The sequence below is a fragment of the Eurosta solidaginis genome, chromosome 5, assembly GCF_040869045.1.
Source record: "Eurosta solidaginis isolate ZX-2024a chromosome 5, ASM4086904v1, whole genome shotgun sequence".
Taxonomy (NCBI): Eukaryota; Metazoa; Arthropoda; class Insecta; order Diptera; family Tephritidae; genus Eurosta; species Eurosta solidaginis.
Window position 1 is genome coordinate 273,964,123 of NC_090323.1, and position 144,179 is coordinate 274,108,301.

Genomic DNA, 144,179 nt, shown 5'->3' on the forward strand with positions numbered 1-144,179 from the left:
AAATTCGTTATAATATCCTACAATTCAGTTTCACGAATTATTCTGAAATAAAGTACATATGCCCGACCCGTTACAAGTGCGCAGAAACATTTGTTAGATATACATAAAAGGGCACTGCTCATAGAGATATCGACTGATTGGGATTAGTAGTAATTTCTATCAAGAAACAGATTTTCAGGGAGTATAAAAAAATTATACATATTTTTTTACATGCATATACATATGCACTTAAACTTTTTATGGACTTGCCAAGTGTATAACTTTATCTACACTTATGAAATTGTTGCGCACAAAATTAGTACTGTTAAATTTCAGTATGCATTATACTCAGTTGCAACGTAAATGTGTCCCTCCACTTTATCTCTTCACTATTCTTCACATTTATGACCGAAAAGTGTGTGTAGGTTTTGTAGCGAGCTATTCAACCATTGCCGCGAGTCTTCAATAATTGCCGCGATGGGTCTCCTAAACATTATCTAAGTGATGATAACCGTTTTCTTACCACAAATGCAGATGAATATACATGTAAAAAAAAACTAGGCTATATATAATACGTGTGCTTTTCATATTCATTTTCATTTTTGGAACTGGAGGCAAATTACAAAGGCGGATAAAAAAGACCCAAAACGAAATCCAAAATAGCGTTTGATATGTTTTTAAAGTTATATATCGTCGTTGCGCTCACAAAAACAGTTATGTGTTTTTCAGTTACTTTTCAGGAGATCAAAAAAACTTATTTCTGGTGTCCATTTGCAAAATTTTGCAAATGTATTTTTGAAATATTTCATGGAAAGTACGTTATTGACGTGTGAAGGAAAAACTCATGGTCTTTAACCCATTACGACGTGATAAATATTTGCGCCGTTTTATAGCACATAGCTGCTTTCAAACATGATTCAAATTTGTTTTGGCGGTAGGGAAATGCATGCAATTTTTGCCGTTATTCCTCATAATGCTCGTGTTGATTACCCCTTAAGCCCTTGGGAGGTGTAGCCTCATCAATCAGGTGTCTGTGGAATGCCCAGGTTTCTGGGTATTCAACAGAAATTGTTTGTTTAGCATTTCATTTCTCTCCCTAATGGGGAGTACTCTCGCCTCATTGTGTACGTGGTGTTCTGGGGACATAAGAAGACAACCCGTCCGTAGCGGTTCTGAGGGCAGTATTTTGGCAGGTCTGTATTTTCTTCCAGTGAGTAACCTTTGGGCTTGACGATCGTATCGGGGACGCGTAGCATGCAATCGGCCGGCCAATTGCTTCGTAAGTAGTAATGAGCGTTTCTTTGTCTTTACCCCAAGTGCTGCCGGAAAGAGATTTGAGGATTTTATTACGGCTCTGGATTTTCGGAACAATCCAAAATGTAGATCCTGGTCGAACGTCACACCCAAGGTTTTAGGGTGTAAGACAGTCGGTAGCGTAATGCCGATGTCGGGATCAAATAGATTATATTGCACGGTGTTGTGGGTGATAAACGCGAAACCGCCTGCATTTCCGCTCTAGCGATCTTTTCTGTGGACGTTATGTCCAGAGCTGGTCTGCAGAGCAAATCTTGTTGTGTGTTTGGTATCCGCTTCATGAAATAAACTATCTCCGTAATATTCCCAGTTAACCCATAACAGTTTAACTGCAGAATTCTGAAGTGCAACGGCGGAAACGTCGTCACTCTGGGGGTTAGTGATAGGTGACTATGTCTGAGTTAAGGGAAGCCAGGACGCAATTGCTGTTGTGGCCCTGGGACTGGACGTTCCTGGGTAAGCATTTGGGTACCCGGTGTAGTTGGGTTTGCGGCTGGCAGAATGGGGCGATGAAACCCGTCGGGGGGTTGCCGTCGCTGAGACCAGAACATCTAGGATAGTGGCATCGTCCAAGGCAGGAGCTGCATTGGGCAGATGTTGCAAACATATATATATTCTGTACTGGCAAACGATGCAAAAGGTGGTAGGGACCTAGGAATATAAGGCGCAGACTACAGGACGCCCTTGGGCGCGAACAGCAAGGAGCCACAAAAGATTTGTAAAAGATACGAGGACTTCGGGTTTTGGGGTCTAGCCCAGAACATCCTGTCCGATGCAACCATCCCTTGCACATGACACACCGAAAAAGATTCTTTTCCGGCAAACGCAGCAAAACAATTTCTTTGGACTGGGCTCAGGGATAGGTCTTGGATTGGGTTCGATACCCTCCCGGAGCAGGAGAATATAGCGCAGTCACGCTGCAAGGATTTGCTGAGAGGATGACAATTTGTGGGAGGGACGCAACAAATTAAATGGGGTTACACTGAAATGACAGCCCTTGGTCGGGAAAAATCCCGATTCGCTCCGGTTCATAGAACCCGCTGCCTTGGGAAGCGAGGTGGTTTGTAATTATTGTTTACATTGAAATCAAAGCACTTTCGCCAGCAATTAAAAATTATTATAAGCTAGTGAGTAAGTACATAACCGTTTTTCAGAGTACTTCTAGTACTGTGAGCACATAGCTGTTTTCGATCACTTCTAAACCAAAAGAGATATAAAAAAACGGCATATGCTGAAATGTGGGCTCTATATAGTGATAATAAAATATGCAATAAAAAAAATTTGAAGAAAAACACATAACTGTTTTCGTTAGCGCAGCGACGATATGTACACATATATATATATAGTATGTGCATTAAACTGACTAAAAAAATGTTTTTTTTTTCTTCCAGACATACTATAAAGTTTGCTCGTAATCTAGAAACGATTTCTACACCACACCGGGAATGTTGAGCCTATTTTGAGGCAAAGAAATATTATTATTACTTAATTATTAATTTATGTACATACATATGTATGTATGTATGTACACTAGCTAGTAACTTAAATAATTAATAACAATAAAAAATGCATTCTAATTTATTTATTATACAATTGTTTTTTTTCTGCATTTTTGGCACACTAACTAAGTCTTATTTATATGTATAAGCAATTTTATATTTTATGAATTAATTCATTTAAAATTTATTATTTTGAGTATTTTTAAGTTTCACTCAATACTTTTAATTATTTTACGCGAACACATTACATACTTTTGTACACTGAACAACATACGAATGTAGGAATGTTTTTATTAAAACTTAAATGTTAAATTTAAATTTTTTAATATATAATATATATATGTATATACAACTCGTTAGAACATAAAGAGGGCATGTTCAACGTTTAACAGAACATGAAGCAACTTCTTGAAATTCCAAATTCCCGTTGGTAAAAAATCTTTTTTTTTTATTTCTACAACTTTGCTATTTTTAAAATAAATTCGTATAAACTTCCGTTCAGGGGGCACATTTGGAAGACAAACCAATGACGCTTTTAAAAAATAATTTGTTGTATTTTATTTACTTGCTTAATTAGAAAAAATCAAAATCTGTGTTTTATGTGTTTTTTAGAAGAATTTGTAAATACGTGAGCCATCATCACATTACGTATTTGTAATTGTAATCAGCAGATGTGAATATGTGTAGCTGTACAATGCATTGGTGTGGACTACGAAATCGAATTTCCGAGGGTCCTGCAATAATCTACTAATTTGCTCTGATTAAATTTATGAGGTCCATCAAAACAATCTTCATTTGAGTTTGAACTAATGAACTAAGAATAATTCAGTAAGGTGCTATAACTATCCTGTCAATGAACTCAAAAGCAGAGTTGTTAAAGAATGCATTTCATTTGAAATAATTTTTCATTTGATTGCAGCCTCAAAGGGATGCAATACTTTTTCGTACATGTATCAACCTTTAAATAAATATGTTTGTAAATTATGTTAAATATCTTTTTATACTGGCGGCCACCGTGGTGGTAGCGTGCTCCGCCCACCACACCCTGGGTTCACACCCCGGGCAAAGCAACATCAAAATTTTAGAAATAAGTTTTTCAATAAGAAGAAAATTTTTCTAAGCGGGGTCGCCCCTCGGCAGTGTTTGGCAAGCGCTCCGGGTGTATTTCTGCCATGAAAAGCTGTCAGTGAAAACTCATCTGCCTTGCATTTGCCGTTCGGAGTCGGCATAAAACATGTAGGTCCCGTCCGCCCAATTTGTAGGGAAAATCAAGAGGAGCAAGACGCAAATTGGAAGAGAAGCTCGGCCTTAGATCTCTTCGGAGGTTATCGCGCCTTAACTTTATTTTTTTTATTTTATCTTTTTATAATTTCCTTCATATTCGTTATTGATACATACAAAATTATTATTCAATGGAAAAAAGTTATGATTTCTTAAACAACAAATTATAATATTAAATAAATTTGCTTCTCACGACAGCCGGTCCTATGTACCGGAGCGACTCGGGATTTTTCTCGGACCAAGGGCTGTCATTTCACTGTAACCCCATTTACTTATTTTGCTTTGTTGACTTTCCGACAGGGTGGATAAATGATGTATATTGGAACGGTTTTCCGTCATCTCTTGTCAAATTTGGTTTCGAGACAAACCGGTTTCGGCGTTGTGCCATCATCAGTGTCGATTTTCGTTCTCGTAACCACATTTAATTTGTTGCATCCCTCCCACAAATTGTCATCCTCGCAGCAGCTCCTTGCAACTGGACTGCTCCATACCCTCCTGCTGCGGGAAGGTATTGAACCTAACCCCGGCCCCAGACTGTGGTTCTGCTGCAAATACCGGAAAAGGATCTACCATAAACGGTCATACTCTTGCCAGTGTGCCACGTGTAAAAGCCGGTTGCACCGTTCATGTTGTTCTGGGTTAGAACCCAAAGATCGTAAAGGTGACAATGGTGGTGGCCTTGCTTTTAGAGCCCATCACACCGTGTAATATAGTCTAATATTTAATATCGTTTTCTTTTCTGGAAAAAGTGATACGCTTTTTATGCGTAGGTCAAGGGTTAAATATATATTTTGTTCTATTCTAAAAAGCAGGCAACGCCTTTACGGGGTATTTCATTCTTTTGAGAAAATGTTTACCTGCTCTCAACGCAAAAGCGTAACACTTTTTGAATAAAAATAAATTTAAGGCGCGATAGCCCCCAAGAGAGTTTAAGCCGAGCTTCCATTTTTCATTGTGCTCCTTTTAATTTTGTCTACAAATTAGCGGGACGGGACCTATGTACATTTTTTATGGCGACTCCGAAAGGCGTCTGCAAGGCAGATGAGTTTTCACTGAAAAGCTTCTCATGGCAGAAATACACTCGGAGTACTTGCAAAATCGCTTAGAAAAACTTTCTTCTAATTGAAAAAAACTTGTTTCTAAAATTCTGATGTTGCTCTGCCCGTGGCGTGAACAGAGGATCTTCAGTGTGTTAGGCAGAGCACGCTATCACCACACCACGGCGAGTGTCCTGCGTAAATGTGGCACTTTAACCCTGCTAAACCAGCTGATCGTGACAATTTATTTTCGTAACTTCACAAATTTTTAGCGGAAAAAAATTGAAATGGAGGCAATAATTGCTAATGATTTTTTAAATTTTTATTATTTATTGACAGCGCGATTGTGAGAATCAGCTGATACACGGGTTAGCCATTTATGTTCTTTTCATGCACTATAAATGTTGCCACCCTTCAATGGTAGGAGTAACACTTTTAAGGTTCTACCATTTATTTAGGACACAATTTCATTCAGAAAATAAAATGCTATGAAATAGTATACTAAAATACACATATGTATATGTAAAAATATTCACTTATAAACGCTTTTAGGAAAGGAGTAAGAAAGAAATAAAACGTGACAGATAAGGACTATACCTAAAATTTCTTTTAATATAACCCACAATCCAATGATCGGACATTAAAAGTTATTTACGTTGATCGATTTTTCCGTCAACTTCTGAAAATTGAAAATTGTACAATTATTGCAACCAACAAAAGCAGGCAAAATTTGATTTGATAAAATTTTTTATTTTTTTTTGCTATGGAGTGTTTGTTTACATTTGGAAACTTGAAAAAATTAATGTATGAATTTCCGGCAATGTGTATGGAAAATTTTCGTTATTTCTTCCTGGCAAAATTAAATTATTTTGATAAATTATTGTGCATGAAAAAAATTTGCGTACATTTTTCTGTTCATTTAAGTGACGTTGAATCAATTGTTCGCAATTTATTTTTTTATGCAGTTGAAATTGATTATATAATTGAACAATGTCAACAAGCCATTTAGACCAAGTGTTTTTTTTCAATTAGTAAAAAAAGATTGTAATCGGTTGGGCAAACGCTCCGAGTGTATTTCCGTAATAAAAAGCTTCTCAGCGAAAGTTCACTTGTCTTGTTGATGCCATTCGGAGCCAGTATAAACATGTCCCGCCCCCGGCCCCGTCAAAAAAAAGGAAAATGATAAAAAAATTATTTATTATTCATTACTCCAAAAAATGAAATAAAGGCTTTAATCCAAAAGTGTTATTCATGGATTGCATTCCTCTGCTGAAATCCCAATTCTGATAAGCAGTGCTCATTTTAAACAGCCGGAAATATTTCTTCGCACTTCCTACTGAGCCTAAGGCGGTAGTGCACTAACTTTTATTATTTATTGCATTACATTTTCATTGGCATTGCACTATATTAGAAAGAGTTGAGTGCTCATTTTTTCCCCAGATTTCTCCACTACTACTAAACAGTTTATTGCAATCATTTAACTTTTTTCCTACCACTCAGCTGAGTGAAAAAAAAATAAAAATTATTGGAAGTTTTATATGCTCCACTCCACCAAATGAGTGAAGACATTTTTTTTTACACTAAGCTGATGCTAAAAATACTTTCACTAACAGCTTTTAAATGTTAGTAAACAATTGTTCAAATTCATTACCACTATAGCTGAGTTAGGCTGTGAGTGAAGGCTGGTGTTATAATGCATTACACCTAACTCTAAATACCGCAAACTTGGATTCATGGTCTTATTGTACTAATAATTTCCAAATAAGTGAAATGAAATTGCAATATCTAAATAATGAGTATGAAATTTCGAAGCTACAAAAAGTCATTAAGCTTTCAATTGAATTCTATGAATATAGTAAACTAATAATAATCCTAAACCTTCCACTTGTTTACGTAGGTCAGACTGAAGTTTCAGTAAGTAAAGGGTTAACATGGTACCGTTAACAGAAGGCTTGTGAAATGGCACTAAGTAACATATTTTGCTATAGTTCTTACACCAGAGAAACATCAGAATTCCTATGTTTTCACATTTGCACATGTGGGCGTATTTATGTTTATGCATTTACAACAAACAATAAAATAATTAAAAACAAAATTTTAAGTTAAACGATTTTATTGAAAACAATACTTACATGAAATAATAATAATGCTAAAAGCTAGAAAATAATTAGGCAGGTCCTAGGTACTAGTCATCACACTCCTCATCAATCTAAGGCGTTGATCAGACAATTAAATAAAAGCGTTGGACGTTGAATTTCTATTGATAGTCATATATAAGACCAACTGAACTTTCTTTAATCAGGTTATGCTACGCCTCACATTTTTAGAAATTTCACACGCCCAACGCTTTTATTTAATTGCCTGATAAACGCTTTAGATTGATGAGGAGTGTGATGACTAGTACCTAGGACCTGCCTAATTATTTTCTAGCTTTTAGTATTGTTATTATTTCATGTAAATATTGTCTTCAATAAAACCGTTCAACTTAAAATTTTTTTTAAATTATTTTATATACAAGTTTTTAGTCTTTATTTAATTGCCTATTATTTCTCATTCTATTTAGTTCATTTAGTGACTCATTATCACAGGACTCTTTCCTGACAATTTGTTACAATCTAGGTCCTCTATACATAATCCTTCCAAAGATTTTACTCGACTCTGCGCCACGTATGCTTGTCTCTGCTCCAACTCCAAAATATTTTGATGTCACTTCTACCAGACTGTATGTACTATTTGTTACAAATATGAGACACATCGGACCACACATAATTTTTGTGAATATCTCTATCCTTGCGCCACCTAGCGACGATTTTTGTCTTATTATTGCATTGTCATCGGATTCTGAACTATATTCCAAGTTTCAAGCTTGTAGCTTATCGGGAAGTTACTTAAATTTTAATTACAAAATTCGTTCACAACGGCCGTGCAGCCGTGCAGCCTGTCAAGTCAACCTAAATAAAACCGTTTAAAAACATGGACTTAAAGAGAATTTGGCACTTCACAATCGCATCAGTGTCGCGGTGACATATGTATGTATATCACATACATATGTATATATATCACATACATATGTATATATGCACTGTATGTGTGAAAAAGTATTCTTAATATTAATTTCCTCTTCGAGCATTAAAAAACATTCTTGCAACTTTGCCCAATGCACCTACAATGTCCCAGCTTTCTTTAGGATGCAGTTGAGATTGACGAACTTGTTGTTCTTGCTGAGTCTCTAGTTGTTGCTGCATTTCGCAGTCCTGAAGGCTGACCTATGATGGTGTTGAGTACCAACCGCTTGTGGCTGCGCCTTTGTGATATAAATGGAAGCTAGAATGCGGTGTAAAATATTGCGGCTGATCAAGATTGCTATAAGTAATGCTGGTACCATCTCCAGATGAGTGCGGATGGTGCATGCTAGCAGCTGCGGCTGAGTAAGGTTGTGGTTTGAGGGGCAGAGAAGGTGTACCACCATTTTCGCTTGGATTGTTTGGTGTCGTATATTGAAGTCGTAACGAGTCTGTATAGTCGTATCCATTTGAGTTGTGTGAGGTCGCTTTGGTTGCATTTAATGAATTTGTGGTGTCACGTGGGGACACTGAGCTAGGTGGAGTCATTGCGTTATGATAATCGATTGAGCTGTGATATCCACCGTATGTTGATACCAAATTCGTGAATGCATCTGAAGATGACTTTTGTGGATGGGCCGCGGGATGAAGTTGTAGATATTGGTGATTGTCATATGAGGATTCACTACCTGGCGGTGTGGGCAAAGGTCCGTTTTGTTGTTCACCATAAAATACGCCAGTTGGTGTTTGTCTTGCAGTTGCTCTTATGACACTTTCACGATTAGCATAGAGTTGCCTCAATAGCGCTGTAGCTGGCATGGGAGCAGGTTGTTGATAGTGCGGTGTGCCGATCCATTGAATTGTGCTACTTTTTTCGTGCTGTTGTTGTTTTAACAGTGCATCGGTGCTAAAATCTGTAGCTGCTGGGTTGGCTTCGCTGGTATTCACTATAGATGAGGGCAAGTGCTTTGACATGGCGTTCTCTAAATCTTTCACTGAAGCCTCAGAATGTTGTTGCTGTTGTTGTTGGGATTGTTGTGACTGTTGCAGCTGTTGTTGTGATAGTTGCCCATGTTGCTGCTGTGGCAATTGTTCAACCGTTGATGGCAACCGACTACGTGGTGCATGGTCGCGCTCCATGGCAGGTATCTTCGTTTGGGGTTGTGTATCGACAGTAGGAATATTCACAGGATTTATTTCGGTATTTTCTTCTAATTGTATGGATGCTTTGGTTTTACGTTTGCGTTTTGTTGTTGTTGTTGTATTAGGTGTGGTGGCCGGTGTTGTCACAGTTACAGGCAAAGATCTCGTGGCATTTTCCATCTCAACACCTCCACTACTTGGACTATCCTTCACCAAAGATAGGTTGTTAGCGTTCGTGTTAGCTGTAGAATTTGAACTTCGTCCACGTGAACGCTGATTATGCCCATCACCATCTGGTTTGGGCGATGAAGCCTTTGTGTCGCTTCCAACACCGGGTTGCCCTTCTGGCGCCGGATCACCGCTCGGAGAATCCGAATTCTTATCAGTCCCTAACTCTTCGTGTTTAATACAGTCCACACTAGGTTCAAGCTGACAACAGTCCAATATTAGATTTTCATTTTCTCGATTACTACAAAAAAGTTTAAAAAATATTGGTTAAAGAATTGATTGCGTATGTAACGTGGTTTAAAGGAACTCACCTGATAACGTAGTTGACGCATATTATATTTTGTTCGTCCGCATTTTTTGTGCTACAAACAACCGTTGCACATGTCTGCAACCAAGTATAACCGCCAATTTTGTTCATCAATCGAAAGTAACCGGTTAGGACTTGGCCTTTCTCTATCACTAATAAACATAAATTATATATTTAGCATTTACTAGTTAGTAAGTATGTAGGAATAAATAAAGTAAGAAAATTTGTCTGAATTATTATGTAAAGATAGAGGGGGGCACAGCTAATACAAATATTATTTTCCAAAAACTTTGTGTCCGTCTGTGTGTATTAACAGCATAAATATTTATCAGAAAGATACTCACGATCCATATGGCTTTTTCGCAATCGAATGGCGTCCTCGGCGTGACATAAACTGTACATACTCTTATTAACAAGATCCTCTGGATTGTAATCTAGTAGCTCTGATACCCTTTTTCGATAGAAAGAGAAAATAGTTATTGCATAATATTATATAATATTTAATAATATTTATTCCTTTAATATAAAGAGCTTATGTCAATTTCACACAGAGGCTTAATGAATGTCCTTATTGAACTCAATCTTCCATACAAAATACGAATTCTTAATTGAGTAAAAAATCTGGTTTGTGTTTCTTTGTGATGGCAGGTGACGATCAAATATAAATTATTTTCAATAATTTACGAACTAAAGAAAAACACGAAATAAATTCGAAATTACAAAAGAAAATATGGCTTTTTCAAAAATAGGCACATATTTGGTTGGGTGTTGTTATGAGTAGTTGCGCATGGATTTTATTTTGATTGTCTTTATTTTAACTATTTTTTCAATATTTTGTTGGGGCTGCTGACAGATATTCGCTTAATGAACAAGTGGCCCTGTGTGAAAAGAAAAACTTAATTATTTCATTAAATAAAATTGTGATTCGATTAAGTTTCTGTGTGAAGTTGATATTATAGTGTAATATAGAAAAACCCAGTTTAAGTTTGAAAACTACCTTGGCTCGCAGTGCGCTATTCGGAAATCAAAATTAATCCGTGTTACGAACATATCACACTCAAGACGTATCTCGTGTACCGATGGAGGTGGCAAGGCTATTGCTAAGGCGACCATGCCCAGCAGTGGTGGTTGAGATTTTCGTGCGTGCGAAAACGTGTACTGCGCCCTCAATTTGCACAGCAACAAAACGACCTTCAAAGAATAAGAAACATATACATATATACATACATTTAAGTATATAGGTGCATGCATATTTATTTTAATATACATATGTACATATGGCATTTCAGAAAAAAATTTTTAAACGAGACCTTTCTTATGCTACATACTTACATTTAAAACTAAGATACGAGATGCGTGATTTGAATTTTTTTTTTAATAAAAAATTAATTTGGTTTCAGATGTCATTCGTCATAAAATCAAAAAACTTGCAGCCACGTTCATGCTTTCGAATTCAAGAAAAGTTGTCCAACTCGAATTGAAAACCTGGAGTCTTATTTTATAACCAGGCGGCCAGCGAGGGGTGGCAGGGGCAATTCGACGGTGTAATAATAATAATGATGATGATAATAATAATACCAATAAAAATAAGGATAGTAATCATAAAAAGCAAATAAAATATGTATGTACATAGATTTGTGGGGAGATTCTTTTTTATTTTTCAAACAAATTGTTGGGACTACATGTTTCCTCCCGAATGTGATCCGCTGAGAACCTTTTCATGGTAGAAATACACTCGAATAGCTTTCCAAATCAGCGCCGAAAGGTTTAAAAAATTTTTTAAAGTAATTAAATTTATTGTTAAAAACTTTAGTTCTTATTTTTTAAATTTTTAAAAAGATGATTCAGTGAAAAGCTCCATACACACTATAAACTATTGGATTTGTTATTGCGTATGTGGCAAAAAGTCGTACAAAATTTTAGATAAATATGTAGTCTTAAAGATAAACACAGTGCTCAGTGGGTAAAGATTTCCACAATAGTAACAGAAATACAAGTTTCAGAAGTTTCCTTGAGTTAAATTGCGTCAATCAAGCGCTTAACCGTTTTGGCCGCCCAAAAAAGCGCACTAGGGAACTCAAATCGCTTTCCACCTGGTCCTTACTCTGCCGCAATAGGCGAGTTCCAATAAAAACACCTTCGGCGCCGGAGCATAATATTTCATACTTTAAAATACGCATAAGTGAGCTCAACAGAAACATTGGAAAAACTTCGCTCAGGCTGGACCATACATACATATATGTATACTGGGTTCCCGGTCATAAAGAGATAGAAGGTAACGAAAGTTGGCAAAGGAGGGTGCAGCACTCGCTGAAGCGACAATAGACGTACTGGGAGAAATTAAAAGAAGACAGGATTCCTCACAAATCCGTTTGGGAGAAATTAAAAGAAGACAGGAGCTGAATATGATTCATCAAGAAGGAAAGGCGTGGACAAAAGCGTTGGGCAGCAAAATTTCCAAAATCATGTGCAAAACCTACAATATCAGATTCACAAAGTGGCTCATATCTCAGAAGAAAGAAGGCTTAAGGCTCACGATGGGTATACTAACTGCTTATAAGTAAGACCTCGTCAGTAACAGCAGCTGTAGATAGTGCGAGCTGCAGAAAGAAATGGTTGAGCACGTTCTGTGTTCTTGTCCTTCGCTCGCCAGGTCAAGGTTCCAATTATTAGGGGCGGAAGAGTAGCCATATCTCGAGGCAGCAATTAACGCATTCAGTCTTTGTGAGGTCTTTATTGAACGGCCAGTTCAACCCAACCAAACCTAAATGTCCATCTCAGTTTAAGTGGCCAAAGGGGCAGGGTTAAACTCTAGTCAAACTGGGCCTAAATACGGTAAGTTGTGTATAATAATAAAATTAAATATTTAAATGGTTTTAATTGCGTAAAATAATGGCAATGCACAATGTATACGTAAGTTTGTATATAAAATCATACAGTTTAAAATTCTAGCTATACTAAGCACGGTCAACTTTATAAGGAACCAAAGGGGTTTGAAATTAAAACCTAATTTGGTATGGTCATGTGTGTATGTAGTTCGCAAAAGTTTTAAATTAAGGCTGATATTTTTAACCCTGCAACATTTCGTCAAGTCCGTTTTTGTAAAAAAAATTTGGTTTAGGCTGATTTGCATTATAAAAAAAACTTTGCATAATAAAACTTAAAATAGATTTTTTAAAAGTATTATTTTTATTAATATTAGATTTATGGAAAAAGTTCGAAAAATAAAAAGGATGCATGATTCGACATGATATTGCTATAGGGATACCTGGGAACTCAAACATTTTCACCTAGGACAATTTTTTGACCAGGACTTTTTCGACTCCGAAAAAAAAAATAATTATTTTCCGTGCCTGATATATAGACCTGTAATTTTTAGGAAGATATCTACATTCAAATCTGATCAATCAAATCAGGTAATTCGCAAAGTTAGTTAATTAATATATTAAACATTACTTTAGTTTGCATAGTCTTCTATTTTATAAATTTACTAAGCAAAATCGGACGTTTAAATTCATTTTAAAATCAGAACTAAAGCTCAAAGTCCAACAAATTCAAATCCATAATAAAGAAATTTGGACGTATACCAGAAAAATATTGACTTGACCACTGCCACTTACGGTTCTGTTCAATGAGTTTTGCATGTAATTGATAACCCAACGATTAGAAACACTCGAGTTAAAATTTTGTTGATTGTTGGTTGCATTTTGAATGCCATTTATGCTTTTACACTTTATTTCGACATTTCCTTGGCATTTTTATTTTTGAGAACAAATACATTTAAAAAATTATATTAAAAACATATACATAAGTATGTAATACTCCTATATTGCTACAAAAAGCTAGAGGTACATTCCCAAACATCAGAATGCCCATATATTGCTATTCAAACGTTTTTGTTTTTGTATTCAATAATCGAATGTACCTAAATTTCAATTTTTTCTTGTCACACTTATGCTGCTACAATCACAAAAATTTTATAGGCTGTCTTGTTTTGATTTCGAATTCCAAACACATTGCGAGCATTTTCTATTAGCAACATAGGAGTATTACATACATATATGATTAAAAATGTAATTCGCCAAAAGAGTGTAATTCAATTTTTAAAAGGAGATTTTGTTCCAATCAAGTCCAAACATTTCTTGTACCCCACAAATTTCAAGCGAGGTCGCCAAAATATGCTTACTGCAGGGTTTTCAATACAAAAACATAGCTTTAAAATAATTTCGGGTAACTTAAATAATAGTGAAGAAAGTAAACTCGGCGCATATTACGTTTTACTATCCGTGATCAAAGCTCATGTTATACATAAATCGCAATATTTGTGGAATTGTGGATCGGATTAATGACATATGTGAACTAACTACAAATAGTACTTTTTAGATCCATAAGTTATCATAATTTTTAGAAATATCTTAACATTTGCAGAGTTATCAATTGAGTAAAAGTGGTATTCAGTCACTAATCGAAACTATTCGAAAATATGGTAGTATAAATTATGTATCTTATGTTTACAAGAAACATCTAACTATTTCAGATATGTATCTACATATGTATTTCCTTAATCCGATTCACCGTTTAAGAGCTATTGAGATTAAGAAAATTGTAGAGTTGGGTCGTTTCGTTCTGAACTTGTTCAATTGACCGGGTCTCTCAACTGAACAAGTGAACTAGGTCTTCGATTTCGGTTCTTTTAATTCATTTGTTCTTTTAGTTCGTTTTATCTAATGTTATTCTTTCACTCTTCTCGTTCGCGAACATTGTAAATTCACACATACATACGCAGAAATTCACAGTGAGCACGAATGTCGATGTCATCAGTGATGTCGATGATGCCACTTACACTAAAGATATGTGTGGTTGTTGTTGTTGTTGTTGTTGTTGTTGTTGTTGTTGTAGCGATAAGGTTGCTCCCGAAGGCTTTGGGGAGTGTTATCGATGTGATGGTCCTTTGCCGGATACAGTTCCGGTACGCTCCGGTACCACAGCACCATTAAGGTGCTAGCCCGACCATCTCGGGAACGATTATGTGGCCACATTAAACCTTCAGGCCATCCCCTCCCTCCCCACCCCTAAGTTCCATGAGGAGCTTGGGGTCGCCAAAGCCTCGTCTGTTAGTGAAACACGATTCGCCGCGGATAGGTGAGGTTGACAATTAGGTTTGGAGAAGCTATATATTGCGCTGCCAACCTGAAGGGTTGCGCTACACACCCCTTGAATCTGGTATTTTAGTCGCCTCTTACGACAGGCATACCTACCGCGGGTATATTCTTACCCCCTTACCCACTGGTACTATGGGTACTATATGTGTTGTGTGTGGCACTGCTACAACAATATATGTATGGACTATTTATGAAAAACATGTTTTGTAAGAAACTAATCATTACATTTATTAAACTTGAAAAGTTCATATTTACAATTTGTGTCTGTACTCTTTCAATTTCCTGAATCTTCCGAAATTTGTAACTTTTTTTGAAGTTAATTATACATATATATATATTAACTTATTTATTCATTACTCATTTAAATATACCTACACAAAGCATTGCTGGATACACGCCCCCATCTAGACTTGTTGGCTTTTTTCGCGAGTGCGAGCAGCAGTGATCAAATTTGCTTAAAAAAAAGAACAGATGAACAAAAAGAACAACTTGTTCGTTCATCAGAGAAAGAACGAAAGATTCGAATCTCTGAAATGAACGAAAAAGCACAACTCTAGAAAATTGCTTTCGATCACGGATCGTATAACACGATATGGGCGCCGTTCTGAAATTTTCTGAGATAAACGTGTTGACAGTTTTGGAAAATTTTTTGCCAAAAATGTGGTAAATCTGGTAAAGTGGTTTCACTGACATTTATCTGAGTTTTTTTTATTTCGGAGGAAAGTGTGTATATCGATATTTTATGTGCTAAGTAGTAAAATCAAGGATAAGTTAAGAAGTCAAGCCAGTATATCTTAAGTCTATGCTATGTATGAGTAATGGCAACTTAATTTTCCGAAAAATCTAATTGTGAGAGAATGACAAATTATAAATGTAAATCGGCTACGATCTTTCGTAGCAAAGATGTACATATAGATGGAATTGCGGAGCTTGGATCAGTGGACTTGAGTTATTTAACCATTTTAACCAAAAATAAAAAAAAAATAATTGAATATAAGTTTAGATTAACGAAAACACTCATGCATTACTAATCATTTAAGTTTTACAAAATATGAATTCATGTAGATAGTGGACTATTATTTTACTCTCCCAAAAGAGTTGTGGTGAGGCATACTTTGCTTCTGATTTTAATTGATACGTACCGAATAATTTGTGCCCATTGGTTTACCATTTTTACCGCCATTGACCGATTGATCGTTTGCCTGCAGATAAGCGGGGAATGGGATGGCAAAAAAAATATAAACTTAAATTTAGTTAATTTTGATTTTTTCATTTTGCCTTATTATTTGTTTTCATTCGGATGAAATTTAACTCATTTAAAAAAAACTTGGAACTACATATATTAATATATAAACTACATATATGTATGTGCATACATATGTACATACATATGTATGACTGAAGCAAAATTAAAATTTCTTATACGTTAATTAAGTAATTACGTAGGCGCATACCAGAGCTGGGCAAAATGTAATTTTATTTAGCTTTTTTGCATTTCGAAACCAAAAATATATGTTGATATATATTGCGATTACAATGTTCAGACTAAAGAAGGTGGAAGTGGTATTTAGGAATGAATATCGCAAGTATTAAGAATAAAAAAATAAATACTTGGCGCGATATACCACCGAAGTGATTTAGGTCGAGCATGTCTTCAAATTTGCGTCGTCCTTCTTTTTATTTTGCATACAAATTGGGGGGACGTGACCTATGTATATGATTTATGGCGACTTTGAACAATGTCTGCAAGGCAGATGAATTTTCGCAGAGAAGCTGTTTTATGGCCGGAAAAAATCGGAGTGTTTGCCAAACCACTGCCAAGTGCCGACTTCGTTTAGAAAAAAAACTCTTCTTTTGATGTTGCTTTTCCCGATACCTAACGCAGCATCTTCCATGTGGTACGCCTGCACGCCTTGGCGCCCGCCTGCAGGTATTAAGGGGTTAAAATAAGTAATCGTTTTTTAGTAGTTGTTAAGATCTGCAATCATTTATTTTTATTTATTTATTTTATTTATATTGGTTCGAGTTTTAGATTTACATTAAAATCTGGACTATAGGGCCCGAAATCTCCATTTTACAGTTTAATGCAGATACTTCGGACCATCTTTATGTATGGGTTGCTAAATACTTACACCGAAATCTTGTTTGTTGAGTAGAGTACTTTGTAAAATCTCGAGTACAAAAATGTTTTAAGAGTGCCTTTGGCAGGCCAGAAGTAGATAACTTAATTAAGATAATTTACTTACTTACTTAATTGGCATTTAACCGTCTAAACGGTTATGGCCGTCAAACAAGGCGCGCCAGTTCCTCCTTCGCTCCGCCAACCGGCGCCAATTGGTCACACCAAGTGAGTTTAAATCGTTTGCCACCTGGTTCTTCCAACGGAGTGGGGGCCGCCCTCTACCCCTGCTTCCATAGGCGGGTTCGGATAGAAACACTTTCTTGGCCGGAGTCATTCGCATAACATGGCCTAGCCAGCGCAGCCGCTGCGTTTTAATTCGCTGTACTATGTGGATGTCTGCATAGAGCTCATACAGCTCATCATTAAATCTTCTTCGGTACTCGCCATCGCCAACGCTCTAAGCGAAGAACTTTTCTCTCGAACAATCCCAAAGCCGCTTCATCTGCTGTTGTCATGGTCCATGCCTCTACCCCATATAGCAGGACGGGTACTATAAGTGACTTGTAGAGTATGATTTTCGTTCGCCGAGTGAGTACTTTACTTTTCAATTGCCTACCTAGTCCAAAGTAACATTTATTGGCAAGATTGATTCTTCGCTGGATTTCAGTGTTGATGTTGTTGCTAGTGTTGATGCTGGTTCTCAAATAAACGAAGTCTTTTACTATTTCGAAATTATGGCTGTCAACAGTAGCGTGGTTCCAAGGTGCGTATGCGCTGACTCTTTGCTCGATGACAGCAGGTACTTTGTTTTGTCCTCATTCACCATCAAACCCATCTTTACCGCTTCTTTTTCCAGTTTGGAGTAAGCAGAACTAACAGCGCGGGTGTTTAGGCCGATGATATCAATGTCATCAGCATATGCCAGTAATTGCACGCTTTTATAGAATATTGTTCCAGTGCGGTTAAGTTCTGCAGCTAGTATAATTTTCTCCAGCATCAAATTAAAGAATTCGCACGATAGGAGGTCACCCTGTCTGAAACCTCCTCTAGTTTCGAACGGCTCGGAGAGGTCCTTCCCAATTCTGACTGAGCTGATGGAGTTGCTCAACGTCATTTTGCACAGCCGTATAAGTTTCGCGGGGAAACCAAATTCAGACATACCGGCATAGCGAAGGCGGCTTTAAAATCGACGAAGAGGTGATGTGTGTCGATTCTCTTTTCACTGGTTTTTCCAAGATTTTTCGCATTGTGAAAATCTGATCGATGGTAGACTTACCAGGTCTGAAGCCGCACTGATAAAGTCCAATCAGCCGGTTCACGGTGGGCTTCAATCTTTCGCACAATACACTTGAAAGGACCTTATATGCGATACTAATTGGTGCATTTTGCAGCATCCCCCTTCTTGTGGACTGGGCAAAGAACACTTAGATTCCAATCGTCGGGCTTGCACTCGCCCGCCCATATTTTGCTAAGAAGCTGCTGCATGCGCCTTACCAACTCCTCGCCACCGTACTTGAATAGCTCCGCAGGCAATCCATCAGCGGCCACGGCCTTTTTGTTTTTCAACCTGGTTATTGCTATTCTAACTTCGTCATAATCGGCCGGGGGGACATCGTACCAGTTGTTTTTTCGTGGCCGACGGTAACAAATTTTTTCCTCGGCGGCAGTACGAAGTGCTTTGGAGATATGCTCCCATAATTTAATAATAATAAAATAAGCTTGGGTTAGGTTTAATCAAAAACCCGGACCTATGTAATAAAATAACTCCATCCTTTTGGCAAAAACAGAAGCTTTCTAGGACCGTCATGAGTCTACAGTCCTGTCTTTTTTATTGAAAGGGGTTACTTTGCTAGTCTAAAGTTGTAAGACCTACACATGATCTACAATACTTTGCGGCCCACGTTTGGGTCCACGCCTTCTCTCAATCTCGCCCAATATAATTGGGACGTACAGAGCAAGCTTCGAGGGATGTGCCCTTTTTAGCTAGTTCATCCGCTTTTGCATTCCTATCTATATGTATGGATGTATTCTTGTAGAATTTATTTTTGTTTTATATTTCTACAATACAAATAACAAATTAATTGTCAATTAATTTTAAAAAAATTAATGCATTTATAATTTGTAGTAAGAGTAATACGTTAATCTAGTATGAATGCTTTACAAATGGGACTCATTTTTCGCGGCTCTGGTACTGTTGTTGTTGTTGTAGCAGGCTCTGGTACTCACATACATATGTATATATACCAAGGTAACATTTTTACTTTTTACTGCAATAAATTTAAACCTTTTACCACTACTACTTATATATAAAACATATCTACATATAAATCAAAAAAGGTACATACATTCATAACTATAAGAAAATAAACACCAATGTATATATATATATATATATACTAGATCATCTACTAGACCATGGGTAGAACTTAATGTGCTTGGACATATTTATGTTATGTATTACGTACATACCCGATAACCAGATGATTTAAAATGGCAGCCTCGTTTAGTAAGTGTCGACTTCATACGAACACAAAAGGATCGCTCGTAACCTTTATAGCCGCTGGTTGATGATACAGTCATTTGTGAAGATACTAAATTTCAAAAGGAAAACTTTAATTAATTGCACACTACCTAATGATACATGCATTCTTATGTACATACATATATGTAAATATGTATCCTATCATACACATGTAAGCGTACATAATTGCTTATGCATGTCAGATACTCGAATACTACTTCGCATACATTTTTCCTATTTATAACTAAAGTAGTGTAAATAAAATACTTAGTAGGTAGAACATACCGTCGGGGTTGTTCGTGCCGTGTGTACCAATGCCGTCATCTGACGCACCAGAAGTCGGTGATGCCAAACCAGCACCAGTGCCATTGCCATTACCAGAACCTGCCATACCACCATTGGTTAAGCTTAACCCTAGCTGTTCGGCTATTTCCGCATGATCACCCTGATGGATATAGTCAAATATGCTACTTCCTGTCATTTCAACTTGCGACAGACCCAAGTAAATAGACACTGTTTCCGATATATACAGAAAGCGACCATCTGCGGCAACAGCCAATGCAAATCCATCGAGAGACTGAAAGTTACAAAGCAAAATGCAACAAAATTATACATAGATGTTATATGAACATATTTCAAAGAAAACTTCAAAATTTGAGTGGTGGAGTAATGTAAGAATTTAACTGTAAACGAATTGCCCCATTGTTATGTTGTTCAAAATGGGTGCACCTCATAATCCCAACAATACATAATCCCGACAAGACACAATTCAGACATAAAAATCCCATAAAAGACAGAGTTGCGACAACATAATATCCCGAATAGGTCAAATCCCGACAACACCCAATCCAATTATTACACATACGCAGAAAATTGTTCTGCGCAGAAGCACTTTGTATTGCGTAGCCGGTGTTGGATCGGGTAAATGCTGTTGGGCAGAGATGTCTACAATAATACAATAATATCGAATGTGTATTTTTTATATCATGTGTGATTTCCCAATTTACAAGTTGTCGTGATTTGGTCGTGTTGGGATTGTGAATTGTCGGGAATTGGTCGTGACGGGATTATATGTTTCGATACTCTGTATATAGGGATTTCGTAAGTCGGGATTATGTCATTCACCAGTTCAAAATCTTAGAATAAAAGCTTCTGAATAATTCCGGTTATAATTAATTTTGGAAATGACGGATGATAAGTATGTATAGTAGACTGGGTTGAAAAAAAGCTTTCGAGAAAAGGTGCTTCCGAAGAAAATTGGAAGTGTTCCAGCTTCTTCTGCAGTAGTCCTTATGCAGAATACCCATCTTTTCGGCATGGATGCCTAAAGCCCAATGATCGGGGCAGACCGCTATAAGTTTGTCGGTGTCGGCGTTAGACCCACTCAGTAGACCCCTTGTTCATCTTTTATTATAGTCCCTCCATGTAGCTCTTGAAATTGTCTGAGCTTTTTACACGTACAATTTTCGTAGGTGTATGCCTTCTTCGACTCTGGTTATTCTTTCATTTCTTTCTGCTAAGCCTTCTCATTTCCTTTAATATATCTATGGCCTGGAATTTATAATGGAGATCTCTAGAGCGTTCAGTGCAGCTAAAAGCGGCTACCTTTGAGCTGGCGTATAGTGCGCCATGACAACCGAAATCGTTTGATACACCATACACCACCTCTCGTCGATTTAAAGGAGCTCCCTATATGCCGCTATGTCTGCATTTGGTTTCTCCGCAAAACTTATATGGGTGTGTAAAATGACGTTGAGCAATACCATCAGCTCAGCCAGAATTGGGAAGGACCTCTCCGAGCCGTTCGTAACTAAGCGAATTCACAGATAGGGTGATGCCCTATTGTGCGGCTTCTTTAATTTGATGCGTGCAATTACTGGCGTATGCTGACGACGTTTATTTACGTCGCCACTGTTACCAGCCATAATTTTTGAGTCACTTATTGTTCCCGTCCTGCTATATGGTGCAGAAGCATGGACCATGACATCATCAGATGATGCGGTTCTGGGAGTGTTCGAGAGAAATATTTACGGACCTCTACGCGTTGGTGACGGTGAGTACCGAAGAATATTTAATGATGAGCTGTGCGAACTTTATGTAGACACCGACATAGTCCAGCGAATCAAATAGACCGTATTATGTGAATGGAAAAGGATGCTCCGGCTAAGAAAGTATTTTTATCAGAACCCGCCTATGTAAGCAGATGTATAGGGCGCGACATTTGACTACATTTCTTATGCAAATAAATGCACATAGTCAACAACTTAAGGTCTTTGATATCGGATATCGGATTTCCTTCATTAAAGTCTCAACTAAAATATAAATTAAATATTAAAATACATATTTTTATAAAACTTATAGTCCCAATCTCGGTCTGTAAATAGTACATCTAAGACCATTTTTATAATAGTTTAATTAGTCGAAATAAGATAATACCGACCTGTAATATGTGAGTGCCTTGATGTTGCTCGAATAAATCAACGGCAGGACTTCGACGAATAGCTGCACCTATAATAAAAAAAAAAATAAAGTTGTGTAGAAAAGATATGCTTGTTTATAAATTTGTTGTTGTTATTTTAACAGCACAACTACATACTTCCCTATAGTTTTAGGGACAAAATTGGAGGAGCCATTTAATTAACAAAGGAGCCTTTATACGTCGTCTCACCCAGCTTATCTGGAGCCACATCAACGAAAGCCTTGTCTTGTGGGAGTACCTATTACATATAATGTTATTCAAAAGATGAGATTAAGGCAAAAAAAGCTTTCTAGATGCGGGCATGCCACATCTAAGATGAAAGATGTTTTTCAATTTGATTCAACTCCTCGGTTGTGGTTGGGCAAATCCTTCGACAGTCTGTCACAATTGACAAAAAATTGAAAAATCGTGTTTGGAACATTTAAGGTGATATAGCATTGTTGAAACCTTTTCTTAATACTGCGATCTTAATAAGGAATGTGGGTATCTGCATTTTTTTCGAAGACTAGTCCTTTACATAAGCGTCAAATTCGCGTTTGAGGAATTCAAATTTCAACTTTTTTTTCATATATAGAAAGATCACAACCAAATTAGTATTATAATACTTATTTTCAATCAAAATTTAATAACAGTATGTTCCAAAGCTACGATCAAGTTAAGTTCACATTCTTTTTTAGGACGGCAGAATATGTAGTATATTTCATATATAATCCTTCCCGTGTATATGTTTAAATGGCGAAATAATCTAGAGATATAACCTTCGAAGAGATTTTAGGACCAGCTTCTCTTCCAATTTGCGTCTTGCTCTTTTTAATTTTTCCTACAAATTGGCGGAATGGAACCTACTTGTTTTATGCCGACTCCGGACAGCATCTGCAAGGCAGATGAGTTTTTACTGAGAACTTTTCATGGCAGAAATACACTCAGAGTGCTTGCCAAACACTGCCGAGGGGCGAAAAAAAATTAGAAAAATTTTCTTCTAATTGAAAAAACTTGTTTCTTCGGTGTGGTTGGCGAAGCACGCTACCATCACACCACGGCAGCCGCGCCCACTTTCTAGTTAAAAAAAATATAAAATTTCAGCGAAATCGGGGGAGATATGAGACCATATTTGGTCTGAGTATAAAACTGGACCTCTTTTTCCTATTGAGCTGTTTTCCTCAAAGGGGGGTACATCGACCCTAATGGAGTCAGCCTGGCAAGCGCAGAGCACTGCCTACATCTGCTTTCACTGACTAAGCCAAATTTAAAGGCATACGACGGTAGAAGGCAGGATTTCCGTCATAAATCTACAGTCCTCCTTTTTGAATGACCACAATGAGTTGCTTTGTTAGTCTTAGGTTGTAAGACCTACACAAGATCTTCCACACTTTACATCCCGGCGCTTCGGGCCATGCCTTTCCCGCTGGGTCGATCAGGTGCAACTCTCGCCTTTCTTAATCTCCCTCAATCTATGTAATTGGGACGATTACGGAGCAAGCTTCGAGGAATGTGACCTATTTAGTTTTCATTCCCATCTATTCGCATATGCCCTGGGACCCACTATACGTATGTAGTTGTATGCTTCTCATATCACGACTATTTCCATTGATTGCTTGAAGCCATGTGTACCATTTTTGTCATATTAGTACTCCAATATCAATGTCATGGCCCAGTTCTACCTTGGAGAGTTGTATTAAATTATTGGTTTTACCTAAATTTTCTGCTTTTTTCTTCTCATCAAGAAAATTAGATAAATTTGGAAAGTAAGGTTGCATTTGGTTTAGAATTGCTTCGGCAGCACTGAATTTAAAATATATATTAGAAGCTTTACTAGATATACATATGCCCCGGCTATGCAGTTATCCTACCAGTATATCTACATATAGAAAACAAAGCACTCACGAAATGCACCACTTGAAGGTCAATCATCTATTTCCTATATGGACGTATCTACAAACTTACTTACATATATTAGTTCTCAGTTAGGTCATCACTAGATAATTGTTCTAAGGGAATGACCAACAAAGGTGATACCTATGAAACACATGCTTCCAAATATGGGCGCTGGTGTTTTACACATCCACCTGCGGATACATCACACATCTTATTTGCAACCCTTAAAGTCAAATAATACTATTGAACGCATCAGGAAAGCTTTGATCCCAAGCGATTCAGTAACTTGAATCATACGAATAGTCGAAATGTTAATAATTAATAATAATTTGCAGTAAAAGTCGCGCAATATTTAACCGAAAACAAGACAAACATACGTACATATGTGCGAAAATCAATTCTGCAACAAATATGGAAAACAGTTTTCATTACTGTGTCCCAACCATGGGAGAGGCATTTTGGGGGCGTGGAATTTCTCCAAACCAAAAAAAAAAAAAAAAACAAAAACTTGTCTGGTAGCCAGTATCGTCTTAATCGGTGGTAGCGCCTAGCGATTTGTTTTATATCCTAGTAAGTCAACCGGAAAATTCGGTAGTCTCAATCGAAAAAGAAAGTTTATGCTAGCATTGTTCATCCATTCCTCGGCCTATTCGTCAGCCTATTTTTCCGTTAGGTCATCACCACACGTTTTTTTTTTAATAACTGTCATTTAAAGAAATATATTGTAATGAAATTCAAAACACTACTTCTTCTGACCGCGACTAATACTCTTGCAAAAGGTAAATATTGTTTCAAAAAGAAATTAAATTCTGTGATATTTCAATACTTTACGAGATATTTCCGTCATATATTTACACTGCGAAAATTTTTTTACATGATCAACTGCGCAAGGTTGACTTAAAAACTGTATTTGACTATCTATCACAAAATCGGTTAATTACCACGCCCACTTCCTATATAAAAATGAAAAATACACATATACAACACACATACAAGTTACACCTTTTCCAGTTTAAGTTCAGAAAATTACAATTCAAGTTCAGAATTTCCAATTTAAATTCAGAAATTTACAATTCAAGTTCAGAAATTTACAACTCAAGTTCAGAATTTTCAATTCAAGTTCAGAAAATTACAATTCAAGCTCAGAAATTTCAATTTAAATTCAGAAATTTACAATTCAAATTCAGAAAATTACAATGCAAGTTTAGAAATTCCAATTTAAATTCAGAATTTTCAATTCAAGTTCAGAAAATTTGTCGGGTATTTTTTTTTCATCCAATGGAAATAAATGTATGTAAAGATGGTATCTATGTGTTAAGGAAGCATTGACATCTTAACTCGTTTAAGTCAATTTTGCGAGATAGCGAAGGAAAAACTCTCGCTCATAAGAAGCAATTGCAATGCCATCCAGCTATATTCTTCGCGTCACAACCATTGATCTGCACTGAGTATGACAGCAGTGATGACGAAGATATGACCACTTAAACAGTCAACGTAGCGTCCACACTCCCGGAAGTAACGCATAGGTACTGTCTGCATAGATCTTGGCGCCATATGTCAAAATATCTCAACTTATCCGTCATCATCATCATTCATCATGAATTGGAACTTAATTGCGATTTTGGCAGTTTCGCAACAAATCATGCCAGCTTTCCCTGTTTCGCGGTAACTGACGGCGATTGGAAGCACCATGAGAAGTCAAGTCTTCCTCCACCTTCGCAACTCTGTGGGGGTCGCTCCCTTCCACTCTTTCCAAACTGCTGTTTCGACTGAAGTACTTTCTTGGCCGCAGCGTCATCATGCACTTGTTGGAAAGAATTATCCATTTTTCGTAATTTTCGATATCGGAAAAGTGGGCGTGGTCATAGTCGGATTACGGCCATATTTTATACCAAGATAAAGTGAGTTCAGATAAGTACGTGAACTAAGTTTAGTTCAGATATATCGTTTATTGCTCAAGTTATCGTGTTAACGGCCGAGCGGAAGGACAGACGGTCGACTGTGTATAAAAACTGGGCGTGGCTTCAACCGATTTCAACCATTTTCACAGGAAACAGTTATCGTCATAGAGTCTATGCACCTACCGAATTTCACAAGGATTGGTAAATTTTTGTTCGACTTATGGCCTTAAAAGTATTCTAGACAAATTAAATGAAAAAGGGCGGAGCCATGCCCATTTTAAATTTTCTTTTATTTTTGTATTTTACTGCACCATATCATTATTACTGGAGTTGAATGTTGACATAATTTACTTATATACTGAAAAGATTTTAAATTTTTTGTTAAACTTTGGCTTTAAAATTTTTTTTTTTAAAGTGGGCGTGTTCGTTATCCGATTTTGCTAATTTTTTATTTAGCATACCTATAGTATCAGGAGTAACGTGCCTACAAAATTTCATCATGATATCTTCAACGACTGCCAAATTACAGCTTGCAAAACTTTTAAATTACCTTCTTTTAAAAGTGTGCGATGCCACGCCCATTGTCCAAAATTTTACTAATTTTCTATTTTGCGTCATAAGGTCAATGCACCTACCAAGTTTCATCGCTTTATCCGTCTTTGGTAATGAATTATCGCACTTTTTCGGTGTTTCGAAATTTTGATATCGAAAAAGTAGGCGTGGTTGTAGTCCGATTTCGTTCGTTTTAAATAGCATTCTGAGATGAGCGCCCAGGAACCTACATACCAAATTCACTCAAGTTATCGTGTTTACGGACGGACGGATAGAAGGACGGACAGACGGACGGACATGGCTAAATGAATTTCTTTTTTCACCCAGATCATTTTGATATATAGAAGTCTATATCTGTCTCGATTAGTTTATGCCGTTACGGATTACCGTTATGCGAACAAAGTTAATATACTTTGTGAGCTCTGCTCAGCTGAGTATAAAAAACAAATAACACATTTGGAAGTAGCTTCATCAGGGTTTGTTAAAGCCCCGACACATAGCAGTTTTTCTTATAGATGAGTTTAACACAAGCTTATGCATAAAAAAAAGAAGCGGTAAAGATGGGTTTGATGGTGAATGAAGACAAAACGATGTACCTGCTGTCATCGAGCAAAGAGTTAGCGCATACGCGCCTTGGAACCACGCTACTGTTGGCAGCCATAATTTCGAAATAGTACAAGACTTCGTTTATTTGGGAACCAGCATCAACACTAGCAACAACATTAACACTGAAATCCAGCGAAGAATCAATCTTGGCAATAAATCCTACTTTGGAATAGGTAGGCAATTGAAAAGTAAAGTCCTCTCTCGGCGAACGAAAATCATACTCTACAAGTCACTTATTGTACCCGTCCTGTTATATGGGGCAGAGGAATGGACCATGACAACAGCAGATGAAGCGGCTTTGGGATTGTTCGAGAGAAAAGTTCCTCGAAAGATTTATGGACCTCTACGTGTTGGCGATGGCGAGTACCGAAGAAGATTTAATGATAAGCTGTACGAGCTCTACGCAGACGTCCACATATTCCAGCGAATTAAAACGCACCGGCTGCGCTGGCTAGGAGGCCATGTTATGCCACTGAAAGAATGACAGATGACGCTCCGGCCACGAAAGTGTTTCTATCGGAACCCGCCTATGGTAGCAGAGGTATAGGGCCCCCACTCCGCTGGAAGGACCAGGTGGAAAACGATTTAAACTCCCATGGTGTGACCAATTGGCGCCGGTTTGCAGAGAGAAGGGGCGACTGGCGCGCCTTGTTGACGGCCATAACCGTTTAAACGATTAAGCTCCAATTAAGTAAGTAAGTTATGCATTATAAGTAGATTGCACGTATTTTTATGGAGAACGGTAGATTGAGCGACACTGGCGCCATCTGACATGGAAAAGAAGCCAACTTGCAACTTTTGTTACAAGCAAAGCATAAGAACAAGAATTTTACATTTGCTTTGGCTAAGGGTGCTGGCACACTTTGCAGGTGAAATTATTTTTCCTACTCGTTGGTAACTTTTCTAACATTTTTCGCAATTAAAAACTACAATATAACAAATGAATACGACACAAAATGTGTTATAGAGTATATTTCCTGTATAGTGGAAGTGTTTATAACAGTGATTCGCGAAATTTTGTATGTGAATGGGCAAGGCGAAATAAATTTGAATTGCCAAGTCTGCAGTTCCTTTATATTTATAAACGCAACATCTTGGTTGATTGTGGCGATGTTACTGGAATGCAAAAGATTGCGTTGAAAGCATCTATGTATGTATATGAAAAACGTCATTGTGCCGCGGCATTTCAAATAGCAAACAAAATTAAAATACGTTTAGTCGAAAATTGTGTTTAAAAATAAAATAAATAAAAATATCGTTATCGAAAATTTTGAAAAATTAAAGTAACAACCAGAAAGTATAAATAAAAAGTTTTGAATGCCGTAAATCAAAAGAGGTTGGTATCATTTGCAACTGGGCAGAAGTATCTGAGATCTGAGAAAAACCGGTTGACGATTACGCCAACTTTTTTCAAAAAAGTTGTCTAAAGGTTTAATCTTAAAAAACGTACGTATTTGCATATGTTATGAGAAGTATATGGCAGATTTCACGGCATGTAATGTATCATTAATACTTATCTGAGAGCACGCAGCTGGGTATTTAATATTCGGTTTCGCCCCAACTTTAACTTCCTTACTTGTTCGTACTTTATTGAAAATATCTTAATTTACGACCGCGATTTTTATTTTATTCGGTTTAAGTTTTTAATTTAACTGAGGCTGGGCCTATTTATCCCGGAATTTACACAGTAAAAAATTCCGGACGAATAATATTTTTCTTATTCGTCAAAAATGTTATTTTAATGTTATTATTCATCCTTTTATACACGACTTTCTTCTGATGTGTTATGACATCCCAGTGGCTTGAGCGCTAGACTCTGATCCAGAGCACTCGAAACCTGCCGACTGGAACGTCTCTAGACGTCTCTAGTTTGAAATTGAAATCAAGTGCTAAGACCTTCCTGCAGAACGGAAAGTTATCTTTTTAACTCAGAGTTAACTTGACACGAGGGGTTAAACTCATTAGTTTTTGACAAATTTTTCAAATTAACACTGATTGAAAAAGATAACTTACCGTTCTGCAAGTGGGCCTAAGTAATCATTTTCACAAAATGGTATACTCTACATTTAGGATCGAAATAGTCATAATATGAATATTATATGAAGTACGAAAAAAATATTCATATTGAAACTCAATCTTTTAAAGTAAAAACATAATTATATGCACTCACTTTTTAATTTGCTACTGCTCGACGGTTCCCGAGTCCATGGTGGATCACCTTGCCCAGAGAAATCTCGTAACTTTAAATAACTTATTGTCAGTCTTATAATGGAAGCCTTGTCTAATTGGCTTGTTATAGCCGCAGGTAGAGGAAGCATCTTCGCCAACTCATAGAACTCATAGTTTTCTTTGCCTCGCCTCGATCTCGCTGCATCGCGTGATTTTTCCTTTCGAAGTTCGAGAATTCTGAAATAAAAATGAAATGAATGATAAAATAATTAATATGATCAATGTAAATGTTTATCGCCGTAGATAGTGTAAAACGTGATTTTTGAGAGTCCTACTCCTTGTGTCCCCTGATGGATGTGAATGGTGGCCTGGGGAACATTATCGAGGAGTTTTGAGGCTTCTGTTACGAAATAATTTACACAGAGAGCCTCTACCTGCACCGCTGGAAATTGCCAACTCTTCAGGTAGTCCTGTGGGAAAGCCAATTTGTGTTGGCTGTAAATTCGTTCAGACCATATCGGTCTCCGTGTCCGGATGGTATTATTCTTTCGCAACTTCAAAGTTCTTTGGGATATCATGCCGCTGGTTGGCCATAAGTAATTTACACTAATTGCCTTAAACCGGGCTACTTACCAAACGAGGTCATGGTTACTTTTATTCCAAATGAGCTCTCACGTATCGCCCAAGTACTTTAGACCAATCAGTCTCTCGTAGTTTCTCCCAAAAACGTTGGGCTGGCCCATTGGTCTGTACGCACGGGACACGATTCCCCGGGGGTAAGGTTATTTTAGGTTGAACCGGCCGATCAATAAAGACCTCACATAGACTGAGTGTTTCCATAGTGTTACCAGAGCTTGTTTGACGACCAAACGAAGAACCCTAATCAGGTGCCAAGACTTATGTTATAGAATAACTCTGTTCTCTTGGCAAATACTAGAAGGTTTCTAGGACCCAGCTTAATTGCTGCCTCGAGATATGGCAACTCTGCCATCCCTAATAGCTGTAGTTTTGATCTGGCGAGCGCTGGACACGAACGCAGACATGCTCAACCGTTTCTTCCTGCTGCTCGTACTTCCTACATCTGCTGTTACTACTGAGACCTAACATATAAGCATGTGACGCCAGACGGCAGTGTCCAGTTAGCATAACCATCGTGAGCCTTAACTCTTCTCTCTTTGTTAGTCTAATGCAGGCATCGGCAAAATCAAAATGCTGATGTGTTAGTGAGAGCGCGATAATCGCGCACATCATTTGCGTAGTTCGTTCGCTTATTAGCAAGCAACAAGACAAGATTGTTTGTTATTATATTTCTAATGCGCAAAATGGCAAGAAAAAGGTTTATACAATTAAATACATTGTATTTGCGCAAAAGGGTTGGTCAACATTAAATAGTTCTCGCTTGTGCGCATTGAAAAAACTAACAAACGAGCTTTGCTAGTTGCTTGCTAATAACATGCGTCAACATAACGAGCGACGAACATGATCGATGTTACTGCGCCAAATGCTCAGCGACAACTAAACTAAAGAGAATAAGAATACGTGTGAATTGAGTCTGCACAATTGTGCCATTATTTGCCGATGTCTCGTCTAATGTTATAGGATTTGCACATATCTTCTGTTCATGCCTTTCCTACTTGAGGGATTATATGCAACTCCTGTCTCCTTTTGATTTCTCCCAAACGGATTGGGACGTATATAGTCGTTTCAGCGAGTGATGTACCCTCCTTTGTCAGCTCATCGGCCTTTTCGTTATCTTCTATCCCTTTATGACCGGGAACCCAGTATAGATTTATGGTCTGGCCTGAGTGCTTTTTAGCATTCCAGAACACTTCTTGATGAATTACTGTGTGAGATTATTGCCGTAATCGCCGCGTGACTACAAATATATATAATGACGCGACTGCAGCTTAAGAACGCTTCCTCCAGAATTTCTGCTGCTTTCGTCACGGCTATATTTTCCGCCTGAAAGACGATGCACTAATCTGACAGCCTGTAGGATCTACTTATTTCTGGATAAACACAGTATACAGCAGACCCGACCCCTTCCCGTTCCCGGCGGTTACTATCGGCATCGCAGCATGCCAGTTGTGAGGGTAAATTATAGGGTTTATATTATTCTTAAATTTCACTTGTTAATTTTGTACTTTATTAATTTGAATATTTTTTTAATTTATTGTATAGACTTTTGTTCAAGAAAATTTTTTAAGACTTCAAAAAAAAAAAAAAAAATAAAGTTAATAGCATGGTATAAATATTACCAGGTAAAACCATTTACTCTTCTTGGCGAACAGAATGGTTTTTTGATTTTTAAAAAAATTTTAAAATCTCTCTCTTAAATTTTGTGGATGTGCCAAACCAAAGTAAACACAAAAAAAATTGTTGGTTTGACATTTTTAACTTTTTTTAAGTATCAAAAAAATAGAATGCTTATGAAATAAGTGACAAAATATTTGGAACAGTTTTGAAATCGGTTTTTATGTATATGGCAAAAAAATGAGTTACCAATATAATGAAGGCCTCAACACGTCCTATTTTTGCAAAGGGACAAAAGAAAAGGCCTTACTTCTTAACCTCTTCTAATTAAGAAGCGAATGTTGAAGACCACCCCTATTGATTTTTCATTCATCCTTCTTCACTTGGTTGATACGTCTTTATCCCTTAAATATACTGAAACTTCACTTTATAAGAGATCATCAGTGTCCTCGCTACTGCGGAAAAAATTATCTTGGAGGTATTCTTTGGTTTGTTTTGGTCCTTTTCCTTGCTGTTGGAAGATACATTTTTTAGCTGGATTGGTTTAGGAGATGCTGGTCGTAGCGCAACAAGCCACTAACCCTGTTTCGCGATAATCGACGCCAACAGCGGGCACCAAGAGAGATCAACGCCTTCGCCCACCTGCTTCTCCGAACTTAGTGGAGATCTTCCTATAACTTGCCCACGCCAGCAAAACGGTGTAGCTCTTCGCAACTTAGCTAAACATCATCGTCCAGGTGGAGTATAATAGTTCGTGGAGGCTGAATTACTGCCTGAACGGTGAAAGTCTTCCACCGTGGTGTGGAGCTATTGTGTTGGCATATCCATCAAAAATATTTAGGAAAATTTGTATAAAGGATATTGATTGTCCCTCGGCATTACCTCGGCACCAAAAGTTCGTCCTTTTGAGGGAAGGTAGGTAGGTTGAACTGGCCGGTCCATGAGGACCTCACATAGACTGATTGAGTCCGTAGTGTTACCAGAAGTTTGTTTTAACGACCAAACTGAAAAACCCTATCAAAAACCAGGACCTATGTTATAAAATAACTCTGTCCTCTTGGAAAATACTAGAAGCTTCCTAGGACTTAAGCCACTTGCTGCTTCTAGATCTGACAGCTGTATCACTCCTAATAGCTGGAATCTTAGCCTGGCAAGTGCAGGGCACGAGCACAGAACGTGCTCAATCGTTTCCTCCTCCAACCTGCACTTCCTACATCTGCTATCACTGACCTTGCCTAGTTTAAAGGCATGTGACGCCAGAAGGCAGTGTCCAGTCAGAATACCCGTCATGAGTCTACAGTCCTCTCTTTTTAATGATAGGAGCAACTGTGTTAGTCTAAGGTTGTAAGACCTACACATAATCTTCGACACTTTACAGCCCAGCGCTTGAACCCACGCCTTTCCCGCTTGGTCGATCATGTGCACCTCTCGACTTCGCTTAATCTCGTCCAATCTAATTGGGACATCTACGGAGCAAGCTTCAAGGAATACGCCCTTTTTAGCTGGTTCGTCCGCTTTTTCATTCCCATCTATTCCCATATGCCCTGGGACCCAATATAAATGTATTCTTCTCCCTGTCCCGATTCTCTCCAGAGACTGCTTACACTCTAACACGCATTTAGATGCTATGCTATGCGAGATTATTGCCTTAATTGCTGCTTGACTGTCAATATAAAAGTTAACACGGTTGCAGCTTAAGCTATTCTCTTCCAGGGTTTCTACTGCTTTGGTTACGGCTAATATTTCCGCTTGGAAAACGCTACAGTAATCCTGCAGCCTGTAGGATCTGCTTATTTCCGGATCAGCGCAGTATACCGCAGACCCTACTCCTTCCACTACTTTGGAACCATCGGTCTACACATGTATCGCCTCGTCCGCCATTTGCGCACCCTTGCGCCAACCGTCCGCCTCTATTGTGACCTTAAGATCTCCCTCGAAGCGCAGATAGGGAATCATGTAGTCTGTTCGTCTTGTGATTGATGACGCTATACTACTATGGCCATATGGTCGGCGCTCAAGCTGCCCCGAAGCACCGAGCCTGGTTGCGGTCGTTAACGCTTTGTTCTTTGCTACCAGGTCTACAGGTGGGATGTGCAAAATGGTATACAGTGCAGCCGTCGGGGTTGTTTTCAGGGCTCCCGTAATGCTAAGCATCGATAGTCTGCTTACCCCCACTAATTTTTTGAGGTATGTTGTTTTTTGTGTGGCTTTCCACCAAACAAGAACTCCATAGTATAGAATAGGGCTTTTTTTTTTTTTTTTTTTTTTTTTAGGGGCTTACAATCGCTGTAAAAACCCAATGAGAAAGAGAGGGCGATAGGCCCCACGTACACCCCAGCATTCTTTTACATGCATAGAGTGCAGTTGAGGCCTTCTTGACCCTCCCCTCCACGTTGAGCTTCCATGACAGTAACTAGGATGATTCCTAAATATTTTGTGCAAGGTTTCTCCTGTAAGATCACCCCTCCTAACTTAGGCCTGGTCCGATTTGGGACCTTGTACCTCTTTGTAAACAAGACCATATCCGTCTTCTCCGCATTGACTTTCAACCCGACATTAGATGCCCAGGTATGAATATCGCGAAGCGCCTGATCCATCAAAGAACTAATCGTTGGAAGGCACTTTCCACTTATGACAATTGCAACGTCATCTGCGTAAGCCGTAAGTTTTACGGGTCCCTCATCGAATTGCCTGAGCAGTTGGTTGATGACCAGCGTCCACAGAAGAGGTGATAGCACCCCTGCCTTCGGCGTGCCCCTGTCCACTGATTTCGTGGCCTCGTACAATCCCCATTGTGATGTAATCTTTCTGCAATTTAACATGCAGCCGATCCATCTGATTAAGGCAGGATGTACTTTAATGTAATTAAGACCATCCATAATCGCCCATTTTGCAACATTATTGAAAGCCCCGGCAATGTCCAAGATGACTCCTAGAGCATACTCCTTATATTCCAGGGATTTCTCTATGCTTATTACCACCCTATGCAATGCGGTGTCTACCGACTTGCCTTTGGTGTACGCATGCTGTGTTGTGGAGAGCAGCTTTTCATCCACGTTGGACTTTATGTACACATCTATCAACCTGTCAAAGGTTTTGAGCAGAAATGATGTTAAGCTAATGGGTCTATAGTCTTTGGGATACACGTGACCGATCTTCCCCGCCTTTGGTAGAAAAGCTACACGAGCAGTTCTCCAAGAGTGCGGTACATGATTCAGCCGTATGCACCCATCGAATATTATTTTAAGCCATTCCACGACCGCCCTACTTGAGACTTGTAGCATGGCCGGGAATATACCATCTGGGCCCGGCGATTTAAACTTAGAAAACGTCTTCACTGCCCACTCGATCTTGGTATCGGTCACCAAGCCCGGCACTACTAGCTTCGTGATCGAAGTGTGAGTGATGTCTGCTGGCTCCTCTAAACCGTCTCCCGTTGGGAAATGTGTATCGAGAAGCACCTCAAGGGATTCCTCACTATTACGTGACCATTCCCCGTTCTCTTTCCTTATGTAGCGCCAAGACTTCCGAGCTCTTGTACGCATACAAAAAAGGTTGCCGAAGCACATACTGAAACGCATCACTCGATTAACTCAGTGCATCGCCGTGCAGATGTTGCCTTCGCGCTTCACTAACATGCGTAAAATGCCTACATACTACACAGGCACAACACTTTGTTCGCATGATCTGGAAGTCTCCCAACCATAGTACTCCAAGGTAGGACATAGATGTAACTATTCTGGATTGCATAGTCCAGAAGACAATTATAAACATGTAAAATAGATTTAAGTTAGGCTTAGGAAAGCCGTACTAAATAAATACATTATATATTATTAGTCCCTGGACTATGTTTCCCTTTGCTAGGTCTTTTTTCAACAGTGCTGTTTCGCTGGAGCACTCTATGTCCGTACAGAAACTTTTCCATGAGTTTCACTTCGTCCTGGTTATTTCACGCTTTTAGATACTCAGTAGATCCCTGTACTCGTCCCGACATGCTTCGCTTTCCGCGGTCTTTGCGAGCTTAAACATTTCTTTTACCTGTCTTCTTAGAAGACTCAGCTCATTGCTCCACCATGGCGGCTTTGCTTTTCCTCTGAATCTTCTTAGAGGGCAAGCTTTGTTATACGCAGTCATAAGCGTCCTTGTTAGGAATTCATTCGACTCCTCCAGTTCCTCTACATTAGCAACCTCTTTGGGTTGTCCCAGTTTTGTTTCTATATGTTTCTGGAATTTAGTCCAGTTCATTGACCTAGGGTTTCTAAAGGTTCCTCCCTTCTCTACCCTCTTTAGGGGGATGTTGAAGCTGATATACGCATGGTCGGAGAAGGATGGTATATCAAGAACCATCCAATCATACCTTGATATATCACGCTCGGAGCTCAATATAATATCCAGAACATTGCTTGATGTTGGACCAATGTATGTAGCGACATTTCCCCTGTTGGCTATCTACAAATTGGTTTGCAGGATGTAACAAAACATAGATTCGCCTCTCTCGTTCGTATCGCATATGCGCCTATGACCAACCGCCCTTTGCGCCCTTCCTCCTGTACTAGCCTTTTGCACTCCATCGGTGGGACCTCCGCAGCATGGGCCATGTAGCAGGACGCCAGGATAAATGCCTGCTTATTCTTTTGCTCAACGGCCACCGCTACCAGATCCTCAGTGGTGTAATTAGGCAGCATATATAAATGCAGCTGTTTCCTTACCATTACTACAGCTCGCACCCGTCCTTCCGTTTGCGCGTAGTAAACGCCAAACCCGCGCGCGCTAAGTCCAGAAGCCTTTCCTCCCGATGAGAGCCACGGCTCCTGGATCAGCGCCACGTCAAACGAACCCTCCTCAAGGGTTAGCAGGAGTTCGCTCGACGCCACTTTACTGTGTTGGACTCGCTGCACCATTGGGCTGTTTGTCTCCCTCCAGCACCTTCGTCTTGACGTCGTCGTCCTCCCCTTGCCCTTTTGGTTTAGAGTATTCGAGGCCTCCTTCAGCCTCTCGTGACTGTTGTGCAGGGTGTTCCTCTGTGCGAATCACAGCACTATTTAGCGATTGGTCCTCTTCTAGCACGTTCGTGGTGACGTCGGGGACCTCCACCTGTATTTTTTCCCTTAGGCTTTTGAGGTCCTTTTCGACTTCGCCCACCTCTAGCGTGTTAGGGTTTTTATCCTCGGGACTCCTTTCCCTGAGTCGCATGTACATTTTGCCAGTGCCAAGGGACATTTTACCAAGCTGCGTGTACAAAATATCCTCCGCCTGCTTGTTTATTTGGAAGATGTAGAACTGACCATCCTCGGTAGGCCGAGATACAGTAAGTACCTTCCAATCCTGTGTCGGTATGTTCGGATTCTGATTCTGCAGAAGTCGCAGTATATCCTCCGACTTCATCACGCATGGTATCCATACCTTAACCTTTGGTACCGTGGGGATTTGCGCTTTATCCACCACCTCAAACCGCGCGTTCGTGCCTTGCCTTTGGAGGTTTTGAACCACTTCCTCCAGCCACCACAAGCTCGCGATGTTGTCGCACGCTATCATCTTCATACCATTATACCATCCCCCCGAATCAAAGGTTGGAAGGGGCTTACTTGGTTGTTCCCGCATCATCTTAAGCATTAAGCTAATAAGCTCCCTTTCCACAGATCTCCACCTTTCAGTAGTCATTTGTCCGAAAGGACTGCTACGATCAACCAGCGCCACAGTCAGTGACTGCTTTGCCACATCACTCATCTTCTCGGGAAAAGCAGGATTCTTAGTGTTATCTCCCTTTGGCACCTCCGAGAAAGCCGGAGTCTTAGCGTTAACTCTCTTTAGCGCCTCCGAGAAAGCCGGAGTCTTAGCGTTATCTCCCTTTGGCTTATCTCCTACTTCCTTAATTGGAACTTCCCTCTGACGCGCAGCTTTCGAGGTAGTTGCTACCTCGCTATTGGAGCCCATCTGTCTTACAGCTTTGGGCCTAATTGTCTTGTCTATGCGACTGCCCTGCCTCGCGGCTCTAGGACTGGGTCCTTTCTGCCTCTTGAAAGCAGGCTTGTCGCCTTCCGCCGAACGTTGCCTCTTCATTCTGCCATTCGACGCTTCTTCCTCCTCGTACCGGTTGCAGAACCGAGGGTTTCTCGCAGCAAACCTTTTGAACTGCCTTCGACCTACTTCTACCGCTTCATGGGCCCATTCCAAGCGCTCGATTTCCACTTCTGTTGGGTCGACCACTGCTTCCAAGCGTTGTACAATTCTTAGTGCTGCACGGTACTGCGAGAGAGCCCTTTTACTTCCTCTGCTCGTACCCTTCTCCACTCTTCTACTCCGTTTTCATTTGTCTCCCTCCCCAACACGGAGTTCATTGAATCAGCACTACTCTCGCTCCCCGAGTCCGACGCATCGCTTAATTCGTATTTGTCGTCCTTGGATTGCGACTCAGTCCTCCTTTTTACATCGACCTTATTTCAGTCAGGTAATGAGTCGTTCATCTTGGTCGTACGACCACCTGCCCGACAAGGCGGGCTCAGCGGTCCAGTATTATATACGGGGAAAGAACCGTCCGCCACAGCAGCGCCCCTTATTGTGGTAAGGCCATTAATACTTCCCGAGGTGGTCCGGTATCGGGAAGGCTCCGTTCGAATACAGCCGAATTTATCCCCTGGCCGCAAATCGTCCAATAGGCACGGTCCGCATAACACTCTGGATTAGGGGGTTGACAGGGAAACCACAGGGTTGAGGGAAACCACAATACAATTCTTGAACTGAAAGGTCTGGAATGCGGTTGACCGTTAAGATTTCTTTCCCACCAAAAAAGTTATTTCCGCCAATAAAAAATTCAGTTTTGTATAAAATATCATAATATTAATGTTAGAACGCAAAAATATATGGTAATTCTATACGACAGCATGACACTGGTAATACGCATCCAAAAATACCGAGAGAGGTGTCATAAGACTCGTACTGACCTCGACAACAATAATCCAAAGGCGGAAAATCTAAATTTTAGATCGTGCAAAAGATATTAACGAAAAACCAAAAATTGAGCCCGGAGTGCTCCGAAACCGAGGGTGGGATCCATAGTATTTTTGCGCAGAACACCACTCTGCATTGGCGGCCTTTGGCCGCGCTTATAAAAAAAATCCTTGGGTGGGTCCAACACCGGTTTGGAGACCAAAACTATATCCGCGGAAAACACTTATGTTCACAATGTTTTTTTTTTTTGTGGGTACCAGAAAATCATCAAAATTACAACAATCACATGAAATTTTCAAAATTTCTTTTGCAAATATCTCTTGACAGACCCAAAATTTTTTACCTCCGCTTTCGGATTCGCGATCCTGGATCCAAAACGAGTCTTGTATTAATAGTGTCATGCTGTTGTATAGAATTACCAAATATATTACAGTCTGTAATATTTTTGTTATGAAAACAAAACCAAACTAAAAAAATAAAAATGTGAGAGCAGTGAGAATTTTCGGCTCTCACCGGTTTTACCTCGTAATATATATATCATGGTTAGTAGTATTCGAATTTTACAATCAATGTTAATATTAATATTTTGAAATAAAAATAAATAAAATTTTAAAAATATATTGTAACGAATTTGCTGCAAATCCTCTTATTTGCAATCCTCTGCTAAGTTCGAATCACTAAACTGTTGAATAAATAACTCCAATTTGTAATAATGCAAAATGGCCTTTATTAAAGTACTTCACAATAACAAACTGTGAAACGAATAGCTTGCTTGATAACCACACTGATTGATAGCTCAATGAGACTCTACTATTCAAAATAATACTGCTATTGCTCGCTAGATATCGTCTTAATCAAACTGATTGATAACTCGAATCAAACTGAATTACTTCTTACTCGCCTGCCCCGCTTTTATAGTTTACGCTGCATACTTCTAGGCTCTTCCATTTCCAGAACTTACCAACTATATTCGTGTGTGTATAGTTCTCATATAGTTTCTACTTGTTTACAATTGTCTACTTTTTAGCGCTTATCAGATGTACATATGTGAGTTTGTAGTTTACAGTCTCCCGCACACACATAAGCGTATAAGTAAATTCATCTGTGTGTGACATCTCATCTCTCGCTGCCTTGTATGTAAATGTTGCTCGTCGGAATGTGTACATATGTGTAGACGCAATTATTGATTCGTTTATGTAGATACATAATGATTGAATTATTGATGTGAATTCACGTCACTGCTTAGCATCGGCCTGGAAATGGCAGCACTCCTCAGTTTTGCTAATATTCGTAACAATATGATTGTATTATCAACAATATAATGGCGATCCTGCTCATCGGACCATCAACTACAATAAACTTATCTAAAGCCATTGCGAATCAATAAGAAGAAAATATACAAATACTTATTTAAAGAAATATCGTCAATCAAAATTTAAAAGATGAGCAAGCAGTAATTTTACGAAAAATAATTATAATTAAATATTGTGAGAAGGCTATTTAAAAATTACCGAATTGAATTAATTAATAAAATTTAGAACGTTATATAATGTACGTGATTAGTAAATTTTTAAAAGCAAACAATTAAAATAGATCAAAATTTATAATGAAATTATAATTATTTAAACGTATAAACTTTAAACGGAATTCATACTACCAAATTAAAACAGTGAAAATTTTAGCAAAATATTAAAAGACAATTTATATCTCCAACAATTTAAAATATATCCGATAGTACAAAAAAATCTTTATATAGATTACAAAATAAGACTAAATATAAAATATAGAAATACTAATTATAACAAGAAATTGTGTCATTGTGCTTTCCATGAAGATTATTATAACCAATTACGCAACTATCAAGAAGGCCTTTCCATAAGTAATTAACCTATCGTCCATATATTTATGTTTAGGTTTGTGTTTTTACCTCTTGGATATGTTAGCCTTATGAGTTTTTATAATTATTTTCACAAAAGTTGTAGCAATTTATTCTGGACTCACATTTTTTCAGAGACAAAAAATTCGAAAATAGTGAACATCTGCTCTGAAAAAAAATTACTATAGAATGTTTGAAGTAACTTAGAAAAGAGTAAAAAAAATTAGCATTAATATATCTTTATGTTTTGTTTTTTTAAGTCAGCCATGTACTTCTCAGGTTGCGACACCTGTATTAGTTTCGGAGAAATGATTTTTAAAGTGAGTGATCACTATTTTTGCGCTATTTGCCGTGTTAAACCGCTTTGACAAACCAAGTTTCATTTTCATATGAATTTACATGTAGAAATATCGGGTTCCCTTCGAAGCACCACCTGCCTGTTACAATTTTAACGCTAATTTTCTGCTGGGACACTGATTTAAAAACATTAGTTCTGGACGTACGCCTGTATGTTTACACCTCGAACTTCATGAGTACTTGGTACTCACGCTTTTTTTCAACTTGACTGGTACATTAGTTGCTATAGCAAAGCTGATTGTCTTTGCAATCCATTAGAAGCTGAGTTCAGTCTCCGAAATAGCGTAAAATAGTCAATTATTACTAAGATTTTTGGGTAGTTCTGTAGTTTTTGTCGAAACAAAAGATTTAAAAAATTTAAGTTTTAGGCAGAATTGGGGCATAATAAAGGCGTTTCAAAAGCCATCATCCGTTGGCAAAAAGCTGAGGCAGATAAATAATTTTGCATGTAAATGCAACAACAATAATTTAAGCCAGATAAATCCAGATAGAAGTCTGGTTCAATTTGTGAGCCAGATAGTTTGCTAACTACTTGTCTTTAGTTTGGCAACGCTGCCTTTAATAAACCTACTTTTTCGAAAATAGATGTCACTGCTTAGCCTTTCGCCGTATGAGTTAAATGAAAAACAGCGGCGACATCTGCCTATCACATTTCACTTGTGCGAAAATATCACGATATCTGCTTCTCAAGTCTCTCAATGATCCAGAGCATTCCCGTGAGAATTGAGCGTGAGCCGGAGCTGTAAAACTCACAAAATGACGGCAAAAGTTTCCACTTTCTTATCTCAAATATCGAGGTTTAATCCTAAAACTATTGGTTGATTCGTTCGATTGCACAAAAAATATAAAACAACTTAAAATAGTTAATAACTTATACGACCTCATTTAGCCATATTAACTTCTATTGGATTTCCAGGTACATACCGGTATATAGCTACATTTTCGTGCATTCTGACTCAATGCATACCAACGAAATAAATTTACTAAGAAATTACTACCAAGAGGCTAGTCGATGGATTCAGATGTAAACTATTAGCGAGTGATTTCGACAGGACAGATAGGAACATAGAGATGGAGCATTGGAAACGTAGACAAACGTATCCGTGATGTGGCTTACGACATAAATCCGATATTTTATAATATGCCTAAAGCTTCCGTTACTTGTCAACTTGGTCTTGATTATACGTTCAAAGAAATATCAAAATAAAGTTTAAGAGCATAAATCGGATCCAAAAGTACCGACGTTACGTAGAAAAAAAATCAAAAAGCATCAGACTTCTAAGTCAAGTCTTTGTGTTGTGTAATACGTTACATGCAAAACTCATTAAACAGAACCGTAAGCAACATTCCCCCCCCCCCAGCAGGTTAGGGGGCTTAGAATATAACCACGGTATGCCTGTCGTAAGAGGCGACTAAAACACCAAATAAATTCAAGGGGTTGTGTAGCGCAAGCCTTTCAAGGGGTTGCCAGCGCAATATATAGCCTCTACAACCCAGTTGTCAACGTCACCTACCCGTGGCGAATCTTGTTTTTTAACAGCCGAGGCTCTGGCAACCCCCAGCTCCTCATGGATCTAGGGAGTGGGAGGGCATTATGGCCTAGAAGGTTTCATGTGGTCATACTAAATCATTCCCGAGATGATCGGGCGAGTACTGTAATCTACGTGGTAATGCAGTCCTTACGAAGGGTAAAACCAGAGACAATTTCAGATAGAGATATTGCAGGAACGAAAAATAGTGTGAAGCAAGCTTCACAAAACTCTAGTAGGTCACATTTACCACTCACAGCAGAATTTGTTAAACTACCACCCACTCAGCATTTAGGTGATTCAATTTTGAATTTCCGTACATATCAATACAATTTGATTACTCTTTCTGACTAAATAATGAGTTATCATACAATTGAACAAAATAAATAATCAAATATGAATACTTTTGATGATGAAAAACTAAAAAGCATTTTTCGATCACTTTTTGGAATCATTTTTGAAGTCCTTTAAAAAACCAACAAAAAGAATAATCAAGTATGCTTACCTTTGATGATCAAAAACTGAATATAGTTTTCAATCACATTTTGGAATTATATTTGAATCAAATGTGTTTACTTTAGGTGATCAAAAATTTATAATCATTTTTCATTCAGCTTTCTGAATCTTTTATGAATATATTTGTTGACTGAATAATGAATTTTGATCTTGTTGAAATTTTACTTTTCATTAAACATTTTATTTTTTTCAAACACACATATTTTTTCAATCATGAAGCTAAGAAAAAATATATAAAAATTATATTATTTATGCAAAAGATATTCTTCAAGACAAAAATAATGTAGTGCTTCTCGTGAACGAAGATTCCCCAGACAATTTCTCCCCTTCAGCTTCCCAGAAAATTCATAATGATTGGCCAATACATAGGTTGTGAGCTATTTGAAGCCCAGGTAAGTGAAACTATCTTGACATACCTGGATACGGCTTCAACATCCGGTATCGTCTCCGTATTTTAAGATGCAGACGATAATGCTGATGTTGGATGTTGTAGTCGCAGGTGCCCAGCGGACCAAGTTCGATTATTTTGCGAGACTTTCCGAAAATGCTCAGAAGTGATCTCATATGTGAACAAAAGAAGATAGAAACTTTATTTTTATCGCAAAAAACCCGTAAGCAAGCTCTTACGCGAACAAAGGGCGATAGAAAATTTATTTACCGCATATTACTCGCATAATGTTTGCAGGAATACTCGCGAGCAAGCAAAGAACGATGCTCATTTTTGTGACGCAAAATACTTTCTTATGAGCTTTGCAACATGTGTTTTGTGACAAAAACCAAAATGCAGACAAAATAACGGTTCATAATTTCGTATGTAGCGTTATTTCTTCTATCGATGTGCAGCGCAAATAAGAAATAAAACAATTGTTTAGTTGTATGATATCCGCGAAAGTGAATAGTTGAGTGCTGTGTTTGCAAATTATTTAAAAATTTGAAAAATTATTTATTATACGCAAATAGTTAATTACTGTGGAAAGTAAGTATAAACGTAATTTGATTTATTTTTAATAATTTGGGAAAAATTGAAACAACGTGACATCAGGACGGACAAGGCGACAGCTGTTTCGATTATACCTTGTAAATCTCTTCAAAGCCTTTTCTCCCGGGAGTGGGATTCGAACCCGCACTCCTACGATATTTGAAATGGTTACATTTAAAAAAGCAATACGGGCAATCGCCGATTAACTCATACATAACAGACAACATTTGGTTAATTCGTTGTAGTTCTATAAATAGAACAAAAATAGCAACAATACCAAGTTTCTCTGAAACCGCCTAACAAACATGCATAACTTCAGCACATAACTACATACGAAGTATGTGATGTGTAGAAGATAATAATATGCGCAAAAGAAGGCAATTGGGAAACACTTTACAACAACTAAGGCATGACGTAGCTGAATGTGTTTGTAACCATTTCAACTATCGTAGGAGTGCGGGTTCGAATCCCACTCCCGGGAGAAAAGGCTTTGAAGAGATTTACAAGGTATAATCGAAACAGCTGTCGCCTTGTCCGTCCTGATGTCATGTTGTTTAAATGTTTCCCAAATTATTAAAAATAAATTATAAAATTAAAAATTGCTTGAAATAAATGTTTTCATACATTTAGAAAAGCAAGACGGCAATCCCCGATTAACTCATACGTAATTTGATTTATTTCTACTTTATTTAGTAATGCGTCAAATGGCGTAATGGCGGGATGAACTAGCAAAAACGTATTCCTGAACCGACACAACATTAGCCATTCGCCGTAAGTATAATTTTTGCAACCTCCAACACAGAATGTGCCAATATTTATTTATTTTATTAGTTTATATATTATTAATTTCACTATTATTTATATTCGTAAAAGAGTTCTAAACTTTTAGCCTCCTTTTTCTATTTCAATCTATATTTTACATAAACCAAATAGTTTAATTAATTATTTATTTTACTTTATTAAATTATGTTTTTAATTTTTATATTTACAGATGCGTCCAAGCAGAAGTTCGCGCTTGAAGATACAGATTTTGATAGAGTTACGCAAAAATTTTTCCAGTACGCTTTAGAACGCACAATTAGAACAGCCAAATCGGAGTCAAAAAAAGTTAGAACATAGTAATTTTATACATGAAAATAATATTAATATTTTACTGGATTATTTTAATTGAATTACTTTCATTTAATAAATTATTTTTCTTAAACACTCTTAATAATAAAAAGTTAAGTAAAATACATAAATTGTGTTTAATGTACAAATATTTATATTGTTATATGAACTACGAACTGTTTTTTATAAAAAAGAAAATTAATAAAAAGTTAAAATAAAACACCTTGAATATTATAAAGTCTCTATTTTTTTGAGTGTGCCTCACTGTATTTGATAAAGGGGAACACAACGGGAAACGGTACAACTGAAAAATTCGCACATCCTATTTCTTATGATGATTTTGCAATATCATTTTTCATACATATTTAATATTGTTTCCGACTCGGGAAAATCATGTTTTCCGTATCTATTTGGAGTTGATAATGTATCAAATGAAATATTTTATCCGACTACGCAGAAGTATCAAAAAAGCCTAAAAAATATTGCTGCAGACTCACTAGGTTTATTTGTTGCGACTATCGTAAACAATACTTTCACTGCCACAAACTGAACGATATATGAATCATATTGCTATCGTTTTCAGATGCGTTTGCGAGAGTTTTATACGGTTAAATATCGTAAAATGCTCAAATGGGGTATCATTTGTGAGCATTTGGTCCGCTGGGTGTATATCGGGCAGGTTTGTTTGCGAGTTAGCTGTGGTTCCCCTAACGAAATAAGATTATTATGTAGTTAGTAGTAGTTGAATGAGAAATGAAGAATAAATGCATGATAATGGCATTCAAAAATGATTCAAAAATCTCAACCAAAACGATTGAAATATATTCACGAATATGATCAGAAAATGACGGTGAAAAGCAGTGAAATATTAATCTAAAACTATTAAAGCTCAATTTTAAAATGATATCAAATATGAATAAAAAGCGTTTCGAAATAGGAATCATAAATGATTATTCAAGAATAATCACATTTATGGTACATTTTTCTCTCGACGATACGTTAATTTTCGAACAGAAAATGTTTTTAAATTTGAACGTTTTTAATCATCTTTTTGATCAAAATTTTCAAAAAATGCTGGCTGGGCATTGCCTGTATATATTATTTAACAATTATTTGTATATTTTTTATTCATCTAATCTGTTCAGAATTTAAATTTTTACTCTCTAGAACTCCAATCAGTGTATTTCGTGTGCTTAAATCATGTTAAATATTGTGTTAAAGTTTGTGGTGTGGTGAATGTGACCTACTAGAATTTTGTGAAGCTCCGCTGCTTTCCACTGAAGTTCGCACCTGCAATATCTCTATCTTAAAATTGTCTCTGGTAACAATTAACATGTTTCTTCAAAACACATTACACATACATATATACATAAATACATATCCGCTACATACATACATAGAGCGAAGCTACACGTCAGCTATTGTCCACAGTAACCAGCTCAATAATACTATACGCAGCACCAGTGTGGTATGGTACTAAACGGACCCATCAAAAAGATATATTGGCAGCGTACCGACTTGCTGCTTTAAGAATAGCAAGTGCTTATTGGACGGTGTCCGACGACGCGATCCTGGTTCTAACCCGGAAAATACCAGTGCACTTACTGGCAAGCAAAATAGCCGATCTGTATAACACTAATATCGAGCTAGCATCTGAAGAAGCCAAGAAAAGAGCAAGGAGACAAACAATAGCTAAGTGGCAAGAACGGTGGGAGGCCTCGAGTATAGTGCGTTGGACTTTCACGGTAGTTTCGAACGTAGCTCAATGGAATGAGCGTAAGCACGGCGAACTGAACTACCATCTCACGCAGATACTGAGTGGACATGGCGGTTTTAAAGAGTATTTATGGAAGCGTAGGATGGAGGAGGATCCTCTTTGCCCAATGTGTACCACGGAGTTAGAAAACGCAGAACACGTCATGTTGCACGGCCCCCGTGGCCACGATGAAAGACTCGCCTTGCATATAGTCTTTGGGGAGGAACCTACCACGAGAAATTTAGTATCACAAATGTTCAACAGGAAAGAGTGCCGGACTGCAGTGGCATTTATAGTAATTACACGCCTCATGGATGCTGAGAGGGAGCGCAGAGAAATGCGCATGCGAAGCACTGGCGATTAAATCGACACTCAGAGCAAATAGCGGGAACCTGGACGCATGGACAACAGTAGGCTCTTAGAAAATGAGAAATATGAAACGCCACCCTGAAGTAATGCGAATGTGGTACCGGAGTGGGAAACGGTTCCAAAACGGGGCTGTTTTTTAGTGTACGGACACTCGGTTGCAGCGACGGCAGCAATTATTGTGCATTAGGCATTTTTCAGCCCTCCCGCAAAAAAAAAAAAGAAAAAGCTACATACATACATACATATATGTATGTACACAATTAAGGTGTTGAGGTGTTAAAATAAATCTTAAAAGATTAAAGTCAATGTACTAAACGGAAGAGTATAAATAATTGCTATCAATTTGTTATGTTAGTAAGGTGCATTGTTCAACGAATGCAGCAATTTAGGCATACATACAAACATACATGCATAGATATGTACATATCATCAATCGTAGCTGCTCAACGTAAAATTTACGTCTTATATAAGGCTTTTTTAGCATTTTTCTGTACAGACATAAGGTTTAACTCGCAATGAAATACGACATCTTGCATAACGATGAAAATTCATGTAAACTAACTCTCTGAGTGTATATAATTACCTTGTTATAAGTAGAATCCTTAGTTACTACTTGGATTATTATTGGCAAAAATACATGGATAAATTTGTTTGTTTGACGCGTTTAGTATAAATTTACGGTGTACATAGATTGCCATATTGTTTTGGTTATGTTATTGAAAAAAATACAGCTTAATAGAAAATCTAATGGAATTTTGTAGTGAATTATATTTCAGAAAAAAAAAAAACAGTTATGTTGGTAGAAAAAAATATGTTGACACGTTAGGTGTTTTCGACACTTTTGGTCACTGCAACCATTCAGCCGTTTTGCTATTTTTTATGTTCGCTAACGCCATTTGTTGCTGGGTTCATATGTACAAGAGATATACGCCGCCGATAAACGCCGCCGCCGTCGATTTTAATCGTTTTTTGCGTTCGGCCCGTTACTATATTTTCTACTCATTTAAGACTGTCTAGACCGCTTATTGTTCATGTCGATATGGTCGAAAGGGGTATCAACTGATGTGCATCACTGCCAGTTATAAGAATCCAATTTCGATATTTAAATCTTAAATCGGTGATGCGACATCCTTTAGTAGGTACCAGGGGTTTAAATACTCCTTTGAAATGATTCTCACCTCACACTTAAGTTGAGGATATATGAACGTATGAGAAGGGTTTGAAAAATCACTTGGCCTTTTATTGAAACCTCTGTTGTTTATTTGCGAAACTATAAAATAGCAGCTGAAATGTTAAATTTGATTTTAACACTTCATCATACAATACCGAAGTCGCTTGGTTTGAAACTTGTTAAAGTTGGCGGCCATATACCCAACTAGCCCAGAGGAGTGAATCACATTGTTTATAGCCTATGAACCAAGTTTAAATAACACCTACACCTTACGGCTTCTGTTACAAATGTGAATATGTAAGCACAAATATTTACCAAGTAAGGCTATGTCCTTCCCAAGAAGACTCAAAGTGGTGAAGCAAAAACTTCCCCAAGGCAGCCGAACAAACGATCGAGTGTGCTACTACCATAACGTAGTGGACAGTCGAACTAGTCGGAAAACTTAAGCTACGCGGTCATCCATAATGAACTTTTTTATCATAGAGCCGCGGCAAACAACAGTTTGGACTGAGCATATAACCTTAACATCTTTCAACTTAAAATCGGTAGACTTTCATTATAAAACGTCATTTTGGTTTATCGAAGACCATTGAATCAATGCTTGGAACACAAGCGTCTACATTTAAAAAATTTCATCCACGGTCCTTGCAAAATTGAAATTATGTACATGCGCCGAGGATTATACACCGAAAGAAAAAGACTAGTAAAATCAACCGATATACGGGTCAATTCAACCGAAATTTCTGTCAATTTTTATCCATCCCAACAAGATGTTGAATCAACTAAGCACAAATCGTTGATTCGTAATTGACCGTTTTAGTAGTCAAATGAACAAAAAAGTTGTTGCGACAGCTTTGTACGAAAGTACCTATGTTGCCATATACATACATACGTAAATATGGGAATACTTAAATACGCATGCTTGCAACATATACATACATATGTAGGCACTTACAAAAAATAAATAAATAAATGTAAGGCGCGATAACCTCCGAAGAGATTTAAGGCCGAGCTTCTCTTCCAATTTGCATCGTGCTCCTTTTTAATTTTTCCTACAAATTGGCGGGACGGGACCTACTTGCTTTATGCCGACTCCGAACGGCATATGCGAGGCAGATGAGTTTTCACTGAGAGCTTTTCATGGCAGAAATACACTCGGAGTGCTTGCCAAACGCTGCCGAGAGGCTACTCCGCTGAGAAAAGTTGTCTTCTAATTGAAAAAGCTTATTTCTAAAATTTTGATGTTGCTTTGCCCTGGGTGTGAACCCAGGGCATTCGGTGTGGGAGGCGGAGCACGCTACCATCACACCACGGTGGCACTTACTAACCGAACTTCAATTGGGCGCACAACAAATATGCTGGCACACATTAAACATACACTTTATTATTTTGTATTATTAAACGCACTTTCACCAAATTTTATATTTTATAATTTATTTAATATATAGTTTTGAACTTCGCTTTGCAAATAGAAATGAAAATAGTAGTCACAAAACTGTTTCTCAATTCTTTCAGTTGCAGCTCAGCTCATTCTCTATTTATTCTCTCGCATGTAAATGCCACACTTGATTGTTTCGAACAAAACTTGTATAAATATTTCACATAACATTTTAAATAGAGAACTTGTAAGTTATAGAAAAGTTAATAATCAAACCGCTAGAAGGTAATTCACCACTGGAGTAACTTTGCATGTAATTCGGCAAGTTAAATTTTCGTAACACTTTAAGTTGAAACGATTCAAAAACAACTCAAACTTTTATGTTGTCGGAAACATCAACATTAAAAAAGAATGTTTTTTATTGTCTTATTAAATTTGTTCGCGTGAGTGAAAATTCGTAAAAACTTGAACAAAATGTTACTAACTTTGGAAAAATCCTGTTCGTTCAAACAAAACTTTTGCAACAAGAGGGCGCAATTTGCATTTCGCTTGGAGGAGAAGTTGCAAAATTGTACCCGATAAATAGGTGTCCCGGGATCTCATCACAGTAAATTAAAAAAAGGGTTTTTCGTTTTGTATTGATAACTGAAAAACTAGTTTTTTGTTGTTTTCCCATTTTGTGTGTTTTTCCGATTTGGTGGTTTTCTTATTTTGGTATTTTTTTTTAAACAAGTGGCACCATCGTCATAAGTACAAAGTAAAGAGCGCAGTGAGCGTAAAATTACCTTAGAAATTTGCTTATGTATTGACTGTTGTTCCCTGTTGAAATGACCTGTAAGATCAGTTGTGGTAACAGAAAAATCAGTTAGATTGATTAGGAATCTGTAACATTTCAGGAAACTGCGCTGCGGACGAGCTAGCTAGGGAAGGCACCAATCTGCAAACAATAACCTCTGCTGGTTGGGCCAGCCCTCCTCTAAACACCTGCAAGCACTGCTTGCGATCTCTATTCACGCAACAAGCAAACGACAAATGGGTCATGGAACCTACATGTAGAATATCCAAGCAAATCTGGCCTAAGCTGGATGAAAAGAGATCGCAATCGGTGATACTGTTAAAGCGCATTTCTATAAGCCCACTAGTGGGCCTTCTCACAGGTCACTGTCTCATGGGCACTCATGGTGCCTATATGGGCCTACAAACAAATTACTTCTGCCGCAGCTGTAGGGACGAGGAGGAGATAGAAAGCGTAGAGCACTATCTGTGCCACTGTCCCGCACTGTCAGAAACCAGGTACCGATGCCTCCACAAACACTCCTTTGAGGGTCTTGCAGAGCTTGAATCTGCACACACAAACGACATACATATTGCGTTTCATCAGGCAAACGCGCTGTTTTAGCCTCACTGGGGTCTAAACATTCTTCGGAAGTAGCGAAATAGGAAATAGGGGCCCCCCGCGTGGTAGCTCAATGGGAAACAACGGCCTACGTGAGTTTCCGCTTGGACAGCGGAGGCAGCCACTTCAACCTAACCTAACCTAGGAATCTGTCAGTTTTACAGAATGTTGTTAACTTAAGAGCGAACATTTCTCTTCTGTTGAAATGACTAAACTAATTTGTTCGTTTGACAAAGAATTCGGTCGAAGTAAACGTAATTCGATCAATTTCACCGAATCTCCGTTAAGTGAAGAACAAGAGAACTGATTTTTTGATTTTACTAGCACCATTACGCAATGATATCCACTACGTCAGCTTATAATTTCGAGGGCGCCATCATTGGCCGAATAGTTACTTCTTAAAGTTTCAAGGTGTTTTCCTGGCGTAGCTCGGCAGCATAGTGCGACAAAAACATCCGTCAGAAAGTCTTCGAGCTACACCTAGAGCTTCTAGGAAAGTGACGTCGACGAAGGTATGAGTTCGAAGTCGCAGTCCTATAGCTTCTGCGCTGGCGTATGGTGTGAGGGCCAGGAGGCGTGGTAGCGTGGTAGTCGGGATTACTACTGTTCGCACTTCGGCGAACAGCTTTAGGATTGATGGTAATCGTTAAAACCGTGCCACGGGAATCATCACTATTAATAAGCCATTAAAAGCGGCCGTGTATGAACAGGAAACAGCCACTAATAATTTAAATCGTGTCACCGACGAGTATTAGGAGTTAGCCCAGAACATCTCCTTCAGTGAAACTAAGCTTTGCACGAGACATACAGACAAAAGTGTGGCTATTTTAACCATTTAAATTTTTCTGTTTGGTTCGAAGCCTCCCTGAAGTAAGTGAATGAAGGACAGTCCCTCCGCAAGGAGGCTCTCCTGAAATTTTTTGAACGATCTACGTGATTTTGAAGTAAAAACCCCGGATCTTTCGGCCAAAACCAAGATTTCATTAAATACTAAACAAAACGTTTGCCAAAAATGGAAAAAGTAAGTACGACAGCGTTGCCGCCGGTACACATTGTATCCTATGCCTCCGCCGACGATAAAGGGATCGGCGTATACCTCTAGTATCTACAACGTATCGATACACACACATGCATATGCATTTCTATAATAGCAATCGTTAGCTTAAATATGTTCACGTTTGATTAAGTGATGAAGTATTTCCCACCAATTGTGTGGCCTGCGCGTCATATATGACAATGAGTGAAAAATTGGTACGGTCCTCTTAATGACATACCTACATACATGCATACATATGATCTTATGCAAACATACACTTTGTTGGTAATATATTTGGTTTCTGTCAACGGTCTATTGGAACCCCGTTCGGCGGCACTACACATGTGGGTAACATAGGTAAACAATTTTAACATACATACATACATAAGTCAGTCTTGCGTACATTGGCACATACCTATGTATGTTGTATATACATATGTATGTACATGGAGAAATATGGGGACTAACTTCGGCATTCATTAATATCTTAACTATGCTATTTCAGATGCCAAACTGGAATGCTTATTCGCACTTAACACATTTGCGAATACAAATATGAACTTATGGTGTTTTCTTTTCTGGAAAAAGTGTTACCCTCATGTTGCACCCTTAAACCCTAACTTTTGAACTGGGTCACCTGGTGATATGAATAATGGCTCTCGTCCTTTTCTAATTCAGTGGAAAATATTTTATGAAAGGAACACGCAAACTAACGAGAGAGCGAGAGAGAAGAACCAACAGGGCGACATAATTTTCAGAAAAGAAAACGCAATTGACGTATGTATATGGGGTATTCCATCCCATATCGACCAATTTTAAACCCGACCCCTTTAGAATTGGCTGAAAGTTTTTCTTCTTTTTCTAGTTTACGAAAGACGTTTTTCAGAATTTTTTCAAATTTTTTCATACAACTCAAAAAAAGTTATGAATTTAAAAAAAAAAACACCGTTTTTGTTTTCAAAATGCTATAACTTTTTCAAAAATTGACTGTTTGGGATCTTTTTTTTTTAATTTGTTTTTAAATGTACTTTTCGGAAAATAAACAAAAAAATTTTAAAGTTTTTTTTTTTGTAATTTTTCAGTTTTTCGAGATTTTTCGAATTTCGCCATTTTTTTTTTCTCATAAAAAACTTCAATCAATTCTGCAATCATCCCCACTAATCCCGGAGTGGGCCGATTTTTTTTTTTAATTGAAAAAAAAACTAAAAATTTTTTTGTATTTTTTCCGAAAAGTACATTTAAAAACAAATTAAAAAAAAAAATTCAAAACGGTCAATTTTTGAAAAAGTTATAGCATTTTGAAAACAAAAACGGTGTTTTTTTTAAAAATACATCTTTTTTTCAGTTGGATGAAAAAATTTGAAAAAATTCTGAAAAACGTCTTTCGTAAGCTAGAACAAGAAGAAAAACTTTCAGCCAATTCTAAAGGGGTCGGGTTCAAAATTGGTCGAAATGGGATGGAATACCCCATATACATGTATATTTATATGCCTGAGTACTCTGTACTACATATACCCAGCAAAAAATAGCATAAGCGGTTGTTAGCAATAAGAAATAACTACTATTTTCACTCTTGATAGATAAATCTTAAAACAAGGTAAATAAAGTCAACGTACACCTTATAATAAGTCGTAGGAAAATAAAAACAAAAAAATAAAATTTTGTCGATAACTATAGCCGATGAAGTCTAGCAAAATATTTTTAAGAAAATTGGATTTTTTTTCGCAAAGCCAGAACGCCTATAAAGCTCGTTTTTAAAACCCTGCTGCTTGAGCAGATCTATTTGAAGGTTTTCGTATACTATCCCTTTTTCTTTCCTACACAGCGTTGTGCCGACTTCAAACGACATCTGCCAAATGAATTTTTGAAGATAATATTTTCAAGGCTGATATAGGCTTCCTGGGCTGATCGAACTACTGTCGAGGACCCCGCTTAGAAAAACTTTCAAAAGGTAATTTTTAAAGCTGCTTGTCCCGTAGATTGAAACTAAAAATGAATTTTCGATGATAGATTATCAATCTATACTTAAATAATCTTTTGAAATAGGTGATTATAAAGATGAATCTAGGAATTTGTGGTCAGATGGGGTCTTATTATAATTCCTATGCAAGCCCTATTTTATATGTGCAATTAGAATTTTCTGAGGCGACACGAACGTTCGTTTCGTAATAGGGAATGATACCCTTATAATCAGGTTATTATAGTCGATGTATTATCTTTTTAAAACGTCTTAATTAAGTCAGGTTCTTTGTGGGTTATAAGCCTTATATAAAAGGTCATAATACAGCAAGAAGTATCGGGTAATAAGTCCTTATGTAAGTCATATTTTATTTGGTCCATAAAACTTATAACAAGGTGGTTATACTCTACCTGCTGGCTTATAATAATTTCTTATGTAAGCCTTATTTAAGATGCGCTTAGGCTTTATGACATAAGTACAGAGAGATGAGGAGTATTTTAAAAAATAAGCTATACAACTAATATTCGTTATAGAACTAAGGCCTGATACCATAAGCCCTTTGGCCATATGAAATAAGCCTTATGTAAGGTTAAAATTTTGTACTGGGTACAAGATCATCTTTATATAAAGTTGTATAGTTTTGAGTCTTGCGGCAAAATTTGCAGCAGCTTTTTGTCGGCTTAATTGTTAAGAAAATATTGCTGTATCCAAGGTAGGTATGTGCGTACGTATCTGTGTATGCCATTATATCTGGGATTCTACCTCACAACGGTCATCAACAAATTTTGCGTACTGACATTTAACAGCCGATGCACATCTGTTCTTTTATATAATACATACGTAAATAAATATTTTTGTTTGTTGTCAGCCGGTATGTGAAACAATAACATTAAATTTACGGTTAGTGTCTTTGTTTCTGATTATATGATAACTTATTATGATTTCATTTAAAAGCTAAGATCTTGTTTTTGCTTTTACTTTTAAAAACTTGTCATAATACATTTTCGACGTGAGTTTGTGTTGACAATCTAGTTGAATGCTGCTTTAAAAGATTTATATCTTAAAGCATAAAAAATATTTTTGAGCAATTAAACGTATTAAGGCAACCAACCGTTAAGCAAATTCAATGGAAACTTCTTTGTCCATGTGTTTGCCACGGGCCAACTGCCGAAAACGAATTGGATTTTATTAAATTTTGCATTGGAATGCTGTGAATACGTTTTAAAATCTATATCTAAATGTGAATGTACAAAATAAAGTGAATAGTAAACTACAGATATAGCAACTAGTTGCAGACTACTTATATATCGACCTATCCTAACAGAAAGGTCGTACATACCTTCAAAGTTCTGTTAATAAGGCCGCATCTTGTATGAAGTCTAAGACCCGATTTACAAACGGGGTAGGGCAATTAATTTTGTATTGTAAGGACTGTTTCGAAAAGAAAGTGCAAATTTTTAATTAATTATTTCCCGAAATGTGTCGGATCACCTATAGAGTTGTCATGAGGACATAATTTTTCTTATAAAACTGGAAGCAGTGTAGGCAAAAATATTGTAAAAACCTTCAATTAACTTAAAAATATGGAGTTTTATCTTTAAATGCGTTTTCAATACTTTTTTTCTCTTAAATTAAAGTGCTGATTTAACTAATTTAATTAGGTTGAAATAGCTTGTTTTGGAAAAGCTGTCAATCAATTTGTGATTTATCACTCGAGTGATTAATTAGAAATATAATTACCGTATTTCAACTTTATATAAAAATGTTGATTTGAATACCAAATTATATAAGTCTTATGTTCTGTTTATTAGATGTACCAAACAGTATTAGCTTTGTCCCACCCGTTACATAGAAAGGAGAAAGTTGTCACCCTAAATTTTGCAATTTAATCCAAATACAGCATCTATGAAGTAAGGGTTTTCATTACCCTTAAACCTGCGTATCCAATAAATAAAAAACAAGCAACGCGTAACATCTTTCTATTACAGCAAAATGTGCGAGATTTATTTTGACCCAATTTGGCCTCTGCACATTTCATAAGATCTATAACAGGATTGTATAACAAACAATTTTGAACCGCTAATTGAAAAGGACATAATCTACCAATCTTCCCAAAATTGCGCCCAATCGAACGGTGATGCGTCAGGTTAGATTCAACTGTCCGACAAATAAAGACCTAACATAGACTGAATGTGTTCATAATACGGTTAGGTTAGGTTGAATTGGCCAGTCAATAAAAACCTTACATAGACTGAGTGTATGCATGGTGTTACCAGAATTAGTTTGACGACCAAACGGAAGAACCACAATCAGGTACCAGGACTTATGTTATAGAATAACTCCGTTCTCTTGGCAAACACTGGAAGTTTTATGGGACCTAGCTGAATTGCTGCCTCAAGACCTGGCAACTCTGCCGTCCCTTATAACTGGAGCCTTGACCTGGCGAGCACAGGACACAAACACAGAACGTGCTCAACCATTTCTTCCTGCAGCTCGCACTTCCTACACCTGCTTTTACTGACGAGGCCTAACTTATAAACATGTGACGCCATAAAGCAGTGTCCGGTTATTATGTCCATCTTGAGCCTCAAGTCTTCTCTCTTCAGAGATATGAGCCACTTTGTGAGTCTGATATCGTAGGCTTTGCACATGGTCTTAGAAATTTTGCAGCCCTACGCTTTTGACCACGCCTTTCCTGCTTGATAGATCATATGCAACTCCTGTCTCCTTTTAATTTCTCCCAAACGGATTGGGACGTCTATCGTCATTTCAGCGAATGATGCACCCTCCTTTGCCAACTCATCGGCCTTTTCGTTACTTTCTATCTCTTTATGACCGGGAACTCAGTATAGATGTATGGTCCGGCCTGAGCCATGTTTTTCCAATGCTTCTTTGCATTACAGAGCACTTATTTATGAAGTACTGTTTGAGATTATTACCTTAATCGCTGCCTGAATATCAATATATTTATTGACGCGACTACAGCTTAAGCACGCTTCCTCCAGAAAGGCGCTGTAGTAATATGGCAGTCTGTAGGATCTACTTATTTCTGGATCGACACAGTAAACATCAGACCCGGCCCCTTCCATTAATTTGAAACCATACATTTTACGTTTTCCCGATATTAGATGGCGCTATACTGCTTTGGCCATATGGCCTGCACTCAAGCTGCGCCGAGGCCTTAAGCCTTGTTGCAGTTGCTAACGCGATGGTTTTGGCCATTATGTCTGCAGGCAGGATGTGTAGAATGGCGTACAATGCTGCTGTCGGGGTAGATTTTAAGGTTCCCGTTATGCTTATCATTGATATTCTACATACTCCCTAAAGACTTTTCGTACACGTACTTTTTTGTGTGAATGTCCACCAAGCAAGAACCTTATAGAAAAGTACGGGTTTGATAATTGCCGTAAATACCTAATGTGAGAGTTTGGGTGATAGGCCTCACGATCATCCTAGCATCCTCTTGCATGCATACAGTGTCGCGGAGGCCTTCTTCGCTCCCTTCCACTTGGAGCTTCCACGACAACTTACTATCTAGTATAACTCCTACATACTTTGTGCTATATTTTTCTTGTAGGGTTACCCTTCTGCACTTAGGCTTAGCCTAACTAGGACCTCATATTTCCTATTAAATAATACTAGATAGATTTTCTCCGCGTCGGCGTTTAAACCGACTCCAGATGCCCAGGTATGTCCATCCCGACCGAAGTGCCTGATCCATCAGAGAGCTGATTTCTATTGTACGGTACTGTATTAATGACATGCAAAACATGTCCCAGTAAGCTTGAAATTTCCATTCCCTTACAAAACTTGATAAAAGTAAACAAAGCAAAGATTACTTTTCTCTTAAAAGGTGTATAAATTAAGAAGCTGGTAAAATTAAACCTCTGAATAATAACAGATACATATTTTTGTTTCCTTCTCTAATTCATCAACCGGTTTAAATATGCTTACTCCCCAGAAGAAATGAGGGCAAAAAAGTATAAGCTCGTCAAATTACAAACAAAATAAAGTGTGCACTTTCTTTCGGAACAGTCCTTATTAAAAATTGTTTAGTTTCACTCATTCAATTTGGTTTTGACTCATCACCTTCAAATAATGATCTTCCGGTATTTATTCCCAATGAGAGGAAATGAATATGAAATAAAAATTAGAAGGAGATGGAGTGAAGAAATATGTCGGTGCCGCTATTTTCATTATCGTAGTTCTAGATAGTTCATTCTTAAATTGCAACTTAACTGCGGTAGTTCCAAAATTGCGTTTCACATAGAGGGGTAATGTAATAATTAATCAACTTTTCTACATAAAAGCCCTTATTGAACTCAATCATTCATACAAAACATGAATTCCAAAATATCTTATAATTGCTTTATTGAATGTCAGCTAACGGATTGTCGTTAATTAAGCAATTGAACCTGTGTGGAAAGGAAATATTGATTATTTCATTAAAATTAGTGATTGCATCGACTAGTTTTTCTCACCCCCCGTGAAAAAAGTGAAAAATGTTTTTTCGATATAAACTCGATTTTATTGAGCCGAATATCTTTGTGCAGTTACAAACCTAATATTATATTTATACTGACCCCAAATGCGTATTTCAATTGACAAATCGGTTACTCCAGCTGCACTCGCATTTCCCCTAACATTTCAATTGAAAATTATTTTTTTTTTGTAAAAAAAATAAAAATTGAGCTAAAGAAAACTTAAGAAAAAACGAAAGACAAAACACAGGCACTACGGCCGGTCTTCAAGCAAAAAATGCATCTACAGCTTTGTTGCGATTCTGTGCAACTATAATTTTTTGTGTACAGTCAAAAAAATTTACGAAAATTAAAATTTTTGAAATACATAATTACCAAAAATATCAACAAACATTAACATTTTTCCTACAGGGCGAATTCAGGGGCCCTTTATCTATCTATCTGTGAGTTTTAAATTGTACAAATGATATTGTGTAAACTTTGAAATTCTGATTCTGTAAAGCAAAACTGTGATCAAGAAAACTCGCTGATAAAACCTTCGTGAGTTTTCTTGACAGCCAGTGTATGTGACATTCAAAATTCATACGCACTGTTGCAGAATAACTTTTTTTCTTTTCACGGCGATTGATAAACATTTTCTCACTGACACATGACTTTTATATTCAGCGCTCATTCAGCAAAACAATATGCACAATACTTTACAGAATAGCATGAAAGTTTTAAGTGTAAATTTTGTGTGCAAATGAGTTTTTAATAAATGTAAATTTTTCAGTTTTTCACAGTTAGGGAATTGACCCCCAGTACCAGGTGTTGTTATCCCAATAGCTATATCTTGATTTTATATGCTTTGTTTTGGAGAATAAAAAATGACCATAGTTTCAATGCGTTTAGTAATATTGGATCGCATTTGCTTCTCAATTTTCTTCAAATTCGACGAAATGCGCGGTATTTGAATGAGAATTTGTGTTGGGAAATGCTTCGCATTTCAAAATTTTAGGGGCGTTTGATGTATTTGCTTAAGTGTAAATGTAGTTTTAGCTCTTACTAAAGTTCTTTTCTAAAACCCACACATTGTATTGAAGAAAGGATTACCCCATTTTTTGAAATTCGTCGAAGGTAAATTTTGAATCAGAAGATAACTGTTAAATTTTTACCAAATTGGCAAATCTTGCAATCGATTTTTGAGTAACTTCTAGGTAGCGCATATTGAAAAAAAAAAACTTCCGAACTTTCAAATTTTTCGGTTGAGCTTTTAATAACTACAATATTAATGAAAAAACTCGTCTAGATAGGGCAGCGATCGAGATATTTAGAGATCTTTCTGTTGTATTTTATGTTGCTTCCGATCAGGCTAAATATGAGAAATTTGAAATGTTTTGCAAAAGCCAAAAGAATGCAATACCACAAAAACTTCTATTAGAAGAGGAGGCACACGGATCGAGGTATTTAAAAAAATAGTACAAAAGGGGAGGGGAATATTGCCATAAATTTTTGTGAAACTAATCATTGAGCTACAGACTTAAAACTTCACACATACTTCGGAGCGCCAAGGCAATGCAACAAAAGGGTGAATGAATAAGAGATAAAACAATATTTAGCACTTCTTTATACAAATAGATCAAACCAAATAAGTAACAAATAAATAAATAAACGTAGACATGATAGATATTTGATTTATTTACAGACGTTTTCAGATTATATGGACTTAATGTAATTGTTCGCCTAAGTTCGGTAATTGCGCTCTACGCTTATAGTTTTGTTTCTGATAAATTATCTACCATAGGTATTTTGCAAAATCTTAAAACCCAGATTTATCAACATTATGCCTGTGTTAAAGAACAAATTTTCCATTTACATTATGAAGCGTTTTTGTTTTATGTTGCTTATCCGCCATGGCGCTCCCTACCAATCGGCAGTGAAAAAAGCATACCAAAGTGAATTTTTCTTTTATTATTATCGTTTAATGTAAGACATTTCTAATTAAAAACAAAAATGCACATTCTGGAACTTTTTCGTACAGACAAAAAAAGCTTCAAAGGTCCTCATTGTTCCCTCGCCTGCTAAAAAAATATGCAAAGCCAACAACGCTTTTCATCGTTTTTTGTATCGTTTTGCAGATTTGGTTACTAATTAATATTCGGGGTACGCCAAAAGCCAAAACTTAACACTTGGCTTGAGTCGTAGGAATTATGTTATTTAAAACCAATGAAATGGTTTTTTCTTATAACTAATATTGTTTGGGAGAGCTACGAGATGATTTAATTTTTCTCGAACTTGATTTGCACAGTTGGGACTTTATTCTGTAACTCGAAAAAAATTTATTTAGTTTGAGAGCATTCGAAACGCATTTCCTTTCCAATCGAATTACACAACAAGACCCTTAATCCAATTTTATCAAACAGAAAAAAAGGAAATTAAAGTTGTTTACCTAAAAATCCATATAATTGAAAAATTGCAATGTGGTTCCTAAAATAATAAAAGCCAATCAAATAATGTGTATTAAATATGGTTTCTAAGTGTTTTGTGAAAACCAGAGGAGGTTCGATAATACCAAAGTGATAAGTTGAACAAGGGCATTCCCTCCGAGACCCTCCTTGCTTATAAAATTACTATATACGTATGTATAAATGACTGTTGGGTGAACGTTCCCGAGATGGTCGGACTAGTACCTTAATGGTGTTTTGTTACCGGAACGTACCGGATCTATATTCGGCAAAGGACCATCAACATCTATAGCACTCCCCAAAACCTTCGGGGAGTGTCCTTGTCGTTAATACAACAACAACAACACTGCTGGATTAACAATCTATTATACACATATGGCTATATTTATTTACTAATGTGCAAAAATGATCTCAACTGGGAGCTCCTCTTCCGACGTTCCAATTTTTTTGCATTTGTCCTTTTTATTGAAACTAAGCACTGTGGTGAGGTATTTCATTTTGTAAATGGTGGTTAAAATGTTGATAGCTACATATAAGTTTTCGCACGAATATAGTGGATAAGGAATTCATGGCCGTGACAGTTAAAAAATTAAATTATTTACTTTTTTTTTAATTTTCTTAATTTTTAAGGAAATTATTCCTATAATCAAGGAGAAAAATAGTTTAAATTTTTAAGAAAATTACTGGTTTAGATTTAGGGAAGGATTTGTATGACGAAATATCTTATACCATTTTTCCTAATTTTAATATGTATATATTTTCCTCATTTTTGGAAAATTTTGTTTTGAGTGTAACCATAACTGATTACTGAAAATTTCAATTAACTACATTTCAAATTACTACATGTGTGGATTAATAATATTCTTATGATGAACCGAAAAGCAAATTAATAGATTTTGTACTTGTCACAGTTTGAATAAAGTTATTCGTAAAATTCTTGCAAATATGAAAAATACTTTACCTATTAGCGAACGGCTGTCATTTCTCCAATAACTATTTATGCTTTCTCTTTCCCTAGAAAGACCCTTGCCTCATTCTCCCAATTTGGCAGTGCATTTAAAACTGGTAATCAAGTAGACGTTGTTTACACCGATTTCGCAAAGGCGTTTGACACTGTTTCTCATAACCTATTATTGCGTAAGCTAGAATTGATGGGTTTCCATTCTAAATTTTTGTACTGGATTAGATCATATCTCTCCAATAGAATTTCTTTTGTTGAAATAGAGAATATCAAGTCTTATTCCTTTGAAGCCACTTCTGGCGTTCCACAAGGAAGTATCTTGGACCAATTCTCTTTCTTCTTTTTATTAATGATATAGGTACCTGTTTCAGGAACTCACAGTATCTGCTTTACGCAGATGATTTGAAAGTTTTCAAAACCATTGCGAGCGTGTCAGACGTAATTCTTTTACAAAATGATCTTAATAATCTAACTAGTTGGAGCATTAAGAACAACCTACGACTGAATATAAAGAAGTGCTTCCATATGAAACTTTCGAAAAACCTTTATACAATTGAGTCCACGTATCTATACCTACATCGTATTAATATCCTTCCACATCAAAGTAATCAGGGCTAACTATTTTAATTATGACCCTATTTCAAGGGCACTCGCATAGTTTAACAAGATTTTCTCTACTCTTGATCTAGACTTCGCACTCCCGAGATCATGTTTTGTTAATAAAGTTGAATCATATTATACTTAATCTTCATATATTAGAATATATGTCTTTGTAAACATTAATTTAGATTTGCTAGTCTGTAAGATTTTTGTAATCATAGACTTAATAAAGTGAATTGAATCGAATTCAATTAAACTATTTTTACTTTATGTTTTTATTTTCTTGATTACACATTTTTAAAATTACTCAAGCAACTCCTTTATTCTCACTTATCAAATATTCGATTTATCGAAGAAAGGCACAGCCGTTATTTAAGAAAGTATCTTCCTTGTAGTAATTCTCATTCATTCGACAACTTTTTTCTTATTTTATGAAACTGCAACGTTGGGAAAAACAAACAGATTCTGAAAACCGAAAATTTTGATGTGAAAAGAAATAAAATTATTATTGTAACTTGGTTAGCTGGCATACGATTTTTAAAATCGATGTGGCGTTATTTTGGTCTTGATAAGTTTAGTAATTTCTTTCAATGTGTAAGTTTGGAAAAAAAATTTACGGTTTAGAATATTGAAACATTTTTCCGAAACCCTCTCAACATAGACACCAAGCTACGAGTATTTCAATTTACCACACCGTAAAGTCTTCTCACAATATAATGCAACACATCAAATTAAAAGAAGTTTTAGAAAAACGAATTAATAATCTAAAAACTTTCATCCCTCTGCGCCGTTCGCTGTTTTCTTTTATGAATTCAACTTGTAATGCCTGAGTTCACCTTTAATAAGTTCCTTTGTTAAGTAAAAAAAAAAAAACAACAATGACCTTATCTTTCAGATGTTTTGTTCTAATTGAATTGTTTTGGTTTACTCATCGAATGCAATTTTTTTCTTCCACGCTCAGTTCGATTCTCACCCTTTTGTTTATAAAATTGGCATAAGTATATTAGGATTTAATTCTCTGGTTTGGTTTACACTTTTGAATTAAACTCAATCAACGATGAAAGAAGATTAGATTGACGAATTTATCAAGATTATGTTGTAATGTTTTTTTATGTGGTAGGTATTTTGAAGGTATGTTTAAGTATGTTTGTAATTCATTGGAACCATTTTAGTACAATAGCATATTATTCCTTTATGATAATATTAGTATTATTGATGAAGGTGTAAAACCGCATATCCAGTGTTTTCAATGCACCATAAAAGAGATCAAACTTTTTAATACAAATATATGTACATAAGTATTTCGGTATTTAATATTACGGATATTCTTTAAAATTTCTTCCAACACAATTCATACTTTAAATAAGCATAAACCAATTGGTTTTAGTAGGGGTAGGGTCGCGATGTTTTTTGCACAAGTGTTGCACTCGGATTTGCACTTTTACTAACAATTTGATGATAATTAAACACTTAAACTAAAGATCAAGTTGAAATTTGTATAAAAAACTTTTGTGAATTTTGCATAAAACTAACCCTGGTTCTAATGGCTGTTGTGGACCATGCAACCCCGGTCCGGATTGATGTTGATTGGGCATTTTCCCATATGGCATAGCACACAGATCCTGCGTTGGCACCAACCATGAGTGTGCAAAGGGTCCTGCTCCCATGCCCGGCATACCCAGCGAACCCATACTTGCCATATGATTACCAGGATGAGTGGGATTGGGTTGCCGCTGGTAGCCGGCATAATCCATAGCAACTGCTTGATATGGCAACATTGTTATTGACTGCTCCTTTTTAATTTTATATTTCGAAATTTGAAAAAATAATTACCAATACTTCATTATATATATATTTTTTTTATAATTTTTTATCAACTTTTTTTAATTGGCACTGAGAATTATCAAAAGATTTTAGCAAACAATTTTTGATTTAATTTTTTGTGCATTTTTCACTTTGAAGATAATTTTGTTTTTTATTTCACATTCAATTGCACTTTCTTAGTCCATTTGTATGTATGAGTGTATGCACTTGTGAGTGTGATAATTATTTAGCACCACAGTATTTAAAAATTTGTTTTTGTTATTCGAGGCTTCAGCTATTATCGATTTCGTATGTTAGGATTATCCCCACTATCACACAGCACCCACACTAAACATACAGAGTATCGATTTTCAAAACCGGCTAAGTTTTCAATTTTCATTTTATTTTTAAGCTTAAGCTAGGATGGCGACTCGTTGCAATGAGGAAAAGTGAAACATGCAAGGGTTAGCGAATGACATTTAGTTGTGGCCTTCCGGTTGGCACTTGCAATTTACTGTCTACCGAATACAGCAAATTCAGATTAGTTATTCCAATCGAATCCTCCGCGTCCGAGTATGGCCCGTACGCGACGTGCGTTTAGATGAATTAGAGCTTTTATTGACCGCGTGTCGAATGGGCAACGTCAAGTGCACGTCTCAATGTATTTTTGTACGTTTCGCGCTTACTAAATGGCATCACGTTGCGGTATGTGCCATGTCAATATTCGTAATAATATCAGATATCTATTGTGGGCGCAGGCAGCTAGGCAACACCGAGTCCAGAGTGAGTGTGGCGAAACCAATGTAGGGATGCTCACGCGTGAGCATTGAACAACGAATGTGATCTGGCTAACAATTGTGTCCAACAGTTACACGTAGCTGTCGATTATTACTCTCCTTGGTAGGTATGAGGTTGATTATGGAATCATCACCCGCCACCGCCAACACCAACCAGCACCACTCAATCAACCGTAGCTCCCGATGATTTTGTTTACGGTCAAACTGTTGATAACGGTTGTAAAAGAAAGTTTTGCGAACTGCCACAGAGAATTGTTAGTGTGCAAGCTGATTCAATACCGAAACGATAAAAAGGAAGTGCACGAGCACGCAATACGACTTTGGCGACTCTATACAAAACACAATGCGTCCGAAGTTGACGACGAGTACGTGCAGAATAATTCAACGACACATTCACGTTCAAAATAAAACCAAAAGGCACGAAAATCTGGCAATGCCTAAGGAGGTTAAACAACAAACAGACATACCTACATACCTACATTCAAATGTATGCTCACGCATTAATATCTATCTATGTATGTATGTATTGAGCTATGCAGTGGAATACAGGAAGGTGTGTAATATCTACCAGTGATATGGGGCAAAATAGAGTACATTGAAATAGAGAGCAGAGCACACAGCTCAGAGCGTATCAAACGAAATAGTCATTGTCTGTTTATCATGGAAAAGCCGAGCGTAGCATTTTTGGGGTTGAAATAGAGGTTTTTTGGCCCTGTGGTGTGGCTTATTCGTGGAGGCAATCATTTTCCCTCTTTGTCTACATTGTGGCGTAAATAAGTTAATTTTGTAGTTTATTTTATTTTAAGAATGTCACTCAAGGCATATTTTTAATATATCATAGATACCAACGTTTATAAGGAGCGACTAGCAATTTAAATGAAAAATGCGAAAATAGTATTAACAATAACAACTACATAAGCGCTTGAATTAAACAAGGTCGAAATAAATTCGCAATAGGCAGGCCTTTAATTCGGAGCGTTGGTTGACATTCATTTTCAGTGCTTGCAAATACAGTCGAAATTTTTTTCACCCTAACTTTGTTATTTTTTAAGTTGAAAGAATTTCGGCCTTGAATAGCTTTATATTGCATTCTCATGAGTTTTTGAGTTCTGAAGTCGTTTTTATGTGCTTTGTCTGCTACACCGGTTGTAGTCCCCTAAAGTATGATTCTCGGTTTAACAAACTGTTACATGGCGTAACTGTTCTAAAAATGTGATGCCAAATAACCAATTTAGAATAAAAAGTTTAAACTATATGTACAAGGACCCAGAATAAGATATATCTGTAAGACCCTATGGACAAATGATTTCAAGTTAGAAGGCAGCTTTTTTTTTTTTGTACACACTTAGTCTAGAGTTCATGGATATGTGTTTTGGAGCGACAAGTTTGCATTAGGTTCGGTAGGGATGCTGTTAGTTTGTTTCTGTGCTCTTGTCCTTCAAAATGGGGTTGCAAGCTACTATTTTGGAAAAGGAGAAAAATGTTCCAATCTCTCCAATTGTTTTGGCATCTATGCATATAAAAACATGTATCCGTATATATATATATATGTATCTGGAAGCATGTAGATGTTCTTTCTTCATTGTATGCGTAAAAGCTTTCTAAGAGGAAAACAAAACATTAAATAGCTAAACGTTAGTACCTAAAGATTCTTTTTGTTTTACAAAACACATGTTCATACAAATAAACATACGTGACATGTATATATGTATGATACATACTATGCGTGTGGCTATGTATCCAATTTTACAAATCCAAAGTTGCGCATGGGTTCGAATGGATCTGAATCAGTGTGTGGGTGATGTCGTGCACCTGACTAGCTGTTCGGTCATGTACATGTTGTACCAGTAGCATTTTAAGCAGCTGCACGCTCTGTTCGTCATTCCCATTTGAAGAAGTTCCACGTTCGTGCTATTGTTTCCTCTCAAATGCCACCTCCTGACTTAACTGAACCACAACATTATCGTGCCAAACTCTTCGCACTAACGGCATAGTGCGCCATATTGCATAGTGTCTCATTTACTTCATACATATTATTTGTTTTTGTATTTGCCGTTGTGGTATTGTAGCGAGTTCGTAAATGGGCGGGACGTGACTGCCGTTGGTTGAACAGACACTGAAGGAATACGAAATGAGCAATACAGCCACATTAATATTATGTACTTATCTACATATATATTTATGTATGTTCAGTTGTTTGAATAGCAGTACATACGTTGTTGCGTAGACTCAGTGTTTTTATATGGTGTATTGTTCATTTAGATATGTACATATTTATACATATGTATGTACATATATACAAATATATAAAAGATTCTCGACTTAGATATAACAGAACGTGAGAAAATACATACATATCTGGAAATGAACATTCATACGTACAGATGTACACATACATACATATATACAGTTAAATTTTCATGAAGTTCATCGTATAGTTTAGTTGCGTTCTATTCTATGATCTATTGGTATGCCTAATTACACACACACACACATAAACATATGCAGTTGCATGCTTACGCTTCCATGAAATGTTTGTTAATCTTGCTATCTCGCTCTGCTTACAACTTAATCGGTCATACCACGCCCGACATTGTCTTTATGTTTATGCTTATATTTATGTTTGTCACTTATAGCTACGTGAGAGCAAACTTTTGTCGCTTTGTAGTTACTCTCAGGTTATGTATGTACCGTAAAATTATTTCAAATGTTGGTGGTCACGCACTACAATTAGTTGGCTTTTTTCCACAATATGCTCGTGGTAGTATTTTTGTTTTAAATATGTGAACAAAAAAAGATTTAAATTTTGTTACCGCCGACTCCTGCTATCCCTTTTTCACTGGCTAATTATTTATGTTGAAATACGCCATGTATCGGTATGCAAACATCGTCAGATATATATCGGTAACTCTACCCGTGCAGTGCAGTTGTATGCAAATGATCGCCTTACACACAGGGAGACCTCTAATAACGGACATCTAAGGGTAGAAAATTTTTTCCAACTTTTGCGGGGAAAATAAAAAAAATATATATACTGACGTTAGTACACGTCTTTTAATAGTCATGACTCATGGCTCTTGACACTTGGGAAACGGCCTTTTTCACTTGAATAAATGTCCCTTATAGGAAAATTAATTTCTGAAAGCATCAGCACTTTTTCCGGATAGCGCTTGTTTTTTAACAACTTCGTGAAGAGTTGTTAGATTGTGGTAATTAAATTCAAACTTATTGATTTTTCTTTTTACATTTTTTAACTTTAAAAATCTTAAACATGGTCGCAACAAAATTTTCAAAAATCTAAGCGAATCTTAAGAGACCAAAATCGATTGGGCTACAAAACTGCATATTCAAAGAAATTCAGTGAACTCAAAATCGATAGTTCGAAATACATATTCGTAAAATTTTCTGAAATTTTCAGGTTTTTCGAATACGTTTTTGAGATTGGTTTGCATGGTTTTAGTTGTTCGCTGCTGTAAAATTAAAATTTCGCGCACTTTCATTACCGGTATGATCTTGGTTAAGTTAAATCCATAGACCAAATTTGGTTTGCTTAAATCTTCCTGTTAACATATACATATAAAGTTGTCCTTACCTTGAGTACTTAACACAACTGGGTATAAAATTAATAAAATTGCTTTGATTTTGTTGCTCAAAGGAAGATCCTTGAGTCAATGCACATTGCAAACGAAAGCGTAATTTAATTAAATCTAGAAATATTTGATCACTGAACTCTCAATTTTAATATGTATCTACTAGGGTGCTCGATTATTCGACTTTTTTCGAAAACCGGGTTTCGGATTAATCGAAAAATGTTAATTAGAAAAATCTGGGTTTAAGTTATCAAATCCGGAGAAAACCGGATAAAACGTTTTTTTAGTACTTGCCCAATAATAAAATTTCCGTTCAGCTAAAAATAAAGGGTTAACATACCAATAGTCAAATCGTTTATTAAAAAAAAAAAAAAAACAAATTCAATGTGTATTTAATACACTTAGGTACAAAGAAGAGAAAATTAATATTAGATATAGAAAATCTACCACTCGTGATTTTCTCAACGCTTTTACGGACGCCCCATCTTCTGCAACATAGCGTGCGAATATTTCCCGTATAGATTCTTTTTTACCTAGAAACTTTGCAAGCGGACCGGTAGGTATGTTTCCTGAAGTGGCTGGTGGGCATTCAATGCCTTTCTGCTGAGCATCATCTTTTCCTATATCAATTTTGTGAACACACTTTATATGGTTGAGCAGCGTTGAAGTTGAGGAACCTTTGCAGCTTAAAATTCTCTGGCAATTCAGGCATTTGACCTTCTCTTTTTCTTTGCGCCTAAAGGGCCAATTAAACTTCCTTAACCCTAACGCCATATCCATATCCATAACCATCTCCAATGTGAACGATTAATGGTGCCTTAACCTAAAAATCGTGAAAATTTCATAAAAATGAGGAAAACGCAAAAAATTACAAACATATTCCACAAAAAATAAGTCTGTTAGTCATAACGTATCCAAAGCAATGAATAAAATCTACAAAAAGTTATTAAATTCACCAACTCAAATATTTTTAGGTTATGGAAATGGCGAGAAACCAAAAGCCAATTGGTTGGCTATGGTATGGTTATGGCTTTAGCGTTATGGTACGGCACCATTAATCGATTATATTGATTTCCATAAGGTTGGTTCGATCAGCTGTTTTATCTGGTTATGGATAAGTGACCATTAATTGGCTCTTAAAATATCGCCACACTCTTGAAGACATATGCTAAAAATTATTATTACGTATTACAAATAATTAAAACAGCTGTTCTTGGTGCGACCATACTAGAGATATACGCCGCCGCCGCCGCCGCCGCCGCCGATTTATTTAACTTATTTATATGTTCACTTTGAATATTTTTTTCAAAAAATTAATAATGAACGACGAACTCAAATAAAATGACCCAAGGCGAACATGTTTTCAAATTGTCCTCAAGTTGTTAAAAAAGCAAAATACCTAAAAAAGGTGCCAATTTTTTTGTAATTTTATTCTGCGATTGGCAGAAAGAATATGCGAAATCAGTGATGCTAAATCCTTTAGCAGGTTCTAGGGGCATAAACACTCCTTTGAAATGTTTCTTACCTCAAACTTAAGTTGAGGATATATATACGTATGAGAAGGGTTTGAAAAACACTTGGGCTTACATTCAAACATCTTTTGTTTATATGCGACACTATACAATAGCGCCTGAAATGTAAATTTTGATTTTCACACTTCATCCTTCGACACCCAAGTCTACCGGTTTGACATTTCCTAAAGTTGGCGGCCCTATCCAAAACTAGTCCCTTGGAGTGAATCACATTGATTATAGCCTATCAACCAAGTTTAAATATCACCTACGCGTTACGGCTGCTTTTACAAATGGGAATACGTAGGCACATATTTACATTTACCAGGTGAGGCTTTGTCCCTCGCAAGAACACTCAAAGTGGTGAAGCAAAAGCTTTCCCAAGACAGTCGAACTAATGACCGTTTGTGCTACTACCCTAACGTAGTGGACAGTCGAACTAGTCTGAAAAGTGAAGCTACGCGGTCATCCTTAATGAGCTCTTACATCATAAGGCCGGAAAACAGCAGTTAACATCTTTCAACTTAAAATCGGTCGACTTTCATTCTAAAATATCGTTTTGATGTAACGAAGACTATTGAAATCAATGTTGTGAACACAAACGTCTGTAAACTTTGATCTACATTAAAAAAATTGTATAAACGGTCCTTATATTTTTTGTATGTATCTTTATTTCTTTTCAGCAGACGCAGCAGTACCAATTCCAAAGACCGGGGTTAGGTTCGAAGCCTCTCTGAAGTAAGCGAACGAGGGACAATCCCTCTGCAAGGAGCTACTCCTGAAAAATTTTCAACGGTGTGCGAAATCTTCAGGCAAAAGCCCCTGATCTTTCCGAAATGGTCAACACGTTGAATTCCTTAAATACATACAAACAAAACCTTTCCTAAATATTATTTTTTAAAGTAAGAACCCGGCATACGGCGGCGCACCGCCCACGCCGCCCCCGCCGGTGTAGAATAGAGTCTACGCCGCCGCCGCCGATAAAGTTATCGGCGTAAACCTCTATACCATACAAACACATAAGCTCATACATATGTGTGTTGTGGTTGCCGCTTCAATAAAAACAAGGTGATAATACAATTGCCCCGCGTTCCAATGGACAGTGATCCAGATCTCGATAAAAATTGAACATGTTGCCATATTTCGATAAACTTTAAAAGGCCTTTATAGTTCTTCTGAAAAACCGAGTAACCGAAGAAGAAAAAACGTGTTATTCGATATTCGAAATTTTAGGATAAGAAAACCGGCCAAAAAATTTATAAAAAACCGGCTTAAAACCGGTTAGAATAAACCGGGTCGATCACCCTAGTATCTACCATTGCAATGCACACATGCATACAAACATACATATGTGAGGAGTTCTTAGAAAATCTGAGGAAAGGATCATATAGAGAAAGTAAGAGGAAACAATAAATAAAAAAAAAAATAGTTGATCCCAGGCATGAGATATTCAATCAACTCCGAGAAGGCTACTGGCACAAGTACAATGTTAATTTACTGTGAGCCATACATATGTATGTAGGTGTATTCAAAAACTATAAACGCAATGTTTCTAATTGAATAGAAGTTGAGAAGCTATTTCAGTTCCATCACGTTGAAGTTTCTCAATTCGAGAACCAGCGAAATTCAAAATCAATTTTAGTTTGACATGGATCTCCGCGGTTATTTGAGATCCAATAGAAAAGAAAAGTTTGTCATTGAGTTCGTAGTCGCTACAGAGCCTAAAAAAATTGATCAAATTTTTCTTCTCCGATTTTCTTTGCTGTTTACATTGAATCCGGGCCCGTATCGTGTTATGCGATCCGTGATCGAAATCTCTGCTAGCTCTGAAATGGTGAATCCCTTGAATTATTTTATTACAATTTCTAGAAATAGTTTTACAGATTCAAAATTATCATTTCATTGAAATTGGTTTTTCATCCGTGATGGTAAAACACGATACGGGCCCAGATCTTAATTTTGAATAACCGGCTTAGTTTGCGACGCAACGGCGAAATTTGCCTGAAGCGGTTAAGGGCCATTTAATAATGAATATGATATTATCCTTTAACCATACTACAAGTAATTATACAAGTCACTCTATTCGGCTTCTACCTAATATTAGGCAGTTGGAGCGTAGTCGCTCTCTCTGCATTCCAGACTCATTATAGCGGGTCCGTAAATAAAGGTATTTTTTTTGATAGATGGTGTAGAGGTAGTGTGCTGGCCTAACTAACCAAATGCCCTCGACTCCGGTGACGGAACAACTAATAGCTTCTCGGCAGTAGCTTGGCAATCACATCAAGTGTATCTCAGCAATGAAAATGTGCCTAGCAGATGCGGTTCGGAGTAAGCATAAAACAAGTTGGTCCGCCAATTTGTAGGAAAAACGAAAAAGCTGCACACCACAAATCGAAGAGAACTTCGCCACTAATCTCCTCGCAGATACATCGCTGCAAAGTATTTTTATTCCTTACCTCCGATTATAACACTACGGACTCATTCAGTCTATGTGAGGTCCTCATAGAGCGGCCAGTTCAACCTAACCTACCTCCGATTATCGTAAATCACCGGCATCTTGCAAACCTCTCTTAGAAATAAAGTGCTCAGCTCTTTCTAAATATTCTCCTACTGTGAACAGGCAACTCAATCGGGGTAACGCAATGTAAGATATTTATGTTGTGCGATTTTTTAAAAACTATGTGTTTTAACGAAACCAACGCCTTATTCCCCTCAAACTTAAGGTGAAGCTAATGTATACCTGTCGAAATGAATACTCACTAAAGACGTAAATGGTGTTCCATATTGTTGTTTCTTTTTCAAACTAAAAAAATGACAGCGTTGTTTTGGTGCATTATTAGCTTATGCGAAACATTTAAAAATCTTCATAATCGCTGACGCACGATATCTATTTTGTTGCTAAAAAAATTTTGTTTGTCAATACCAGTTTTCACTTCTACCGGTATACACAATTAATGTACGCCCTGACCCATTGGACGAGCATCCTTGTTGTGAACTACGCTAGGCAACTAAGCTCTATAAAAAGCTCTTGCTGACTTGCAGCTGCTAAACGAATGGCGAACGGAATAAGACTTCACCGCCTGGAACCCCAGCTTACCAACTATATTTCAATGCTTTTTTCAGGACTTTGATTTAAGTTCAGTAAGTATTTCATTCGCATTGCATTACAGGGCAATCCTCCAAATCTTAACGAGAAAATATATTGGCATTAACTCGAAACTTTCGCATTAATATTGTGACGAATATTAGCAACACTAAGGGATACTATCATCTCTAAGCCGATGCTAAGCAGTGACTTGTATAAACATCTTTAAATCAATCATTATGTCTACCAATATGTTCATACGAGCAGCGGAGAAGAGACGCACAAACACATGCATATATCTTATCTGGGATGCTCACAAAAGAAGGCAATAATTTGTGCAAGTATTACTCACGTATACACGCGCATATGAGAAGCTATAAACGTAGTTGTGGCTGGTGATTTTGTAGCTGATAACTAACTAGTAAATTCTAGAATAGAAAAGCTTACAAGTATGCAGCGAGGAAACCAGACAGTATAAAGACAGCAACAGTAGAGGCACAACAATCAGTTTGGTTTAAGCACGCTATCAGTTGCGAATTATAAGTGTTATTGTGATGTACTTTAATAAAGGCCATTTTTGCATTATTCAATATTGGAGTTATTTATTCAACAGTTTAGTGATTCGAACGTAATCAGAAGATTTCGAATAAGCGGAATTTCAGTAAATTCGTTGCAATATTAATTAAGTTCGCTATATGGACTACCCTTTTTAGTCCTCGTACCACAATTGTGATTGCTACGAGATGCTAGAAATTATTTTATTATGTGTTTGTTTGATTGTGGTTTGTAGGGAAGCGCTGACTGCGACATATGGCCAAAGTTGTTGACAATGCAGAATGTCAGCCGTCAGCCAGTATCGACGCGTCGTCTATGATGTCTGTTCACTTTTAAATAAGCAGTCACAAGATAAATCCAATTAGTCTGATATTTGTACTTTTTCTACTTGTGTTTCGTATTAAAAACTTTGTACCTACTCAGTGTTACTAGTGTTACAACAATTGTACATACTTACATACATATGTGTTGACAACATTGATACTTTGTTGTTGTCATTCATGGCATTGTTAGGCTTAAACGATACGCCAAGAACGGCAGTGCACAAAAGACGTCACCTAAACCGCAAAAGAAGTTGACTGACGCCGCAACAAAATCACGATGGGACAATAATTTTATGATAACAAATTCAGTACAGCGCAATAAAAATCTATACATCAAGCCAAAACGTATGCGCATTAGACTGTTTGAAAAAAAAAAATCGTTTGATTCGGTTTGGTATAAAAAGTTGACCCTTATGCCCACTTTTTTCAGTACTAACAACGTACTTTTTTTATATATAAAATTTTGGAAAACCAAAAAACCTGATAATTGAATAAATAATACACCTAGAATGTTGAAATTTGACATGTGGAATGATATTGAGACTCTTGATAAAAATTTGGAAAACTTTTTTAAAACGGGCGTGGCACCGCCCACTTGTGATAAAATCAATTTTACAAATATTATTAATCAAAAATCGTTAAACCTATCGTAACAAAATTCGGCAGAGAGGTTGCCTTTACTATAAGGAATGCTTTGAAGAAAAATTAACGAAATCGGTTAAGGACCACGCCAAGGACCAAAAGATTTTTAAAAGGGTCGTGGACGAATAAAATAAGCTATAACTTAGCACAAAATAGGTTTGAATCAATGATATTTCACTTATCAAGTTTTATTGTAAGAGGAAATGGGGAGAAATTTTTTTAAACGGGCGGTGCCACGTGTTATGTAGAAAAGCAATTTATCTGACATGAAATGTACAATTGAAGCACACGCTGAGTATATGAGTTACAAACACCTTTACTTGTTTTTTTTTTTTTTTTTTTTGATTTGATTAAATTAAAGAATTTTCGGTCAAAAATTATAACAACGGTGGCCGAAGCGTACTTTTTAGTATTTGTTCTGCAATTGTTTTTTTAATAACAAATTCAAAATTCGAACTTTAGTTTTCCCTGATTTCATTATTTACCCTTTGCTATATTTTGAATAAAGATGGCAATATAAAATCAAATCAAGTCTACTACTGTATGTACATATGTAAGTATTTTTTTTTATAGAAAAATACATTTCCTACAAAAACTGCCCAGATCAATATGGTCGGTGACAAGGGAAAACCGCGCATAACACTTTTGCAAAACTGCGTAAACGATTTTTTGTCAAAATTGGAATACGCTCACCAGAGACTCCTAGTACTAGGCCCTATTCGTTTTTAGAACATTTTCTATGTTTCTGAAGTCAAATGACAAACAACGGCGTTATTGCAAAACCGCGTATAGAGAGTAGCGGTCGTCTTAGTTGGTTAGAAAACTTGCTCTCACGCGTAAATACAGCTCAATTCTTAAAATAAAATTTGATTGTGTAACTGTAAGCATTCTTAATTAAATAATTATTTAGGCTGGGTGAGAGTTTGCCTACATTACTACTTAAATTGAGGAAAAACCTAAATCACTGGAAAGTGTCGGTAAAGTAGTGCAAACATACAAATTTAAACTTTTTTCAGCATACTTTTCGATCTAAATTCAGATGTAAAATTTAAAAACCAAAAAATTTTTTATTTTTTTATTTTGTTTTTATTTGTATATGCATTTTTCAATTACAACAGGTTTTTTCTCTAATACTGGGAAAGCTTTGACACTGCCAAATTTAAAAAACAGGACGCGTTGCTTTTACGAAGTACGAAAAACGGGGAATAATTTTATCCCCTTCAGCAAAAATTGTAGTAGAAAACTACCTTTAATAGTATATTTGTAGTGATACTAAAAAGTTATATTGCTTTGAACATTCTTTCAAAATTTTTTCGAAGAACGCCGAACTTCAGAGTTATACTCAAAAATAAACTATCTCAAAATACGTTTAAAAAATTCCCTTACTTACTTGCTTAATCGGCGCTTAACCGCCAGTCACTTCATCGCTCTTCCAACTGGCCAAGGGAGTTTAAATCGCCGCCCTCTTCCTCTGCTTCCGTAGGCGGGCTCCGATAAAAGTACTTGCTCGCTGGAGCGTCTTTCACTCGCATAACATGGCCTGGCCAGCGTAGCCGCTGCGTTTTTATTCGCTACACTATGTTGATGTCTGCATAAAGCTCGTACTTCTAAAAATGTACGAACCTCTACGCGTTGGCGATGGCGAGTTACGAAGAAGATTTACTTACTATCGCCAACGCGTAGAGGTTCGTAAATTTTTGGAACAACTTTTCTCTCGAACACTCCCAGAGCTAATTTATCTGATGTTGTCATGGTCCATGCTTCTGCACAGGGCCGAATTAACCTACATCATGATCATTAATGTTAAAAAGATCCGAAGAGCTATTTCTGTGCTAGGAAATACACCGGCTAATTGATCTTCCATTGGAATCTTATACAAATGACTAGGTATGAGTTTTTTGTGCATCAGTGTATTTGGAGTTCATGTAACTTTGGAATTGTTTCATTTCAATGAAAAATTCTTCCAAATCTCTATAATAAAAACGAACTAAGTTATTTATAGCTTCGTGGAGGTCTCCATCACTTAGAGAAAAGTTGATGAGAAATGCAAATCACTCGCAAACTTTCATATACACTTTCGCACGTCGTTTGATTTCACTGTGAAGATTGTCGATGATTTCGAGGAAACCTTTTGTCCTAAAATCATCGCGAGGCGGAAATTCTACATCTGGATTTCTGGAGCATTTCCGTCATTAGGTTGGTTTTTTCTACGACGGGTACGTTTTACGATTTCTGTGTAACCTACATCAGGCAATAATTGTTTTGTTTTTTCCTCGAAATCATTGAACTTTTCACGGAATGAAACTAAACTCTCTTCTAACAATCCGTACAAAACCCCACACATTTGCAAATCTGCTTTTTGACTTTGCAATGACTTACTCACTGAATGCATAGCAATCAAAATAGAGTTTCATAAAATCAACATGAAACCAAATTCGAATTTTTGCATTTTATTCGCGATACACGTCGCCTAATAACGAGTATCAATATTTTGTGATTCATCATCAGCAATGATTTCTATAGAGCCTCTAATATGATATCAGATGAATCCTTAACTGCACTCGTCGCATGCGAATGTGCTTCCCAGCGTGTATTTGACAATGTCTTAAAAGCAGGTGCTGAAACTGTTATTTCTTTTATAATATAATTCCTTGCAAAACTATTAATTTTGGACTTTAAATATATTTGGATCAAGATATAAATTATTTTCGGATTTTTTTTTTTTTTAGTCCGATAGAACTAGTTAAACTCGGACTTTTAAAAATTAAAGTCGGGAAATAAAAGTTAAATCCGGACTTTTATTTTTTAAGGCCAAAATAAAAGTTCCGCTTGATAACATAGAAACGGCTTATCCGAAATAAAAAAAAAAATTTAATTTGGATAAGCATAACTTTTATTTCCGGACTTTTATTTTTAACTAGTTCTATCGGACTAAAAAAATAAAAATACAGATTTTACTTTTATATGTGGACTTTTATGGAAAAATTTCGAAAAGTAAAAAGGAGGCATGATTCGACATGATATTGCTATAGGGATAACTGGAACTCAAACATTTTCACCTAGGACAATTTTTTGACCAGGACTTTTTCGACTCCGAAAAAAAAAATTATTATTTTCAGTCCCTGCTTAAAAGTTTTCTCATTGTTTAATTTATTTTTTAATACGCCCCAACGGTAGGTGGAAGCGGAGAAATTATATAATGTCTGCATAATGGCGAAAAAATAGTAGGACCTTCGACCTGGGGAAAGCTATAAACCTTTTTAACACGCTTTTATTAGCTTGGCCTGTATGTAACGGAATCTTTGAGCTTAATTTTCACCGGTTTCTAGAAGTCTAATTAATTTGAAACTTTGCATACGTATCAAAGACCGATGACAATGCATTAATGTGGTGGTGTGGTGACATAAGGTCAACGGCCATAAGGTCAATTGGCCTTATTACCACTTTGAATGGCCATAAGTTTGATTGAAACTTTTTACACGTATCAAGGCTCGATGACAATGCATGGCCATAAGGTCAATTGGCATTATTACCACTTTGAGTGGCCATAAGTTTGATTGAAACTTTGCACACGTATCAAGGCTCGATGACAATGCAATAGTGTGATGATGGGGTGACATAAGGTTAACGGACATAAGGTCAATTGTACTTATGACCACCCCAAATGGCCATAGATATGAAACCTTGCACATAATGCGAAAAACGCATTCCTTTATTAATGATAGAAGTGGATGCATGGCATATCTACGAAAGAGCATACTGGATCCCTTTTTAACACGCTTTTATTAGCGCCTGCATCTATCTATGTATCTATGTATCCATATATGTATGTAACGGAATCTGGAGTGGAGCCTTGAGCCCCTGTAATACAGAGCTCCGAACTCCGTTGCACCTTTTGAAGCATTTTAAGATAGGTACTTTTAGCTAGTGCAGGCCACCAGATCAAGGCACCATAAAGAAGAATCGGGCGCACAATGGCTGTGTAAATCCAGTAGGTCACCTTAAGGGAGAATCCCCAGGAGGTGCCAACTGCCCTCTTGCAGGTGAACAGCTCTGCTGCTGCCTTCTTGGATCGTTCCACTATATGGTCACTCCATAATAGCTTCCTATCCAGAATGACTCCCAAATACTTCACTTGATCGCTAAACGCTAAGAACGTGCCACCAATAAGATTCGGTGCTTTGTACTTCCTCGTGAAGAGGACAAACTCGGTTTTATCCGGGTTGACTTCCAAACCTGTGGCGGGTTGTACTCCTGGAGCAGCTCCAGGATGTCAGCTGGGCCCATTGGCGTCACTGGAACCCAGGCTCTAGTCCTTGGTCGATAGGGGATATCACGCGCCTCCACTACCTTGAGGCGCGGATATAGCACCCCTATCAGCGTGACGGCGGCCCTATAGAGGTTTACCGACCTGGCGTCGTCACAGGCAATTAGCTTGACATTGCCTTGGAACCACCCTGCATTGGTGTAAGATGGCGGTGGACCAGGGTTGTCTTTCTTAACCTTAACTGCCACCGTAGCGAGCGCGGCCTTGATCCACTTCCACTGTTGTTTCGGGATCCTGCCATCTTCGCTGCTCTCGTCTATAATGCCAATGATCTGCCGACTATTGGAAATTTCGGCGAAAGACCGCGTCAAGCCTCCCTGCGTCTTGGCCCTTTTTGGTGCCGTGGGGTTGGATTCATCCATGGACCGCTGGCGTTTCGAGGTTTCATCACTCTCGACTAAAACTTTTAAAATTACTTGAACTAAAAAATTAAAAATACGTAATAGTTTAAAAAAAAACTAAAAAAACACGCTTTTATAGCAAACCGAACTAAAAAATAGAAAATATATTTCAATTAAAAAGAGTTTATATAACAGTAGTAGAAGGTCAAACAATCATTTATAGTTAATCACCTCAAAATAAAATTATAATAAAATTTGAGTTATTAACAGAATAATTTAATTCACAGTAAAAAGCGTGGGGTGCTTGATATTGAATGTTACACTCATTCTATTGGCAACTATCTGAGAGGAAAGATATGAAATGTAGTCAAATGCACCCCACGGTTTTTAATCTGAATTAAATTATTCTGTTAATAACTCAAATTTTATTATAATTTTATTTTGAGGTGATTAACTATAAATGATTGTTTGACCTTCTGCTACTGTTATATAAACTCTTTTTAATTGAAAATTATTTTCTATTTTTTAGTTCGGTTAGCTATAAAAGCGTGTTTTTTAGTTTTTTTAAACTATTATTTTTTATTATTAAATATACTCTCCTTTCACTTCGATACACATCTTTGCACGCTTATACAGTTTGTCAAATGCGTCGGCAATGTCCTTATTAGGAACCTTGTCTAGTTTGTCGGTCGTCTCATTTTGAATGCGGTCAGTTGAGTATTATTTATTTGAGTGAAGTTTATTTTCACTTCTGATTATATTTTTCTTTCACTCTCTGGACATTTATGTTTCTAAGAAAATTTTAGAAGTCTTTTTCATTTTTCGGGGGCCCCCTCAAACCGGGGGCCCAGGCACCTGCCTATCCCGCCTACCTGTTAATCCGGCCCTGCTTCTGCACCAGATAGCAGGACGAGTACTTTAAGTGACTTGTAGAGCATGATTTTCATTTCAATAGAGAGAACTTTACTTTTCAATTGCTTTTCTGGTCAAAAGTAGTAGATATTAATTGGTAAGAGTGATACTTCAATGGATTCCAGAGCTGATGTTGTTGTTTGTGTTAATGTTGGTTCCCAAATAAACGACATCTTTTACTATTTCGAAATTATGGCTGCCAATAGTGGCGTGCTTTCCAAGGCGCGAATGCACTGCCAGCAAGTACTTCGTTTTGTCCTCATTCATCATCAAACCCACCTTTTCCTCTTCTTTTCCAAGTTTGGAGTAAACAGAACTTCCGGCGCGGGTGTTCATACCAATGACATCAATGTCATCAGCGTACGCCAGTAATTGTACGCTTTTACAGAATATTGTTCCAGAGCGGTTAAGTTCTGCAGCTACTATAATTTTATCCAGCATCAAATAAAAAAGTCGCACGATAGAGGGTCACCCTGTCTGAAACTTTGTATAGTTTCGAACGGCTCGGAGAGGCCCTTCCAATTCTGATTGAGCTGATGGTGTTGCTCAACGCCGTTTGGCACAGCCGTATACGTTTTGCGGGGAAACCAAATTCAGACATAGCGGTATGTATGTAGCTCCTTTTCGTGCTGTCGAAGGCTGCCTTAAAATCGACGAAGAAATGCTGTGTGTCAATTGTTTTTCGCGGGCTTTTTTCCAAGATTGGCGCATTGTGAAAATCTGGCGGATAGCAGATTTCTCAGGTCTGAAGCCGTACTGATAAGGTCTAATCAGCCGATTCACGGTGGGCTTCAATCCTAGTTCTGGTATAGGGGGAAATGCGGACTTTTTGAAAAATCTTTTGAGATAGGGCAATTTCGAACCGCAGCCGACATAGGATACTTCACTCAGCAGCGAACTCCCAAAAAATTGCTTAATGTCTTAGAACTTTATATTCCGGCCTTGACATAAGATTTAACTTATGCACTACACAGAAATTATTTACCTATTTATTCTGAAACTTGGAAAAGTTCTTTTCCGTTTAAGTATTCATGTAATCGTTCCGGATAAATATCGTGTTTGCTTCTCAAGACGCGTGGGTACTGGCAGGTCTTGGTTTGTATGGCAATATTTTGTAGAATACGGTGGCGAGTAACCCAAATGGCGCCGCTGATGGTAGTAGTATAATATGTGGTTCATTGTGGAACAAATGTGAGATACAGCCAGCCGGATGGGCTCAGTGATAAAAATGAGTTATTTATGATGGGCCTGAACTTTTCCCATTTTAGAATGGAAAACATGAGGTGATGGACAAACGTTCTTCTTCATAATATTATGCTCCGAGACGGCAGTGCAAAAAAGTCTTATTACTGAACTGACACATATTGCATTGTAAATTTCATCGCTCTATCCGTCTTTGGTAATGAATTATCGCACTTTTTCGCTTTTTCGAAATTTTCGATATCGAAAAAGTGATAGTCCGATTTCGTTCATTTTAAATAGCGATATGAGATGAGTGCCCAGGAAGGAACCTACATACCAAATTTCATTAAGATGACTCAAAATTTACTCAAGTTATCGCGTTTACGGACAGACGGACGGACGGACATCGCTGAATTAATTTCTCTTTTCGCCCAGATCATTATGATATATAGAAAGAAGTCTATATCTTTCTCGATTAGTTTATGCCGTTACGGGGTACCGTTATGCGAACAAAAATTAATATACTCTGTGAGCTCTGCTCACCTGAGTATAATAAATACAAGGCGCGGTATACTTGCGAAGAGAGTTAGGCCGACCTCCTCTTCCAATTTGAGTCGTGCTCCTTTTTAATTTTTCCCTCAAATTGGCGGGATGGTTTTAGGCCGACTCCGAACGTCATCTGCAAGGAAGATGATGTTTCACTGAGAAGCTTTCCATTGCAGAAATTCACTCGGCGTGTTTGACAATCTTGCAATGCGCGGCTTTTCATTTCCACCGAAGATATGTATTCAGTCTGTTTGTTCAAAAGGTATTCAAGTCAAAAATATGGGTAGCCTAGTCGAATACTACAAAAACTGTATATTCACAATGTAGTTTCCGGCCAATTTTATAACAGTTAGAGATTGAAACACACTAGTGTACATATGTATATAAACACCGTTATAACTATGCTCTTGTTAAATGGCTTACCTTGCATTGACCGAGGATTGTGCAGCCCCAATTTCCTCCATAGACTTTCTACAAGAGAAAATTTATTCTGTATAACTTTAAGAACAAAAGCCGATGTGCAATAGTGTCAATAGAATTAATTACATTATTTTCCTTCGAAAGAGAATTAATGTCAATGACAAATTCGCAACCTGAAAGAGAGTTAATGTTAATTGACTTTAGTACTTTTTTGGGACTAGTTATTTAACACCACCTAAGCTAAGGGGAGCTAGCAATAATAATATGATTAAGAATTAATGTCAATAAAGCTAATTTCAAATGATTCTGATATTGGTTCTCTTCCGGGTTGCTAGTTAATATCACTGACATTAATTCTCCTTTGATAGTGATTCCATTGACATTACTGCACGTCACCAGAACATACAGTAGCGACTACTTAATTAATTGTTTATTTATTATCTAAATATTTGATTATGATTTTATTCTTTGCAACTCGATTGATTTAAAAATGCAAAGCTTAAATTGCGAACTAACCTGTCACCCCAGCAGAGCGCGTCCTCTCGATATCTGAAACGATAAGAACGGTAAAATTTCCATTTTAGTATCTCTTTGTTAAAGCTTTAAACAAATTTTTAACCGAGTTTATAAGTAACTAGAAATTTATAAATTCTACAATCGCTTTTTAGTTATTATTTAAGTATTGATTATTGGAATATTTATGAAGAATTGATCAAGCCCTAAGATACAATTAAGCCCGATCCATTTCCTGTGACTGATTTCTTGAATCATATATGTATTGATTATATGTATGATGTACGCATGAATAAAGCGACAAGGGCAAAGTGAGTCCACCAATTATCATGATTGTGCTTTATGCGAGCAATTCCTCATGAACGCATCTGTGGACGTAAGTACGAAAAAATATTCCCTGTAGGAAATTTATAAATATGTTTGGAACCAAATTGAGTTAATACAAATAGAAAGTTTTGTTTCGAAAGTCTTCGTCTGTCATTTGTATTGGAAATGTTTTTATGTATTTTTTGGTGCATGTTCTGGATCAGGTACGCTAAATTAATCGGATATTCCTTTTAATCAAAAACTTTTCCAATATCATTATTATTGTTAAAATTAATGTTGACCTAAACTCAAAATGTTTTATTCAAACCAGACTGTTCTTGGTAATATTGGTTTACGTATAACATATTCCAAAAATGTGTTGTTTAAAGTTTATGAACACAGCAAACATCGGAGCTAGTGTGATAAGTGATATGTCAAATAATGCATGACAAAGTGTTCAAAATGGTGTGTAATAGTTGGTTTAAAATGTTTGCGATTGCAGCCTAAACCGAACTCTTATTACCGATAATTACGATTGAGGGACAAAGTAATGGAATAGATATAGCGTTGGCTTTACACATTTTATTTTTACATTCACTACATGTTGAAATGGCTTTTTAAAAGTGGCGTAACTCCGTTGTTAATGGTTCGACATAGTTCTTTCACACTTTTAGAGAAGTTGTATTTTAATACATCATACCAAGTCGGTGAAAAACGCAGTTTCGAAAAATATACTGGTTAGGGTCTTTGTCAGATAAGCTAACGTATAGTAAATTTAAGAAAAAGACTTGAAGATATCACACTTGTAAATAAATAGCCTGCTGATAATTATCTGAAGAAACTAGGGCCGCAGAAATCTCTGAAATAAGCTTTTGTGGGTTTGCTCGAACACTTCAAATCAATGAATTGCAGCCGATGACTAGCCTTTTATTAACACAAAAAAAAATTAAGTCTGAAGTCATTTTATGAGTGCCAACCTATAAGCTTATGATTCACTTAGTAAAGTAATTTATTGGCTTAATTTTTTCAGCGAATTACCGAAACTATTTGCAACAAAATAATCATCAAATATTATTATGAGTTATTAGCAGATTCGAAGATGTTTTCTTTGTAAGAATGTTAGAAGAGGAGAAATAGTTGGGAGTTTTCAAATTAAAAAACAACCTCATAAAACATAATTTTGAGCTCAATACAATATATCGTCCAGTATATAGTATTCGATGTACAACAAATATTAGGACTACATTCTTCAGAATCGGGATAAGTACAAATTCCTTACGAAAGTATGGAATAAAATTGTTCAATAAATTGGCAGCACATTAATATCTTTAAAATAGACGTTAAAATGTTGTTACTTCAATGTTATAATTTCGGTATCGACTAATTTAAATTTTAATAAATTCCTTTCAGATGATCTTGAAAATTATTAATACTTTTGTAAACGCAAGCATAACCAATGTTTTTATTATAATATACATAAATGCATTCTGTCTCTTATTATTATTATTATTTTCTTTCTCTACCTTGGATAAGTCCATTAGCTCAACTGCCTATGTGAAAATTGTAAATTGGATGAGACAATAATGTTATTTCTTCGGGAATGTCATATTATACATATACGCAATCAATAAAGAGAAAAGAAATAATAATAAGAGGAGAGATAAAATTCCATTCCTATTTGTTTATACGTTAAGTGAATTTTAGATTTTGACTTTAGTTTAATTTCCGCGAGGGATAGCTGCGTATGTGTGTTTATGTAAACCGCGATACACCAAATATTTCTTTTTACTGGCCAGATGATTTTAGAATCAATAAAGGGATAATTTGAATGGTCAGTAATAATCGATAAGCAATTATTATTGAATAAAAATAGTTCGTGGAACATAAACTTGTTAGAATAGCGTGGATGAGAAGAAAACATTGAAAGAGTGAAATGACTTAGGAAACAAATAATTCAGTCTTGCTCATCGCCTTGCACTTGTATGCAGCTCTTAAAAGGTCTGGCTTCATGGCAGCGAAGTCGCTCAAATTTATGCAATTCAATTTCATATCAAACTTTATATTGGAAGCCTTAGATTTTGAACTAGACTTTATACTAAAATTTTACTGTATGTACATATGTGAGTAACACTGAATTAAAGCATCCTTGCAACAACAATCCTCAAATTTTGTTCATTGGCGGTACGGAACATAATAGTGAGTGAGTTATTATTTTTCTAAAGCTATCAGACTTAGCAGACTGTCTTGAAATTTTGTATACACAGTTTTAGGGAGTTATAAAAGGGCTTACGCCCTTTTTATAAAAATTAAAATTGGCTTAAAATAAAGTTAGCTGAAGGTTAAGCCCTTCTTCCTTAACCATCAATTTGTAAACAGTACACTGAAAGAAAAATAGTGGTAAAATCAACCGAAATTTCTGTAAATTTTTATCCATTGCAACAAGATGTTGAATCAGCTGCGCAAAAATCGTTGATTCGTAATTGACCGTTTTAGTAGTCAAATGAACAAAACAGTTTTTGGAACATCTTTGTTCGAAAGTACCTATGTTGCGGCATTTGCAAGGCAGATGAGTTTTCACTGAGATCTTTTCATGGCAGAAATACACTCGGAGTGCTTTCCGAACAGTGCCGAGGGGCGACCCCGCTTAGGAAAATTTTCTTCTATTTGAAAAACATTATTTCTAAAATTTTTATGTTGCTTTGCCAGGGGTGTGAACCCAGGGTCTTCGGTGTGGTAGGCGGAGCACGCTACCATCACACCACGGCGACCGCCATATACATACGTAAATATGTACATACATATAGTACACAGCATACATAAGACAAAGTCGAGAGCGCAGTGAGCGCAAAATTCTCTTTGAAATTTGCTCATGTATTGACTGTTGATCGCTGTTGAAATGACCAGTGAGATCAGTTGCGTTAACAAAAAAATCAGTTAGATTGATTAAGAATCTGTTAATTTTACAGAATTTTGTTAACTTAAGAGCGACAATTTCTCTTCTGTTGAAATGACTAAACTAATTTGTTCACTTGACAAAGAACTCGGTCGAATTAAGCATAATTCGATCAATTTCAGCGAATCTCCGTTAAGTCAAGAACAACAGAACCGATTTGTTGATTTTACTAGCACCATTTCTTTCTGTGTATGGTCCTGTAAACTTGTCCAACAAAGGGCCTATAAATTGGACCTAACAAGAAATACACATTTTCAAATACATACCGAAATTCTTTCTTATTCTTGTTGGTAGTGCTTTGCCGAACATATGTATGTAGATTCGGCATGTTCCGGTAACAAGCATAATTAAGGTATACCATCTGAGAACCACCTTGAACTTAAAGGCATAGCTTTGGTGCTAGACTACGTAACAAGTATGGACTCTAGCCAGTATAAATATGTATATGCAAGCAATTGGCAAAAGGAACATTACAGCATGACGTGGCTTTGGTCGAAGTAGTTTGTCAACAAATCGATCATCGCAAGAGTGTAGGTTCGACCCCCTGGAGAAAAGTCTTTGAAGAGGTTCTCAAGCTATAATCGAAACGGTTGTCGCCTTGTCGGTGCTGATTTTGAATTGTTTCAATTCTTTCTAAAATGTTTAAGAAATAACCAGTGCTGCTAAAAAATTTTTAAATTGCAGTGCAAATCACATTACTTGTACAAAATTGTATATACACTGATATTTTTTTTTGTATTTAAAAATAAATACTAAATTTTAAAATTTTCAAAAAGCTCAACAGTTTTAATACATTCTTCCTTCCTTAAAACATTCCGCAAATCGCTATACCACCGCAATACTCAAGAGCAATTAAACTTAATTCTCAAAATCCAGCACAACAACTTCACTCAGTAGGGATTGATATTTATTTCAATTGTTATTGTCATTAAAATGGCATTCAGATCATCTCCATCAATTTTTTTTACGATACGTGAATTATTACCAGAGTTACAGCTTTGGAATTGTGGTGAAAAACTGAGCCTAAAAAGTCTTCAAGTTTTGAATCGGTGTTGCTGGAGACTCAAAAGTTAGACCAAATACAATATTTTAACGAGCTCGCTTCATGAATATCTAATCTAGGTCGATGCAAAGTTTCAGCAACTGCCCAAGCTTTGACTCAGAAATGGCTGAGACCACGAAAAAGTACTTCAGGCTGGGCCTATGGAGAATTTCATGATGTTCATTTTTGAACTGAGCGCGAAACTCGAGCAAAACATAGGAAGCGAGGTATTTGCGAAGTACTAAATTTTGCGACCCCGGGTCTCGAATATCTTAAGACGTGACTTATCATGAATTTTAATACTATTAACATAATTTTAAAATAAAGACGTGTGCAAGTGTCCAAGTATTGTCTAAAGTTCCGAGGTCAAAGCCTTAAATGGCTAGAGTAAAGTTAGTTTTCTCAATAAATCAATTTTCAATACAAATTTTTTCAGTGCCATAATATTTTTTGAATAATTTTTAGTTGTCTATTTGTTAGTGTAAATTGGTTTCTTATACATGCAAGTACTTTTGCTTTGCACTTACATTTGAAAATCAAAAACCTCCATTTATTTATTTGTGAAAATTTTTGGTTTATATTTAAAGTGTAAGCGAAACAGCACCGTTAAAAAAAGTCCTAGCAAGGGGAAATATAGTCCAGGGACTAATAAAGAAAGACAACGGGTAATGGTCTCGTAATAGTGAGGAATCCCTTGAGGTGTTTCTCGACACACATTTCCCATCGGGAGACGGTTTAGAAGAGCCAACAGACATCGCTCACACTTCGATCACGGAGCTAGTAGTGCCGGGCTTGGTGACCGATACCAAGATGGAGTGGGCAGTGAAGACGTTTTCTAAGTTTAAATCGCCTGGCCCAGACGGTATATTTCCGGCCATGCTACAAGTCTCAAGTAGGGCGGTCGTGAAATGGCTTAAAATAATATTCGATGGGTGCATAAGGCTGAATCATGTACCGCACTCTTGGAGAACTGCTTGTGTAGCTTTCCTACCAAAGGCGGGGAAGATTGGTCACGTGTATCCCAAAGACTATAGACCCATTAGCTTAACATCATTTCTGCTCAAAACCTTTGAGAGGCTAATAGATGTGTACATAAAGTCCAACATGGATGAAAAGCTGCTCTCCACAACACAGCATGCGTACACCAAAGGCAAGTCGGTAGACACCGCATTGCATAGGGTGGTAATTAGCATAGAGAAATCCCTGGAATATAAGGAGTATGCTCTAGGAGTCTTCTTGGACATTGCCGGGGCTTTCAATAATGTTTCTAAATGGGCGATTATGGATGGTCTTAATTATATTAAAGTACATCCTGCCTTAATCAGATGGATCCGCTGCATGTTAAATTGCAGGAAGATTATATCACAATGGGGATTGTACGAGGCCACGAAATCAGTGGACAGGGGCACGCCTCAAGGAGGGGTGCTGTCACCTCTGCGGGGGACGCTGGTCATCAATCAACTGCTCAGGGGATTCGATGAGGGACCCGTAAAACTTACGGCTTACGCAAATGACGTTGCAATTGTCATAAGTGGAAAGTCCCTTCCAACGATTAGTTCTTTGATAGATCGGGCGCTTCGGGATATTCATACCTGGGCATCTAATGTCGGGTTGAAAGTCAATGCGGAAAAGGCGGATATGGTCTTGTTTACAAAGAGGTACAAGGTCCCAAATTGGACCAGGCCCAAGTTAGGGGGGTGACCTTATAGGAGAAACCTTGCACAAAATATTTAGGAATCAGCCTAGACAGTAAGCTGTCATGGAAGCTCAACGTGGAGGAGAGGGTGAAGAAGGCCTCAACGGCACTCTATGCATGTAAAAGAATGCTGGGTGTACGTGGGGCTTATCGCCCTCTCTTTGTCATTGGGTTTTTACAGTTATTGTAAGCCCTATTCAATACCAAACAAGGGTGGAAAGCCACACAAAAAACAACATACCTCAAAAAATTAGAGGGGGTATGCAGACTATCGATGCTTAGCATTACGGGAGTCCTGAAAACAACACCTACGCAGGCATGCTTAACGAACGAAACGATATCATTTCGTTACGATAATCAACGCTAATAAACGAAACGAAGTGATATCGTTTCGTTCGTTAAGCATGCCTGCACCTACGGCTGCACTGTATGCTATTCTGCACATTCCACCTGTAGACCTGGTAGCAAAGAACATATCATTAATAACTGCAACCAGGCTCGATGCCTCGGGGCAGCTTGAGCGCCGACCATATGGCCATAGTAGTATAGCGTATTCAATCACAAGACGAACAGACTACCTGGTTCCCTATTTGCGCTTCGAGGGAGGTCTTAAGGGCACAATAGAGGTGGACGGTTGGCGAAAGGGTGCGCAAATGGCGGACGAGGCGATACATGTGTACACAGATGGTTCCAAAGCAGTGGAAGGAGTAGGGTCTGCGGTATACTGTGCTGATCCGGAAATAAGCAGATTCTACAGGTTGCCAGATTACTGTAGCGTTTTCCAAGCGGAAATATTAACTGTAACCAAAGCAGTAGAAACCCTGGAAGAAAATAGCTTAAGCTGCAACCGTGTTAACTTTTATATTGACAGTCAAAGAGCAATTAAGGCAATAATATCGCATAGCACAGCATTTAAATTCGTGTTGGAGTGTAAGCAGTCTCTGGAGAGTATCGGGACAGGGAGAAGCATACATCTATATTGGGTCCCAGGGCATATGGGAATAGATGGGAATGAAAAAGCGAACGAACTAGCTAAAAAGGGCGCATCCCTTGAAGCTTGCTCCGCAGACGTCCCAATTAGACTGGGCGAAATTAAGCGAAGGCGAGAGGTACATATGATCGACCAAGCGGGGAAGGTATAGGTTCAAGCGCGGGGCTGTAAAGTGCCGAAGATTATGTGTAGGTCTTACAACCTTAGACTAAAAAAGTTGCTTCTATCATTAAAAAGAGAGGACTGTAGACTCATGACGCGTATTCTGACTGGACACTGCCTTCTGGCGTCACATGCCTTAAAATTAGGCTTGGTCAGTGAAAGCAGATGTAGGAAGTGCGGGTTGGAGGAGGAAACGATCGAGCACGTTTCGTGCTCGTGCCCTGCACTTGCCAGGCTAAGACTCCAGCTATTAGGAGTGAAACAGCTGTCAGATCTAGAAGCAGCAAGTGGCTTAAGTCCTAGGAAGCTTCTAGTATTTGCCAAGAGGACGGAGTTATTTTATAATAAAAGTCCTGGTTTTAGATAGGGTTTTTCAGTTTGGTCGTTAACACAAACTTCTGGTAACACTACGGACTCAATCAGTCTATGTGAGGTTCTCATGGACCGGCCAGTTCAACTTAACTTAACCTAAAGTGTAAGTTTGCATCTGTGCCTATGATTCAAGGCGACACAAAAAAAAGTGCTATAGTAAGTGCATAGGGGTCGAGCAGTTCTGCATATAATGTTCAAACTAATGAAACACAAATGAAAACACGAAGATGTTATGTATAAATTATATTTGTATATGTAGTATTGCTTGTATTCGATTTTATTCATCAACTGTCAATTTAAAGCAGGCATCGGCATTTAGTGGCACAATTGTGCACACTCGATTCACACGTATTCTTAAGCTGGAGTCATTGGTGCCGTATGTCGTATCGCTGTATCCGTATCCCTAACGTAATCAGCTGTTTATCGTTACGACGGTAAACCAAAACCCAATTGGTTGGCTACGATACGGTTACGGCCTTAGCGGCACCAATAATCGATTGCATTGATTCTCATAAGGTTGGTCGAATCAGCTGTTATAAGGTTACCGATACGGTTACCGATAAAGCACCAATGTCTCCAGCTTTATTCTCTTTAGTTTAGTAGTCACTGAGCATTTGGCGCAGCAACATCAATTGTGTGCGTCGCTCGTAATGTTGACGAATCTTATTAGTAAGCAACAAGCAAAGAACGTTTGTTAATTTTTTCAATGCGCACAAGCGAAAAATATTTAATGTTGACCAACCCTTTTGCGCAAATACAGTGTATTTAATTGTATAAACCTTTTGCTTACCATTGTGCGCATTAAAAATATTGTGAAGAATATTAGTGACACTAAGTGATACTCACATCACTAGTCTGATGCTAAGTAATTGAAGCCACAACAACAATAAAGCAGGCATTCACTTGTATCTACATAAACGAATCAATCATTATGTCTACACGCATGTACGTACACGCAGCGGAGAAGAGACGCACAAACACATGCATGTATCTTATCTGAGATGCTCCCAAAAGAAGGCAATTATCTGTGGAAGTGTCACTCACATATACACGCTCCTATGAGAAGCTATACACGTGCATCTGTAGTTATAATTTTATAGCAGTAACTAAGAGCACAATCTGAGCAATCAGCAAGTCAGTTTGATTTAAGCTAGTTATCAGTTGCGAAGTATAAGTGTACTTTCAAGTAATCTAATAAAGGCCATTTTGCATTATTGAATAGTGGAGTTATTTATTCAACAGTTTAGTGATTCGAACATTAGTAGAAGGTTGCAAATAAGAGGAATTGCACTAGATTCGTTACAATATAATAACAAACGGTTTTGTCTTGTTGCTTGCTAATAAGCGAATGAACTAGGCAAACCGATGCATCAAGTGATGTGAGCGATTATCGCGCTCTCACTAACACATCTGCATTTCCAATTTGCCGATGCCTGATTTAAAGCTGCAATAGCATCCCAATTCTGATATGAGCAAAATTATTTCATCTGGTATAGTTAAATGTTCATTAATACCTACGTACATACATATGTGTGTACTTTTAGGTCCTTAATTAATACGTGCGTATGTCAACGTCGATATATTCATGCGAGTGTGCCATTTATACACACAGATAGAAACATATTTATGTATGCACATAAGTGTTTAAACATCACTTTTCTACTAACAAAAGATGACGATGTATTCCACATTGTGGCAGATATTTTTATTGGAACTGGTAATGTTTGTAAATTTATATGACTGACTGCCTTTGATCGAGAACTTTTTAAATCTGTATTTGGCAAGCACTTCCTTATTTGTGATACCTTTTCCAGGCGTCGATGATGATGATTTTAAGAATACATTGGACACGTGCCTTCACTTGCATTTACCTAAATCCCTGTAGGGAAATAACTGGTTGGGGACAGAGGTTTTTAAATATGAAAAAATACGTACTCAGTGATATTTAGAAAAACAGTATACATACATATAACGAAATTAATTTAAACTAATCAAGCAATTTTGCTTACGATTTCAGATTTTTTATTAAAAGTTTAAGATTTTATTGATACAAGTTTATGTAGAATTTTTGAAATGTTGACAAAGATTTATTACTTGCAATCGATAAATGTGGACCACTATGAGCTGAATATAGAACTATAAACAAATTTCAATCCAATACATATTTGGTTTCAAATTTTCAACCGTGTATATAAGATGAAGTTAAAGAAATTTTCTTTTTCTTTTTGGTAACGTGAAAATATTGTTCATGACAACGAACAAGTAGAAATTTTCAATTTGTTTTAGAAGTGTGCCAGTGCTTTTACGAATAGTCTCCAAATGATGAGCATATTTTAATAGGAAATTAAAGACCTAAAAAAGGATCGACTCGTTTAAAAGTTATTCTAAGTTAAAGTTGAACCTTGAATTCTACGTGACGACTTCCACAGTTATTTATACTTTATAACAAATTAATAGACGAAATACAAAAAACTTCATATTTAGGGCACTTGACCACAGGACTAGAGGCACGATATCGAATACAAAGTATCAATACGGGACTCATTTCAAGTATAGCTTTGAAAGTATCGGATACTGATAGTACCGGATCAAAAAGCCAATTGAACGATTGAATAATGCGGTACAGTAATCACACCTTAAAATATCCGGATATAAAGTTCCCATTAAATATTTGGCTTAGTCTTGAAACCGGGCCTAAAGAGAAGATACTTTACTAAGCTTTTTCAATAAAGTGCCTTGGTGTAACTTTTCTGTCCAGGATATTTATATCTTTACTCTTTTTGGCATCGAGACCAAATACCCCGGTAGCGAATCGAACTTCGGTAAAAACAGACCGCTCTTTATGTTTTCCTCTCTTTAAAAAGTAGCACAATGAAAGCTGTCGTAGAAGCTCGGCCATTGGTGCGCGAGGCTTTGTCACGAGCCTAGTTTACGCATCCATGCATGCATAAATTGCTTACGATCATTTGTTTTGGTCCTGTAGTATTTTCCCCAAAATTTACCCCTTCTTTTTTATTTAGTTATTTAGCTCCTACCCACAGAAGCAAGTGAAAGGCGCTCAACGTATGGTGAAATTAATTTAAAGTAAAAGTTAGCCGGATAAATCAAAGGTATGTATTTGATTTACAACTGATACCATTACACATTTTTCCGCTACAGCATGGAATTTGCATTCACTCATAGAATGCTGTGCGTAGTGAAAAAAAAATTTAAAAGTTAATATTTAAATATTTCAAAAATTGATGAGCTAATTTTAGTTTTAAGTAGCTGCATTTTTTAAGAGCTCAGTATAATACTGTTTTCACACAGAAACTTAATGATCTCATTTCACCTTCTAATGAAATCGTAAATTTTTTGCTTTCACCCAGTAGTAACTGCTCGATTAGTATGAAGGATGAAATGTCAAGCGAATAAAATGACAATGCTATATGACAGACAATCATGACGGAACGATACAAGGTGGCAGCATGGTGACATACCTACAAACAAAAAAAATTCCATGTACTTGTAAATTCGATGGACAAATGTCACAATCGTACTGCGCCGGAAGTTGATGTATCAAATCAAATAAAAAAGGTTATAATCAGCTGTTCGATGCGGCCACCTTGTATCGTTCCGCCATGGAGACAATGACATTTACTTTGACAAATGACATTTTTAAGCACTGAACACACCAAAAACTAAGAAGCGGAAGGCTGCCAACAGAGTTGCATTGTGCTTTTGACTTCATTAGGCATTCGATTAGCTACTAATGAAATAATTATAGATTCGAATTTTGTAGGGAAGATTGAGCTCAATAAGCGTCTTAATGTAGAAAACTGCCTTTATTATTTAATAAGCCGTCTGTGTGAAAACAGTATAAGAATATTGAAAGAAAATGGCATCCCAATCCCTTCAGAAGTGTCCGAGATTACCTCTTTCTAAAATTTAAGATTTTGACGTATAATGTTTCTAGATATAAACGATTGGGAAAAGTGATGCGAATTTTAAGAAACAACATCGATACATCGATGTTTTAATGTATCGACGCAATAAACGGCGAAGTTAAAAAATGTCGTAAGACAAAAATCGATGATTTATTTAATGAAATTCTAGATTTTCTGGTGAATCGGGTGATTTCGATTTCTTGTACACAAGCAGCACAAGATGGAGGTTGGGTGTGACCTTCGATATAACGGAACTTGTACCTCTGCATATGACAACAACAAACCAACAATGTAATGGTTTGTTAATGGAATAGGTTCGTCCGAGTTCAACGCTTTCCCACTGGGATGCTTGGAGCATTAACAAGTGCATAGAAATGTAAGTGTGTATGTAACCACATAATAGCTAGCTTACTATACTAGTTGCTAATTTGTTTTCTGATAGTTTTAGTAATTATTATGTTAAACTAAGTAGCCATTTTTGGGCCTCAGCTGTGGCGATAATTACAATCGACACGACAAGCGTGACAATCTTTACATTCGAATTCAGTCGATGGGATCGTTGTCAGCTAGCGGCAGAGATATTTGGAACTGTCGTCTGCCAAACGCCTTGGGACCTCCATTTTCATGGTTATTAACTCGAAAGGGTAATTGCAGCAAAGTTTTTCATTGAGAATTCCATACTAGCAAAGTTAAATGTCTAATTACGAATTCATATGTGCATGTATGTATGTACATGTAATTATATATTTGTTAACAGGGACGTATTCATGGGCGGCAGGTGGTTGATATAATTAAACTATACATATAATGCTTTATCAACTTCTCGCTGCATGGTCGGGTGGGAGAGCATTGGAATCTTTTCTGAGTGCTTCAGCTAACTGGGCAGAGAAGTGCTCTCTCCTTTATCTTGGCAATCTATTGTCATCAAAGTCCTCTAACTAGATTCCAAGAGACTTGCACTTTCAACAGGGTTGGACCATAGGGATGCTTCTGTTACAGGCGTAGCTTCTAGATTACAAATTAAAAGATGGTTGGTGCCATGTGGGGACACATCTAGGTGGTGTTCAGGGGCATAAGCAGGTATATTATGTGAGTTCTGGGTGCTATTCCTGTATCACTCATGCTTGTTTGCTTCTACTTATTCTTCTGAACAGACGACTCGCTTCCTCCTTCGACCTAAGATAATGTTCGCAAATTCTTACAACGCTTGTTTTTTCGTGATCGACGATTTCTACGATCCACGGCAATACAAAGTGCTCTAGAATAGGGTTATATAAGAAATTAAATAGGGCTTGCTACCGATTTTAGCCTAACATCACTGCCCGCGCAATTCCCTGCGCCTGGGACGGCATTTGGCTCTGTTTTGGACACGAGTAGTCCATTTATTTAAAAATCGTTGCATTTAAAAGAGTAGTTTATTAAAAAACTTAAAAACACCGGATAACATTGCCCAGAATGATTTTCTTTGCACAACATACATAAATACAAAGATCTTTTTTGTGAACTTCGATAACATTATTTTCAGCTTAAATCTGTGTGTAGATATTTTCTGCTCAATATTTTTAGTCAAAAGCGTTCTTGTAATAACAACCATACAGTTATAAGTGTGAATTTATTCATTAAAAAGGTGTCGGGAAATTTTAATTTTATGTTTTGATAAACCTTTTTTTCCTTTTCAATGACGACGGCTCGATTTGTGGTAATTTTAATGAAATTGAGATGAAATGAGTTTTTGTTGTTTTTGTTGTTGTTGCCTACATATCGCCAAAGTCAATCGCTATTTATTTCGCAAAAGTATGACGTGAATGTTATAAATACATACATACATACACACACATATATGTATATAGACATGTGTTAGTATAAATTAATATGGGCTTTCGTTCTAGAAAATCGATCAAATTGACAAGCTCTGCCGCATGGACTGCGCTGTTCGATGGACATTGGGATGTCTGTGGTGTTTGTGACGGCCTTTACAGCAGTTGGTAGTTGGTAGTTGGCAGTTGCCAGTTTCCTCATCTACGCAGCAGTCAAGCCGCCGTGTGGTGATCCATCGGTTCGAGTGTATGAAAAACATCTTTAATTTTGAGTTGAGAATATTGGGGCGTTTATATTGTTCAGCAGCATTATTATGTCGTGCTTTTTACGCGCCTTTCCGTTCATCAGACTCAGCTGTTGTATCAGAGGTATAAACGAGAATATTTTAGTTGTCGATTTTATTTTATTTTATTTGAATTTTTTTCCCGAATTCCGTTCATCACTGATTGATCTACTGTTGCAAGTCAAGTTGTTGGTGTAGCGGTTAGTTGATATTTGTAGCAGCATTCTGAAGCTCGATCAAAATTGTTGATATATACAAACATACATACGTACATATTATCTGTTGATAGTGGCTTCAATTCGATTTGTTTCGAATTGAGTTTTATTGCCGCTGTTGAGCGTTTACTCTTTGAGGTTTGCGACCTTGTTGGTCAGCTTCAATTTTAACTTCTTGTCCCCTGATGGGCGCAGTGCCGTTGTGCCGTAGGCGGCAGCAACTACCGGCTAGGAATCCGGCAATCTTGCAACTCATACATATTTATAAGACTTTAGGATGATATATGAACAAACACATGTACATATACATATGTACATGTGAATGCTGTGGTTTTTTTTTCCTGTAAATTAGCAGTTTTGTGTAATTTTATTTTATTTTTTTCATTGTTCCCCAGATTTTATTTCTATATCTCCACTATAAGAATGTATTTATCAGCGTTGTCCGATTAGTTGGGTATACTGAATCATTCAAAGTAAAAAAAAAAAAAAACATCTTCACTAGGATTCAATCGGGTTGATAGCAGGACTTTCTCATCCGGTAATGGATTAACTTACATACACACTTAAACATCGATTTTTGATTTCCATTGAGGTTTAACGTTCAATACTAGTGAGTTAAACTCTTGTTATGAGGTTGTGGATCACGTCCGTTTAGCCAAGAAATAGATCCGAGGCAACACTCATCGACAACAGAGTAGAGCAAACAAAGGGTCTCTGAACAAACTCCAGCCTTTTAATATAAGCCGATTGAAAAGGCCTCCATCATTACGAGAGGATCTATATTTTATGAATAAAACAAATACATACTAGCGGATCCAAGACGCTTACCTGGGGAACACCAAAGGATGTTGCGAAAGAAAAAGACTTCACACTGTCAAGACGAAAGACCCAAAATCTACTGTATAAATCAGAATGAAAGACTACACTTTCAAGTTAAGTTAATTGTGTTCGACAACTACTAATTGATACTCTGTCGATAGCCTTAGAAAATCTGTATAGATTGAAAACATTAACCTCACGTTTGTTTAATAGTAGTCGAATTGATACGCTCTGTATAGACCGCGTCAATTTGGAATCTTTCTTGTTAGTTGGTGATGGCATGGTATTTACCAGGAACGAATTTCTATAGTTAAGGACAAGGCATTTGTTTCACAAAAAGTTATTGCTCATCCTTAACTATGCATTGAATTAATTTTGAAAAAGTGGTAAGTTTAGCAATTGGTCTATAATAAATTTTTGTTGCATTTTTTAAGGATAAGCGTAATTAAAGTTCATTTCATTCATTTTATAGTTTCCCAAATAAACAACAGAAACAAACAGAGATATCACTCTCAATTTAGTTTGAATATATGACTAAATGATTTTTTAAACTCTTCTTATAAGTATATCTTCTAGTTGCTTCTAATCTTTAACTTTAGCATGAGGTGAGAATAGTTTTAAAAGGATATTTAAGTTTCATTTAAAACCGGTCAAATTTATTAATTTGGGAACTACCGAATTTCCCACTAAGTATCTAAAACAGCAGCAAGGCGCGGCTGAGGGCTACTGCTAAAAAGAATTTAATAATATAACACATTTTCTTTAAAAAAAAATCTTAAGTTAAATTGCAGAGTGGGTGCAAGTATTAAGTTTAAAACGATCACGCCTTTAAGAATTCCCCTAAACCCGCGATCACTAGCCGAAAGCCGGAGAGTTGGCAGTCCAAAAAACATTAAATAATGTACAACTTCTCAACAGAACATCTAAAAGGCAATCGGTGTCAGTTGAACTTGATATCTTTAACTGATTAATCCCATTAGGGATATATAAACAGGCCTAACAACTTTTCAAAATTGATAGACGTCCCACAATTTGACAGATCCACAGCAGCAACATCTCGAGGGCCTTCGAAATTAGTATGATTTCAAACTTCACATACGTTGACAGTAAAAACTCCCTCGCAAACAGTTAGGCTATAATGTTTGCTTCACTGTTAAAGTAATGGGTATTCTATAACATATAAATATCAAGCAAATTCGCCCTCCATTGTCCAATTTAAATTTAAAATACCAATTTGGATTTACAAAAATTTGTATAATTTACTTGCAGAGTTTGTATTTGAATTATGCATCAAGATATGCCAGAATTTCAACCTTAAGGATATGCGATAATGTTCACCCCATCCCTTGTTCCCAATCCGTTTTTGCGCGTTGGAGATCCCAACACGCCTTCTGACCACAGAACTGACCGATTTACACACAACATATTAAATTGTGTTATGAGACGAGTGTTATTCTCTTTATCTAAAATGTACATATGTACTTGCATTGGTATAATCCATCTATCAAAACACCCACATAAACAGAAGTGGAAAAGCTTATGCTAGTTATATAGATTCATGTGTACAAAGTAGTCTGCTTAAAAACAAGTGCGACGCTTCACGCGCACCTTCGTCCAGATGGGGCATCACTTGCACAGCAATTATATATATAACCACATACACGTGTTTATATCAGCCTCAATCTTTTGTAAACGAGTTGAAAAAAAAAACACGTTTTAGAATTCTAAGATGCATGTAAAGCAACCACCATCAACGATCATTCCCTCACGGCTTCAGACGTTTTTGGCAAATTAATGTGAACAAACATCTTTAATTTCCTTATGAGCTACTTTTGGAGAATACTGCTATTCGGTTGGTTGTTCCCTTTTTAACTCGCTAACAAAAGTTTACAGCTAATATCAACACTTGTGAATGCGCTTTATGATTCGCATTCTGAATTACGTATTCCAAGCAGGTATTTGTACTTTTGCACTTAAAACGTATGCCTGCGCTGGTGATGAGTCTGCGCATGCGTATCCAAACAGACACACTCATACACAAATACACATGCATGCAAATGGACAGGTATGCTTATGTGTATATGAGCCCGAGTTGGCTTTATTGCGATGCATCAGCTTCAACAAGGTAACACAAAAATTAGCCTAGAGCCGGACGGTAGCTACGCGGCGTTGTAAAAGCTGTCGGTAGAGAAGCAGTGAAATAAAGTGAATTGGCCACTCCTGGCTGAAAATCGCTGTTAGACTCTTTGCCGCTTAGCTTTAATCAAGATTGCGTAAATTTTAGACTTTAACTTGACGACGCGAAACCCACTGTCATTTTCTTTTGACTTTGCCGGCTAGAAGGATATCGAATAAGAAATGGCTTGTAATGAGTTTTTGGCTGCGGGCTGTGTGAACATCATCGACATCATCAAATAATCATCAAAATTATGTAGAAGTAAAACCAAAACATTGTGCATTCAACAATTTCAACAACAACAACAAAACAAGAATTGGTGCAATCGCTTTACTCGCTTTGCAGCTACTGAGCCAGTTGCCACGGTGTGGTGAGGGTGCATAATGCACAATGAATTCGATTGGATGCCTGATGCTTGAACAGTGGCAGATACTTGCAATTTGCATAATTTAATTGAATCTGCGGCAACACCAGTCGATTAGTCCTTTGTACGCAGGTGTTTCGCGTAAAAAAGTTTCCACTCATTGGTTGGAAGGAGGCGGTGCACCGCAGTGTGTGGAGTGTGAGTGATTGAAAAGCGTTTGGCTTTATTGCGTATAATATTATTATTGTAATAATTTCAACTCTTATATTTTCTTTGCAATTAATGGCGGCAACCAAAGCAAGGTGAGCGCGAACCCCAACACCAATCCCATCAGCCAAAAAAAGAGGCCGCTCTAAGTTGCAAATTAACATGTATGCACGTACATATATACTTATATACATATATGTATATATGTATGTGCGGTTGCATTTCAATGGCGATGAGTTTTAGCCATTTTATTGTTGCAGTGCTGCACATTCAACAGTTACAAGTTGCAAGTCCCATAGTTTAGTTCAAATGTATGTGATGATGAAACGAATTGGAAGCGATTGCAATGTAGCATCACTGTGCTGCCACTTATACGGCTATAGCAATAACAAAAAAAAAAAAAAAAAAAAACAACTGAGTTTGCCACAAAGTATTCAATCGGGTAAGAAATTCGCAGCCTATTTGTTGCTCACCTGGCTGTCTGGGTGAATAACGCCAGCTCAGATGGTAGATGGTGTGAAGCGCAATCACTATACACATTCAGTTTTGACTTTTGCCTTTCACTGGCCCCTTGAGCCGCTACCACCCCGCTATCCATTCGATTGTGGTGCTTGCTGTGTACGTTATTACTTTCAAGCGCCGCAACTGGCACCACTTGCAAACTCCTAAACAATTGATTGTGAGGCAATGGTGCTATCATCATCATTATTGCAAGCTTCTTCATCATAATTTTTTGATTTTTATTTCACTTTTGCTTGCATTTTCATCAGTGATGCTTTTGCCTCTTCCCTTCCACCGCCAACTCTTTGTTTTTGATTGTGCTTTGCATAGCTACATAAACATTGTTGTTACTTACTTAGTACTCGGTTACTCACCAATCACGTTCGAAAATAAATTGTGGAAATTGTGATTCGCATTTTATATGGCAGAATGGTGTGGTAAGCAGTTGATTTTGTATCCCAGTGCTGGGATCCTCCCATTCGCACCATCATTTCACCATTCTATATACCTACATTTGAATCTTCTTTGTTTTGATGTACCTCTACATATGTACATATGTATTTGTGTGTATGTAATGGCATTGGCGTACTACTTCAATCAAATTAGCCATTTCATCAAAGTGCCGAAGAAGAAATAATCGCTGATTGACGAGATGACCAAAGTGTTCGATACGTTAATGTTCCAATGGTTGAGCCTATGAGTGGGATATTATTTTATCTTCACACATACATTTAAGCATATACATATATGTAAACATACACATGCATACACATATATGATAATACCTGAACCCTGCAAAAAATTCAGGAATTACCGTCAGAAATTATACTTGTTCTATTTTGTATCAGAAGATTTAAACAACTTGGTGACGACTTTGAATTAAATTACTTATGAGTTTGTTAGTTTAAGCAGGATTTAAGTCATTGTCTCCCATATAGAGAAATGCAAAATATGTTGTTGTTAGTTGTAACGATACTAACATGTAAATGTTGGAATGTTGGAATCCACTGGCAGTTTCAAAAGACGAGTTTCTGAGTCCATTTGGTAGGATGGTTGGAGAGCATGAGTTTTCAATCCTGCCCTGATTCCGATCAACTTAGTAACATCAGCTCACAGGAATATGCTGCTCATTTTTGGAGGTTGGCAGAGAAAGCAATTCCAATGTTCCCCTACTCTAGGTCTCATATGGCCACAGTTTTTCATAGAACTTAGATAGTAAATAATGCGTTTATCAGTGTTGTCGCAATGAAAGTGATTCCGATTAACCCGCCACTAACGGTTTGAAAAGCTACTCCCCAGGGCTTTTGTATGGAAGACTGGTTGAAAACCATTCGTTTACATTCCTTCATATTTGGATCAGGTTTGTTTTCAGGCAAGCCATTTTCGGTACGTCATGCGGCGGCTGCAAGCTTTCAAAGTTCTGCATAGATATCCAGCATGCTGTTGGATCTTGAAAAAGAACAGGAAGCAAAAATTGTATCGACAATTGTATCAACAATTTTTGTTGTTATATCGGCATACTGACTTGTAAAATGGCGGTTTCGAATCGAGCTCAAGGCTCTGTATATTAATGTTAGTGTTTGGCCGTGCTCCAGCAACTTTTTTTGAAAGTTTTCAAATCTTCTTCATTTTTTATTTAGGAAGCTCATTAAAACATTTTTATGCCCACGAATTAGAGAAGCTCTAAAGTTTGAACAAATTCGGGCAAAGGACACGTTTACATCAGTTTTATGTGAAAAATATTGTCCCAGTTGCTTTGCAAATATGGCTTCGGTTCTAAGAGTTGCAGGCAATTGCACCTAGGGCAAGTTAGTTTCGATAGTTAATAAGTCACTCTAAAAGGATTTGTAGGTTTAAAAGCAGGAACCCTAACGTCTACTATTCCATAAATTTTAATATTAGAAAATGCAGTTTTATTATTTTTATCATAATGCCTATATTTAAAACAAGATAAAACAAGTAAGAAAGTCTAGGTTCAGGCGAAACAGAAAATTATATCGTCGGTTCCATGTGTAGGGTTAATTGTATTTAATAGTTATAATGTTATTTATACTTTTTATTGTAATACTTTAAATATTTGTTTGAAAATAATATTATCGAATTTTTAATTTTCAATCTTGATAAATGAATTTTCAAAAATTTTCATTCTGCTGTAAATTTTCGATTAAATAAAAACATACTTTTAGGCGTGTTGCTTAAGTTCAGATTTGCAGGGGCGTGCGAATTTTTTTTGCAAAGTTATGCAAAACATAGAAACATGCTGCTATCTATTTTAGTCAACATCTAGGAAACCATAGGTGGTACAGTAAACGTTCAGCACTAATTTTATTTGTGATGTATATTTATATATATATTATATTTTTCACCTCGGTCATTAAAAAAAAATATTACAGTGCAAAAGGAAAATTTTCATTGTCGGGCCCACTATTTCGCTAATTTGTCGACCCAAATTCATTTTTAATCAAAGTTGCCTAAATTCTTTTGTTAGGAACTCGAAATTGTCTTTAATTCGATAAACTTTGTAATAAGGCTCAACGTTGTCCAGAATGTCTTACGTGCTAGTCTTCGTTGGAACCGACGATATGCCCAGCTGATAAATTATCAGGAAAATGAATTGATATGGAAGCCGAAACATACTTTACATAAGTATGTATGAAAACGTCATCTTCCTTAAGTGGCTTTGAAATAATTACTGTCCCAAAAACAATGTTGTTACCAAATTTGGTTAGAATTGGTTGATTTTTGATGGAATTATCGCATTAAAATTGTTGTGGAAAGATTAACTAAAAGGAGCACGTTTAATTTATTTTTTAATTTCCTTACTTTGTTATACGATATCACTACGTAGCAAAAATATATTACAAAATGTCATTAAGATGTAACCTTAAGACAACTTTTTAAAAAAGTGGGCGTGGTCGTCAACTGGGTTTACTCAGGTCTAGATATAATACCAAGAACCATACTTCGGCCAAGTTGCAAAATGATATCAACTTGTTTTGATTAACGGTTTACAAAACGTTTAACTTTTCTTGTGCCAAATGCAGGCGGTGCCACTCGCCATGTTTTACCACTTTATCAGTTTTCCCTATTCTGGAAATTTTCGATTTCTATTTCGCCTAATTTCAAAACCAATATATTTCGAGTTCAATAAGCTTGTGTACCAAATTTTGTGCAGACATACTGTGGGCTGTGCCATGTTCGTCTTCCAAAATTTTACCAAATTTCTATTTATCGTCATAAACTCGACCCACATAAATGTTACTGAGTACAAAATTGGGTATATACATACATTTTATACGGACCATATATTTCTACTGTTGGGTACATATGCACACTCATCCAAACATACATACATACATATGCCTTATAAATCCTTTTGTACTGCAGAATATTAATGAGAAATTTTAAAAACTATTTGATTAAAAATCATAAATTAATAAAAGTTTAAAAGTTGAAATTCGTTATTTGTTGCTCTTATCACAATTCGCAGAATATGAGTGAATGGACCACGAAATTCTCGCAGTGTGCAGTATGTGAAACATTAGCGAATTGTCTGTAATTGCAGCAAAAGGATGAACGGCGCGGCGAAATGGAACTTGAATTCGCGAATCTTTGCATTATATCAACCACCGAACATTGCCAGCTTTTATTTTTAATATAATGTCTGTCATAATTTTGTTTCTTTTGTTTTACTTATTTTATTTTACTTGAACGCTTGGCAGACAAACATTATTTTCTTGGATATATTGCGGTCGCACAATGGACAGCGGATAGCGGATGGTGGTCAGGGGTAAATTCGATTTGCAGTGCAACATTCGTCGAGGTAATAACTCAGGTGATTATAGTAATTATGCGTTCTGACGCGATGCAAGTACGGATAACGCTATTTCGATATAATTGAAAAATCCTGATAGACTCTTATTATGTTCCGCGCTGAGAATGGATGTGATGGATGGGGCGGTTGGACGAATGGACTGTACTTGCTGAGAGTGTTGAATGTTTGATTCGCGTTCTATTGCGATGAGGGCGGCATTGGGAGCTTTTGAAGCGCTTTAACTGCTGTTGAGCACAGAATAAATTTTTTTATTTTCAAATTGAACTTCAATAAATGTAATAACCACGAAGAGTTTACTTTAGCAGATTTACTGCAACTAATCAAAAGCCAATTCGTTTAGCTTTTCTTCAAACGGACAATATAATTGACCGGCACGTAAATAACAGCACCCTTACTAATATTTAATTTTCATTAATATTTTTTTTCAAATGTACATTGGGAGTTTATTTTCCATAGACTTAAACTAAACCTCAAACTTTTTTTTCTTAGCAATCGGTAGACTACATTTTCTTTTTTAATAGATAGGCAAGGTACAGTTATGGGTTGAATAGTGATACATTAATTGAATTCACAAAGCTTAAACCTTAATACGGAGAATTCATAATTTATTGGAGGATACATCCCTTTCTCGCTGTGACATAAAATAGAGACAGAAGCAGTTTTATAACTTAAGTCGTGTCCAGTGACACGAAAAATGGATGAAATAAATGTAATTAATTTTGAGCAGTGAGTGATAATCCAATCGAATAGTTTTTAGTAGGATTTGGGAGGGAGGTATTCTATTCTGGTCACCCAGATTACTCTTCATTCGTTGGATACCTGCTTGTGAGAGCCAATTTACCTTCTATTCGTAAATTTTTTATGGGACTACCGTCCAAAAACTATGACAGGCCTGGTCCGTTTTGACGTCAGTTTTGATTCTTTATCCTGCTTGGATATTAGATTACGCGAATTTGTTGGTTTTATTCAACATCCTATTTCACTATTAAACATTCATCATTATCTCGAAGAGGAATGTGAACGAGTAATGTCTGTGCATAAAGCGTCGCATTTATGGATCTAAGACTAAATCAAAATGAAGGTCCTTCAACGAGGATCTTTTCAGAATATTTTTGAAATCGCTAAACATAGTGATTATGGTGCTAATGGTTTAGGTATGATATTAAAGTCACTCTCACAGTCGGATATTTGAGGAAAAATATGTAACTCCTCATAAATTGATTTATGAATGTGAAGCCTACAGATATACGTTTTCAACATATTGTTACGAATACACATTAGCAACACTAAGGGATACTATCATATCTAAGCCGATGCTAAGCAGTGACTTGTATGCACATCAATAAATCAATCATTATGTCTACACATATGTACGTACACGCAGCGGAAAAGAGACGCACAAACACATGCAGATATCTTATCTGAGATGCTCCCAAAAGTATGCAATTATAATTGTGCTCACATATACACGCGCATATGAGAAGCTATAAACCTAATAATTGTATAGCTGATAACCAACTAGTAAATTCTAGAAATGGAAGCGCCTAGAAGATGCGAACGAGAAATCACAGAGTCTAAAAGGCAGCAACATTATAGGCACGAAAATCAGTTTGATTTAAGACGCTATCTGGCGAGCAATAGTAGTGTTATTCTGAAGTACTTTAATAAAGGCCATTTTGCATTATTGAATAGTGGAGTTATGTATTCAACAGTTTAGTGATTCGAACGTTAGCAGAAGGTTGCAAATAAGGGGAATTGCACTAAATTCGTTACAATATTACTAAACAATTTTGAATCCATAAATCCCTTAGTTTTTCTATTCATACAATTTTGAAAGTACGTGGCTCTATTTCATGGAACAGAACGTGAGTTGGCTTCAATAACCATATCAACTCTTTGGTTAAAAACTTAATGCTTTTGGCGTAATTTGAGGAATAATATTTTGCTAATTCAATGAACTTTCATTTTTCAATTTTTTCTGGGAGTTTTCAAAATTTTACCGTGTCTTATCAAATTTAAGTACAATAAAGTATTAATCTTAATCTACTATAAAAATTTCCCGGTTTTTGGCAGTCTTTTTATCAGTGGAGATGAGCATTTTCTTTCATGTAAAGAAATTTTATTCCAAAATTTGTACGGAAAAAAAACTACGTAGGCCCACTAGAAAAAATGGTAAAACTACACAATATTTTAGCGTTAAAGATAAACACGTTTCTTACTTAAAAGCAATACTTAAACTCAATGGTAAAATTTTTAATCAAATAAATTTTAAAAAATGTAAGAGAAAAGTTTGCCATATTCATGAAAATTCGTTAAATTTTCTTTGAGCTTCTATATATTATCAAAGCTCAACTTACATCACCTGTATAACGTATTAAAGTGGCGACCCTGCAGTCAAACCAACTAGTTGTATACTGGAAGAAGACTTCTAGTTTACCAAAAATCACAACTAGTATGAGTTCTGTTATTTTTCCATATTAGCAACTGGTATTTTTAACACGGCGATGTCCTACGAAATATCAATTGCCAGTCTCTAGATCGGCATCATACCAATTAACAAACTAGTCCATTATATACACCAACATCGTACCAGATGCCGTTAGCGTACCCATCAGGGTCGTAAAATTGATAGACTAGTTAGTGTATTCAACATACCAGTGGGCATACTACTCAGTCTATGAACCATTGGAATAACATCATTGTAATTTATATACATATATAAAAAGATATATCGCTTTAAAATTTATCACTTCAATACATTATAATTTGGAATAAATACATACATATATATATTTTAAAACTAAAAAGTAACCGAATAACATATGCCCATTTTGTGAACGATCAGCGGAGACGGCAGACCATATCCTCCTGGGATGTGACGCAATCTCGAGAAGCAGGGCTAAGTTTGTGGGCTCACCATGACCAGAACATTCCCACATTAAATCCCTAAGCCAAGAGAACTGCTAGGTTTCATAAAGGAAGTCGGCTTAGATGAGGTGGTGGGAGGGAGGTGAGGGCACAATAGATCAATGGTCGCAGTGCCATCCTCAATAAATTATCTATCTATCTAACGGAGAAGGAACGACCCAGTCGTGGTTGACTGTGTCAAAAGCGGCCAAGCTGCACTAGCACCGTCCTAATGGCGTTCAGAACGGGGGTAGTGAAATGCACTTGACGGAAGTATGATGATGGCTGGATAACCGAATAATTTCGTTTAAATGAGGGAATCATAACAGCTTTAAACCTTTTCGTTACTGACTGAAGTGATAATATCGGTAGATACTGGCTGAGGTGCGACTCGTCATGCTTGCACGGGCACATAAACCCGTTGATTTAGACGATATCTAGCATTGTCAACTGAAGTATGCATTGCAAATTGGCTACAGAAAGCACTTGCGCATTTCTTCGAGTCTGACAGACGAAATTCTAGTCGAATAAATTATTCAAATACTAACACAAAGTTATAGACTATAAACTTTATAATAAAACGTTCGATAACTCTCAGACGCGGCAGACGTTGTTCTGGCCTAACTTTAGTATATCTGGATAAGTTTTAAGAAGCGTTTACCTCTTACCCTCCCTCCCCTCTCTTCCCTTTTTCTTTATCCTTATTCACTCCTCTTTCTGCATTTCTGCGTTTCTTTCTTGCTCTCCGTCTTTTTGCTTACTTTTTTCCGATCCATTTATCCTTATTTATCAGCCTCTTTCACCTTTCCCCTTTTCTCTTCTCTCTAGTTCTTCTTATCCTTCTTATTTATCAGTCTCTTTCTCCTTTCCCCTTTTCTCTTCTCTCTAGTTCTTCTTATCCTTCTCCATCCCTTATTCCCAGTCCCAATTGCAGTTGCTGTCGCAACCCAACTCCAAGTGTCAGCCTCAGTCGCAGGTTCAGTCTCAGTCCCAGTCCCAGTTGGACCCTGGTCCATTTCCCGGAAAAAATATCGCAAATACCAATCTAGACAAAAGGCTGTATACCTATGTAGGGTTTGTTTACCTATAAATGTGTTAATAATGTTAAACCCAATATTTGCGCGTTTCAAACAATAAAATATTTCTACATTAAAAATAAAAGAGTCATTCCATTAATTGTAATTGTAATTTAATACCAAATGTCGAAATCGAACCATGAACGGAATTCGCTCGAATAGATCGGTCCCTGGTCCACTTCCCAAAAGGTTTACAATTTTCCTCTCAAGAACCATCCTCGTACTTAAAGGAATATTCCAAAACCAAGAGCTAGCGAAATCGCAATACATTCAGCGACACTTTTTTTACATATTATAGATCTTCTGGGACTGAGAAGAATATGCAAAGTCCTAAAGCAGTTAAAAAAAGTAGCTTTATGCAGCCAATTTTATTTCTTTCTCTCTTTCTACATAATATTGAAATAATTTAACACGGATTTGTTATTTTTGATTGCGGAGTCGTTGAAAGGTTTTTGAGGGTCGAGAGCTAAAACTGCCAGCTACAGAGAAGGACTCATCAGCTAAGTAAAATATATGTAAGACTTATAGGTTAATATGAAAACATTGTAAAATGAAGATAGAAAGATATATATATATATATGCATAAATATATATTTATTATTTTTTTATGTCAAGAACAGTTAAGTATTGGAATAGTTATGTGTATGACTCCGAAGAGAAAGGAACAGTTTTCTTAATTATGAAAAGTAAGTCCAAACTATAAAATGTGACATAGTGAGAGTTATAATTCTGATACAAATAGCGGAAAGGCTCATTTAATTCAAAATTAGTTCGACACTGCTTCAGAAAAAGAGGTTGAAATATCTTGATGGCCCGGAGGGAACGTTAAAGTTCACTTAAGCAATTTGATAATACTAGGGTAGGTAGATTAATAAGTTTAAGACGATTTGTATATGGGGCCAGATTATACAAAATATACCAATGAAGTTCCCTTAACGCGAAAAGTAAGAACTGATTCTGGACTGACTCAATTCGATCTATATGCACCTGGTAATTTGGGTTCCAAATTATTGAACCGTATTCATGTATCGATCTAACTAATGCAGTGAAAAGAGATAAGAGAGAGAATAAATTTTTACTGAGAAGCTTTTTATGGCAAATCCCAGAGATTTGTTTAGATGTTCTTACGTTATTTATTAATTAAAACGAGCCGGACCCATGCGCATCTTGCGCAACCAATATAAAAGTCTCTTATCAAATATCAACCAAAATCAGCTGTTCTATCAATCAATTAAAACTTACACTTAAACTTACGCTGCCATCTAGTGTATCATAGCAACTGCCAGTAATGCAGTGCAAATATTCACAATAGTGCCATAGTACAAATAAATTTCTTTGTGTGCAATCGTTTTGTTTTTAACAAATTATTTAAAAAAAAAATATAGCTAAACAAAAGCTCTACGACCAAAATTGCCCAAAGCTCGCTAATAGCCCGAATCCCCATCTTTACAACCAAAACTTTATTTATATATTTGGATTCCAAATAAGAGCGAAAAAGGGACCCGTACATACCAATGCAGATATTCGAAATAAACGAATGGATCAAAAGTCGTCGCATTGTAAAACTTCTTTTCAACAATGGGCATAGAGTATGAATCCCGAAAAAAACGGGACTCCATCTTTTTTAATTGTTCCAAATACTTTCTCGCCGCTTACTAACATTGCTTTTTTTAAACCCACATTTTACAATTTCGTTATTTCACGGATCACCTAACGAGGTGCTCTCCAAATATTACACGGTAGTATGGAAAAAACTCCGAGTATATTTCTGCCATGAAAAGATTCTCGGTGAAAACTCATGCGCTTTGCAGATGCCTATCGGAGACGGCATAAAACATGTAGGTCCCGTCCCCCTAATTCGTAGGAAAAATAAAAAGGGGCACGAGGCAAACCGGAAGAGAAGTCCGGCCTAAATCTCCTAAAATAGAAACATTTATACTATCAATAACTGTACATTGGAACCAGCACAATAAAACGAACTATCAATTACCTTTTAGATTACAACTTTTCTTACAAATTGACAGATCACCTCGAACGGCACCTGCAAAGGCACATGCACTTTTACTTATAATCTTTGAATGACTGTAGAGTATCCGCCTCGGTTAGTAAATTGTTCTAAAGTATTTTTGTTATTACTTCTCCCACGATTTGAGCCTAGGCCCTTCGTTTGATTTAGTTAGGGCGGTTAAGCACCGCAAAAAGATAGACGTGGAAGACGAAAACTATCTATTTGCATTTCAGGATATGAAATCTTAAAGACTACGCAAGTTGAAATAGAGGTTCAATTAGGAGGGCCAATACGAAATTAAAATTTTTCTTTGAGCTGAGTCAAGATTGTCGATTATCGACCGCTATCCTTTTTCCAGTCAGTAGAGCGTCAGAATGACAAGTCGACGGTGACGTCATAGGGACACGTCGACCGCCACTAAAAATAAATAGATACTTGTTGCGATTTACCTTAGGCTGAGCTTCTCTTCCAATTTGCGTCGTCCTCCTTTTAATTTTTCTTACACATTTTCGGGACGGGACCTACATATTTTATGCCGACTCCGAACGAAGCTCTTCATGGTGAAAATAAAGTGGCGTTTGCCAAACCACTGCCGAGGGGCCCGTGACTTGAACCCAGGATCTTCGATGTGGTGGGAGGAGCATAATGTGTCCTCCTAACACAAAAAGCTCCTCGACTGATGAAACGGGAGAAATAACATCGAAATACTAAAAGACAATTTTTCTAAAACGGGTTCGTCTTGGCTTGGCAAGCCCTTCGAGTTTATATCTGACATAAACAAAATGGCTCATTAAAATTCTTAGAATATAGAGTCCGGAATCGGTGTAAAGCATGTAGGGGAAACTAAAAGTGTAACACCATAAATTAGGATGTGGGAGTCATTTAAATCTATATCCTACAGAAACGGTTCTTCAAATACTGAAACAGAACATCTATAATACAAAGCAAGTATAGATAAATAAGTAAAACGTACCTGTAATATGGAAAACCTTGCGGTACATGCAAATCCATAGGCATAGTAGATGGATTTAGGTGGTGTGAGTGATGTGAATGGTGAGAGTGATGAGAATGAGGGTGGTGATGTGGATGGTGGTGGGAGTGATGATGAGCCGCAGCTGTAATTTGATGATGGTGCGGATGGTGATGATGGTGCTGGGCAACTGCTGCAACATTTTGGACATGGGCTGCTGCTGCTGCAGCGAATCCAGCATCAGCACCGGCGGCAGTTGCGGCCATTGCATGGTGTCCTAAAACAGCAGCCCATGGTGACCCGACAAAACCGCTGCCTGGATGATCCATTTCCGATATAATTGCGATTAAACTACTTTAATATTCAAAGTCTTTTGCGAACTGCAAAATGACACTGCACCGAATCCACTCTTCACAATTTGCACACTTATTGCACAATTAGGAAATCAATAGATAATTACTTATCAGTGACTTTTTGGGTTTGGCTTTGTCGACGATGATGATAACACATTTATTTCGAAATTACACTGTTATTTATATATTTTCAATATTCAATTCGAGATTTGCTGTGCGCACTATGAAACTTCAATCAAAACATCGTCGGTGAAGCTCGATCTTTCATTCTGTTTGACCTCAGTACGAGCACAACACATTGTATGTATGTATGTATGTATGTACGCCGGTTTGTTAACCCGTTGTAAGCTATAAACATCCTCTTTTATTAGGGCCGTACGTGCGAAAACATCATAAGATGGCCAATTTACCAAAGGCAAACACTTAGCAAAAGGAATAATTTAACGAGTCGATTTGCCGACGGAATTCACGCATTGCTTTTTGTGTCATCGCGCACGTTTGCTGTTTTCTTGTTTTGGTATCGATTGACGTTTATTTAGGTATCGAGTTTCTGCAGGCTGTGGATTTGCTGCGCGCTTCACGGTTCGTTTCGGTTTAATTCGAACGCCTTTTTTCCGCGTTCACCTCTGCACGGCATGAAAATTGGCGATAAACTATCTGCTCGCATCAGGAAACATGGTCGCCACTCATCTCATCAAGTGTAGCATCCAACTTAGCGGTGGCTGAGGTACCGTGTGGCAGTCAGAGTTGACTCGCTGCATTTAACTTTCAGCTGCAACATCGTTTTTGCTCCTAATTTTTATTGTTGTTACTGGCATCATCGTCTTTATTGCCGTTATCGTTGTTGGTAATGCTATAGATGTGCATACACACACCACGTAGCAGTCGTTGTCTCGACAAGCTCAGTAGTCGGGCAGCAGCAGCAGCAAAAACAACATTTGCAGGTTGGCCAATTACTGGTGCAAGTGTTTGTGTTGTTGTTGCTGGTGGAGCAATAAACTTGCCCCAACGAGACGAGGGGCCAAATTCGAGATTACCAACACAGCCATAATGTGAATGCCGACTAGAGCGGAATATAATTCACAGCATCTCACCAACAGCGCAAACTGTGGCCAACCGCACCGCCAGACTCACCAGCAGGTAGTACAAAGACGAGAACATAATACAAACAAAAAAACAAGAACAAAATAAGAAAAAGTCGCGAATGCGAATTCGCTGCAACAACAGAAAAAGGTAAATGCTTGCGGCAAGGCCGGCTACAAACCAGTGATGTGCCAACACCTTGGTTTACAGCTTCTCTTTTGAGCTCGGGTGTGCACTTGGTATAAAGATACAATCGTTTTACTCTTGAGTGTGAAAAATGGTAGTTCTCAAATTGTGGGTAATCCATTGATTTCAAGTTCTCACAAAAATATTGGATGAATTCAATTTGGGCCATCTTGAGTAAATTTCTGTTTTCATCTCTAAGTGCAACCAATATCGTATATATCATCTCATAACTCTAGGCAGGAATCAAAGTTTAGTCGCTGACAATAGCATAAGCAGTAAATATATCCCGAAGTACTTTCAGCTGTGTAGGCTACTGATAACTTATCTGAGACTAAGGAGCAAGGGATTTGGAATGATATATTTAATATTGTAATAATAATGTGTGACTAAATAAACAAACTGAATGCACTTTTAACAAAATAAAGTTCAAGTTGTAAGTCTAGTGGAGAGTAAAAAAATTGTGTACGCATAATTTCGAAGACACTTTCAAAATCTGCAGTTAGGGGTCAAAAACCCCTTGCTTATGAGTGACGTCATACACTTTATTTCTTTTCGCTCAACTTATCTTTCGCTCTTTTATATCGCTAGAAAGAAGACATTGTTTCGGTTTTATAGGGGCTAAGAGGTTATCTAAACTTAAAAAATTCAGTTATTGATACTAGAGAAAAATTACAAAGTTCACAAATGGCGATGGTTACTAGCACATGTTTCTGAATTTCACTTCTTCATCAGCTAGCTTCTCGGGAGCTGAGTATTCAACTCGAAATCTCCAACATTCATACTTTATACTCAGCCATACTAATGTCACGATGATCGCTTTGCAATTGGTCTTTAAGTGGTGCCTTTATTCACCAAAAAATTTTGGAACAAAACAAAATCTAGCAAAATTTTTAATTTTTTTATAACAGTTTTCCATTTCAAGTTAGGGGATATCTCGACTATTTTATTTGCAATTTTTTTCAAAATCAAAAGACGTAACAAATTGACTAAAATACGGCTGTCTTATTCTCCCTTCACCCCGTCTAACTGGCGAATATTGTACTGCATGGTTTTAAAAGCTCGTCAAATTCAAAAGAAACAAGTAAGGGCGTCTAAGTTTGGATGTAATCGAACACTAAATGTCTTTTGACACTAAATATTATCAAAATTGAGCTTAATCGATTTTTCCCACGTTTATCAAATAATTCATCGAGGCGTAGAATAATGATTGCTAAAAAAAAGGTAGTGCCACGCCGATTAACAAAATATATTTGAGAGGTTAAATTGCATTGATATAAATTTATTTAAATGCAAAGTCATTGCCTTTTTATTCGTTTAAAATTTTTTAATACCAAAGGGCCTGGTTCTTATCCGATTTCGATCATAATTAATTAGTATACCAAGTTTTGTGATGACAACTCAAACCGCTTTTGATTTATTGATTGAAAAATTTATTTTGTCAGAAGTGCACATGAAATTTGTTTATTGTAGCTGCATATTTACTGCATAATCACATTTTTGGTGTTTTCTAATATTTTATGTATATGTGAGCGCGGTTATCGGGCGATTTCGCTATTTTTAAATAGCGATGGGAGATGAGTGCCAAGAAACCCACATACCAACAAGATATCTCAAAATTTACTCAAGTTATCGTTTCCACAGACAGACGGACTTGGCTTAATTAATTATTTTTTCACACTGATCATTTTGATATGTTTCTATGTCTATGTACATGTATCTAAATTTGTAAGATTAGGTTCTTCCGAAGCCGTACTTCGTATCCTTCTGAGCATGTAAAAAGTGCGTCCTGTATTTGTATAATTTGTCAGGTTTCTATACTAAAGCCCCAACTAAACTCAATCTTTCATAAAAAGCATGATAAAAACACCAACGAGGCAGTTCCCATTATCGTGCAGTCGTCGGCATAGGATACGTTGGTATCTCGTTCCGGTGGTGAAGGGAGCTTTGATATGTATCTATTAAATAGGATCGGAGATGGGACACCACGCTGCGCCACCCCTTGTTTAATGCCCTCGGGTTTCTAGGTTTCGGTATTATATTGAACCGACGCTTGCTGGCCACTACGATAGTTCGCGGTCCATATTTTTAGACAAGGAGTGAACCTACTTTGTTTGGGACTAGTGCGCGGTGGTTGACTGTGACATTTGAGCACCGTCGTATGATGGAGTTTTGAGTGGTTCAGTCCGCCATTTATTATGATGTTAACGGCTTTAAGCACAGTGGTAGCGATATGAATTTTATGGAAGCCATGCAGATGGCTAACTCAACGAAGACTTCTGCATAAAATGAAGGAGGCAGAATGGTTCCCAACGTCTTCGCCACTGACTAAAAGTATGAAAACGACTCACCATCATTAGCTGGGATTCTAGGCTTTAGTAGTGGGATTATCCGTTCGATTCTTCATTATTCTGCAATGAAAAAGGTAAACACGAAAGTAGAAAACATGCGTCACGTAGGTAATGTCCTTATGCTAACGGTGTTCTGGAATCGGCAAAGCTATTCGGTTGGGCCTATTGATTTAAAAGTTTTCACCTTTTTAATGGCTTCATTAATCTGCAGAACCCACGGAGAGGTATTCTCTGATCGTGTTGCGGTTATCGTTGATTTGCACGACGTCTAGCCTTGTTAATTGAGGTATGCATTGCAAATTGCCCGCAGAAAGCGTTCGGGCATTTCATAGAATCCGACCGACAAAACTTTTGTCAATGAACCCACAACATTCTAGTCAATGAACTAGAATGTTTGCGGACTACTTTGGCTTTTGGCTGCAGGGTGGTGAACAACAATTCGGGGAAAAGGTAAGACAGTGACAAAAAAATCCTTTACGTGAAGTAAACAATGGTTAAAGTTATAAAAGTTTTTTTTCTGATTTTGAAGGGGCATAGAAAATTCTAATACAGCAGTTTCTTGATTTTACGAACACCATCGTTGCAGGGTTTGTTCGTAAAATCGAGTACCATAACATTTTTCATATATTCTTGATTAAAGTAGCTAAAATAACCAGAGAAAGTACACGTGTTTTTTAAAACTTGTTTAACTCAAAAACAAGAGCAAACAAAAGAACAAAAAAAAAAAAATTCATTTCAAAATTGTTATCACCGTATAACTTACATACATATATACATACATATTGCATATTTTAGCTTAGGTGTATTCTCAGAAAAGTTGTTCGAACAATATCATGTGCTTAATTCAGTAAGACAGTATTTAATGTTTAAAATGTTTATGTAAAAAATTGATTAATCATTGTTTGTTTGAAAGGAATATTGAGCTAACTGTTTACTGCAGCTTTTTGAAGCTCCGTCAAAACAACCAAATTTGAAGCCTCAAAACATTGCTTTGCTTGGCCCACCGAATGCCCGTGCCAAACTTTCAATAGCGTCTGTATGCTTAACTCTTGGCTCTTCAATTTGTTAGTTGTTCGTACAACCAAGTAATGTCGATGCACGTTTGTTCGTACTATAAAGTAGAGCTGCAAAAGTATTGATATAAATATCGATACATCGAGTACTAGATTCACAGTGCGATTATCGATGTTTCTTTTCTAAATATCGATACATGTATTCCCATTTCTTATTCCTTTTTCTAGCGGTAGAATTACCAGCGTCAAAAATTTTGGTAAGACAAATAAAATATGAATAAATAAAATTACATACATTATGTCGGATTTGTGTTTATTTTAGATGAATAAATAACAAGTTGGTGTCTCTGAATATTGAAAAATTCTTACAAAAGTTCAATGTGAAAGGTACGTTATTTTTTCCGTATTATATACACATATATACATATATTCTTATATGTAGATATACACGTAACAGAAGACATCATTGAGTTGGAAGAAAAAAATTGTATTGCCAAAAAGCTACGAAGTACAAAGTCAATCATTTTGATCCATTTTGACAAAATCAGTAATACTTTTGCAATATGCCACTATTGCAAAATATGTTATAAAACTAGTGGCAATACGTCCAATTTGTTTCGCCATCTAGAACGATCGCATACAACTGCAAATTTAGATTCACATAGCTCGCCAATAAGATCGATTTTTATACCCCCAGCGGGTAAGGGGCTAAGAATATACCCGCGGTAGGTATGCCTGTCGTAAGAGGCGACTAAAATACCAGATTCAAGGGGTGTGTAGCGCAACCCTTCAGGTTGCCAGCGCAATATATAGCTTTTCCAAACCCAATTGTCAACCTCACCTATCCGCGGCGAATCCTGTTTCACTAACAGACGAGGCTCAGGCGACCCAAGCTCCTCATGGAACTTGGTGGTGGGGAGGGAGGGAATGGCCTGAAGGTTTAATGTGGCCACATAAAACGTTCCCGAGATGGTCGGGCTAGCACCTTAATGGTGCTATGATACCGGAGCGTACCGGATCTGTATCCGGCAAAGGACCGTCACATCGATAACACTCCCCAAAGCCTTCGGGGAGCAACCTTATCGCTACAACAACAAAAACAACAACAACAACATCGATTTTTATATGATAAAAACATATTAAGATCCATCATACCGTAAAAAGGCTTTTGACAGCACCCTACTAAGGTTTAGTCAGTGCAGACGTTCGACCTTTTGTCATAGTGGATGACATAGGGTGTCGTAACATTGTATATACCCCCGTTTCGCTGTATAAGCTACCATCGCGGACGACTTTGCAGCATGTGTTTTATGATCGTTTCGAAGCTATGAAGACAATATTACATATACATATATATATATATATATACATGTACATATTGTATTTACATAAATGTCTGATATATACCTGATATTCCTTTTAAATTGAGTAAGCGCTTTTCATTATAAAAAAAATTCGATATATATCGCGATATATCGATACCCTCCCTCTTAAATATCGAAAATATCGAGTAAGCCGAATATCGATACTTTTGCAGCTGTACTATAAAGTACTCAATGTAAAAATTTTGAATGTTCGTAATATCAAGAAGCTGCTGTATACAATTATTGCACTCGATCTAGAATTTGAGTGCGTCTAACAAAGAATAGAACTTCACCGTCACAAAGGCTGTAAAACATATTTTCTTACTTATACTTCTTTGCATTGAAATTTCGAGTTCTTCAATAAAAATAAAAGCCCACGGATTGGTTGATTTAATCAAAGGTGCTAAACTAGTCGACAAGTTTATTTTCTGGAAACCAAAAAAGATTCAAGGTTCGATTTGAGCTCAAGGCCAGAACAATAATTTTTTTCTAATGATAATTATTGTTATTTTTTTAATTTTTCTAAATTTGAAAAATTGTATTTTGTTTTTGGAATAGTAAGTAGAAAATTTTTCAGACAACCTGCCATAGCTGCGCAGATAGATCCATTTCGAAGGGGATCGAACCTTGAATCATTTATCAATAGGCCGATAAAAACAAAAACAATTGTTTACAAACCAAGAGCACTTGGGAATGTAAAACAAAATAATTGACAATAAACAAAAATCCAGCATTATCAGTGATTTGCACAAGATGGCGCAACACTGAATAAATATAGTTGGTAAAAAGGAATAGAAGTAGCAAATTTGCCAGTCAAACAAACCACCGCTGTATAGCTAAATGGTTAGCGCAGCATGCCTAAAGCGTACTGATGATGAAGGCTTAGCACCCTTCGAAATGGATCTATCTGAGCAGCTCTGGCAGGTTGTCTGAAATATTTCCTACTTACTATTCCAAAAACAAAATACAATTTCTCAAATTTAGAAAAATTAAAAAAATAACAATAATTATCATCAGAAAAAAACAAGTAAGGAAGGCTAAGTTCGGGTGTAACCGAACATTACATACTCAGTTGAGAGCTATGGAGACAAAATAAGGAAAATCACCATGTAGGAAAATGAACCTAGGGTAACCCTGGAATGTGGTTGTATGACATGTGTATCAAATGGAAGGTATTAAAGACTATTTTAAGAGAGAGTAGGCCATAGTTCTATGGATGGACGCCATTTAGGGATATCGCCATAAAGGTGGACCAGGGCTGACTCTGGAATTTGTTTGTACGATATGGGTATCAAATGAAAGGTGGTAATGAGTATATTAAAAGGGAGTAATCCTTAGTTCTATAGGTGGACGCCTTTTCGAGATATCGCCATAAAGGTGGACCAAGGGTGACTCTAGAATGTTTGTACGATATGGGTATCAAACGAAAGGTGTTACTGAGCATTTTAAGAGGGAGTGGGTATTAGGTCTATAGGTGGACGCCTTTTCGAGATATCGCCATTAAAGTGGACCAGGGGTGACTCTAGAATGTGTTTGTACGATATGGGTATCAAATGAAAGGTGGTAATGAGTATTTTAAAAGGGAATGGGCTTTAGTTCTATAGGTGAACGCCTTTTCGAGAAATCGCCATAAAGGTGGACCAGGGGTGACTCTAGAATATGTTTGTACGATATGGGTATCAAATGAAAGGTGTTACTGAGCATTTTAAGAGGGAGTGGGCATTAGGTCTATAGGTGGACGCCTTTTCGAGATATCGCCATTAGGGTGGGCAAGGGGTGACTCTAGAATGTTTGTACGATAAGGGTATCAAACGAAAAGTGTTACTGAGCCATTAGGGTGGGCCAGGGGTGACTCTAGAATGTGTTTGTATGATATGGGTATCAAATGAAAGATGGTAATGAGTATTTTAAAAGGGGGTAATCCTTAGATCTATAGGTGGACGCCTTTTCGAGATATCGCCATAAAGGTGGACCAAGGGTGACTCTAGAATGTTTGTACGATATGGGTATCAAACGAAAGGTGTTACTGAGCATTTTAAGAGGGAGTGGGTATGAGGTCTATAGGTGGACGCCTTTTCGAGATATCGCCATTAGGGTGGGCCAGGGGTGACTCTAGAATGTGTTTGTACGATATGGGTATCAAACGAAAGGTGTTACTGAGCATTTTAAGAGGGACTGGGCATTAGGTCTATAGGTGGACGCCTTTTCGAGATATCGCCATTAGGGTGGGCCAGGGGTGACTCTAGAATGTGTTTGTATTTTAAAAGGGAGTAATCCTTAGTTCTATAGGTGGACGCCTTTTCGAGATATCGCCATAAAGGTGGACCAAGGGTGACTCTAGAATGTGTTTGTACGATATGGGTATCAAATGAAAGCTGTTACTGAGCATTTTAAGAGGGAGTGGGCACTAGGTCTATAGGTGGACGCCTTTTCGAAATGTCGCCATTAGGGTGGGCCAGGGGTGACTCTAGAATGTGTTTGTATGATATGGGTATCAAATGAAAGATGGTAATGAGTATTTTAAAAGGGGGTAATCCTTAGTTCTATAGGTGGACGCCTTTTCGAGATATCGACATAAAGGTGGACCAAGGGTGACTCTAGAATGTTTGTACGATATGGGTATCAAACGAAAGGTGTTACTGAGCATTTTAAGAGGGAGTGGGTATTAGGTCTATAGGTGGACGCCTTTTCGAGATATCGCCATTAAGGTGGACCAGGGGTGACTCTTTTTTGTTTTTTTTTTTTTTTTGCGGGGGGGCTGAAAAATGCCTAATGCACCATAATTGCTGCCGTCGCAGCAACCGTGTGTCCGTAGACTAAAAAACAGCCCCGTTCTGGAACCGTCGCCCACCCCGGCACCACTTTCGCATTACTTCAGGGTGGCGTTCCATATTTCTCATTTTTTAAGAGCCTACTGTTGTCCCTGCGTCCAGGTTCCCGCTATTTGCTCTGAGTGTCCATTTAATCGCCACTGCTTCGCATGTGCATTTCTCTGCGCTCCCTCTCAGCCTCCATCAGGCGTGTCATTACTATAAATGCCATTTTGCTCACTGCAGTCCAGCATTCTTTCCTGCTGCACATATGTGAAACTAAATTTCTCGTGGTAGGTTCCTCCCCAAAGACTCCATGCAAGGTGAGTCTTTCTTCGTGGAAACGGGGGCAGTAGAACATGACGTGTTCTGCGTTTTCTAACTCTGTGATACACATTGGTCAATGAGGATCTTCCTCTATCCTACGCTTCCATAAATACTCTTTGAAACCGCCATGTCCACTCATTATCTGCGTGAGATGGTAGTTCAGTTCGCCGTGCTTCCGCTCATTCCATTGAGCTACGTTCCAAACTAGTGTGAAAGTCCAACGCCCTTTACTCGAGGCCTCCCACCGTTCTTGCCACTTAGCTACTGTTTGTGTCCTTGCTCTTTTCTTGTCTTCTTCAGATGGTCGCTCGATATTAGTGTTATACAGATCGGCCATTTCGCTTGCCAGTAAGTACACTGGGATTTTCCGGGTTAGAACCAGGATCGCGTCGTCGGACATCGTCCGATAAGCACTTGCTATTCTTAAAGAAGCAAGTCGGTGCGCTGCTAATATATATTTTTGATGGGTCTGTTTAGATCCATACCACACTGGTGCTGCATATAGTATTATTGAGCTGGTTACTGTGGACAATAGCTGACGTATAGATTCGCTCGGACCACCAATGTTAGGCATTATTCGCATAAGTGATCCATTAACTTTGGTAATTTTCTCCCCCACCGCTCTGAAGTGCTCTTTGAAAGTTAACTTAGAGTCAATGTGCACTCCTAAGTATTTTAAGGAATCCTTTGAGGTGATTTGATGATCCCCGACAGTTAAGACTAACTCGTTCGTCGACCGTTTGGAGCTTACTAATACCACTTCCGTCTTTTGGCTAGCCAACTCCAGTCCTGTATTGGTCAGCCATTCCTTTATTCTTGCTACGGCGTCATTACATAATGCTTGAAGCAGGTCCAGTTTCTTGGCCACTACTACCACTGCAATATCATCAGCATATCCCACAATTTGCGTGTTTTCTGGTAGATCAATCTTTAGCACCCCGTCATACATAACATTCCAAAGCGCTGGACCGAGAACAGATCCCTGTGGGACGCCTCCTGTGATTTTGTACTCTTTAGCTCCTTTATACGTGTCAAAAAGAAGTACTCTGTCTTTAAGATAGCTACCTATAATTCTGCGTAAGTAAGCTGGAGTGCCGAAGCTTTGCAGCGCTGCCATTATCTGCATCCAGTTCGCAGTGTTAAAAGCATTCTTGATGTCCAACATAATCAGTGCACAGAACTTCCTTTTATTTTGGCCTCCAGAGATAGCTTCTCTAGCTATATTGACGACTGTTTGTATTGCATCTACGGTGGATCTTGATTTGCGAAATCCATATTGACTATTCGATAAGCCACCTGGTCTTTCTAGAGTCAGCTGTAGGCGCTCACTAATTATACGCTCGAAAATCTTCCCTAGGGAATCCAGCATACAAAGTGGCCTATATGAGGATGGTTGGTCCGGCTGTTTACTACGTTTCAGCAATAGGACAATTCTTTGTCGTTTCCACGGGCAAGGGAACACGCCTTCTTGCATACAGGCATTAAAAAGATCAGTAAATAATGTAGCCCTAGTTGTAATCGCGGCTTTAAGGGCTATGTTTGGTACTTCGTCGGGTCCTGGGGATTTGTTATCAGCAACTCTTTTTGCAGCGTCCAGCACCTCTTGCTCTGTAATTTGCGGAATTTCCGTACTTTCTAGATCCTCGCTTGGATAAGTCCAGCGATCTTGCGCCGGGAAAAGTGTTTCAACAATAATATTCATCAGTATCGGGCACGTAGGTTGCTGTGATATCGGTCCTTTAACTTTGGCCATAACAGTTCTGTAGGCTGATCCCCAAGGATCTAGGTCGACATTATCCAGCAGTTCCCTAAAGCATAACTTCTTGCTCTTTTTTATGGCATTTTTAAGTGCCTTTCTTTGTGCGACATATGTGCTGTGTAGCTCTGCATATCGTGGTGATGAGCGTGCCCTCTGCGCTATTCTTCGTGCTTTGTGGCATTTTCTACGCTCTTCCGCAATTTCGTCATTCCACCAATATACCGGAGTGCGCTGTGCTTTTCCGCGACTTCTGGGCATGGCAGCATCACATGCCATACCTAGCAACTTAGTGATTTGAACCGACTGGTCTTCCGCATGCGATTCTCGTACTATGGCGTCCTTCCAGATAATGCCAAATATTTGTGGGTCGAAAAGGTGCTGTTTCCATTTCCTACTTTGTCGATGTCTTGCTGCTACCGTTCGTGGAGTTTCGAGCAGCTCTACGCTAATAGCTTTATGGTCGCTGTGTGTGTAGACGTTGCTTATGGACCATTTTGTTCGTCTTGCTATTTCGCTGCTAGCGAAGGTGAGCTCTATAATGGATCGTCTGGTACCTGTATCGAAGGTATATATCCCTGGTTCATTTAGGAGTTCTAGCCTCAAAGAAGTAAGACTTTCGAGGAGAACTCTCCCTCTTTCGTTGGTTCGTCTACTTCCCCACACAGATGACCATGCATTGAAGTCTCCACACACTAAAAGTGGGTGTTTACCTCGTGCTTCAATGGTGATCCCGTATATCATGTCTTCGAACTCGGCGATGGTCATGCTCGGAGGGGCATAGCAACTGAAGACGTATAAACCGTTGATTTTTGCCCACGTGAATCCTGCTACCGTTGGCGTCATAATTTCCTGTGGGAGAAATTTCCCTGGTGCCCAAATTGAGGCTTTCCCTGCTGAATCTGAGAGCCAACCCTGCTCCTGGCAATTTTTGTATTGTTCAGAGAGTACCACTATGTCATATCCTCCTTCATAGACTGTTTGGGATAATAGCTCTTGGGCTGCCTCGCAATGGTTTAAATTGAGCTGCAATACCCTCATGAGACAGTCATTTTGCTGCCCTCTCGTTGTGGGCATTTAAAACTGCCTGCTGAATGTTGTCCCCCACATAGCGCGCATTTCGGTGCATTTTCGCAACTTGCATCCCCCGCCTTGGAAATGATGATTGCATCCGGCCTAGCCTTAAGTGATTTTTTCTTGCTCTTCTTTTTGGCTAACTGCCACTCTCCCGTCTTTTGGGCTGCAATTTCCTCTTTCCGCTCCGTCTTCTCTTGCGTTTCTTGCCGTCGTTTGTGACCACCCACGTGTCCTGGTAAGACATCTTTTAGAGTAGTAGTGGGTTTTACCACGTTGTTCTCCTTGGTCGAGTACGAATTATTCCTCGGTCGCTTTCCTGGGGGTGATGGACTTCTATCTTTGGCGCATTCGCTTGCACGCAATTTATGTTCTAAATTCTTTACCTCTAGGGCCGAGTCAATGTACAGCACTTTTATTACGGAGGCCAAGCGCTTGATTTCCGCGCGTATATTATTACGCCCTATGAAGAACTGCATCAAGTCCTCAATCGCCTTGCCTAGCTTGGTCATCTTTTTTTCTCCAGGGGGGTTTTGCTGATTTAACGTAGCTGACGCCTGCTTAATTAGCTCACTTAATAATGGTGTGCCCGTTTGAGCCTTGCTGTCGGAGTTCTTTTTGCAAAGCTTCGGTGTAGCACCCGGCGACAACGCTCCTTGCTTGCTTTCGGCCTCCGCTCCTTTGGGTTTCGTTACCACTTGCGACGAAATGTTAAGGCCCCCAGCCGATGGGCCACGCCCTTCTGGAGAGCGAGCTAGCTTCCTTCCTACAAATGGATTGAACGCCATTTCATTCTCCTGTGTTTGGTTTTTTATTTTAGTATTGTTGTTGCTCATCATTTATTTAATTGGGTCCCCACTTGAGGCCGCTATCTTGGTCCGAGTGTGCAGTTACCTATATAGATCCCGTGGTTGTCTATGCGAAGGCAGGGAGGCCACGTGAAGGTTGACGCAGTCCCTCATGAAGACTGCGTTCAGAGCCAGATCAGTATTAATCGGGAGGATCTCAACCGAACCTGCACCACCAACTTAATGATGACGGACTTTGAACGTACCCCAAGGCCTGCCAAGGTTTTAACGGGACGGAGACGAATGGGACATTAACCGGAAAGTCATTTCGACGGTGTGTCAAGCCGTGTACTGAGATTTCCGAATGCCAAATTCGCCAGCCCTTAACAAACATATCCGAGTCGTTGATTCCAGTATACCTTAATTAAGACCTTACTGGGCTCAGTCTTAATGTGACATTCACCTTAAATTTACAAATAATTTACCTCTTTACCTTCCTGAGTGTGTATCCCACGTCGTATAGTTGCCCCCCTATCTTGGGTAGGTATTCCCTCGAAGCAACCCCGCACTAGGCTGTGGATGCTTAATTCAGGGCGGAATCTACTCGCCCTGCCACTGGAGGTTCTCAGGGTGCTTTAGGCCTTTTAAGCCAAACCCTCCTCACCAGCCGCTCTTGGTCGAGGGCTGCTTATTTGATATTCGCAGCTAACCTAATTAATAGGCCGTTCACTGTCCGCCAGCAGTGACCCCCTTGGCTTGAGCTCAGCCACAGGGGTGACTCTAGAATGTGTTTGTACGATATGGGTATCAAACGAAAGGTGTTACTGAGCATTTTAAGAGGGAGTGGGCATTAGGTCTATAGGTGGGCGCCTTTTCGAGATATCGCCATTAGGGTGGGCCAGGGGTGACTCTAGAATGTGTTTGTACGATATGGGTATCAAACGAAAGGTGTTACTGAGCATTTTAAGAGGGAGTGGGCATTAGGTCTATAGGTGGGCGCCTTTTCGAGATATCGCCATTAGGGTGGGCCAGGGGTGACTCTAGAATGTGTTTGTACGATATGGGTATCAAATGAAAGGTGTTACTGAGCATTTTAAGAGGGAGTGGGCATTAGGTCTATAGGTGGGCGCCTTTTCGAGATATCGCCATTAGGGTGGGCCAGGGGTGACTCTAGAATGTGTTTGTACGATATGGGTATCAAACGAAAAGTGTTACTGAGCATTTTAAGAGGGAGTGGGCATTAGGTCTATAGGTGGACGCCTTTTCGAGATATCGCCATTAGGGTGGGCCAGGGGTGACTTTAGAATGTGTTTGTACGATATGGGTATCAAACGAAAGGTGTTACTGAGCATTTTAAGAGGGAGTGGGCATTAGGTCTATAGGTGGGCGCCTTTTCGAGATATCGCCATTAGGGTGGGCCAGGGGTGACTCTAGAATGTGTTTGTACGATATGGGTATCAAATGAAAGGTGGTAATGAGTATTTTAAAAGGGAGTAATCCTTAGTTCTATAGGTGGACGCCTTTTCGAGATATCGCCATAAAGGTGGACCAAGGGTGACTCTAGAATGTTTGTACGATATGGGTATCAAACGAAAGGTGTTACTGAGCATTTTAAGAGGGAGTGGGCATTAGGTCTATAGGTGGGCGCCTTTTCGAGATATCGCCATTAGGGTGGGCCAGGGGTGACTCTAGAATGTGTTTGTACGATATGGGTATCAAATGAAAGGTGGTAATGAGTATTTTAAAAGGGAGTAATCCTTAGTTCTATAGGTGGACGCCTTTTCGAGATATCGCCATAAAGGTGGACCAAGGGTGACTCTAGAATGTTTGTACGATATGGGTATCAAACGAAAGGTGTTACTGAGCATTTTAAGAGGGAGTGGGTATTAGGTCTATAGGTGGACGCCTTTTCGAGATATCGCCATCAGGGTGGGCCAGGGTGACTCTAGAATGTGTTTGTACGATATGGGTATCAAATGAAAGGTGGTAATGAGTATTTTAAAGGGGAGTAATCCTTAGTTCTATAGGTGGACGCCTTTTCGAGATATCGCCGTAAAGGTGGACCAAGGGTGACTCTAGAATGTTTGTACGATATGGGTATCAAACGAAAGGTGTTACTGAGCATTTTATGAGGGAGTGGGCATTAGGTCTATAGGTTGACGCCTTTTCGAGATATCGCCATTAGGGTGGACCAGGGGTGACTCTAGAATGTTTGTACGATATGGGTATCAAACGAAAGGTGTTACTGAGCATTTTAAGAGGGAGTGAGCATTAGGTCTATAGGTGGACGCCTTTTCGAGATATCGCCATTGGGGTGGGCCAGGGGTGACTCTAGAATGTTTGTACGATGTGGGTATCAAACGAAAGGTGTTACTGAGCATTTTAAGAGGGAGTGGACATTAGGTCTATAGGTGGACGCCTTTTCGAGATATCGCCATTAGGGCGGGCCAGGGGTGACTCTAGAAAGTTTGTACGATATGGGTATCAAACGAAAGGTGTTACTGAGCATTTTAAGAGGGAGTGGGCATTAGGTCTATAGGTGGACGCCTTTTCGAGATATCGCCATTAGGGTGGGCCAGGGGTGACTCTAGAATGTGTTTGTACGATATGGATATCAAATTAAAGGTATTAATGAGGGTTTTAAAAGCGAGTGGCCCTTAGATGTATATGTGAAGGCGTTCTGGCGATATCGACCAAAATGTGGACCAGGTGATCCAGAAAATCATCTGTCGGGCACTGCTAATTTATTTATATATGCAATACCACGAACAGTATTCCTGCCATGATTCCAAGGGCTGTTGATTTCGGCTTGTAGAACTTTTTCATTTTCTTCTACTTAATATGGTAGGTGTCACACCCATTTTACAAAGTTTTTTCCAAAGTTATATTTTGCGTCAATAAACCAATCCAGTTACCATGTTTCATACCTTTTTTCGTATTTGGTATAGAATTATGGCATTTTTTTCATTTTTCGTAATTTTCGATATCGAGAAAGTGGGCGTGGTTATGGTCGGATTTCGGCCATTTTTTATACCAAGATAAAGTGAGTTCAGATAAGTATGTGGGCTAAGTTTAGTAAAGATATATCGGTTTTTGCTCAAGTTATTGTGTTAACGGCCGAGCGGAAGGACAGACGGTGGACTGTGTATAAAAACTGGGCGTGGCTTCCACCGATTTCGCCCGAGAACAGTTACCGTCATAGAATCTATGCCCCTACCAAATTTGAGAAGGATTGGTAAATTTTTATTCGACTTATGGCATTAAAAGTATTCTAGACAAGCTAAATGAAAATGGGCGGAGCCACGCCCATTTTGAAATTTTCTTTTATTTTTGTATTTTGTTGCACCATATCATTACTGGAATTTACTTATATACTGTAAAGATTTTAAATTTTTTGTTAAAATTTGGCTTTAAAGAATTTTTTTTTTAAAGTGGGCGTGTTCGTTATCCGATTTTGGAAATTTTTATTTAGCATGCATATAGTAACAGTAGTAACGTTCCTGCCAAATTTCATCATGATATCTTCAACGACTGCCAAATTACAGCTTGCAAAACTTTTAAATTACCTTCTCGTAAAAGTGGGCGGTGCCACGCCCATTGTCCAAAATCGTATTAGTTTTCTATTCTGCGTCATAACGTCAACACATCTACCAAGTTTCATCGCTTTAACCGCCTTTGGCAATGAATTATCGCATTTTTTCGGTTTTTCGAAATTTTCGATATCGAAAAAGTGGGCGTGGTTATAGTCCGATATCGTTCATTTTAAATAGCGATCTGAGATGAGTGCCCAGGAATCTACATACCAAATTTCATCAAGATACCTCAAAATTTACTCAAGTTATCGTGTTAACGGACAGACGGACGGACGGACGGACATGGCTCAATCAAATTTTTTTTCGATACTGATGATTTTGATATATGGAAGTCTATATCTATCTCGATTCCTTTATACCTGTACAACCAACCGTTATCCAATCAAAGTTAATATACTGTGTGAGCTCTGCTCAACTGAGTATAATTATTGTTCTGGCCTTGAGCTCGAATCGAACCTTGAATCATTTATCAATAGGCCGATAAAAACAAAAACAATTGGAAACCAAAAAATTCCTATTTTAACATAAAAGTTTTGCTCATTTGATAATCGCAATCTATCAACAACCCTAAGCTTCCTCCTTGTCAATATGCTAAACTTGTTCAACAAATTGTTTGCTTTGATAAAATAAATATGTAGGTATCTAGAAATATACATATATTTGTGCACATGCACACACACATACAAACAAACATACATCGATACATACATGTGTGAACAAGAATAAAAGGTAAAGAAGAGTTATTACGTGGGCACGAATTTGACAAGCTATGAAGCTGGAGCGCCACTTGTCACAGCATTACAATATAATAAATTCGTGATTGCCGCTTTAGCCGTACGAGACGAGGTACACATCCATACATCCATACTACACACATACATACAAATGTAAGAGCAGCTTACGCAAGCAGCTTTAAAAGGCTCCCACGGGAGATACTCACCAACAACCAATATTGGAAGGAAATCTTTCTGTGGCTTGCCGTTGCTCATCGATTCGTTTGTGCGGTGGCGTAATGGTTACAGTTGCACTTTGTCTGAATACCAGTAAGTCGAAATCAATTGTACAATTCGCATTGTAAGGATCGCCTGCGAAATTGAGATATTCTCAATGTTACTGAATAGGGAATCGTGCTGGGTCAACGTATTGTTTGTTTACAGTGTGCCGCCCCGTTTAAAGACACCTCCACCTCGACAATGTGGCCCGATTGCATTGAGTCGTTCGTTTCGATTTATACTCGTACATTGGTTGTTGACAAAACGTTCTATCGGACGTGGTTGGCGTGACTTTGTTTTTACTTTTCTATTTCATTTCCGTTAAACAATTTTTGCTTTTGTGCAATAATAAATAACAACATAAATAAATAAATATGTAGGCATTTTTGTGGTTTGTGGTATGTGGTATGTGGCATGTAGGTAATTTCTCATATGATTTGTTCATCAATATCGTATACATACATACATATGTACATTAGACTGGGTCGATTTTTTAACCGATATCGCGCCATTGATTTTTCGATAGGAATTGGGCTCAGGAAAAAAAGTTCCACTACGCATACCCAAAAAAATAATTTCGAGCCTGCGAAATTTCATTTTTTTGACATTTTTTCGACTTTGATTTTTAAAGTTTGTTTCATGACCTAAAAAAATATTCATTTGATTGTAAAATTCTCATGTTTTCTCTGTCCGACCCAAAAATGTGCACTAGAAACGTTGGTGATATTTTTTTTTAACTGTTATTGACAACGTTTTTAGCGAACATTTTTTGGGTCGGACAGGGTATACATACATATGAACATTTTTTTAGTAGGTCATGAAAAAAAACCTTAAAAATTAAAGTCGAAAACAATTTTTTGGGTATGCGTAGTGGAACTTTTTTTCCTGAGCCCAAATCCTATCGAAAAATTGATGGGGGGATATCGGTTAACTTTCGTCCATACAAACCGACCCAGGTTAATGTACATACATATAAAGGTTTGATAACCATACGTAAGTACATGGGCGAAGGTATCCCACTAAAAAGCATTGAATTAAGTGATCTTAGACAGTTGTATTAGAGGAGGGGGGTGCACTTTCCCCCTGTGATGTAGCAGGGCACCAATTCTGTAGTGGAATACGATTTTCGTGATCGACTCGTCGTCGAATCGATAACTGTAACGATTCCGTTATTCAGAAACTATTTTGTTATTTATGTTTGTTTATCGACGATCAGCTATGTTGTTAAATAAACGGCAAGTAAATTGGCCGCGTTAAAAATCACGAAATTAATATTCCTGGTAATTTTAGTTAAGAAAGAAAATCGGAACTTTAATTAAATACTTTCAAACACGAAAAGCTGCTTTATTTATAAATCTAAATGAGTACGTTTTATCACAAGATGAACATTTCGTTCCACTTTTTATCTCATTCGGATTTTCCATGCAGCTTTAAAAACCTAGATCCCGCTAATTCTGGAGTTTCCATCAAATAGTCCACCATCTGAATTAGCTGCTCTGCTGTGGTACGGTTTCTTCTTTGGGTGCTATTACTTGTTGACGCCATTCTATTTTAATGTGAGAAATTGGTTCTGTCGAGAAATATGAAATAAATACCGCATTTACTTACCTTTTGTTAAAATAGGTAAAAACTTGAACAATAATGACATTTAAAAGCAGTTAGTATACGGAATTTATTTATTTTTGGCATTCCTTTTGTGGGGAAAACAGCAGCTTGAGTCAGTAATGTTATAATAATGAAGGTGAAATATGTTTCACTAAAATTTAAAAGCTGAACCCGTATCATGTTTTAGGATCCGTGATCGATATTAATATTTTAAATCACAATAGCTCTAGCTTAGCAGTAATTTTCACAATTCTGCTATTCACTAACTTTTGCCAACCCTAAAACTCGGTAAAGAAAAGACAAATGTTATCGTTATCGATTTTGATAATTGCTGATGTGGTTAAACTTTCAGGAAAGTTGGTAAAATGTATTTACTGACTTAAATACCCAAAGTAATATTACTTTGCAGTTAAATTTGTGATTTTTCCGTAGGAAAATTGTATTTGAGTTTCTGGCGTATAGTTTGTCGCAGAATGCAACTGCAAAAAATGCAAGAGTGGTGAATTTTGCTTCTTCCTCGTTAGTGAACGCCATTCCGAAAAAAAAAACAAATAAAAGTGGCAGTAAATGTGCAAATAATACCAAAAATACTTAACTTTTCTAAATCCGGTTCAAAATTTGTTGCGCGAACAAATGATTACTTCTTTTTCTGAATTCCTCTTTGATCTTTTCGTAAATTTTGACATTTCGTTAACAGAGTTGAAATAGTGGCTCCCAGTCTCATATGTAAGATCCATAATAAATTATGATACCAATACGAATAGTTTGACGGATGCACATTAACCGTTTGAGTGAAATACGTGATCGTATGTATAACACGATACGGGGCCTGATAGTGAGGGCAAGGCAGGGAAAGGAGGGAAGGAAAAGCAATAACGGAAAGGACGGGAAAGTAAAGGAAATATTAGAAGTCAAAACCGAAGTCCGAATATAAACCGAAACGCGTGATTGCTATCGAACTTTTAACAGTTTGTTATGTTGTTGTAGTTGTATTAACGCTAAAGACGCTCTCCGAAAGTTTTGGGGAGTGTATCGAAGTTGATGGTCCTTTGCCGGATATAGATCCGGTACGTTCCGGTAATAAAGCACCATTAAGGTACTCTCCCGACCATCTCGGGAACGATTAATAAGACCGCATTAAACCTTCTAGGCCATACCGCCCTGCACACCCCCTAGTTCCATGAGGAACTTGGTGTCGCCAGAGCCTCCCCAGCTAAATACGTGTTTAATACATTCATATTTGCAACAGGATTCCCCTCGCGTAGGTGCGATTGACAAATGGGTTGCTGAAGCTTTCAAACTATAAAGATTTGTATTGCGATTAGTTATCTGTTTGTTATCGGCGAGATATGGCCATGTTATCCGCTTTTTTTTTCTCGATTTGATATCAAAGTGTACAAGGTACAGAATAGTTATCGATTTGCTATCGAATGTTATAATCTTTTTATCGACTGGTTGTCGAAAAATTATTGAGTTGTATTCGACAAGTTATCGATTTATTATAAAAAATGTATCAATTGTTTATCGATATATTATAATTTTTTTAGACTGAGTAAAAAAAAAAAAAATAAATGTAAGGCGCGATAACCTCCGAAGAGATCTAAGGCCGAGCTTCTCTTCCAAGTTGCGTCGTGCTCCTCTTGATTTTTCCCTACAAATTGGCCGGACGGGACCTACATGTTTTATGCCGACTCCGAACGGCATCTGCAAGGCAGATGAGTTTTCACTGAGAGCTTTTCATGGCAGAAATACAATCGGAGCGCTTGCCAGACACTGCCGAGGGGCGACCCAGCTTAGAAAAATTTTCTTCTAATTGAAAAATCTTATTTCTAAAATTTTGATGTTGCTTTGCCTGGGAGTTGAACACAGGGCATACGGTGTGATAGACGGAGCACGCTACCATCACACCACGATGGCCAGGCAATTGAAAAATTAAGTCTTTTCTCGGAGAACAAAAATTACGCTCTACAAGTTGCTTTTCATACCTGTCCTGATGTATGGCAAGGAATCATTTGTCGTGTCGAGAGAAGACGAGATGGCTCTTGCAGTCTTCGAGAGAAAAGTTCTCTGGAAGATTTATGCGGTATGAGCTTTACGTATATATGAAGATATTGCAGCGAATAAAAGTTAAAAAGCTTCGCTGGCTAGCTCATGTTATGCCAGTGGACGATGTCGTTTTGGCCAATACAGTATTTCAGTCGACAGCGCAATTTGGACGCAGAGGAAGGGGAAGGCCTCCACTGAGCTAAAAGAGGCAGGTGGATGAAGACTTGGACTCGCTTGGTGCTTCCAATTAGTGTCAGTTATCGTCAAATAGGGATAGCTGGCGTGACTTGTTAGGAAACGGCAAAAATCGCTTAGGCGGTTAAGCGCCAACCAATGTTGATGAAGTAATGAGTTCATATCTCTCCTGGAATATATACATATTTGCCATAATAGCACTTTTGAGTGGATCGCTGAGTTGTAAGTAGTGCCACTGTGAGCATTTCAGTGTGTAGTAACCACAGTTAGCGTTGTAACTTTATGTGAAATTATTCATGAAGGAAATCATTTCTTGGCAACCACTCAGAGCATTTCTTCTACTGGTTCGTAGCTTCTTGGCAATTTTGACAATTTTCTTACTGCTAATGCCAAAAGAAATAAGACTTTTAAATGAATAATTGAAGACTTTTGGGGCTGGAATTACGACAGGTTTGGTAATAAAGCACTTTACCAACGATTAAGTTACGTACAGTAAAAGCGTATGCACTATCACATATGTACATACATATCTTTATACATATTACATCCATCTTTTTGGGTAATGCTGGGTGGGGAAATTTATGGGCAATGCGTCTAACGAGCAACGCGCGCCGTCGCTAAAATGACAATAAAATTCAACACAACCGGCAAATATTCATAGAAGTTCACATCTTTGGGTTGCATGTATATACATATGTATGTAGGTATGTAGGGATTTAAGTAACTACTGCATTTCTTTGGCATTAGCTTTTTTTTGAAAGCCCCACTTCAGGCTCATCATAAATAATTGAAGTACTTAGTTGTGGCTAGCTTGGAAAATTGTGAGTATTCAGGCTGCTAAGAAGTTGCAGTCTACTGAGGGAACTTATTTCAGATAGACATATCAAGAAGAACATATGTATATGTATGTATGTATATATATTTAATAGCATATTAACTTTAGCAGCTTCGGGTTATTTTAGTTGACGGCTTTGTAAAACAGAAACCACACGACAACAATCTCCTGGAAAATTGTAGAAACATTCTTACGGAAAGGCGAAAAAAATTATCGCAAAGAATTTTGGGACTGAACAGCAACACAATAACCCATTCGGGAAGAAGAAAGTACCGGGTCATAACAGAAACCACGTTAAAGGCTAATATTACAAAAACAATACAACAGTTCCAAAAATATACTGGCAAAGCAAGCCCACTGTACGGTAACCATACACCATCGTAAAACCTACGGGAACTAAATGGTGTATGGTATGCATTAATCTGGTCGATAAGACGAAATTCTTGGCGTCGTTCTGAACAAATAGCTGAACTGGAGAGATAACTTTATTCATCGTCAGAAGAAAGCATGCATTGCATTATACAAATGTTAGAGCCATTGAGAGCACGATTATTCGACTCTTACGGCTGTTTAGGGAAGTCGTATGGTCGCCAGCGCTGAGCAAGGCATCAAGCCTAATTTTGTTGGGAAAAGTTCACAAATCTAGTATAACCAGCATAAGTGGTGCTCTAAGTACAACGCTAATCAAAACTCTTCAGATCATCCTTGATGTCCTGCCCTTGGATCTATCACCATACCGAGCAACGGCAACTTCAGCCCTGCGTTTAAGAGAGTGCTCCAGTTGGAGAACTTAAAACAAAGGACATTCTAGCATAATAAACAATTACAGTTTTCTCCCTAGAAGCACAAACCGCTTTGCGCCCACAACATTTTCCGACAGCTACTTTATCGTAAACATTCCCAGCAGCGATGATTAGGTGCATTCAACTTTGGTAACACTTCCCAAAACTTTCGGAGAGTGTATTTATCGTCACAACAACAACAATATTGAGGTGTCTTCCGGGCAGAAGTATCAGCTATCATGGAACTCGCGGTTTGGATAGGAAAACATACTATCGGCAAAGACAAATTAGCGGCTGTCAAATCCCTTTGGCTCTTACTCTTTAATTTCTGAACTACCACACCACTGTATCCGATATCTTCTGGAAAAACCCCAACTGAATCCTGTACACATCACATTGGTATCGATACACATGGTTAGGTAAGGGAAACTCACTTGGACAACATGAAGGTCCGTTGTGATACCACATACAATAAAATAACGGTGATGTAGATATAGCTACTTAGAGAATCTTTGGGTTGCAACAATTAAGGTCCGAATGATACCGATCTCAACCTTGGATGAATCCTCGAGAGATCCAAGTGAGTAGCGACCGGAGTACTTTCGCCTAGTTCTGGCAAAAGCTGAGCAATCAGGTATAAACTGATTCGATGATTCCACCTCATCGTCCTCCATACAGCTGCAGCATGATGGAGTTTCCAGTATATTGAGACGTACCGCATGGATACCCATGGGGCAGTGCCCTGTCAAAACCCCAATGACCATGGTGATCCTCAGTGAACCCAATTATTTCGGCAAACATCCTGCCATTCACATTCCAGAAAGATCTTGCTATCCTGCAAGATGTGGTGTCCGCCCAACGTTTTCTGAGCTGACCCGAGGTCCAGCTATGGAGGAGCAAATCACAGGTGGCCAGCGGAGTCCTGAAATCCCTACAGCCATCTGCCCGGGATATCACATAGTGATAATCTTAATTATAAAATAGCTCGATGCAATCGCAAGCGAGGTCAGGCACTCCCAGACCACCCTCGATCGCACTGTAGTTGAACTCAAGGCCTTGGTAGCCGCTTCGCTATCAGAGTAGATATTAAGTTCCCTAACCGTAGTAGCACTGGATAGCAAACAAAATTTATTTTTTTCAGTTAAATAAATAAAAAAAAAATGTTGTCTTTAGCCTTAATATTAAAGTACGTGTATTTAGAATATGATGTGAAAAAGGTTACATTAAAAACTCAAGCGCATGCGATCACGGTGGATGCTTAGTTATGCACAGCCAATCAATCGATTTTGACTCATCGTGTTTCTCAAAGAGTTTTTAGTCAGCCTAATACTGTTTTCACACAAAAACTTAATGATCTCATTTCACCTGCTAATGAAATCGTAAATTTTTTGCTTTCACACAGAAGTAACTGCTCGATTAGTATGAAGGATGAGACAGACAATCATGGCGGAACGATACAAGGTGGGAGCATGGTGACATACCTACAAACAAAAAAAATTCCATGTACTTGTAAATTCGATGGACAAATGTCAAAATCGTACTGCGCCGGTAGTTGATGTATCAAATCAAATAAAAAAGGTTATAATCAGCTGTTCGATGCGGCCACCTTGTATCGTTCCGCCATGCAGACAATGACATTTGCTTTGACAAATGACATTTTTAAGCACTGAACACACCAATAACTAAGAAGCGGAAACGGAAGCGGAACGCTGCCTACAGAGTTGCATTGTGCTTTTGACTTCATTAGGCATTCGATTAGCTACTAATGAAATAATAATAGATTCGAATTTTGTAGGGAAGATTGAGCTCAATAAGCGTCTTAATGTAGAAAATTGCCTTTATTATTCAATAAGCCGTCTGTGTGAAAATAGTATAAGAGTTGAAAAAGATCTCCCGTTCGTTGCCGTGGTTACTGGAAGCGTACACAAGATTTTCAACAACATGTGAGCATTAGGAAAAGCCACAGAATCGCATTCCTGTAATATTAATCATAGATAAATTGATAAAAAAAAAACCGAAGTACCTCCTTCAGGGATAAGTAGAATTCGTGCTTTTTGAGCCTATGCATGAGATCTAACGTATACGTATATAAAATTCAAAAGAAAGAAACTGATCGAATAGAAAAAAATTTAATATAAAAAAGTCATATCTACACGGAAAAAAACACTAATGTGTTTTTGACATGAAAAAAAAATGTAGATATTCATTATAATAATGTGTTTTCCACATGGAAAATAGTGTCAAATTTGCATTATATTTCAAAATAGGAAATGTGGTCTTCAAAAAATTGCTGTAAATTCAAAATTATTTAAATGTTAAAAATATTTGCCTTTTCATTCCGATGAATGTAATCGCTGTTGAGGCAAACGAGCAAACGCCTGAATTGATTATATTCACGCATGCAATAAGTTGGTTGATTTTAAATCAATGTCGATTATGTTCGTTTAAGCAAGCTGGATCATTGAACACGATCATGTTGCCGAATGTAATCGAACGTTGTTGTGTTAGACTTTTGCTGTTCTGTGATATGTATGTAGATGGTCGTTAGGCAAATTTACAAGGAAACTTCTTTATGAAATTATAGTAAAAGTTAAGATGTACATTTGTATATTTAATAAATTGCAGAATTATTATGAAACAGAATATGATTAAAATATATAAGTGTTCACTTCGTACATACATATGCTTGCATATTAAAAATATAATATCACCAACAAAGTAAATACGTAGCAGAATATAAAGAAATAAGATAGACATAAACACATCAAATATTTGAATTGTATCGACCTAAAAAATGAAACGATCCTGAGGCAAGGGGGGTTTAAACCCCCCGTCGCTACGCCCCTGGGTATACCCTTTGCCACATACAAGCTAATGATACCGTCAAGCCAGCGGTAGATGGCTACAAAACCTCAGGGTGTCGGACATCTAAGCAAACCTGGTCAAAACGGAATCTAAGAAATCCCGTCAGGTAGATACCCTAAGTCGAGATAAAATATCCACACCTGTAGCCTTACTAACTGGGCACTACTTTATCGTCCATGCTTTAGGCGTTGTAAAGATGCGGAAGAGGAGGAAACAGTAGGAATACCACTGATCTACTGGATGAGCATGGCTGACCTAAAATAAAGGCGGTTGAGCGTACATGCATATGTTTATAACGTTAAGCAGAATCAGTCTTGAAATAGTACCTTTTTTTTCAAGAACCTAGATAAGCATTTGTGTACCTACATACATATGTGGGAAATCTCGCAGTAGATATATAAAAACTGGATGAATTTTACGAATATTTCATTTGCAGTATTAAAGTTCATGTGCATAATTTTGCCTCCCGCACCGATAATGGAAGAACGAATGAATTACGAAGTGAAATGCCTTTACGGCGGCCAGTAGCTGACTGAAATGCGTTTTTGTCTTTCAGCTTCGGCTTTATGGTTGACTAACTGACGGGATGGAGGTTTGGATGGATGGATGGTTGAAAAGGTGGACGTGCAGATGGATGTGTTGGTGTATAAGCGTATAGTCGCACTGCGTACGTTTGCGCCGCGCACGTGACACGCATTGTGAATGAAGTTTATGAATTTAATTCTTCATATTTCTTCATAAACGCAAAGACATTTCTTTTATGAAATGACAAACTTTTCTACAATTTGCTGCAAATACTCCTGCATATGCATACGTATGTACATATTTACTTATGTATTATGTACACTATATAAATCTATTTTCGCATATATACATATTTACACACACACACCTAAATATGTATGTACATTCATAAATGGGATTACACTCAAGCATTAAGTTGTTTTATGGAGGAGCTCTTTGAGGCGCTTTAAGCTTAATATCGATTTTTGAGCTGCGCTTTAGCGAAAGTATTTCTTTGTTGGCGCTCTTGCTGTCGTACTCGTACTTAAAGGAACTTTCGCAAATTATTATTTGGATAATTGTAAAATACTTTGGTCATTTACGTTTTGTTAATTACTCTAAGTACGCGTCGGAGTTAATGATGGTGCCATTTAAACAATGCGAATCGCATTGAAAGAGGAAATACATGAAATCCCTAGAAATATGAGAGCGAATTCCCTCGAATATTTTTTAAATTTGCGGGATGCGGTCAACGAGTTGACTTGAACCGCAAACATCTTAAACACTTTTCATTGACATTTCCACGCATCTTAGACTTAATTACAGACAGTTTTAATAAGTTTTTAACTTTGGTATGTAAGAACATATTTACATTCATATCTAGTATGTATGTATGCATGTATATACAAACATACACTTTAATATAACTTGCTCGGAACAAAAAAAAAAAAAACCATCTTGCTAGTTAGTGAGTTCTCTCTTTTTGACTTAAAATTTTGTTTGTTGTTATCGTTTTAAACTCTCTTTAAAAGATTAAGAGAATATTAAAGGAATGGACACACAAACCGGAGAAAAATCGGTTGTATAGGAGATATATACTACATTGGTCTGATCCGGTCGGTTCCGACAAATAAAAATGTATAGCTTATCAAATTTCATGAAGATATCACAAAAATTGAGGTACGAGTTTGCGTTCAAACAACAGACGAAAATGGCTAAATCAACTCAGCTCATCATCCTAACTCTAACTCTTCTCCTTTAAGCACTTACAATTTTCGATTTCCAACCAAACTTAATGTACCATTTCATTTTCATGAAAGGTTTACAAAGCTAATAGATTGTGAAAACGAGTTTTTAATAACAAAAAACCGAAGTATATCACCAAAAATATTATGAAATAGAGGGAGAAGGCCCCGCTTCAAGCTCATACAAAATAATCATTCAATAACGTAACGCCAAAAAGTGCTAAGATCTATCTATACCAGTTTTTGGCTTTGTTTTTTAGATATTTTTTTTTTAATTATACTCAGGTACGAATTTCTCAATTGTTGCACACAAGTCCTAATTTTATTTTTTTTTAATTCTACTTTCATTTTGATTTCGTATTAATTTAAAATTCTTTTTCTCTTGGCATTGAAATTAATAATTGAAAAAATACCCTTATCGATTATTTATGCGCCCACCGCTGATTTCTGATCCGCTAAGTCTTTATTTCCCATTCTACTTTTATAATTTTCAATTGGCGGCCGCTGTCATGTGGCGGTAGCGTGCTCGCCGACCACACCAAAAGTCCTGGGCCCAAGGTCGGTTAAAAAAAAAAACATAAAAATCTTTAGAAAAAAGTTTTTTAATTAGAAAAAAATATCCATTTCGCAAGACTTTTTTTTATATCCGCATTAATGTAGTTCGGTCGGCAATTTAAAAAAAAAATTTTAATTGAAAATAAAAAAAAAAATAATTAGAGCGATTTACCTCCGATCAGATCTAGGCCGAGCGTATCTTCCAATTCGTCTCGTGCATCCTTTTATTTTGCCTACAAATTAGCGGGACGAGACCTACATACATGTTTTATGCCGATTCCGAACGTAATCTACAAAGCAGATGAATTTTCACTGAGAAGAAAAAATTAGAAGAAAAAAGAAAAAAATTTTTGATGTTAATTTGCCCGAGAGTTAAACCCAGGACCCTCGGTGTGGTAGGCGGAATTTGTTTAAGGGCAATTCTGATAAAATTTTTTTGTATAAAATAAAACGTATAAACTAATTTGGCGGAAGGTGTGGCATGTTGTTCCAATAGTTGTAAATAGTTTAAGCTAGCTTGTTTCTCTTAATTAATCCATCCATTCATGCCTACGGTTTATAATCGATGATCTCACGACGTTTGTGACGTATGTACTTTTGAATACCCTTTTAGCAGGGCATTTTTTAAGTAATACGAACGTGGCCAAATGGCCACGTAGTAGTCCGCCGTGGCCACGTAGTAATCATAATCTGGCCACAACTAAATTTCGAAAATACGTGAACAACACCTAACTGAAATAATGTTAGAAATTTTCTGAACATGCATGATTTCCCCAAAATGTCAAAAAATATATAACTTGCTAATTCTAATGAAGGTTTTTGGTGCTAATCGAAGAAATTTATCAACCAATGAATGATAGTTATACCTATATGACATTACTTTATTTTCGAGTATTTTTTCTTGTATTTTATCTTCAATTTTTTGCCGTTCTCCCTCCTAATGCGGCTTCAGTACTGGTGTAAGTATGCAAACTATATTTAAAAAAACTAACGAAATACAAGAAAAATACAACCTAGTTCATTAAAAACGAACGAGCCAGTTTGTTTTTCGAAAGGTTTTTTTGACATTCGGCCGTTTTTCTTTATTTTTTTCTGACAAATGAAAATTTTGTTTTTAGTTTGAAAATTTTTATGCACCAAATACACAATTAAAATCAACATTCGTGTGAAAAAAGTAAACCATTAGAGACCGAAATAATTTTCGCGTGTTATTTGCATTGTTTTTATTGTTAAAAATGTTAATGTAAAAATAAAATGTAATACATAAACAAAAACATGCCAAACTCACTAATTATGGGGGAATAGTGGTCTCGCTTTTTCATGATAGAAATTGTTTTTGTGTTTTGAAGTTCCGATAAAGTTTCGTCAGTTTTTTTAGCTTGGAATCGAAGCAAAATTAAAGTAATGTCATATATGCTTTAGAGATGGGAAAGGGGTAAATACCCAAATGGTAAATACCCGGTAAATTGGTTATATATGGTAAAAATGGGTAAAGTCCCAAATATTTACCCAAAATAAGGGTAAAAATAATCTTTTGGAAAATATGGGAAACAAACACACAAATTCAATCCAAAATGTACCCAATTTGTCCTATATTTGCGGGTAATTATCCATTATGCTATCGGTTGAATTAGTTTTAATCTGTAATCCAGCGTTTTTCAAAAATATTTAGCCAATAATGCATGCCGTTGCAAATATTTAAGTTTACCCAGTAAACATTTTAAGTCGAAAAAGAGTCGGAAAAATATCTAAATTGGAGCGTTTACAGCCGGTATGTGCTCATCTGGGAGACCGAAACCAATGTATTTCCTCCTTGTTATGGTCGTCCTATATGAGTCTATTAACGTATATCATTTGAGCCTAAAAAAGAGTCCGACATAAGTCTTAAAAGGCGTTTAAACAGCTCACATTATACTCTAATGGAACTCTCCGGCGTCATTTTTAACTCTAATAAACTCTGATTATCTGACACCTATATGGCCTATTTATTAGGCATCGTCAGCAGTTATTGGGATCATAGGTTAGGAGCTTTTAGGCCGTTAAATAAAAGGCAAAAATTTAATTTTCTTGTACCCTACTACGCGTTTCGACGCTTTTCTGATTCCTACATTGCCCACTTATTTTGGACTCGTTTCGGATTCTTAAATTATGAGCGCCGTGAGCCTGTTTGAGGGGTAGATTTGTTTGGGTAAATATGTGTCCCTTATAAATATTCTCTTACAGTTCTAGAGTTTAATATGGTTCAAAAGATTCAAAAATGCTATCACCTGAGAGCCTTTTATGACTCCGATTTGATGAAATTATAAACAAACGAAAAATATTAAAATTAATAAACTAGGCAGCTCCGGAATAAAAACTCTGAAATTTTTCTGTGACAATTTATTCTAAATAAATAATAATTTAACTAATACTTATTTCATTTCTATCTTATCCTCATGTGAGTTTTATCACAACAATTTTCTCCCCTATGTTTTTCGCTTCGGATATATGTCAAAAATTCTTCCTAAAAGCCCTGAAGTAGTATCATTAAAAGGATCAAAATTAGCAGTATATGACGCCAATAAGGCTCATATATGATATCGGAAGGAGGCCTGTATAAGACTTATGTTACAGGCAAAATATAAGCATATAGCATTCGCTTCAGGCTCCTAAATGAGTTCATAACGAGTGCAAACGATCCAAAGTTTGGACTCCTTTCAGACTAATTGTTGACTCCGAGTGTTTGCTGGGTTGTTTGTTTAAAATAAAAACGAAATTTTTTTAATTTCAAATGACGTGTAAATTTAATTGCTGAATTGTAATTCCAAGCAGCCTCGATTCAAACGATTTTTAAATACCCAAAAAAAGATACAAAAAAGGAATATTCCGGGTATTTTCCCGGTATTTACCCATAAAAATGGTAAATACTTGGTAGAATCCCAACTCTAATGATAGTTCAACAAATATACTATCAATGAGGATTTATATGGAAAAGAACATAGGTACTCACGACTTCCGTGACATATATAAATTCTACAAATTCTGCACGTGCTCGAGGGTTTTTTGTCAGCATATAATAAAAAAATTTTGGGCAAGTATATAATAAGTTGGATATGAAAAATAACTATTCCTGGGATTACTTGTTTTATTGCAAATGTTTTGGTATGAGTGAGTCACAACCACGGTTGCCACAGCATGTTTTTTTTGGACCAAAAATGGCAATATTCAAAAGCTGACCGGTATGGTCAGTCATGTCGAGGAGATATTTTTCTTTTGGCCACCTAGTGAAAAATCCTTAAAAAATGCCCTGCCTTTTAGGAAGTGTTAATAAAAAGCTATGAAAAGGCAAACAATTTGATCGGTTATTGCTGTTTCTAATTATATGATCGCGACTGCATACATAAGGAATGACAAATTACGATTAAAAAATACTTGGAAATGAGTCAAGCCTAGAAATGCTTATTGAATCGAGCAATTGATTTGTAAGCTCGAGTACGTGAATATTGGGTTTTACATAAAAGTAAATATTTATAACAATTTCATTAAAAACAAAGCTGTAAAGAGAAATCCACTGACGCATCAGCTCGATGTTAATATGGATAAAGCGTTGGGACCTAGATATGCAAATTAACGCCACGAAAAATTAGGAGGGAAATCATGAGGAGGTTTGTATGAGCACAACAATTGAACGCAAGTACGTACGTAAATCTAAGAATTGAATGTGAAGGCATTGATATTGAAGCGGAATCAGTAATAATGAAAAAAAAAAAATGCATGAAGCAATAATGATTATTCGCACATTCCTCGAATTATGCCAACGCAGGTGCAGCATTGCGCATTCAAATTAGACGAATTTGGTAAACTAAAAACCTATCAAAGTACCTACGTGGCTGAAATTATTATTTCTCGAAACAGAAGGCAAAACCACAAAAAATTTGTTTTAACTACCAGAATGAAACGAAAGGGAAATATTGTAAACGGGAATCTATATATGTATATATGTATAGATAATAGGGCAGTCCTTAAAAGAAAAAATTAGCAATCTTTTCATGCTCACCTTTGTACGATCAAATATATTGCGTATATGTATATTGAGGAGTGAGGAACAGTACCGCGATTCACTAGGTTTCTTAACAACATTCAACAACTTGGCTTAGCAGAAATTTTCACAATTCTGCTATTCACTAACTTTTGCTAACCCTAAAACTCGGTAAAGAAAAGACAAATGTTATCGTTATCGATTTTGATATTTGGCAATTGTCGTGATTTTTGTTGATGTGGTTAACCTGTCGAGAATGTTGGTAAAATTTATTTATCTACTGACTTATGCCCGGTTTTTCAGTGCGAGTTT

At 37.3% G+C, this 144,179-nt stretch overlaps 1 protein-coding gene across 1 annotated transcript; it reads right to left on the minus strand.

Annotated features, from left to right (window-relative positions):
- Positions 1-6,278: 6,278 nt before the first annotated feature.
- On the minus strand, positions 6,279-65,312 carry trh (trachealess). Its single transcript, XM_067790868.1, has 9 exons — positions 63,891-65,312; positions 29,239-29,474; positions 22,096-22,163; positions 19,941-20,232; positions 19,604-19,725; positions 10,848-11,041; positions 10,195-10,301; positions 9,855-10,002; positions 6,279-9,784 (listed from the first exon to the last, which is right to left on the minus strand). Exons 1-9 carry the CDS (start codon positions 64,133-64,135, stop codon positions 8,377-8,379), a joined length of 2,820 nt encoding a protein of 939 aa, XP_067646969.1. The 5' UTR covers positions 64,136-65,312; the 3' UTR covers positions 6,279-8,376.
- Between the last annotated feature and the right edge of the window lie 78,867 nt (positions 65,313-144,179).

Coding starts and splice junctions, on each gene's coding strand:
- trh (XM_067790868.1), bottom strand. CDS start 64,135: ATGTTGCCATATCAAGCAGTTGCTATGGATTATGCCGGCTACCAGCGG. Junction 22,164..29,238: donor GAGCAGTAGCAAATTAAAAA/GTGAGTGCATAT, acceptor TTTTTATTATAG/GTGCAGCTATTCGTCGAAGT. Junction 10,302..10,847: donor ATAGCGCACTGCGAGCCAAG/GTAGTTTTCAAA, acceptor CTATCGAAAAAG/GGTATCAGAGCTACTAGATT.